The sequence below is a fragment of the Triplophysa dalaica genome, chromosome 22 (assembly GCF_015846415.1).
Source record: "Triplophysa dalaica isolate WHDGS20190420 chromosome 22, ASM1584641v1, whole genome shotgun sequence".
Lineage (NCBI taxonomy): Eukaryota > Metazoa > Chordata > Actinopteri > Cypriniformes > Nemacheilidae > Triplophysa > Triplophysa dalaica.
Genome location: NC_079563.1, coordinates 6,484,562 through 6,592,320, shown reverse-complemented (window position 1 = coordinate 6,592,320; position 107,759 = coordinate 6,484,562). Strand labels below are relative to the sequence as shown.

Here is a 107,759-nt window from a genome sequence, read left to right as displayed (position 1 = left end):
CCCTTTCTCTGGATTAGTCATCTACAGCGAGGCTATTCCCAACCAGCTGTCCTTTTAGTCCACAAACCCATTAGATGGAAGCGGTTTCCTGTCGTTTTTGACCAGAATTTGAGCTATTTATCCTTTTTAACAAAATCCAGATCCATTAGTAAATCATTTTAAACGTTTTCATTTATAAAGAGTTTGAACAAGAACACTGTGTGTGCAAACGTCAAAAAGCCGCATTAACAGAGCCTGTTCACACATACCATCTTCAGTACAGGGCAGAACATTGTGTTCTGGTGTTAGTCGGTTAAAAACCTCTAAATACTGAATAAAAACTTTCAGTGATTTCTCATCTTGGGACACAAAACAAATCATTTCTGACTTTTTATCTGCCTAGCAAAACTTGTTTTGGCAGTATAAAATGGAAAAAATAAACCACATGAAATAGATTTAGAAAAACCCATCTTTGGTATTGTGTTGTGTCTAGGGAAGAGACATTATCTAAAATAACCTAAGACCCAAAATTGCTCCCTGACTTGCTATACCAGATGAATATTTGTATGCAGACAGGTGAACGCTTGGGGTTTATCTTAAGACTTTAACCATGTCTGAAAAGTCCACAAAGCCGTCTGCAAGACAGAAACTCTCAGCCTCGTCCTTTATCCAGCGCTCCTCTGGCAGCATTTTTAATCTTCTTTGAAAAGAAAAATCTACACACCTGTTCAGTGGTAGAAGACTTTTATTGCTTTCTGGGTAATGCTCATCTAGCCAGAAGTCGCCTCCTCTCCATTGAAATGAATGTGATTGTGACGATTTGTTGTTGTGTTGCTTGTACTATGAACAGGGACACTAGAGATCATTTGTAATAAGAGTTGTCTTTGATTAATGTTTTATTGGTTTTCAACCTTGTTTGAGGTTCGCGCGTGATGCAATGTTGCTTAGACTAAAAGTGCATTAAACACAAACTGCACAGATATTTGACTGATGTTTGGCCTCCCTTAAAAGTATAGTTCACCCATAAATGAAAATTCTACCATCATTCACTTACCTTCAGGTTGTTCCAAACCTGTATTAATGTCTTTGTTCTCTTGAGCTCAAAGGAATATGTTTTGAAGAATGTCAGTAACCAGTAACAGATCTCATCCCCCATTTACTGCCATATTAGGGAAAACTATGGGATTCAATGGTGGATCAGATCTGTTTGATTACTGACATTCTTACAAATATCTTCCATTGCGTTTTGCACAACAAACAAAATGTATACAGGTTTGGAAGAATCTGAGGGTGAGTAAATGATGACAGAATTTTCATTTTTATGTGAACTGTCCCTTTAAGTCAACGGTGTCTGTATTATGTATAATAATATGAAAATCTATCATTGAGGTATTAATACAAATATTAACACGGTTTACAGCAAAAATACTGTAAAATATTTTTTGTAAAGTTAAATGACATGTTTTTCATGGTATTATAATAATATGGCCATATTATATCAAGATAAATAAAACATTTACATTTTCTTAAACAAAATCTTTTTTACCTTATTTCAAAAATACACAAAAATTCTGTAAAATGAAACGTAAAACTACATTGTATATATTTTTACAGTGTAACAATGTCTATATTTCACTTTGAACTCACTCTTTTCTATGTGAAATGAACACTACTATGTATCTAAAAAGCTAACGACTCTGTTGCATCTAAACGTTAAAACGGTCATCGAGATATTAATAAAAATGTTAACCCAGTTTTACAGCAAAATACTATAAAATAACTTTTTGTAAAGATAAAAGACATGTTTTCATGCTATTATGATAATATGACCATATTTAATCAAGTAAATAAAACATCTTCATACATTTGCATTATTTAGCAAGTTAAAGTTGACTAAACGTTAAAACTGCGATATTAATAAAAATGTTAACACTGTTTTACAGCAAAAATACTGTAAAAATACTACAGAATACTTTGTTGTAACTTTTGTAGTCGTTTTCTTTAAAACTTTTTTACCTTATTTCAAAAAAAAAAAAACTTCTGTCAAATGAAACGTAAAATTACAATGTTACATTGTATATGTTTTTACAGTTTAACAATGTATATTTCCCCTTGAAACTCACTATTTTCTAAATGAAATGAACACTAACATGTATCTAAAAAGGTAACGCCTCTGTTGTATCCTCTTCTCCTACATTCCATTCATTTAGAAGTGTTCCATGTCCTTATGAAAAGTATGCATGTTTGTATAGCCATTGTATAGCTGCCATACCATCTCCTCCATGTTCCCATCGCTAATTATAAGAATAAATGCTTCAACTTGCACTGCGTCCATTAGTGAACCTTTGGAGATGCTACTTTGCATTGTTCTTGGAACACAAAGGTCAAATATAGGAACAAAATGTCCACCCCCCCATTTACATCGTAACGAGGCGCATGGTGAATCGGGACACTTTTGATGCATGGATTTGCTCCATCTCCCTTTAGAAAGCGAGTGAGAAAAAACTCTTCTTAGTGATGTTTAGACTAACAATGAAGGCCAGTGATGGACTCTTATGGCGCGCGCTCTCTGTGATCTTGTTTCAAAGTCCGGTGCCAGAGTTTAATTGGCGGCTTTTTAACGGCGGATTTTGTTGCCTCTCTGATTCGGATCTGCCGCAGCTTTGAGGAAGCTTAGCCGTCTTTTGTTGAAGAATCCAAAACAAATTTATACGACCGCTAATGGAGAACATTTCTTACAATCGTGAAAAACAGTCGACGGCACCTTAATAAGCACGGACTTTCCATACGGGCTATCACTCAGTGGTTGGAGGCATCTCTGGTTTCAATAACGCTCTATAAACACTTAAAACAACAGACCGAGTGTATAAACCAAGATAAAGGTCTGTTTTAAGCGTGCATGAACAGCAACAGATACACTTCAATTTGCCTCAACCAAAAGTGCACAGACAGAGTCGGACGAGGCTGTTTTGTCTGAGCGGCAGAAATGTTCAATACGTTGGCAGTCTATCTGCAGGCATCAGGCGGACACAGAGGGCGTTAAACCTCAGCTGACCACTGGCTGTCTCACAGACATCGACTGGCTCGCACGTTTCTATTGAACTTCTATGAGAGGCCCAGCGGGGGATCCGGTTGACTCTGGTTGCTACAGAGACTCCAGCGGACTGTCAGGAAATGACCCACAGAGCTCAGTCCTCTCCAGACTGGTTCGGTCCAAAACGTTTTGTTTGCGCCACAGAGCTCTTGGTGCCTTAACATTTAACACTGTCCTTTAACCAGCGTGTGTATTCCTGAGGGACAAAAAAGGCACACAGTGTCCTCTCATAAACTAGAAAATCCACTGCACATGTTATTTTAGTAAGTTGTGCTGTGTATCATTTTTGCAGAAAGGTTTAAACTTTTTTTTATTAACCTATAAAGTCCCAGTTAAAAAAAAATTACGATGGCTATTTTTTCATGCCAGTTTATCAATGTGGGTCATTTAATCTTTCGTTAAAATCTGAGAATGCACTTCCTTCCTGTAGCCTAATGACTCTCCATCTTAATGACATATGTTAGACAGCCTGGGCGGAGCATCCATTAACTCCACCCCTTCAACTGTCAGTTGCAACGGCTGGAGTCAACGGAGTTAACGCGACTCTCTCTCAATGCTTCTGACTCGGAAATGATGCCAAAAAACAGAAATAAAAATGATCACAACTTGCGGGTCACAGGGAGTTTAAAGTATTCTGATGATGCATTTTATGCTACAAATTTTGGTCCAATCAAATGCTCTCTAGAAGCAGCATCAATCTTGTGAAAAAATGTTGGCTACTCCAATGTATGACTTTGATGTAAGACATTATTTATCTAATATATGTATTTTTTATGTATCCCATTAAATAATCTCAGATCACCCTTTGTGTGAACCTTAGCGGCAACTAGTGGTGATGTTGCGAATTGCAAACAATGGCTCGTTTCAACCCTCTTTCTCTCCTTTCTTAGTACTATGGCGGCTCTGACGTATGCCGTCCAGTCTTTTACTTTTTTGCTGAAGGAGATAACGTATTTGCGAAACGCGCTCTGTAGAGCAGTTTGTCCTTTAAGGGCTACTGTAGAAACAACATGACGAATTCAATGCAAGGGGATCCACAGATAGAAACAGCTCATTAGAAGGTAATAAAAACATAACAAACATTCATTTTGTAGGGTCTTTATACACTTCTAAAGACATAGTTATGCATATTATATTGAATTTCTGTCAATAGATCCTCCAAAGAATGACACAACTTCGATCATAAATTAAAAAATAATATTAAAACATGGAAATTAGGAACATTGTCTCTTATAACAAATATTCCCTTTTTTATAATGATAAAAGTGTAGTCTTTGGCATATTGATTACTTTTTCTATTTTCATAATTTTACTACTCAGTTTAAGTAAATGTCTGGTTATAGTGTGTACTAGAAATGCCAATTCATGGTCGATTTTTGTAGTGTTGTAAATTAGTTTTGTTCTAAGTAGCCTATATTTGTTTTTACTGGAAAACAACCCTGATGGAAACAAAAATATATATAAGCCCCATTAGAAATACTACTTTTTTCATTTAAATAAACCATTAGCTTTTTCCATTGAAACCAGTAATAAATTACTATTGGCATTATTCTAATAGGATAGGATTCCAAAAGAAACCATCACGTACCAGTAGACACCGTTATAGTTTCCATCAAAGCAAATACAATTCCTACTATAACCATTAAATCTATTTAATATTCTATTGTGTTTTGGTTATTAGTGTGTTTGGATCTGTTGTCGTTTTTTCAACAGGAAAGTAGAGAGAGTGAATTGTTAAATGTCAACCCCAAAACAAATAGCTCAAGGGAATTTACTTCTACAGCATGACTATGGGAAAAGAAAACAAGTTTTTCTCCTCTCAAGTGTAACGTCAGCTGTTCTTTAACATTGTTATAGTGGCTGCCTGCACATTTTTTTCCAAAACAGGTGATCTTTGATTACAATCTTCCCTATTGCAATAATTTCACATATGCACTTTCATCCCTCGTCTCTGAGCTGTCACAGATGCTGCCCAGCGGGTAACAGAAGGGCCCGGGTGCCCATATTCCCTTATGACAAAACAGCCTGTACCCACAGCTGATTCAATGAGAGAAGATCATCCATGCCAGCACAGATTTTACTGTACTATCTCTCGTCTGTGTTCAGATCACTGGATTCATGGCTTCTTTAACACGGATTCAAGATACTTCAATTTAAAGCCAAATTAAACAATGGAGGGTCTGTTTGTAAAAACCTGTTCTAATGTTCAGTTGTCCGTTTCATGTTCGCTGAAGAAGAAATGAGTGTGGGAGAGACAGTGCGTGTCTGACACAGATAACTGTGAGTTTAAATGAAGAGTAAACATCCAGCGAAGCCCTGCCAAACAAAGAGGTGCTGTTGCTTTCCTTACCAATTAGTCCTGTCTGTACGACTTCCTGGCAAATTGAGTTTCCTCACTTCAACTCAGACAGTTCTGGTGGCTTCTACACATCTTTTGCTTGTGTGTGTGTGTGTGTGTGTGTTCTCAACCTGCCTGCCACTGGCAAGAAATAACAGATGTACTTTCTAAGGATTCAATCTGAGGACCAAATAGATGTAAAACATTTGCATTTATACAGATTTGACATATTTTTAGTTTTGCTTTGTTACATTAGAAACTGAAGTAGAGTAGGAGACATTCTTTCCATTCTAACTCTTTATGCCGCATCTTTGGACATCATTATATACATTAAACATTTACATACAAATGCAAAACTATAACATTTATTGGATCTCTAAACTGAAGACAAATAATATATGGAAGATAAACAATGCAAAGATCGATTTCGGAAATCCTACATAATACATGAATAAAAAGTTTCAAATGTCAAGCGCTTACATAAAACACAGGCCAAAAAAAAAACCGGCATCAGGGTATATTAAGTCTTTAAAAAAATTCATCATTTGTATAACATACATGTTGCAAAAAAATACAAATTTACTGACAAATGTCAGATGTGATTGTAAACAGAGCTGTGGTAAATACATTTATTAGTGAACATTAGATTACAAATAAATAAAACATGCACCCTTGCTGCAGATATTTCAGTTGACAAAAGTCTTTTTTCACAAAATTTAACAGAGTAACATTGCATGTGAAAATAAATACTTTCAAAAATGTGAAAAAAGACGAGACACAACTCATTTATTCAGACTATGAAGGTATAAATAAGAAGGAGAAATTGCATAAATAAACATCAAGGAACAATAAGCATCTTCCATGTGGCCATGGAAAATAAATAAAGAGTACAAGAATGTACATTATGAACATGACTCATGTCCAGATCATGCCGGTGGTTTATCCAGTCAATAACAGAGATAGATGACTATAATCCATGTGATCTTCCTCCGTGTCCTATTCATCGATCAGAGATAGAGCTATTGAGAGAAACACAGTGGCTGATGCATTAATGTAAAACACAACAAAATGGAGGCACAGAGTCTTCCTGCGTGGCTCTGAAAAGCTTTCTCCCAAAGCATCACAAAGCATGATGCCTGGCAATTCACGCAAGGTCACATCTTAAGAGGATGGGATGGGGTTTTGAGGTGTTTATGCCTGAACAGACAGAAAGGGACTCTATGGAATGGTGCCCTACCTCTGCCTTCTATTAGCGGAGACAATCTCCTCTATTCTACTTTACAAAACAAAACAAAAGCGAGCGAAGAAACATTACCTAATCCCTTCTTATAAACAAAATAGTGTCGAGCTTTTGGAAATGCGAAATGATTTGTCAATACCACACACAAAGCCGGGCCGGGTAAAGATGTTTCCAGTTTACGGCATTAGCTCGTGGTCAAGCTAATCATTTTACCGTATAAACATGTTTATAATAAACATAAAAACATTCACATTTTTTCCGCATGAGATTTGCTAGACCTTCTGCGAACAGTACAAGGTTAGAATGAAGTTCTGCTTTGGAGACGTTTTACATACAAAGAAATCCTCTTGGAAAAGTGGCTTTATAGTATTTTTGTATTAGAAATAGTTTAACATAGAAAACAAGAACAAAACACAGGTCATGTCATTATCACATTGGTATGCGTAAAATGCAAAAAATGGAGTCCCTTTACACAAAGACGATAGTGCTCGGCAAGTTGACATGTTAGCTACGATGTTGCAAAGTCTCAGAAATTCATTTCTTACATTTGCCACTACATTAGACTTTATGAGGGCATACTTTCACCAACCATATAAAACACACAACACACTTTCCGTTTGTTTCAAATACTTCAAAATATTTAACAGAAACATATTTATATATTAAAAAGATGAAGAATTCACAACAGGAACACGTCTGCCCCCATTTTAAATATTAGTGGCATTTCATTTCTGTCCTCTGTATTGCAGCACTATGATGGGACCAGGTTCAGTCTTTTAGCTCCATCACGCGATGATCACTGAGCATTTGAGAGGCACAGACAACGACAACCGAGTTTATGTCCCCATGTCCCTTTCCACACGATTTGTCAATTCCGTCAGTCTAGACGTTTCCGCCTCTGATGCATAGACAGTGTTACCAATGCGGAAGAGCAGAACGTTCAGAGCCGTCTCGCATTCCTGAATCGCAATCCTTCCAGGGATTCTGAGTTAAAACCGAGTCTCTGAACATCTGCTTTTGAAAGTCTCCAGAAAACGTTCTGTGCCACTGAGTTGAAACACGCTTCTTGAATGAGTTGCAGTCGAGGAAGCCCATGCAAAGCCACATGCAGCACCAGCTCTCCGACAACGTGCCGCCTCGTATGGAAGGGAGTGTGGTTTTTGATAGAGGAGAAATGAAGGAGATCACGGTTGGGAAGGGTGGATTTTGTGGCCGGATTAAGCATCCTACTTACAGTTGCACGAGCCCGAGTGTTTGACTTCTAGGACGAGACCCAACGAGCATGCGGCCTGCCTCATAACGCACTCGCTCTGGTAAGTGACGTTGTCGCCGGCGCAAACGCTGTCGCCCGGGCGACTCTCGGGACACGATTCGTCGCACACCGAGCAGCGTCCTCGTCCCGTCGTCTTCTCCCACAAGCACTTTCGTCCCTCCCGGCAATCGATGTCTTCGCACGATCTGGCATCTGCGGACGTTGGATTACAACAAGTTGAACACAAAAATATAATGTATGAATTTACAGTATAACCACAGCTTTCTTGATCCCCGTTTGGCTGCATTGTTTTCACGAAAGAAACGTTAACTGCAGTCCTATTTCGCTCTTCAACTCGATTTGGTTTCAAGAGGTATTAAATAACAGAAAGCTGCAACGGTCAGAGCTAACCATGTGAAACATGAATGTGTTATTGCAACAGAAAACAGTAATGGGAACCACATGTTTAGGAGAGTATTGTGCAAGCACGAGATTCAGTCCGATTCTCACCTATGCATTTCCCCTCATACGCCACTCCGATGGACCTTCCCAGGATGCAAGTGGCTCTCCTGAGATGGCAGGCACTGGCGTACACGATCCCATCGTTCCCGCACAGGTACTGCTCGGGCGAGATCACTTCGGGGCAAAGCCGGTTGCAGGTTACACAGTAGGCGTTGTTGGTCTGGTCCAGTACGCACGTCGAACTTCCAGGACAGCGGACGTCATTGCACGACTCTGTGTACGTAATACAGCTGACATTAATCAAGAGATGAGGTGGACAGTGACCTACGTCCTAGGTGACATCAGCGAAAGGAGTGAAAAGGTTTGACGACCTACTTTTGCATTTTCCTTGGTACTGTACGGTCAGGTCGGGATGTTTCTTGCACTTGGCCCTGAGGAGGGCACATTCGGTCCTGTACGTTTTCCCATCCGAGCCACACACCGGCCCCTTCAAGGTGAGGTTGGAGCAGTCTGGGGCGCACACACACCGCGGTTTATTCCTCTTGTTCATTTTGCACTTCTTTCCGGGACCACAGTCCACATTATCGCAAGTCTCTGTCGAATCAATACACACAAGCACATAATCAAATGAGCAATTTATGCCTTTGTTATGTTTTGAACAGAATCAATCAAACATGACTAATGTTACGTTTATTTCCAGCAGATGGTACGGCACGGTAAGTCACTTAACAAGTTGCAGAGATGCACTGTATTTTTTCATGCCGTCGCATTCCATACTCAATCTGCTTAATCTTTCCTGTCTGAAATCTTCACAGGCCACCAATCACATTCCTTCAGCTTCAGTTTAACATTTTACAGATGAGCATCGCCAGCTGCTTAAACGATGAAAACCGCATAGCTTCTCTCTGGTTTTAATCTTACGTGGTACCTTTGCAAGGTATACAGTTGGGTGCGCCGCCATTGAAGATCAGCCATCTGAACAGGGTGTTGTTGGGCACATCTTCCTCTGTCCACGACGTCCCCAGTCGACCGCTCCTGCAGCAGTCCTCTCTGCTCATCCCGGACATGTACAGAACCTGGCATCTTCCGTTCTTGCCCTGCTGAAGCCAGCAGTTGCCGGCTGGAAAGATTTGATCTGTTACCACTTGACACATACAGAGAACTGTTGTGCTCATTTAAAGCACCAATACAAGAGAATGAGACCAATTAAAGCCAATTGGTGGCAAGCTTAACCACTTGCTATTGGTTATGACAGTTCTTGGTTAAATATTAAACAAACAATGTGGAATAGGGTGTAGGGTACTTTGCAAAGTTACTTGGATTGCAGTTTTTAGCCTTCTAGACTCTTCTGCCATCTGAAATCACTCAATCTCTTTACAAAACTGGTTGTGAAGGCATTTTTGATGCCTTGAAAAGACTGTTGCTAATTCTCCGAGACAGAATGTTAACGCTGCACTTATTGCATAAACTTTCCCTTATTAACAAATAATCTTAATAATTATTTACATCATCACTTTAAGACAAGTCTTTAGTGACAGAGAGGCGGCTTGGTTAGAGTGGTTAACATTTCAAGGCTAAAAGCATCATTCGTAAAAACAATTTATTCGCTTTACGCACGAAGGGTGCCAGTGCGCGCTCCTTAATGACGCCGTTAAAGTCCAGATCAATGCACGAACGGCTTAAGCATCACTTCATATTTCCCATTCAGCCTTCGCAGAGGATAAATTTCACTTTACCTTGAACTTTCTGCTGTTCCATGAAGTGCGCGAACCATATGAGAAGCGCGATCCCGCCTTGGCGGAGCTGCGGGAACTGTAGCATCCTCAGTATGAAGTGGAGACGCGCGTTGGAGAGACGGAAAACAGGCTGACAGATGTTGCGCCGATGCTTTGCACTCAGTGACTGTCATACACACGGATTCAGTCTCGCTTTTTAAATCTATATGGGGTCTCTAGTTGGATGCCTGTGGTGGGCGGTCTTCATAGTTCACAGTGGGGGGGGGCATTGTAATAGTTTGCCCACCGACATTTATCAGGTGACATTTGGACGTGTAGAAACTTTCTCTCCTCATTAAGAGCAGGATTTGGGTGTGTGGGTTTTGTAGGCTTGGATAATTTATTTGGAAATCTGGTTTGATGCCTCGAAATTATGTTTTTGATAGTTGCAAAATAATTTGTTATGTGATAGCTGTTAGTGCCATATTTTAACATGCTTTGAAGTTTAGGGAATTTTGTGAAATTGACGACAGAATGAAAATTATACTTAGAATTTGGTTCCAAAATTAGATAACTCCGTTATAAAGAAAAATAAAAAATCATGTTTTTTATTGTGCATTCCAATTAATATCAATCAAACTGCAGTTGGTTATTTTGATGTACGACATTATAACTGAAAAAAATATACAGCTAACTGACACAATCAAAAACAATAAAACACGATAACATAATAAAAAACATGATTTTGAACATGTTTAAAAACGGGGATATCTCATTTCGGAACCAAACTCTTCATATGTCCTGACATGATTTATTATTGAACCTAAAAGTATTTTAACTAAAAGCATTAATGCTCAGGTGCTCTGAGATTACAAATAGGCTATTTGGCACTGGCCTATTTCTAAAAACAACAAAACACAAAAAACTAATACTGGCAAGATGTTTAAACACTTATTGTTTACAACAAACAAGACGAGAATAATATGTGCACTTGTGAGAATGCAACTTCGTCATGCAGTTGAGTTGGGTGCAGAAGAAAAGCGATAATCTGTTAAAGTGGCCCATTATAGTGAATTTTGAGGGGCAATAATAAACTCAAGGACACGTTGGGTCTAATAGTAGTCGGGACAGTTGTTTGCTCGTCCCCGGGGTCAAACCTGTGTATATATAGCACAACAATTCGCCTTCAAAGGAAGCTATCGGGGTGTTGCGTTACAGCCCGTCTACACTGTGAGCGACGCGACGCGACGTGACGCACTAGAGCTGCTGCGCACTAGAGTGTAAAGCATCATCGGTTTTAGCAGAAGCGTTGTTTTTGTCACCAAAGCCAAACTAGTGTTAGATACAATGGAGAAACTACCACTAGGACTAAAGCGCAGTCATATGGGACAAATCACGTAATCCTGAAAGTCTCAGGTGGAAATGTCCCTCTATCGGAATATTGGGAGAAGTGCACTCAGCCCGGGACTCCCACTTGCTCCCTCCACACGTTGTTAATAACAAAGAGTTGTGAACAACCGGGACATACGTTGCACAGCTGTGGTCTGTGGTTGCAGATGTCACAGGGTTGATTGAATACCACACAGAATTGTCCAGCTCCACAAAAACACCCATCGGCTGTTAAATAAAGATAACACGTGCATTATTATGTACAATGGCTGCTTTTAACTAAACTATACAATGTGTATACTTGTTTACAGGGGCATCTAAAAAGCACGTGTTTAATCTACACAACCTATTTAGTGTTTTAATATTTGCATAATCATCACTAACTAGTCTATGGCTTGACGTGAATTTGGAGACATCTGCTGGTGGAATCGGATGACAAATAAAATAACTGGATTTAAATGGCGCAGATTTTCTAACGAAACTTTACATTCTACAGAAAAAACAAAACAAAAAAAAACACGAATTTATTGACTGTCAAAGTCGCAAAGTTTAAAAGCCTCGGCGTGATCCTCGTGCTTCCTGGTCAGCTGACTCGAGCAGAACCAATCGGACTTCTGCTCTGAGAAAGACACGCGCTGCAACTGTATCAAGTCTACATGCGTCCGTATCAAAAATACATACATGAATACCGAGGTAAGCCTTTTAAAGCGTTCACACAAATACTTTTATGGTTATCTACGTGCAGAACGTAAGTCGAAAGCGTACATGACGCAATCAAGTCATGTTTATTGACATTAGATAAAATCGACTTGATCGAGTTAGTTTCAAACTGCACATTTAACTTTAACGTTGTATGTTTACATTGGTGTCGTTGTCAGGTGTCTGTTCTCTACTTCGCAAAAAGTGCCGAATTAACGGGCCTTAAATCGGAGATTATCACTGTGTCGTCAAACGTTACATCTGCACAACTTTGGCAGCATTTAGAGGAGAAACATCCAAGGTACACAAGTCCATTTGATCTGCATTAGGATCATCTCTGAAGTTAAAATATAACATTTGAGTTTCTTCATCTGTGTATACTTTTGACCAAACATACATGAATTTGAACACATGTCAAACTTTGTCAACAGTGAATATGACTATACACAAATAATTCTGTGTCCATTGATCAAATTCCTCGTGTCCACATGGATAAAAAAAGCAGACATTTCATAGCTTTATTTAACTTTAATGTATTTATTTAGTGGTTCTCACAACTGTGCATTGTTTCAGAAAACACATTGCAGAATTTAAGGAAAATTAATATAATACAAACATTTTCACACATTGTTTTGCATGATTAGTTACTAAGGTGCTTGTTTTCCTATGGCGTGACAGCAAAAATCAAGAAAACAGACATTTAATAATATATAATATAATATATTATATAAAATAGGTTAAGCTAGGTTTATCTTCATTCTAAATGTTTGCTCTCACATCACAGGACACAATTATTTATTTCCTTTATGCATGTTGCATAATTCATGTCTGTGTTGTCTTTCCGTTGACCAAAAGTGTACTTCTTTCAGTTTTTATAAAACATAGCTTTGTCGTAAATAACAATAATGGGGTGTGACATGATTATATTGGAATTATTGGTGCTTGTCATGGGGGGAGATGTGTGCTATTACTTTATTACTTTTTAGGTTTTCAACTACTTTAAGATAAATGGATATAGACAGTGCTCGAATTGAAGGGGGGCTGGGGGGGTCCGGGACCCCCATAAGAAGTAAAAAATAGACTTTGGGGTCTCTCAGATATTTGTATTTGAGAAAAATTATAATGACAATGTGATTAAATTCATGCAATATATATGGTCAATTTTGTGAATTCATTATTTACAAAAATTTATATTAAGTTTGTTTATGGGCTAGTTGTCATGTCTCTTTAAATTTAAAACGCCCCGCCCCACGTCTAAAGACCGCTAAGTGCAGGACACTGAAAGAAGCCTGTTCTTCTATGTAAGCCTGTTTTTAATATAATAGTATATAGTTATGCATATTATAATCAAATATATTGTGTATTTTGTATAAATTGTATATTGCGAGACTAACCCCCCCCAGAAAAAAGTCTTGTGAGGGGGACCCCCAATTAGACTTGGTTCAATTCGAGCAATGGATATAGATATTTACAACTCATTGAGACACTGGGCTCTTTTACATTTGTTTTACTGCAACCACCCAAACCTCCTAGCAACCACATAGCAACGCGTCGGAGGCATCAATCACATTCTTCACAAAATGTTAAAACTGAGCCGCTTGTGTTTGTCAGACTCACTGTTATACGGGATCAGGTGGTGCTGGCTGTGCGTCAGGAGTACGTGCCTTTGAGTGAGCAGCCCTTGACCCTCAGAGAGGGAGACGAGGTGGCTGTTATACCGCCCCTCAGTGGAGGGTAGTGAAATTGCAAAGGTGTGCATCCAATATTTTTATCTGTCCGTCTGGATATGTCTGTTTGTCATTGTGTCTGATGTGATTTTTATGTATACAGGTATGGCTTTAAATGGTCGAGATGCCATTTCACTCACTACTGATAAGCTTTCTGCTGATGCTGTATCTGAATCTGTAACTTGTGCTTCCTGTGGAGCTATATCTCTTTTTATTGGTATGTCTGTTTTGTATATTAATTTGAGCTTTGCCTCTCTTTACAACTGCCTTTATTACAAATGCATACGTCGTTTTATAGCTAAATTCTATTTAAGGTACTACAAGAGATCACTTCGAGGGCATGAAAGTAGTACGCCTGGAATATGAAGCGTACGTTCCAATGGCAGAGTTGGAACTTTCGAGAATCTGCAGTGACATCAGGACAAAATGGCCGAGTGTCAGACACATCAATATACAACACAGACTGGGGTGCGTCTGAAATCTGTTCCGATAATGAGCATGTTAATTCGCCGAATGTCATTACGTACTGAGAACTGTATGTTTTGTGTCTCGTGTCCACAGTGTGGTGCCAGTAACAGAAGCAAGTGTTATAATTGGGATCTCATCGCCACACAGAAGTGATTCACTGGAGGCGGTGAAGTTTTGCATCGACACACTCAAAGCAACTGTGCCAATCTGGAAAAAGGTGTGAAAACATGTCATTCTGACTGCAGAGCACTTGTTGTTTCTGTATAGCCCTGTGACACTATGCGATAAACTATGAAACAAAGCTTAAAGGAATAGTTCACCCAAAAATCACAATTCTGTCAACTTTTACTCCTCCAGAAGTTGTTCCAAAGCAATATACGTTTTCTTATTGTGCAGAACAGAAAGAAAGATATTTGGAAGAATGTTTGTAACCAATCAGTTCAGGGGCACTATTGACTTCTACGGAAGACAAACTACTATGGTAGTCTATGGTGCCCCAGAACTGATTGGTTTCCACATTCTTCCAAATATCTTCTATAGCTTCGGAACACCTTCAGGTTGAGTAAATGATGACAGAAATGTTATTTTTGGGTAAACTTCCTTTAAATGTATTTGTTTTATTTAATTGGTGAGCAAAAACACTTAACCTATTAACTAAATACATAAATATAAATATCATAAATAAATTATATAAATAAAAATAAATAACATTTATTAAAGTTCTGTTTTCAGTTTAAATGTAGTTTTATTAATATTTGGAATGAATTTTAATTATTTTACTTTGTTTTATGTGAGACTTACTTTAAGTAAGCCACTTTTTGTCATATTATTATTTTTCATGCTGCTATATAAATTGAATTTGTTTTTATTTGTTAATTTTGTTTCGTTATTTTATTTACTAGTTTAGTTTATAAATAATAATCAGTGCAACATCTTATTTGATTTCAGTAAACATCTCTCATATCTTCACATAACCTTGTTTACTAATAATGTAGAGAATACTGAATACTACCATAATGTTCCATTTCTCAAAATTTGGTGATGCACTTAAACACCGTTTATTGTTTATTTGTACTGTTTATTGAAGTTATATATCCCATGAATTTAATAAGTGTAATCACTTTTCAGTGTATTTTTTTCAGGGTTGAGGGCTTAACTTGACATTACACTTAACATCAGTTTGAGAACTTGATGTGTTCAAAATTAGCTACTGTACTTTTCATGTTACATAAGGTAAATCTGACGGCACATAATAGTCTATCTAACATATTAAAGTATTTTACCCTGAACCTAACATTTCTCTATTCATGGAAAGTGTCCAACATAATGCTATAAATAAAAGTATATATACAGTCAGGTCGATAAATATTGGGACATCGACACAATTCTAACATTTTTGGAAACGAACAAGATGTGCTTTAACTGCAGACTGTCAGCTTTAATTTGAGGGTATTTACATCCAAATCAGGTGAACGGTGTAGGAATTACAACAGTTTGCATATGTGCCTCCCACTTGTTAAGGGACCAAAAGTAATGGGACAATTGGCTTCTCAGCAGTTCCATGGCCAGGCGTGTGTTATTCCCTCACTATCCCAGTTACAATGAGCAGATAAAACAGTAGGCGTGGCCAAAACAACTGTTTGAAACATTCCTAAAAAGAAGGAACGCACCGGTGAGCTCAACAACACCAAAAAAACAGAAAAACCACGGAAAACAACTGTGGTGGATGACCGAAGAATTCTTTCCCTGGTAAAGAAAACACCCTTCACAACAGTTGGCCAGATCAAGAACACTCTCCAGGAGGTAAGTGTATGTGTGTCAAAGTCAACAATCAAGAGAAGACTTCACCAGAGTGAATACAGAGGGTTCACCACAAGATGTAAACCATTGGTGAGCCTCAAAAACAGGAAGGACAGAATAGAGTTTGCCAAACGACATCTAAAAAAGCCTTCACAGTTCTGGAACAACATCCTATGGACAGATGAGACCAAGATCAACTTCTACCAGAGTGATGGGAAGAGAAGAGTATGGAGAAGGAAAGGAACTGCTCATGATCCTAAGCATACCACCTCATCAGTGAAGCATGGTGGTGGTAGTGTCATGGCGTGGGCATGTATGGCTGCCTATGGAACTGGTTCTCTTGTATTTATTGATGATGTTACTGCTGACAAAAGCTGCAGGATGAATTCTGAAGTGTTTCGGGCAATATTATCTGCTCATATTCAGCCAAATGCTTCAGAACTCATTGGACGGCGCTTCACAGTGCAGATGGACAATGACCCAAAGCATACTGCAAAGCAACCAAAGAGTTTCTGAAGGGAAAGAAGTGGACTGTTATGCAATGGCCAAGTCAATCACCTGACCTGAATCTGATTGAGCATGCATTTCACTTGCTGAAGAAAAAACTGAAGGGAAAATGCCCCAAGAACAAGCAGGAACTGAAGACGGTTGCAGTAGAGGCCTGGCAGAGCATCACCAGGGATGTAACCCAGCGTCTGGTGATGTCTATGCTTTCAAGACTGTAATTGACTGCAAAGGATTTGCAACCAAGTATTAAAAAGTGAAAGTTTGATTTATGATTATTATTCTGTCCCATTACTTTTGGTCCCTTAACAAGTGGGAGGCACATATGCAAACTGTTGTAGTTCCTACACTATTCACCTGATTTGGACCCTCAAATTAAAGCTGACAGTCTGCAGTTAAAGCACATCTTGTTCGTTTCATTTGAAATCCATTGTGGTGGTGTATAGAATACAATATTTATTGACCTGACTGTATGTATCGTAGCATGCTAGTTATTATCAGTCAAGTGTAATAATTTCTCTTAGTAAATAACGTTATAAAATGGCTTGGAACGTGTTTGTAATTATTTCTTTCTTTCAGGAAATATATGAGTCTGGGGAGCCTCGCTGGAAAGAGAACAAGGAGTGTTTGTGGGCAGATGGTGGATTGATCCCAAAAGTTAACTAGCAGATGAGTTACAGTGCATCTCATTTAGCATCAAGACGTTTTTATTGAAAAAATACACATCTCAAAGTTCTTGTAACGTTTCATTAACCAAAAATAAATGTTTTGATGAAAAGAATAGAGTTGACTTTTCTTCTAAAGAATGACAAGTACTAAAGAGATACCAGTGCAAATACAACATGTAAACGTGAACAATAACAAGATTCCCAACACGCATCACACCATCAGTAGAATTCATGTGCCATAGTGTATTCATTTATAATTCACCCATCAGTAGTACAGCATTTCACATTCAATCCTGTGAATTGTGACTTCACGTCTCATAAATAACGTTACGTTTTTAAAAACTGCAGTTAACCGAGAATGTTCAGTTTACGTTCTTTTCAGTACTTAGAATTTGTGCGAGTATGGAGTGGGCGCCGGTACACAATACAACATCTGTACAACAGACCCCATCACATTTCCTCTCATTAGTGCAGTGACAGACACGTTCACAGAACACTCCGCTTGTCTGCCATTGGTCAAACAAACAGATAGCTCCGCCCCAGAATCACCATATGGCTGTCGCGCCACACTCTTTACACTCTCTGGTTATGAATGTCTTATGCTGGGGCCACACAGAAAGATTTTTTTAAATCTTATAAGAGTTTTAAACGGTTCAATCCAAGATTGAATCATTTTGCTCCTATAATGTGCGGTGTGCCTTGATGTGACAAAGAAAGCACACCACATACCAACAGAGTCCTGACAGTGAACACAAATCTCGCCAATTCTCTCGAGATTTTAGAAGTTATTTATTATTTCACTGTAAGCTTTGTTTATTATATATGTGTTAAATATAAACAAATGTGTACATATAACCTTTTATGTCATTCAAAAAATATTATTAAATCTGGAAAAATTGCTGAAGCGGCGTCGTCTAAAAAATTTAATGTGGCACAGCACTAGATTTAATTGCATTGCAACTCAAATATTGTTGTATTTATGTCTTCGCAGTAATTAAAAAAGAATATTAATATCGTTTTGTAAAAAAAAGCTGCTGACATTATCCCCCGAAAGAGTCTACTGGCTCCACTAGATCCACTGGACCTATTTTTTCTGTTCCACCTTAAAGCATCCGCACACTCGGACTCCACTACCGTAACTTGCACATAACCTGGTTTTATTGAAATGATTTGTAATTGCGATGATGGTGTTTATGCTTTTGAGAGATAATTGACAGATTAGTTTGTTGAAGCAGCTGGCTGTCTCATAGGGTATTGTTTTGTTCCTCGTGACAATCAACAGAGTTCATGTGCGTTTGACACATTTGATCATCTATTCGATATCTAAAATAAATGATCAAGTGGGTTGATATACTAGCGTGGTCAGTTTGAACTCCTCATATGCCAGCATATGACACCGCTGACCGTCTCAATGCCTCTGGTTATTATTTACAATAACTAAAAGTCAGTGTTGACCTACACCTGAAATAGGATTTAGCAAACAGTATCCGCTCCAGTTACATGTGAACATCATAATACAGTAGACAGGCGGTGTCAGGTCCAATGTGAAAGATACACCGTTCAAGCACATATAAGATAAACGTGATTCAAGTCCCACACATGTGAATGGCAACTGGTGTGAAGATATTCTTGTGTCAGACCTCAGTGAACTGAATTCACTAAAGGTTCTCTTACAGTTGCTCATCCTCTTCTCCCTTCTCTGCGTTCTTCATCAGTGGTTTATATTTCCTCTTGAAGAAGTTGAGCTGAGTAAAGAAAGTGTTTTAATAAGGTTATTATGAACGTTGTACAAAAGCACTAAATAATTACAAAAAGGCAATATAAAGTACCTTCCACAGTAATGCAACTGCAAGAGCCAATAATAACAGTCCGCCGATGACGCTCCCTACGATGACGCCAACTGGAACGTCTCCTTTAGCTCCGGGTTTGCTTACTGTGACATCAACCTGCAAAGAAACTTGAGTTCATCAGCTATAAAGTTCCTTTTTTTGAATGCTAACTCTTTGATCAACCAAGTGCTGAACATCAAGGAAGCAGAAATAAATGTGTTTTAAAGGCAGGGTTTCGATTTCTCTTGGCCGTTGATGACGTTCAAATCACCAAACAGACACACCCCTACCCCCATCTTTCGCTTACGTTAGCGCTTGGCTCGGCTAATGTCTGTCCTGTGCACTGTGAACGTACTGCTTGTCGCTATCCGTCCCAGAAACACGGATTGTTCCGCGCATGTGCGAAAGTGCGTCTACATCCGACCGAAACAATTTACGGCAGTTTAAAAAAGTAGTTTGAAACAACTCGTTCCATAACGGAAATATTTTTTTATAAACTCTTTATTGAAAATTGGACATCAAAAGACATTAAACAAATTACAATTTGTAATGGTTTGGAAAAATGTACTGAACGAGGGATAAGGCCTTTTAAGAGCGGAAAATAGTCTTTTTAAATGAATTTTGTTACTTTTTTTATTTTTTAATACCAATTAAAATAAAATATAAAAACTGATATGTGTCATGAGTTTGAAATATTTTTTATATATTTTTTTATTTTATATATATATATATATATATATATATATATATATATATATATATAGAAAAACGATTATACAATAGTTTTTGTTTGTGATTCTCTTTTTTTGGCAAAATATGTCACGGTTAATATGTGGCACAAATTGTTACCCCGAATGAATAATTCAAAAAAATCGTACTTAATAGTTTAAATTTGTTAGACACCATTTAGCAAGTGTGTGTTTTATTTTTAAGTTATGCTGTCCATATTTTAGCATAATTTAACAAACGTCCTTAATTCATTCAATTTAAAACGTCTGAATTCATTCAATTTATTTATTTTATACATTTGCTCCTTGATGTTAAATGCAATTTTCAATAAAGAGTTTATAAAAAATATTCCGATATGGTCGGTATGGTTCCAGTTGTGACAAACTACTTTTTTTTTTAGTTATTTCGCGCCTGCATGCGCGGAACAAATCGTGTTTTCGGGACGGATCGGATAGCGACACTGCTGATTGGCTACAAGGTTGTTTTGGTACCTGGCCCCGACTCGGTTGTCTAAAGTGTAATTCGGAAATCGGTCACCCCTCCTTTAAATGTACTGTATCTGCAATGTCCTCTATTTAATCCACTTCCTCATATTTTTAATTCACCCTCATGTCATTCAAAACCCATATACGAGTCTTTCTTCTGCAGTACATGAAAGAAGATATTTTGAGAAATGTCTTTGTGGTTTTGGGTCCATAGAGCGGAAGTCAATGGGGGCCAGTGGTGTTTGGTTATCAACATTTTTCAAAATATCTTCTTTTGTGTCCTGCAGAAGAAAGAAAGCAATACAGGCGTAAGATATATGAAGCAGGACAGCAAAAAGGATGTGAAGGCCACATACTAAAATGTGTCATGGGAGACAATATACACTGTAGTTTTGTAGATAATGATAAACATTTACTAAAACATGTAAAGTATTTGAAATAAGTGAGCAAACACCATACCTCCAGACGCTTCTGTTCAATGAACAGCAAGTCAGATTGAGATGTCTTTATCTCAGCTCCCACGGTAAGTAAGACGGAGAGAAAATCAGCCTTGAACCGTACAAACATGGTGATGGTGAGACGTCAACATTTACATCAGGTTACACACTGTAAGCCCAGTTTAACATCTGTGAAACCGATGATGTTACCTTTGCAAAAGTGCCGGTCCATATTTTGGTAGTGACATTGACGTAATAATCGCTCTTCTCCTTCAGATCCTTCAGGACACATTGCATTTCCTGACATGAAGCCGTTTTGCAGTTCTGCGCAACACATGACAGATACAGTTACACCTCTGAGGCTGGAAAATTCAAGACATCCTGTTATTTGTACTGTGATCATTAGCCCTCCTATGAAAATAATACAAATCATTTGCGCACAAACAACTCTCACAGACATTCATACTTCATTCATTAGGATTTCCTTTGTAAGTCATAACCGATAAAGATGTCAAAGTTTCAAATGCACATGTTTTTAAAGCTCTCGAGTTCAGGAAAATGAGAGACAAACAGCCAGAAGCACTAACCAGATCCTTTGTTCCTCTAAAGCTCTCCTCTGTTATGCTGGCAGGAAAAGGCTTTTCGTTGATCTTAAATGGGTCAATCAGATGGTTGTCCGCACAGTGTATCTTTTCAGGCTGTTGCGTGAAATTGAAACAATATTTGGATTCGTAAAATCAAATCATTCCCATGTGCTTTCAATCACGCGTGTTCTCATATTTGGACAGTTGCATAAACAGTGTGTTAAAGCACAAATATGTCACACACTGCCAATGTTTTACAAGGAGTTACTCACGGGTGAAGTCTTAACCGAGGTGACATACAGAAGAGGATTTCCAGCTTTAGTGCTGCTGGGCAGTGTGACGGCGAGGTACATCAGGTTGACCGCGAGGGTTCCTGAAGAAACCTGCAGAAATGAACCCATTCACAGTGAACAAGATCGTTTTGTCATAATAGCATTTATCTACTAGCATGCTTCTACTATTTCTGCTGTTTATGAAATGCACATTTGCAGTATTCATGGATTGTTTATCTACAGATTTTAAAGGGATAATTCACCCAAAAATGAATGAATTCTTTCGTCAATTTATTCACGCTCATGTCATTTAAAACCTGCGTGACTTTCATCTCCAGAGAAACAAATGAAGATATTTCGAAGAATGTTGGTAACCCTTGACCCCGTTGTATTGACTTCCATTTTAAAACCACTGAGACATTGCTCAGGATATCTCCTTTTGTATTCTAAAGAAGACAGAGTCGTGTAGGTACATGTTTTGAAGGTGAAAAATGGAGAAAGAAAGAAATCATTTTTGGGGTAAACTCTTCCTTCGATTCGCTAGTTGCACAGGAGGGCGCCGGTGAGCTTTTGTAATTTCTTGTTGTATAACACTGTATGGGAAAAGGAGGATTAAGGATGTTTTTTAAGATAAAATAATAAGAATGTAATTTATAGTTAATATGACAGATAATCTTTAGATTGCTGAGCACATTAAGACAAAACAACTGCTGCGGACTAAAAAAGCTCACCGGCGCCATCTTGTGCAATTGCCCATAACCCAATTTTGACAAAGCATAATACATCATTTTAATACTAATAAAGAATAAAAGTTTACAAATCAGTTTAAAATGGATTTCCAAGATAATAACTGGTATTCCCATTGTATATTAGAGAGTAGTGTGCTTGTGTTTCATTCTAAAAAGATCAAATAACTGTTCATTACTTTTTAAAGCGAGGTAACAGATGGAGGTAGTGAGACCCTGTGAAGTATATCACTCAACAGAACACTCACCTTCAGATTAAAATTAAAATCTGGACCAATGTCCCTGTAGGAGTTTATTGTGGTTGGGATTTCTTCCTCTTTTTCAAGTAAATAAACATTTATGTTTGCTTCTCTGAAACAAAAAGTAAAACGTGAAATTATTTTACGTTTAAAGGAAATATCAGTTTGGGGAAAGCAGAGAAAAATTCACAATGATTGTAAGATTTGCAATGACGCACAACTCGCATGGGACAGGTTTGAAACTAAATGTAAAGCATACTTGGTATACAGTATCTCTACTTTAAATGTAAATGACTACAAATTGTGAGAGTGACAAAATAAATGTAACAATCCTTGAGTAAAATCAACAAGAATCCCTGTTTCCCCTAAACAATAATCCTTTTACTAAAGGAAAATGTTTTTATTGTAAAGTAATCAAAAATGAACAACATATACAGCATAGGGCTAATATACTTAAAGGGATAGTACCCAAAAATTCTAATTCTGTCATCATTTTCCCACCACGAGTTGTTACTAGGAGGGGATTAGACGGATGAATCGCGGACCAAATCATTTGAGAGACAGTCAAGAAGTAAGGTAAGAATAATTACATATTATTACGACATAAAAGTGTTTTTACACCTGTATGTACTTGTTGTTGGACAATCCATTAACCGAAGTAGGACCTTAAAAATCATATGCTACTTACTACTTATGCTACTGAACACAAAAGAAGATATTTTGAGGAATGTAGGACAGAAAACCGTTCTGGGGCACAACTCTTGGAAGTCCAAGATCTGTTTGGTTGCAAGCATTCATCCAAATATCTTTCTCTGTGTTCAACCAAACAAAGAAATGTATACAGGTTTGGAACAACTAGAGGGTGAGCAATTCATGACAGAATTTTCATTTTTGGGTGAAGTGTTCCTTTAACAAAGACTTTTCATTGAAATAAAATAAAGAAGCGGGCTGCATATTATTTGACAACCTTAAACGAAACTAAGATTGAAAATGTTGACTTAGTGACACAGTAATTTTGAGGCAGTGAAATTATTAACTAAAAATAAATAATAATAATCTAAAACTGGAACATAATTTAATAAATTAAACTTAAATAGCAAAAAAGGAAAACATTTACTATACACATTTAACATAATAATTAAGACAGAAATATATAAAATAAAGCCAATTAAAAATATTTGGGGGGCTTTGTCATGATACAGTGGAGAGCTGACAGGAAGGCTTGGGGTGGCGATAGGAGAGCAGGACCAGCAAAGGACCGTCAATATGGGAATCGAAGTCCGGTCGCCACGAGGGCACTGGCGCCAGATATCGGCACGCTAACCACAAGGCTGCCAATTCAAAATATGAATAAAACTGAATGAAAGTGAAGCAGAGATGGAGGTGTGTGTTATAATCTGACCTGCTGAAGATGATCTCAGAGTTGTATTGGACAGGAACAGAGACAGATATCTTGTTATCAGCAGGAGTTTCTTCTGAGCTGTCACTGCAGGAGAAATCAATCTTTTATTAACAATAAAACCTACAACTGCCTGTATACGTTCAATTCAGTGTTGTTTTACCTCACGGCCTCAAAGACAACTTCAGCAGCTTTCTGTAGCTGATTCATGTTAAAGTCGAAACTGATGACAAATGAAACCTGGTGACAAAGAAATCAAAGTGTTAGAATAGTGTCAGTCAGACATAAGCACAGATGAACACTCAACTTGTAAATGTCTCACCGATTGATCTGTTCTCAGGGCTGGATAACTCACTTGGCAAACAACTGTGTCTGATTCTTTCAACATAGTGCACTTTACCTCTGACCCATCAGTCTGAAAAAGTTGAAAAAATACAGTCATACAACGCAATTCCTCTAATGTAAGTTATTCTTAAACTTGAAATTTGAAATTGAAATGTATGTAAATTGTTTTTGTAATAGATCAGACAAAAATGATTTATTTATTTTTCTATTCATCTTCATTTCACCAACCCTGTGTGACTTTCTTTCATCTGCAAAAGAAGATATTTTGAAGAACGTTGATAATCAAACAACAAGACTTCCATTGTATTGACACAAAACCACAAAGACGTTTCTCAAAATATCTTCTTTTGTGTTCCACAGAAGAAAGAGTCATATACAGGTTATGAATGACACAAGTGTGTAAAAACAATGACAGAATTGTATTTTTGGGTGAACTGTCCCTTTAATTATAAACAATTAAGAGATTTATATTTCTGATGTCACGTACTACAGGTGTAACAGTAGCGTAGAACAGATTACTGGAGTAACTGGCAGATACTCTTGCATTGTAGGCGTTTTCCTTTCTGTTCATTACTGTCACAGTGAAAGACAATCTTTTATTGCTGTGGCTGACCACTAGTGGAGTTTTGCTAAAAAGTAAACAAACAAACACAGAATTAAATTCAAGTGCAGTAAAATGATCTCTTATAGCTGGAGATGCACCGATTTATCGGCCAATATTCGATATTAAAGCATCTGATTAAAACATTTTTTTTTGAATTTCTGCTCTGCATATGGAAAGTGTTAAGAAACATCACCAGTTTGATGTGTAATATTAATAGTCATTATATGAATTAAAAACATTCAGAAAGTTACAAATAATCATGTAATCAGAATTTAGTTAATGGGAGGAAATGTATCGGCAGATATCGGTGGAGAAATGTATTATGGGTTTACCTCTACTTTTATCAGTTGTTATGTTAAAAAATGTTATTTTATTGAAAAAGGAAAATTGTTGCACTTTGAAGGTCCAAAAAGTGTTTATGACATAATTGCAAATTCATAATATGACATAAAGGTTTTTATGTTGGCATGTTTACGTCACGCAGTCCAAGAAATCTTACCCAAGATTATCTTCACTCTCCACACTCAGCACCAAATCACTGAAGCAGATGTCATCTCGCCCACAGTCCTTTGAGAACGGGATCTGATCCGAAAAAAAATTAAAAACTTAGAAATAAATTCAGCATTCAAGGAAGTTGATGAAAAATGTCCTGTATTAAGATGTCCCTCTTCATTTTCCATTGTAAATCATTTTCAGACCAGGACACTTTAACAATACAGTTTTCTGTGCACAATATTGTTAACATACCGTAAATAACTCGAGATAACATTTTGGTATACTTTCTATCAAAAAGTCCATATTCAGAGTGCTGTCTTACATGGAGAGCAAGTTTTATCAAAACATATGATGAGAATGCTGATAACAAAAATCAGACAGACTTAAAAAAGGCGACAGAACTGTCATTGAAGTGTCCCTCTAAAACATAGAGGTTTGTGTCACTCACAAAAAACTCCCATGCAGACAGACTGAAGGCATCGAGAACAGGGTCTGCGTCCGGATAGCCCAGCACCACATCCACACGCAGAGCGATCGAGTTAACAAGATCAGGGCTCTCCTGCACGTAGACGTCATGCTCTTCACACGTGTCCTGCACAGTGACGCTGATGTTCTTCTGCAAGACTCGATCCGAGTTACTGAATTGACCTCTTGAGCTCACACGAGATGACTGTAGATCAGCATCCAGTTTCAGATTGTACCTGATATCTGAATTTATATAACAAAAAGAATCTGTGAACTTATGATCGTATGAAGTACTATGATTACGTGTTTATTTTCATATCGTCACCTTGGAATTATAAGGTTATATTTGCACACTGCAGTTTTGAGATGTTGAGATGTTGAGAATTTTGCAATTCACTTTAAAACCTTTTTATCTTTCTCTTAGAAGGTCCCGAAATGTACACAATGTAAAGAATAAACAACACATAATGTCAATTTGTTGCCACAGAATAATAATATGCAAATAACTCAATTATTAATTCCATGAAGTGCAGTGCAAATAGACTTTAAATAAATAGCTATATTACATTATAAATAAATTATTTTACTTGTTTTTTCTTTGTCTAGGTTTTCAGTACAAATATTTAATAATTTTTAAATCACTATACATTTCCTTTAGAAGCTAAATGACCTAAGATGTCTTGTTTTCTGAAAAAAAATCTAAATGACGTGAGGTCATGTTTAAAACAAGCTTAGATTAAGAAATAATATTATATCATTTTGCTTCTCAAGTAAAATATATAAAGTATATTTATACTAGAATAAGACAAAAATACCAAGTTGAAAATCAATTTTGGAGCGTTCTGAAAAATTCTGAAAAATAAACATATTTCTTAAAAGCATTTTTGTCTTGTTTTCAAGTTTCTAAAAACTCTTAAATCAAGAGCCATTAAAATATTCAAGATTTCAAAATATAAGAATTAAGTTTATGTTTAAAAAAAGGAAACAAATCTGCAAGTAAAATTAAATTAAAACAAAAAAGCTAAAACTAAATTCACATTATTAAATTTCTTTCCCAGTGGCAGATTTTTTATCATTTTTTAAATATAAACATAAATAAATAAATATTGACTGTAAATGTCTAAATAAACAAGTCTAAATATCACTTTCCTTCCTTGATTTAAGAATTTTTTGATATTTTATAGAAAAGAAGACACAAATAGTAAAAAAGTCAAAAAACTGTTAGATTTCCAAACAACAGTATTAATCGAGGAAGATTTTTGTATGAACACATTTTTTAAGTCTGATGACCCAGAGATCTGATCTGGCCAACATTGAGGGATAACATGATATGCAGAATAACAGACATGGCCTAAATCTCCAAGAACTGTGGCGACATCTCTCCAAGACACTTGGAACAACTCTGGTGTACATGACCCTATTGTTGTTAGATTCAGATTCATTCTTACCCACAGCCTGTGGTTTTATCGGCCTGAATGCTGCGCTGAAACAGACTTTAGCCTTAAAACAGGACACCTGCCTCCCGGCAAACCGACAAGGTTTACTCAAAACACTGATCTTATCAGGAGTGAAGGAAACCTTTGCCGTGACCACCGCGATTCCTCTGCTCCTGCAACCACAAACATTACAAGCAGAGAGTTCAATTGATTTATAGGTTTTGGAACTAACAGGACAGTCACACAGAAAGTTGATGCGGTGGTGAAAGTGAGAATCCGCAGGACAGCTGGGGGGATTGTTGAATATCCCACCATGACTGAAGTTATCCGTGCAGCTGTTCCAACTCCATTGTTGAAGGTGGGCAGTAAATGAATTATTAGAAATTAGCATGGGGTCCCGTTACATAGGATCTAACCCTGCTGTTTTGCCCCCGGACAAACTATGAAAATCAGTGGTGTCATAATGGCTGACGTGTTGAAATTCTCACCAGAGCTGGACCACCTTCCCAAGACCCCCCACAGCAACATCTGGGATCGAGTCACCGTTCATATCTGTACTGCCATCTAGAGCACGTCCGAAAAACCTGAATGTTCGGTCCACTTTGGAGCCAAGAATTTTCTGAATTCATGAAAACAAGTTTAGACATTTGCTGTTTTTTATGTGGGGAAATAGATTACATATTTACGGGAGTTTTACCTGTGAGCTTTGCTTTCTGATGGTTTTTTGATTTCCGTAGTAGATGTAAATGGCTCCTTGATCATTGCCTTCCAAAGGAGCACCAACCACCACATCACTGAAACCATCCAGGTTCAGATCTGGGACGGCAGTGATGGCCATTCCAAACCGAGCGTTCTTTTGGGAGCTTTCCAAGAATCCCTGGTTACTTAAAATACCCTGAAAACATAAGATGCTAATTCTAATAAGATTAATACTGTAAAAGGATTCTTATTGACTTTAGATCAACACATAAGGACTGAAGGTGGATGGGAGTCATTTATGCCGTGGACCATCATGTTTTTGTTCTTTTAAAAGAACATTGAGTAATGCAAACAAATGCTTACAATCTGAATAATAAACTCATCCTTTCAATGTAAGCTCATTTGAGAATGTGAAGTGATTGTAAAAATGTTTTAATCAATAATTCACCATGTTTGCCAGAAAAATATAACCTGTAAAAAACAGAAAAAAAACTAATATTTTTGCAAGTGAGGCACCAAATTTTTTTTTTTATTATTGTTTTTGTTATTCATGTTATTTTACACCAAGCTACAATTAAATGTCATTTGATACTAGTTACCGCATTTTGAAAATGTAAGAATTCTGTAAAATAAATGTTTGGTTTAGTAAAATTGTGCATTGACATTTAACGCATAAATACTTCATGAGGATTCTACTCATACCTGATTTCCACAGTAATGATTTGTTGTTTTAACAACCATATTGTATCACGTTAGTAGCTTCAACTTAAAAATAATAAAATTATAACCTTTTTACCATAACCTAAAATCCTTTGTTCATGCAAAACAAAAGTATAAATAACTAGAATAGCTCAAACATATGCATAAAGTGAATGGAAAAATTGAGTTGTGCAAACTACAGTTAAAATTAAGTTAAGCTAACATACGTTCCCAGTGCAATGAACTCAATATTATCGGTACAAATACTGTAAGGAATTGAAACTGAAAATTTTGATTATTCATGTTTTTTTTAATAATACGCATATTAGATGTATTTAGTATAACTGATGTTGATTTGTTGTGTATAATCGTTTTCTGTGAAGTTACTATTCTGTTGAATAGTGTTTGCTTTGGTAGGAATAGACCCAGGTCAACCCATCGTATTTCTTCTAACCACAATAAGGAAGACACACATCAAATATGCAGTATGTTGTGTGCTTCTGTGGAGAATCATTCAATGAATGAAATCAAATCACTCAATAATATTTGTTATTGTAATATACTTCATTGTGCTATATGAACATTATACGGTATATTAATTAAATATTTTTTTACAGCCTATAGGAGTACTGTAAGTTGATTGAACTCGTGCTACATATTTTTTTAAGTAAATATGGTCAAGGGAAGATTTTTTGGTAATTTTGACTTAAAATCTCTAAATTGAATTTACTTAAAAACCATGATGCAAAAATGGTGCACATATATTTTAAGTAAAGTCAACATATAATTTTTTACAGAGTACATTTTCTTAAAGAATTTACGGTTAATTGCTGTTTGAAGCAAACATGACGTTCTAACATTGTATTTCAATGTGAGGTCAATGTAGCAATTCTACAGGGCCATACAGCTGAAGCACATCAACACTTACATTCACAAATCATAGCGAATATTATTGTGAATATAAGGTAAATGTGAATAAAATGAAAAGTACCGTACAGAAAAAGGAGACTAGCAGTAGAAATGGTCTCACCTTAGTAATAGAGAAGATGTAAACTCTCCCTGTTTCAAACTTCTCTTCACTCATGTACATTGGAGCTCCAACCAGCAGCACATCAGTCACACCATCAGCATCCACATCAACAGGACAGAGAACACTGCCGAAATAAGACCCGATCTACAAACCACAAATGTCAAATACACTTAACGCTATTGTTTTTTCAGCTTGTATGTGCTAGCTTTGAGGTCATTTGTAAAACAACTTTAAATGCATTTCAAGTGTATATTTTCTTTTCTGAGAAAATGGAAAATACTGTTCACGATCATGCATTTATGGGCTTGTTGAAATTATATCCCATGAGCTCTTTATATTGAGGACCCTATCCTACACAGGCGCAATGCGGCGCAGCGCAAGTGTTTTTGCTAGTTTCAGCCAGACGTAGTTCTCATTTTCCCGTCCTGTGTTGCGTTGTTTAAATAGCAAATGCACTTGCGCTCATTTGTGTACCCATGGGCGCCAATAGAGCCTTGAGACTATGACTTATTGGAAGAAGCATGGAATTGTAAAATATTTGCTACACCAGGACTAAACTTTATGCTTTGAGGCAACAATGCTTCATCGATGATGAGTCATGAAGGATTCGTGTACCTGGTCTCCTCTCTGTGAATCTTTGATGACCGGCTGTTTCTTACTGTCGAGGGTGTAAACTACAACTTGTCCTTTATGAACAGCACGAGGAGCACCAGCCACAAAAAACTCAGAAGATCCATCTGTTAGAGTGCTGACAGAGTAACCTGAACAGACAGCCGGGGTAATGAGTCCAATTTAGCTCAATGACAACAATATTATATATGCGTACATACTTTCATATAATATATAATGTACAGTATATGGAAGATTAATGTTTTAGTTGTTCATATACAGTAAAGATACATTTGGTGGAAATCATGCTGTTTTACCAAGTAATGAACAATGTTTTTGGTCCTCCAGCACGTCCTCAAAAGCATTTCTGGGTAAAATGTTTGATTCCTGAGCAGTTTGGTGAACAACGGTGCCGATCCATTCATACGCTCCAACTGCACCCAGTAAGACCACATCCTACAACCCAGACTGAGAATGTTAACCACTCAGAGGTCGAACATTGATGGATTATCATCCCATGGAGAGGAAAAGAGTCAATACCTTATTTTTTGTCTGATGTGCACTGAAACCCACTTGGGACATTTCCATTGAGAAACCCCCAACAGCCTTTCCAACACCTGAATAAAAGAAAACAACAATAAAAGAGAAGCTCAAAATCTCCACTACATGAACTTTTATGTCATTCTTTTATTTCTTATTAATGCAAAGTACAATAGACATAATTAAGGACCTTCAATATTGAATATTCGATCTCCAAGAGTTCCAACAATTTCTATAAGGGCTGCCTCATCAGACACATCAAAGAAGTATTTCTCAATTGGAGAACTGGCTATTGACTTAATCTCAGCAATGAGTTTACTTGTTTCAATGTTATTCCTTGTGTAATATCCCAGCATCTATAGGAAAAAGGCAAAAAATCATAGCATAAAAAAATAAATTAAAACTATATTTTAGTCTAGCATCTTAAAAGGAGACATATTTCAGCCAACTTCTTGAGATCTCCTTGGACTATTGAATTTATATCTATTATGAATTCTCATTGGCTGCATTATTTTCATTATCTGGTTCAATTCATCTTTTTCAAAATAATTTTTTTGTTTTTCTAATGAAAACCTTGATTTGTTTACAAAAGTAATGTCAACATACAGTACAGTGTCTTTAGGTAAACATATTTTTAACATCATGAGACACATTTTAGCCAAGTGTTTCAAATCTTTTGAACAGTAGTGTATTTTGAATATAAATGTTAAAATACAGCATATTTCAATACATCAAGTCTGTGTTGCTCATATATATTTTATTAACTAACCGCAATCCCAAAGCGAGTGATATTTTGCTTGTCACACGCTTGAATCACAGTGTCCCTCAGATTTCCATCAGAAGACTCTCCATCAGTGACCACTACCATTACTTTTGTGGCACCAGGACGACCTCCGTTTTGGGGTAAGAATGCATTGTTTCTATGAAATACAAACATATGCACACTCACAAAGTGATCGAAAGCTCCACAATTGTGCACTGTAAACCCAAATGTTCAAAGTAATCAAACAGATTAAGTAATATTCAATATTTTAAGTTCCTGAAACACTTTTTTTTACTTTTGAGTAAAGTGTATCATTATTTTTGATTATCTTGAAGTTTTGACTACAACTCAAAGCTCCTTGTTCACTTTACTTAATGTAAACATGTTTATTCAAAACAATTGGTCAAGAAGGATTTCCAATTCCCAGCAAGCTTTGCGTCAGACTGCATAAGAAAATATGATTATTTTATATGTTTTTAGTAAAGTTAAAGACTTGTTAGTGTTTAATATTCATTCTCTTAGATATTTAGAAGAGTTTGCACATTTTCCAGTTTTGTGGTTACCATTGTTTAGAAGAGTTGTGCATGTGCCTAGCCTCTGCGTAGCTACATTTGACCTGTAACATTGTGCTAATATCGGTTCTGAGATCAGTCTCTTCTTGAATTGCAATAGTCAAGGTGTTTGTTATATGCATATAAAGACATGCAAAATAAAGAAACCGAAAGAATTTAGTTTAGTTAACTTAAAAATGCAATTTTGGTGTACTCAATTGTTTAAATTCTGTCTACTAATTTGAAGGTTCTGTTTACTTAAACCAAGAACCTCTAAAACTCAAAAATATTTGAGCATTGCCAACTTATCCGGGTTTACAGTTTTGGTTGAATATTATAAAGGTCCAGAACTGTACTGCTGTAGAAATTCAATAAAAGGAAGGAAGGAGACGGGAACCGGAAGACATTTAAACATTTAATAAAGTAATAACAGCTGCGGCCCCTCACGGCCGATCGCCGGCAAACAAAACATAAATACAAATACAAAGTTCTCTTTTATGCTCCCGATCTCCTACGTGATTCGAGACCGGTGCGCGCACAGTTGGCGCTCATTAACAATTACTCACCGGTCTCGAACCACGGTCTCGCCCCACCTACTCCACTACAACTGCACTTAAGTCAAAAATGTTTTTGTATACTGCGAATACATTTTCTCTTAGTAAGTCCTGGTTTTTCTGTTTACTGTATTTAATTTGTAGTAGATTACAGAATTCAATGACAGACCATTTACAGTCATTTTATGACCCACCTGGCAAATTCAATGGCTTGGAACGTATTCGTGCTTATTCCTTCCTTCTGCTGAATACTTGAAGCAGCTCTAATCATGGCCTCGTTTGTCTGATAGGAATTCAAATAGAAGTCGAATCTGGCATCAACACCGTACTGTAGGACACTGACCTGTTGCAGAAGAAATAAGAAACATACAAATGATTAAATACAGCAGACACATGTAGAGGCCCAGATCAAAAGCACCTAAAGCATGTTTGCTCACCTGAGTGCTCTGAGGTCCAATATCTAAGCTTCCCAGCAGTTTCTTGAGGAAATCAACGATTGGTTTCCACGGGTATATGCTGTTAGATCCGTCCAAAACAATGGCAATATCCATAAGGGTGCCACACTCTGTTTGAAAGTGGAATAGACCATCTTAAAATTTTGCTACAAGAAGGTCAGTCATGGAACTCAGAGGCTGTAGCTTTGTGATCTACACTCACCTAAAGGAGTATTAGGAACACCTGTTCAATTTCTCATTAATGCAATTATGGTGGTGGTGTAATGGTGTGGGGGATGTTTTCTTGGCACACTTTAGGCCCCTTAGTGCCAATTGGGCATCGTTTAAATGCCACGGCCTACCTGAGCATTGTTTCTGACCATGTCCATCCCTTTATGACCACCATGTACCCATCCTCTGATGGCTACTTCCAGCAGGATAATGCACCATGTCACAAAGCTCGAATCATTTCAAATTGGTTTCTTGAACATAACAATGAGTTCACTGTACTAAAATGGCCCCACAGTCACCAGAGCTCAACCCAATAGAGCATCTTTGGGATGTGGTGGAACGGGAGCTTCGTGCATCCCACAAATCTCCATGAACTGCAAGATGCTATCCTATCAATATGGGCCAACATTTCTAAAGAATGCTTTCAGCACCTTGTTGAATCAATGCCACGTAGAATTAAGGCAGTTCTGAAGGCGAAAGGGGGTCGAACACAGTATTAGTATGGTGTTCCTAATGATTCTTTAGGTGAGTGTAGCTTGAGTGACTTAAACTGATTTTCACAGTCAGTCCATAGCCGCTGACAATACAGTGTATGCATCATCTACATCTCCTTTTAAAGGATTGAATGCTGTAGGCCAGGGGTCTTCAACTACTTTTCTCTGAGGGCAAGATTGCAAAATTATAAATGGGATACGGACAGTTTTTTAAAATATTCTTATATTATTTTGTATTTACTTTATCTGCTGCATTTTGTTACTTTTATGCGGTTTTTCGTTGCTAATACTTAGATTAAAGGTCATATACAGTGTTGGGTGTAACTAGTTTCTAAGTAATTATTTACTTTAATTTACTTGAAAAAGTAAAGTAAGGGATTACTCTGATTTATTTTGTAATTAAATTACAGTTACTTATGATGTAATTGATCTAAATAATGTGAAATATATTCAATACTGGAAATGACATCAAACTTTAAAATGTATGCTTTAATGTATCCTTCTCACATTTGTATACTTAGTTATTAAGAATAATTTAAGAAGTTATCTATTATTTATTTGAATGTAGGATATAGAAAGTAATTAGTAAGAAGAAATTAAAAACTTTTTGGAGAGAGTCATTTGTACAGTAAATTAATTACACTATTGAATATGTAAGTAACGTAACCCACACTGGTCATATATTAAAACATGCACACAAATATTGCATCCAGTATTTTTGCCTTTTCATGAAATTTAATTAAAAGGGATATTATCTCTTTAGTTGTATTTTATTTACCTTAATGTGTTAGTTTACCCTAAATTAAACAGCTGTTAATTTAATCACCACCACTCCCCCAGGTCAATCCAATATGTGGGTGGTTGTTTTTTCAAGAACACAACACAAAAGTTTTTTCAGCACAAAGAAGGTTTATTTCTCCCACTTGTTACGTTAAATTAGGGTCTTATAAGGCGAATCAATAGATCTGTTCCAGAAACTGAACGCTATTATTTCTTCCTAATTCAGCCAAACTAACAAAAAACTCTCTTTCTCTCAACAGGTAGTGGTCTATCTTTTGTTTAAAGTAGTAACTTTGTATTAGCACCTATTGTATTATTGTTCCTGTATGACATATCGCTTCTTGCTCCCTGACCTCTCTAAAAACAACACAGCCTGTCCCTTATCTGAGACTACCTTTCACTTTGTGTACCCTTCCAGCAGTTACTTTCAAGAGGACATGAGGCGTTTTGGAATGCGCCCTGCCTGAGGCTGTGGATTGCCAGTTATAACATTGTAAATAACATTAAGTCCTTAGACAGACCCATCAAATCGCTTTATAAGGTGCAAGTTTATCGTTATGAGCCGCAGGAATTACTTTTGTATTCAAATAAGAGCGTTTTGGACTGGAAAGAGGAGGCATCTCATGACCTGCATTTCTTAAAGCACACTATTTTTAAAGTCTCTCCACTTATTTAAGGTTAATATGTTAAGGCGACTAGCCCTGCTGTAGGCAGTGCTCAGAAGTATTAACAAACACCCGCCTCCATCCCCAGCACCACATGCCTAGACCTGTTTACGGGATATTGTGCACATTGTAGCAGTTTCACTTGCATGCTCATCATCGCAGCATAAGCTTATCTAGTTAGACCAAAACGCAATATGAAGAGTTTGGAATCCAACATTTTTCAAAAAATTAATTTAGTTTTATTGTGTTAGTTATCTGTATTTTGATAGTTATTATGGGTTAAATCAAAACTAAGCAACTGCAGTTTGATTTATATTAATTGGAATGCACAATAAAAAACATGATTTTTGATATTGAACTGTCATGAGTATTAACATGCTAAAAATGCATCCCAAGAGTTATCCTGACCGAACTGTTTATAGAGATTAATTTACTCTTGCAGTAAACTGAAGTATGTACTTACTTTGAACGGCCGGTGAGAATGCTGACTGGAGAGAAAACTGTGGGTTCACCTCCGCACATACTCCTGGGTAGAAGTACAGACTACCACAGAGCTGTGCCCACAGAGGACCACATGTCTGCAACACACACAGAGTTCAGGTACTCAAAGCTCATTTGTACATAGATTGGAAATATGCAAACAGGCGATACATAAGTACTGCAGAATTAGCGCTCATTGTTAGCTGATACATTATGTTATGTTACCAAACTCAACCCTATCATAGTCTTACCGCCTTTAGAGTCAGATGTAACAGTTCTTACCATAAATCCACCATTTTTCATTGTACGAGTGAGAGTTAGTCCTAGACTCATGTTGATGTTGTTGCCATTGGAGACAGTTGGCAGGTTGACAAAATCTAAAAGCATATGAAACATGGTGATATTTGAAAGTTTGAGGTTTTGTTTTAACCTTGATTCACCACATCAGGTTTAATCGATCTTCTAATTCAAATTAAACTTATCCAACAAACTCTTTGAGAACACAGTGTTTGATGATGTCACTTTAGAAGTAATAGTAGAAATGTTTGTTTACTTTGAAGATTAAGCGTCTGACAGCTGGTTCCAGGGTTTTTAAGGTCACACTTAGAGATGTCTCCCTTTTGGTTCTGAGTGTATCCCTTCAATGGAGAACCCACCAGGAGCCTGACGAACAACAAAAGATTTTACTCTTTCTGTGGTTTAAAACACAAACTCAACAGAAAACTCTTTGTCTGATAAACATCACACAGGAATATCCTCATTATATGTGCTATTCCTTTTGGTGACGCTAGTGTTGCAGAAATGACAAGCTTCCCCTGTAATGACCAGTGATAACACAATAGGGTGTGTGTATCTGAATGTGTATCCAAGTTTATGTGTAGGTGCATGCTGCGTTCTTATCCATTATAAAATCCAAACACACCTACTAAATTACACAGACTGCCACTACTACTGTAGGTCGCCTTAGCATGATAACATGTTCTGCTCAGACTAAACAGACTGAACAGTGACACAGAAGATTACATCACGTCCTGTGATTAAAAAAACAAGTAATGTAAGATGGTTTGATGTTCTTGGAACCACTGTACTATGTTTTATTAATATCTATATCTTCACATTATATTTAAGGCATGGTTCTAAAATAAAATGTCTGTCGTTGTTTATTCACCTTTATGTTGTTCAATACCTTTATGACAGATGGCTCTATTAGACTTAATGTGGAAAACAAAAGAAGATATTTTGAAAAATGTGTTTTTTTGTTAATACAATGGATTGAATACAACATTCTTAAAAACCATCTTCTTTTACGTCCTGCTGAAGACAGAAAGTCCTACGCGTTTGAAATGATATGAGGGCAATTTTTCGGCTGAACTGTCCCTTAAACAAAGAACTATTTTCTCAATTATATATATTTTGTCATATCAATTTATCACACTGCTGGGTGACAGAAACAGTTTAAATTTTGTTAAAAATTATGATTTTGAAAGAGTTTACAGATCAAAAATATTAAAGATAATCTGCAATTATTCTTTAACAGTGTTCAAAATAAATCACTGAAATGTGTAATTTTTTGTAGTCAACTCCCTACAGTACTTTCATGGGATCCAGGGGAAACTCATAAGATCCTGTTAATACAGAGTTGTGAAATTTCCTGTAAACCAATTCTGGGACATTCCCAGGAAATTTGCACATAGTATACGTGTTCCCTTAAAAGGGATATGTGTGTGTGTTTTGGGCTCGGGCAGGTCAAATTAGTCAGAGCTAATGCCAAACTCACAATGAGAGTGATAACATCAGCAGCATTCAAACTAGTGCACACTAAAGCATGAAACGCAATAATGATGATGTCACGAACAGCCTACGCTACAGCAGGAAATGGCTCATCTGACCAGTTGCTCACCAGGGAGATTGTTTGGAAATGCTTGCAATAAATGCCTGTCTAGACGCAGCAGAGGTTACCATGAATGAATGATGATTAAATGCATAAAGTTGGAGTTAACCATTACAAATTATATGAAGCAACACTATCATTTGTTGTGGGCAGTTATTACAGAGGTGCCACATTATTATAATACAGATCCAGTTCCAGTCCATAAGACCGCTTGGTGAACACAGTAGTCTCCTAAAAATCAGTCTGATCTAGCAGGAAATCAAATCTGTGTCTGCTAAAATAGAGGGAAATACTGTTCTACTCAAAAAGTTAAAGGACATAATTTAACACAATTGTTCTGAAGAGTTGTGTAGCAGCTGTGCTGTCCTGTTAAACAATGCCTTTTATTATTTACAATATATCCCAGTTGCTCATACGTTGTTTGTTACCATTAGATGAAGTACTGGACAATGTAGATTAAATATTACTTAGTGAAAATGTGCTATATTGTATACTAAGGAAAGCTGTTTTATTGACGGGACTGAGAGAAGGCATTTGTTTTCTTGCAGACAGTTTTCTTAAGGAACTTGGCCTCTTTGTGATACACGGATGCAGATAAATTTAATGACCACAGGAAGTCTGTTTGTTCAGTACTGCATATATTGAGACGAGTGGATTCATGATAGAAAAGAGTCATCAGTATCCGAGTGTAAATTCACACCTATAGTAAATGCAACAGTACCGTAGCTTGTATGAATGTTTGTATAAATTCATAACATCTCATTTGTACGTTTAGCTGGTCGTTTACCAATTTTGTTAAAAATATCTTCTTTTGTGTTCTTCTTAAGAAAGAATGTCAAACAGGTTTGAAATGACAAGAGTGTTTGAAAAATATGACAGATTTTTAGGTAACCCACACTGTAAAACAAAACATAAACTTACAAAGGTTTTCCTGTTATTTTTTTCAGATTTGTATGTATTTTTGAAATACGGTCAAAAAAACATAAAATTACAGAAAAAGACTACAAATGTACAAGAACGGGCAAAACATTTAATTTTATAGGGAAGACCCATTATTTTCCAGTTGATTTCTGGCAACCCAGCTGTGCCCAACTTTCTGTTTCAGTTTTTTGAACAAAATGCTATTTTTTACAGTTTATTTAAAAAATGCGGTCAATAACGGTAAAATTACAGTATAGACGGGGTAAACATTATCCTTATATCCTCTAATTTAACGTCTCGTTTTTTAATGGAATTTTCAGGGCAGGGACTTTAGTAAGACCGTGTCCACACCTGACACGGCGTGATGCAACAAAAGACAATAGAATGCATTAGAACCAACCTATTATCAGATTAAATTGGTCAACACTCTATATGGTGCGACAATCCCATTAGAACAAGTCGTGTGATGTGTCCAGCCGGTTGCGTCTGGTGTAGGCACGGTGTATGGCTTTTTTCTTGATAATGATTAGTATGTTCTTATAATCTTGTTTTTGTATGAATCTTACGAATTCATACAAATTAGCCACAGCATAGAAAAGTTAAGAATTACAGAGATCAGGCTGTTGTATTTTATAAATCTTACCATTTTCCTTGACTGTTGCTGAACTGTTGCAAAGTGTAACCAAACTGTTCTGACGACACCCCTGAGAAGATCTTGGATCCATAAGTACCCACATTAAAACCCTGAGAGATGTCAATGCTCCAATCTGTAAAACATTGGAAAAAAACCTGAATTTACCACGTCCCACAAAAAGCAACATTTACGACACAATCAAACCAAAAAGAGAACATTTAGAAAGTGTGGTGCATGATTGTTTTCAACCAGGTTACTTTGTTAAGAGTACTGTAGACATGCCACAGCAAAAGATCTCAAAACGTGATGTATAGACTGACTGTGTTTGATGTGGGAACTCATAAAGATTGTAAACAATATTTAGTCACTCAAATCCACGGATGAATCATGAAATAGGCAAAGCTATTACATTACATCCTCATATGCTAAAAATCACAACTTCTTAGCAACAAGATGGAAGTTTACTATAGACTTGGTCGCCAGCCAATAGAGCCAATGTTGAGCTGGTCATAATTCGATTGTCTGAATATTTTTCTTACTACTGTACGTGTATCTATGGAGCTTGTCAATCGACATCTTGATGAATGTTGCGCCGTCTCGGGAGAATAGCTGCTAGTGCGTTCAACGCAGTGTTTTGTTTTTCTTGTTTGACTAGGAAATATAACCATAGTAGGTCGGTCATGCTGTGTTAAAAACTGCAATAGCATTACTAAAGCATTATAATGGTTCATCGTTCAGGAAAAGCCCATGGTTCTTTCACTTCCGATGTCCATATATCAAAAGCAACAAGTGACGGTACAAATCAAAACAAAAACAGCAGTGGAGTATGATCCTTCAAGATGGCGGCGCCTCTGCAGTATAGGGCGTGACGTCAACTTCACATTCTCTAAACAAGGGATTGGGTGAACATTATGAACAGGAGCTGTATGAGACATGTTCTAGCCTGTAAACAGCTTAAAATCTATTGTCCTTAACAATTTGGGGATATGACAGTTCATGCTTTTTAATCGATGTATTATAAATGACAAAGTTGTCGCGCTGTACATCTAAAAGTAACCTAAATGGTGGACTGATAAGGTAAGCGTGAGGACCAGCACACAACCAGCTAAAGCCAGCTCAAACCAGCTACCATGCTACAAAAATACCTAATAAAATACGCTGTTTCAACAGGGATGTTTCAATTGACCTGCAGAGACTCAGAGATGCAGAAACATGTCTGCACAGGAGCAACACACACCACAGAAATCTGTAGTCTTCATCAGTGCCTGTTCATTCACTCAAACGTCGCTTTGTATTATGGTTTCAATATTCACTATTGAATAGAAAAAAGTGTCAGCAAGAGAGCCATACATAAAAGACCAGACGACTTACTTATATGACCTCTGACAGAATCCTCCATTCATTAGTTGGGAAACTTGAATTTAAAGAGACAGACATAGTCAGTGCACAAAGAGAGCCAGTGTGCATATAGCACATGTGAAACAAGACAGAAGAATTATGTCATGAAGAAGAAGAAGAAAAAAGAGAGGTCAGATTGCGGGGTTACAGAGAGGAAATGCAGTTCCAGTCCACCGCTTGCTTGCATTAGGATCAGAAAGCCAGATTTGGATGCTTTGACGCCATTCAGAATACGACAACACTATTTCTAAGCATTCTTTAGTGTTTTCATTGTGACACATTTTGCCCATGTTGACATATGGAGATGTTAAACTTCAAATTGCATGAAATGCGTTGAAATTGCATTGACAGTCACGGCAAATAACAGAATATCATACCTTAACAAACTGATATAACTATTTATTTTCCACACATACGTTAATGTCTCGTGTCTTATCTCTCACTGTAGCATATGCATTATGATAAAAAATGCAACTCTTTTATATAACCCGAAACTAACTTTTAAAAGTTTTTAAAGCATTTTTATAGCGTTTAAGCAACTCGCAATTCGGCTACATCAATGCAGAGATCCAAAATAAACCCGTGTGTGAGGGTACTTACACAAAAAATGGAGTAACAGCAGATATTTCATGACAAAATCCATAATATTATCCCGCATCCAGTGTTTCTGCATCCAGTCCAGCGTGAGTGCGCGAGTGCGTGTGTGAGTGCGCGCGCGCGCGCGCGTTGTGTGTGTGAATCAGCGGAGCAGCGCTGAAAGAGGAAGGGTTTGAGTTAAACATCACTTTTACAACACATAACCCCCTCAAACTTATACACAAATGTTAAGTTAAGATGGCTTTTTTACAAACATAATGATAAAATGTGTAGCCTAATAATGACATGTTTACCGTTGACACCAATGAGTATTGATATAGGACATTATGGGTTTGTAAGAAACACATGAGAGGAAAGAGATTAATAAAAATGTTCTAACTTAAAAATTTAGTAATACAGTCACATACGTTATATAAATTGAATGCATCAATATCTACAGACAATAGCACACAAAACCTTGTTTGTTGGATTGGAAATGAAATGTACAGCCTATAGCTATATATAAACCTGAGACATCATTGTGTAGAGGAACTGACTTCATACATCCATTAAAACCACACTGAACCAGATGGTTAAGTGTAAGAAGGTTAAAAGTCAAAATGGTTTTGAGGTAAGGCATTGCACGCCATCACTTAACTGTTTTGTTATTCTAAGGCATTTTGGGACATATGTAATGGATAAGCATTGAATTTAATATCTGTTTGATATTAAACCTAATAAAGAACTACAAATAGATAAACCGAAATAGAAATAAGATTTAAAGAATTTAATCTGCCTTCAGGTCTTGGAAAATCACGACGCCATTTATACTAGTTTTACAAAAAGGAGATGTACCACAATGTGAGTTCCCATACATTCCCATATTAACTCTTTACATGCTCTTATCTTCACCAGAGAGACGGATAAAGATAAAGGACACTTTATCATCATAAAACATATGGAGGATTTTTTGCAGGGGAGTGGTTGGGTGAAAATTCCTTCCAAGTAATCACAAATGACCATAACACGTTCAACACAAGGAGGAGCATTTGTGGAATTTGGGTCCTTGTTTACGTGCAGGGGCCTGTCAATTGGGGCGGAGTATTTAGTTTCAGTTTAGAACTGCAGAAAATAAACATGATGAGTAACTAAAAACATTACTCTTTAACTTAAAAAACAAATATCCTATACTGTTCATAGTTAAAAAAAATAACATTCTTTCATAATTATGATCTTCTGTAGGGAGCACTGAAAAGAGTTTTTATTACATAACATATTGTATTTATTGGATATATGTACAAAACAAATACAGTTTATCAGCAAGAAATCCAGAATTTTATTTAAATGGAAATCGGTCTTGTACATCTAAAGGCATGTTAGAACGAGTATATGAATGACACAGAGATTCGCAAACAAAGAATATAACCTCAGGCAAAGGTTTCTCAAGGTTCTGTGTCGTGTCTTAAACATAACTCTGCTCTGATGCGTGCACAGACGTTCATGCTTCCATCCTGATCTGTTCAAACTAAAGCCAAAAATGCAAATGCTTAAAAGGTTTAATCCTGAGATGTTTTGAAATAAAATCCCGCTGCAGGACTGGTTTGGATTTCACTCTCAAATAATTTCAAACTGAATATCAGTTAAACCTTACAGGACTGTGTGTACCATTTTGTGCAACTGGTACATACAATTTATAGTAGACTAAAAATCTCCCAGTTTGTTGAAGGAGTATTAATATATTAATTCCAGTATATCCAGAAAGGGCAGTGTGTACTCTATATCCTGTTATGCTGGATTCTCACGCAGCCCTTCTTCTTCTGCCTCTTCCTGTTCAGTTTTCTGTGGCAACTGCTTTCTCTTGAAGAAGCCAAGCTGGCGAAACATAAGTATGATAGACAGTTTTTAACTATTTCTCTAAAACAACCTTTGTATAGTTTTAGTTGTTCAGTTTATGATAAATATACCTTCCACAAAATCACAGTAACCAGAGCAAGAAGGATGAGCCCGCCGATGACGCTTCCTATGATAATACCGATGGGAACATCTCCACTGGCTCCTTCTTTACTCACTGTAATTCTTATCTGCAATATAGAATCAGAAAAGAGGAGATGAAACCTAATGAAGACCAAGCAGGCATCACAAACCTAAAACATTACAATCCCTTTGTAAAAGAGGAAGAATCCTTAGATGGTAAAGTGATAGTTCACCCGAAAATGAAAATTCTCTCATTAATAACTCACGCTCTTGTCATTTCAAACCAGTATGACTTTTTTTTCTTCTGCAGAACACAAAAGAAGATATTTTGAAGAATGTTGGTAACTGTCCAGCACTGGACCCCATTCACTTTTATTGCATGTACACAAAACCAAGTCAATGGGTGCTGTCACTGTTCAGTTACCAACAGTCTTCAAAATAACCTACTTATTTCCCGCACCTTGAACTTCTTTTTGCAATGTAGTAAATGAAACTGTGCAGAAGGACCTTTAAGGAGCTGGCGTGCTGCTGTCCCCACCAGTATTTAATTCAAAATGTATTTGTATATCGCTTATTATAATAAAAGCCATTGGTGCTTTACCAACTGCCAGCGGATCCAAAAGTGTAAAGCCAAAACTATATGAGCTTGATGGAATAAGGCAGAACCTCATTTGCATAGTTTTCCTAGCGAAGGGTATACTGGTCCACCAGCACAAATGCATGTTGGTCTCATGCTGTATTTGAGACAAAACGGATTTCAGTTATTGCAGATATCAATCCTAGAAGTGAACGTCTGGAATGGCAAACGAAGTCGGTTATGGTTGACTGGAATGGATTCAGGTCGGAAGTCGGATATTTTACATCATAATATCCAATACCCGAGTTGTCTCGAACACAGCATAAACTTACATTTTAAATTAGATTATATCAAAAGAACACGAAGGTTATGAAACACACCTGTTGTTGTTTATGGGTGATGACTATGAGATCAGGTTGAGATGTTTCTATCTCAGCATCTCCAACCAATGTAAGTGTCTGAAAATCAGCCTATTAAACAACACATTATGATAGAGAGATAAGCACATCATCTGCATAGAAACAACAGATAAAGAAAGGTTAAGTAAAGACAAAACTCTGCTTACAAAGGCAAATGTGCCATTCCAGAGCCTGGCAGTGATGTTAACAAAGTAGTTGCTCTTCATTTCCAAGTCTTTGAGACGACAAGTCATGGGCTCACACTTTGCAGCCTTACAATTCTGGAAATTAACAAGTGTAATTTGGTGTAAGAATGCCCGTACACAGCAAAATCGCCAGTGTCAATAAAGGTCGAAATGTAAGATTATATATACACTGTGAGAGTTAATTTGACTTTTTTTAACACTGGTGATTTTGCTGTGTATTATGTACAATTACATATAAACATACACATTCACACATGTTGAGTTTCAATGGTTTTTGTACTGTACAAACTGTATATTGTATCCCCTCTAACAGGGGTTCTCAACCTTATCGACTCCAAGGCCGTCATTGCATTCAACAATATTCAAAGACCCCCTCCCTCCACTCACAAAAACTCAAACTTTTTCCCGATAAAATACTTTAAAGCTTGACTTTAACTGGGAATGGCCAAATAATCAGACATATATTGGTTTTTACTTTTTCAAAAATGTATTTCAATCCTCATTTTGTCTATTTTTTTTATTATTTATCGTCTTGAGGGCTCTTTGGTTGTCAACTGGGACCCCCTTGTAGGCCACCCCCCCCCCCCCTGTTGAGAACCCCTGCCCTAAACTCAACTATCACAGAAAACTTTCAAATAAACAACATTTATAAACTGTTTTACATATTGGGACCAAAAAACTACTGGTATGGAGGGCATTTGGTTTCTGTAGGGTTTAAGAGGAATCCGGGACCACACATTGCACACACACTAACCAGTTCTTTTGTTCCTCTAAAGCTCTCTTTAGTAAAGCTGGCAGTGTGTGTTTTCTCACTGATCTTCAACGGGTCAACCAGACTGCTGACGTCACACTGCACATTTCCAACCTGATCAAAAAATTAAACATTTAAATGTAGTCTCGTTTAGATTGAGGCATGATGGGTAGTTAACATAATATGTCCATCAATATAGTCTCTGAACCATTGATAACATTGTGTTTCATGTCAAACACCCTTACATTTATGTAGCATTACTGTATGAAAACAGTATTTTCGTGCTCAATAAAACCTCTGGTAACTGGTAACCGTTTAGTTTAATACAAAGTCATACTCACAAGTGCAGTTTTGACTGAGGTCACATACAACAGAGGATTTCCAGTTTTGGTGCTGGTGGGTAGAGAGACAGTCAAAACAGCCTGGTTGATCGGTAAGGTTCCAGTTGAAACCTGCGGAAAGACTCTGTTTAAAGCTGCACTACAACATACGTGGAGTGACTAAAGTCAAATACGTGTTATATATAAGTATATTATATTAAATATATATAGTTTAGAGTTTACTCACTTTTAATGAGATGTCAAATAGAGGGCCGATGTCATTAAATTCAGAGACTGTATTTTTGACTTGATGTTCCGCTCCAACCACACAGAAATCCAAGTTCATGTCTCTGTTAAAATATAAAGAGAACATAGAAAATAACAACATGACTACATTTTTGACCAAACTCTAAAAATATGATGCCGGAGGGTTGCTAAAGGGGTTGGTCAGTTGTTCTGAGTGGATTTAGTGTGTTGCAGCAGCTCATTTTCAATAAATGTAGGCATTTCAATAATTATTAAGGCTTGTATATTTATGTTTTTTTGGTTTGTAGTAAAACCCATAGTAACCCCACATTTACTATTGTGTTATGAGGAAAACGTAGTTTTACCTTAGTTGTCAATCTGACAGAAAACATGGTTACTACACTGTGATAAAACCAGTATGACCATTATTATTTATTCCATATGTTTAAAGTGGCCGTGCAACAGTGTTTCATGCTGTTTCAATGTTAAACGTGCTGTCTTCTCGTACTTGTTGTCAAGTTGTCAAAAAACGAGTTGGGCGTGTTACGAAGTATTTCTGTGCTCGATACACACCCCCACCGATTGCACAGGTTTCTAAACGTTTTTTTTTCGAACATATAAAACTGTTTTGTAACAAATTCTCTGAGTCCCTTATTGGACAATTCTCCCAGAATATCAAGCGGCACGGCCACACGGGAGCAAGGAGAGCAGGAATCGGAGCATGCACAGATTTTGCTTTCACTTCTAAGCAGGAAAGAGAGCATACGGTCGCGAAGTTCATGTGTTTTTTTGTTCACTGCATTTGGGTGATGAATGTTACATAAACTCTGGATATAACGCTGGATTTGGAGATCGTTTGAAACTGATATATGGAGCCGTCTCAGCGCTAAAAGATGCCGGACATGCGGTGAGTGAAACTGATGTCTGTTTTGTTGACAATGGGTTTGCACATGCTTAAGTTCAGCCTACCCCTCCCCCCCGCACGCGGCGAATGTTTTCGGAAACGATCGTATAGCTGTATCTATCTTTTATAAATGTGATCAAACTAAATTCTCTTCGAAGATACGAAGTATGCAATACTACTCTATAGGTACTCAAGATTTAAATGAGATCGGCAAAAACCCTGTGTGTTACGCCCGCTTTAACCTGCATTAAGTATAACAGGACATGAAATTGGCCCATATAACAACACGGTCAGCATCATTGGCAGCATAACTGATTTTTAGAGATTGAACTCTGACCTGGTGAGATGGATTTCAGAGTCATATTGGATTGGGGTGACGACAGAGACCTTGTTATCTGATGTCACTTCCTCATCACTGTCACTGGAGAGTATTATTCATGATTATTCACAAATCACATACGTAACTTCAAAAATTTAAAGCAGGAAATGTGTTAACGTGACAGCATTCTGTACCTGTTTGCTTCAAATTTCACAACAGCATTTTTTTGTAGTTGATTCAGGTTAAAGTCAAAGCTGATCTTAAATGATACCTGAGAAACAAACACACACGCACATACATTACAAGATTTATTTACTCTCTAAAATGTCTACTCAACATATCTTAAAGCAAGCGGTTGTCATATATTATTATGTAGCTGTTATAACATATTTAAAGGCAAGATGTTTGTAAGATATTTGTGAAGACGCGCGCACACACACACACACACGCACACACACTTACTGTTTGCCCTGTTGTCAAGGTTGGATATCCAACTTGGCAGTCAAGTGAATTTTGTTTTGAGGTGCATTTCACTTCTGTGTTGTCATTCTACAAACACAAGCATGTTTCACAAATAAGATTAAGGTCTGTATATAAATAGGGATTTGAACTGATAACATATATGTGAAACTGATGCACGTACAGGTGGTGTGAAGGAGGCATAGAACAGGTTACTGGAGAAGTCTGCAGATAGTCTTGTATTGTATGCATTTTCTTTTTTGTTTAATATGGTCACTGTGAAAGAGAGTCTTCTTCTCTCCTGGCTCACTAGCAGTGAGGATGAACTGCAAAACACAATATTAAGGTCTTTAAACTAACTGCATACAAGACTGGGCAAGGTCTAAATTTCAGGGTTCTTTAATAACATATCGGTCCATTCCTGGTAGTAATAGGTTATTTCCCCCATCTCAACTCTTAAAGGGATGGTCCAAAATGCATGTCATCATTTACTAGTTGACTAAAGTATATTTCCAATAACATCTTTAAAGTCTGTTACAAGAAATAAAGCACAGTTTTAAGAACTTCCTGTAAGACAATTTTCGTCAGACTATTTGGGATTTTCATAGCTAGATTGAATTCAATTTGAACTGTTTGAAGACAACATTTGTCTGAAAAAATGTTACCTTGGAACGTCATCAGCTTTCACAGTCAGCTTCAGGTCACTAGTACATATGTCATCAGAGCCACAATCTTTTACAAAAGGGACCTAAGCAGTGAGAACATTTTAGCAAGGTGTACATACTTAAAATGAAATGTTGGTAAAACTTTAATAAATTTGGTAAAATCTTACAAAAAATTCCCACGCTTTAGGGCGGAATGCATCCAGGACAGGGCCGGTATCTGATTCTGTGGGCTGATGTCCACCCGCAATGCAATTGCACTGACAAAATCTGGAGTATCCTATGGACATATTACATTTAAAATGTATTAATAGTAATTTGTGTTTTATAATAGGGCATAAAATGTAAATGTGTATTCTAAACAGCTATATAAATATAGACAGATATCTTATAAATGGACAACACTAACCTGCACATTGACGTTATGATCGATACACGTTTTTGTTTTAGAAACACTAACAGCATTCTGGGTAATACGCTCTGAGCTATCAAACTGAGCTCTTGAGACGGCTATAGATGATTGTAGGTCAGCATCCAGAGTCAGATTGTACTTGATATCTGTTTCAACCGAGAAGGAAAATATGCAAGTTAAGGAGTAATCTCATAACATAGACTGTTAACTGTCACCCGTTCCGTATACGGGACACCTAGCTTGCGTCAATATTGTGTATGTTATTTATAATCGAATCACGACAAACTATGTATCATTGAAAGGTCTAAGACTCTAGAATACAGATTTCTTTGGTGTTTTTTTCGTATAATTTATGTATAGAGAGTAATTGAATCTTTTCTATAAAGAGTGTGCTTAGATTTTTTGTTATCCTCTTGCGACCCGCATATTTTTTTATGGATTTTTAATCAAAGAAAAACATAAATTATTTTAATTTATTTTTTACAATAAACCTAACAACATACCTTTATTTGAATTTTTTTGCGTGTGTGATTTTTTTTTTGCCATAATCAGCTACTTTTCTTTTTTCAAACGAGACCAACCGTAAGTCTGTGTTCCAAAGAATTCATGTGTAGGCTCAAAAAGGGCATCCTACTTGAAGCATAGCACAAACCTTTAAATTACTTAGACATCCTGTATATCAACTTTTGTTGGATTATTTGAGTGAACTTAGTCACCATGAAACAAAACAATGACCAATATTATTTTTATGGCTAACTGCAAATAATTATCCTTGGGGTTAATTATCACTGAAAAGAGTAAGAAAAGAGTCCCTGTAGATTATTTCTGATAACAAGCAAAAGAACTAGTTAATTACATTAGCTACCAAGTTAAAAGTTTGTCGAGTTAGTATTATATTGGGTCACGGAAGCAAGAACCAAGGGGTGACTGGCTGGAGCACCAAGAGTTTTCCCGGTGGGATGCTCATGTGAGCAGCCTCCGGAACACGATCGCAAACATACCGGGGGAACCAGAACACAATCGCAAACGGCGGAGGGGAACCACCCCTTGAACGCAAAAGCAAACAGACCCGACACAGGGGAAGAGGAATGCAGTCGCAAACGGAGGGGTGTGTGTGTTGTGATGGGCTTGGCAAAAAAGTACCAATCCACCCCTGAGAAGAGCTTCGGCTAAACTAAAATGCAACACGGCAAGTTACATGTCCCATTCAACAAATTGTTTATTTAATACAGTTAATATACTATAAAATATGAATACAAATGAAATATAATATAAATAGTTCACAATGAATCGACTGTTTTTATACATCAGAACAGTGGAAAACCCAAGCCATGCTCACTATTTTTCTCATTTGGTTTCCCATTTCACTCGGAAATACATCCGAATGGAGTATGTGTCCTTCATCCATATTGAACAAATAATAATCCTTTACTGTAAACATAATGTATGAGTTGGGAATTTGGAAATTGATCACTACGTAAATATATAGAAAGCTTACTTACTTATTGAACCCTCCTCTGAGGGTTTGAACGTTGCCGTGAAACAGACCTTAGCAACAAAACAAGAAACCCTCTTTCCACCAAACAGACAGGGTTTACTCAGAATGCTGATCTTCTCAGGGTTGAAAGAGACGGTTGTCATGACAGACGCCACTGCCTTTGACCTGAGATCAGAAATACAGTCAACATTGCAATTCCAAACCAATAATTTCCGAGATCTTTAAATACACAGAGACCCTTTACCAGAGCTGCACAGCCATCCCATATCCTCCCACTGAAATATCAGGGATTGTGTCACCATTCATATCTTCACGGCTATGTAATGAACGTCCAAAGAACCTAATTTTTGATCCTAGTTTGGATCCAAGTATTTTCTGAAGAACATTAACACAAGTGCTTAAAATGTAAATTCAGTTTTCATTATTCCATCTGCTCAACCCGACCCATATGTCATGCAGCGTCATTCGTCAACAGGGCATTCTACCTGTGAGCTTTGCTTTCTGATGGTTTTTTGATCTCCATAGTAGATGTAAATGGCTCCTTGGCCGTTGTCTTCCAGAGGAGCACCGACCACCACATCACTGAAACCATCCAGGTTCAGATCTGGGACGGCAGTGATGGCCATTCCAAACCGAGCGTTCTGCAATGGGGAGGAACCCTCTAAAGTGCCCTGGCTGCTTAAAGTGCCCTGAGGAAAAGAATTGAATTATAGACATTTCATTTGATTCAAATTGAAATTGCTATCGAGTTATTGATGAATGGACAGTGTTTCTACTGGATATCACCTTAGTAATAGAGAAGATGTAAACTCTCCCTGTTTCAAACGTCTCTTCACTCATGTACATTGGAGCTCCAACCAGCAGCACATCAGTCACACCATCAGCATCCACATCAACAGGACAGAGAACACTGCCGAAATAAGACCCGATCTACAAACCACACGCACGTCAAATACATATTACCCTACAACACCATCTAATAAAATCAATATAGAAAAACCAATTATTTCAACGTTTAAAACACCATGACATCAAAAACCTTTATGGATGTGTCAATTAGCTTAGGGGTATTTTATATTCCAGTTTACTCCTAAAAGTTGACAAATAAATAATTGTACAAATTTAAAATTTCCAAGAAAACAGAACAAATATTAATGACACATCCTTCACTATCAACATTTTTGTCCAATTAAAGGCTACCTAGAATGAGACTCCTCCCCCAATACCACCAACCTACTAAAGTCAACACAAAGTGATTTCAGGAGATAAGTAAACAGAAAATCGAGCGTACCTGATATCCGTTCTGTGAATATACGACAAACGGCTGTGTCTTTTTGTCAATGGTGTAAACTACAACTTGTCCTCTATGAACGGCACGAGGAGCACCAGCCACATAAAACTCAGAAGATCCGTCTGTTAGAGTGCTGACAGAGTAACCTGAACAGACAGCCAGGGAAATGAATCAAAATGAAAAGACCAATACGTAAATGTTGATGTTTTAAGAGTGTTGGGAAGGTGTGTTGTTCCTGTTGCTCAACTGATCAAGCAAGGCTAACAGAACCAAGGTCGTGGATTTCATTTCCAGGATACAGACTAGGGGGGTCACAACATACACTATATTGACACGGACCGTGATATTAAAAACCACGACTATCGATGCTGTGTTCATTTTGTATATACAATACATCATCAATTTCGTAAATAATTTCGGGGCCTGTTGGAAAGAGCCACAATAGTTTCAAACTCTCTCTCTAATCCATATAATCATAATTTGGTGTAATTACATTTACATTTTAGCAATTTGCAGATGCTTTTATCCAAAGCGTTGAACATTGGATTATCCTGTACATTTTCTTTCTAAGTATTTGCAATCCCCTGGGATCGAAACCACAACCTTGGCGTTGAAAGCTCAATGCTCTTACCGCTGAGCTAGAGGAAAGCTTATAAGTATTAAATAGACTGATAGCATTATTTGTTCATTTAAATAGATACCGTAATAATAGCGCTATACAAGTAATTCGGCATCAATAACTGGAAAGTAAAAAGCCAATATCGTTACATCCTTAGTACACACATACTATAGATAAATGTGCATCTGAAAGAACTGTAAATTGCTTTAGATAAGAGCTTTCCAATCTGCAAATATAATGACACATTTATAGTCCACCATATATCCTGCTGTGATGCTTTTGTGGAGGAAAACGTTAAAGACTATTAACTCTATTGTTAAGATAACTCTGGCTTATTTTTCCTCACCGAGCAATGAACTGTGGTTTCTATCCTTCAGAACGTCCTCAAAAGCCTTTTTAGGGAAAATGTGTGATTTCTGCCTATCCTGATGGACAACAGTTCCACTCCAACCGTATGCCCCGACTGCACCCAACATGATCACATTCTGTAGGATATGGTTTATGGTCAAGCATTTCTTTTGAATCATGTGTTATTTTTGGATGCTGAATCAACAGATTCCGAGATACTTCACAATATCAGTCATGGGCACCTTCTTATTGGTCTGGTGTGCACTGAATCCAACTTGGGACATTTCCATCTGGAAATCTTCTCCTTGGCTGGTGCCTTGATTAAAATAGAAGATAGGAAAGAATATGATGTAACCTCTCTTTTTCAAAGCGATGTAAGACCCACGGTATACCGTATATCCCATTGCGTTCTGGGATACAAGATGAATGTTTACCTTCAATGTTAAATATTCTGTCCCCAAGAGTTCCTACAATGTTGATAAGCGCTTGCTCCGATGACACATTGAACATATGGTTTTCTGTAGGGGCGCTAGCGATCAATTCAATCTCCTTGACGAATTTCTGAATATCTGCACTTGCTTTGAGAATCTGTGTGAATTCAAAGATGAGAATAATTACTTGCTGTGCACTTTTAAAAATAATGGTGCTTTAAAGGTTCTTCACAGCAATGCGGTAGAAGAACCATTTTTGGTACCACAAAGAACAATTCATTCAAAGGATCTTTAAAGAACCATCTCTCCCTTACTTTTTTATAATCTGAAGAAACTTTATTGCCACGAAGAACTTTTTTTGAAACAGAAAGGTTCTTCAGATGGGTTCTTTATGGAACCAAAAGGTTTGTCGCAGAACCTTTTGAAGCACCTTTTAGAGTTTGGTTGGTGCAATTATTATTATGAGGAAAATTATTTGAATACTCCTTTTAAAAGGGCCAACGCATTTACATCAATAATAATACTTAAACTTAGTACTTGAAAATAAAAGAATATAGTTTATGTTCACTCACAGCAATGCCAAAGCGAATGATGCCATCCTTATTACATCTGTCAACGACTTCTTGACCTCTGTTACCATCAAAAGATTCTCCATCTGTAACTATTACCATCACCTTAGAGGCATCTGGACGGCCACCGTTTTCTGGGCGAAAAGCCTCTTTTCTGAAACACAAACATTTGATATTAGCTCAAATACAATTAAAATCAGGCTGCTTTTAGACATCGAAGGGAATAGTGTACCTGACATTGTCAATTGCGGCGAAAGTGTTTGTTTGTAGCCCGGTTTTCTGTTCGATATCGGATACATTAGAAATAACTTTGTTTTTGTTTTGTTCAGAGCTAAATTTGTAGTATGTAGTCACATTTTCTGAATACTGCATAATGCTGACCTAAAAACAAACAATATACAATAGAAATCAGGTCATGAAAGTCAACTATTTGAAAACAGGTCAGGAATACAGAACTCACTCGAGTTTGATCTGGTCCGATATTAAGATTCTCCAAAAGTTTTGTGAGAAAATTTCTGACATCAGGCCAAGGGTAAATACTGTTTGATCCGTCCAAAACAATGGCAACATCCATTGCCCCACCACACGCTGAAATAGAAATTATTATAAAAAGCATTTTGTAAGCTTCTTAAAATTAAAAAAGTTAACTGTTAAATGTGTCGTTTTACTCTGAATAGCTGGTGAGAAGGCCGGTTGAGGAGAAAACTGTGAGTTCACTTCAGCACAGATTCCTGGGTAAAAATATTGACTGCCACATGTCTGAGCCCACAGAGGACCACATGTCTGAAAAATACATGATACAATACTCAATCCACTCATTTGTTGAAGGTATTTTTGTAAAACTGTCACATAACAGACGTTTTAAATGGACGTTTCACCCTAAAATGAAAAGAAGATATTTTGAAGAATGTTGGTGCCCAAAAAACATTGACATCCATTGTATGGACACTAGGGTTGTAACCATATCAAAATCTCACTGTACAATAATACCTCGCTATAACATCCAAGGTACGATATTTATTACAATATTTAAAATGACAAATGATGACTTGGAAACGTGCCGTAAACATCCTCTTTTCTTTATCCTCTAATCGTAACTGTTGCTAGAGGTATGTGTTATAGTATGAGATGGGTCAAATGACCTAAAAATCCCCTTTATAAAATAAAACAATTGCATCAAAGGGACCTTGCCACAGGCAGCATCTATATTTTTTTCTAAATTCTCTATGTAAGGAAGACCTATCGTTTTATACAGTCATGTGACCACAATAATATTGAGACAGTTTTGCTATTGCGATAATATTGCTATATCCCTAATGGGCTTTATACCACTGAGACATTTCCCCCCCAAAATAATTTTCTGTTCCACAGAAGAAAGGGTCATATACATGTGTTGAATGACATGTGGGTGAATAAATGGTTTTCAAAATATCCAAATTTACTCACTTGTTTCTATTGACTACTTCAAGTAGACTCTATTGGTGAAACAATTTAGGAAATTGTAAGTTGCTACTATTTTTCAAGACTGTTTAGGTCTAAAAATACCATCATTCATCATGTCTAAAAGCTGTCTGACACGAAATGATCTGCTCTTTCCTGCCACATGACGTTGTCAAATGTTGAATGTGCACTTGCAGTCTTTTTCACACCAAGTGCCACATTTGGCTGTGGTAGAATGGCATTCAAAGTATACTTTCGGTAAGCGTTTCCGTCCTACCATAAATGCATTTGCTTTAGTTATTGGAATGAAGGTCAGGCCCAGACTCATGTTGATGTTTACACTCTGCACACCATCTATGCTGAAAGAGTCTGCAAAGAGACAAAGACTGTCAACAGATGAGCACATATTCAACACTTAAAAATAGAAGAGGCAGTTTCATGGTGCTTTGATGTTGTCGAATGGTGTGAAACTTGAGGCTCCTAATGACTACAACGCATTGCTGGGGTTCAGGGTTATTTTATTAAAAGTAAATTTTAACATAAAATAAAAAGAGATTTACTTTGAATGTTTAGTTTCTCACAGAGAGCACTATTGATCCCACACTTGTAGATATCTCCTTTTCTATTGTGAGGGTATCCACTCCAGGGAGAACCCACCAGCAGCCTGAAGGGGAATAAATGCAAAGACATTAGATACGTAACTACAGCACATAAGTGTTTTTTTTGAGTACTGGAAGATGTCAAAAGCATCTGTTTCATTACTGCATTAGTTCCTGGTATAACAGGCAGGAATAAGTCATTTAGTTTCATGTCTCAGTTGTTGAGACAGTTTATGTTTCATTTTTACCACTTATGTGATGACGTACTTTGTCTCGATTCTCAAATACATTAGTCTGAACGTCAGAATCAGACACTGTTTATTTCTAATGACAGTTTTGTTTCATATATCTTCATTTGTCACATTTAAACACACATGATGGCACGCCAGCCATAACCACAGTGTGAAAACCAGTAGATGAGTTTGAAGGCTACGTTTCTGGTGTGAATGGATGCCATTACCATTTTCCTTGACTGTTGCTGAACTGTTGTACATTGTATCCAAATTCTTCGTCTGCAGGACCTGAGAAGATTTGAGCACCTTCAGTCCCCACATTAAAACTCTGAGTTTGAGCGATGCAGACACCTATAGTAAAGGATACATCTTTAGGCTAGTTTTACACAAACACACACTCAAACAGTATCATACGGTATTGTGTCATTTTGTCACACTTTATTTTGATAAGCCATTTTAGGTCTAGAGGTAGTTCAGACGTAACTTATAGTCATAAAAAATATATTTTTTGAGGGACTGTCATAGTAAAGTGTTAGCAGATGATAGAGAGACAGTTTGCTAATACTTTAATAAGGTAAAAAACGGTAATTTACAGAATTTAGATTTCGACTTGAAATACAGCCCAAAACTGTAAAATTACAGCACAAGACTGCAAATTCACAGGAAAAACAGGGGAAAGGTGTAATTTAACAGAAAAACAGAATTTTCTTTTACATTTTTTACAGAATGTTTTTATAGTGGGTGACATGACATTTTAAAGTTACTTGTAATTGTATCAATATATCAAATGAATTATTGAAATACAGTGTTACTGATTCTTTCCGTTTAATCAACACGGTATACTTAAAAAAGCAATGATTACTATAAAGGTGCACTGTTAAAAAGAAATCCGGAAAAAAAATTGATAATACTGGCAGAAAATGACCAGGACATTTTCCTTTTTTTGTTGGACATTTCCGTTAATGCTAAAATCCAATTTAATGCAGTGCAAAATGTAAAATACAGGTAAAACAACGGTTAAAATGAATACAGAATATTCCTTCATTTTAATACAGCATATTGTGCCCTATTTTTAACAGATTTCTTTAGAGTATGAACACCCAACCCTTTTTAGACTTCACCCTCAACACACCCTCACTGCAAACTCTGAAACTTTTAGTCATGGACAGATTTATATTGACATGTAAGAGATATATACACTTCTAAATTGTGCCATTAGTTTCATTATGAAATCATACACGTAAAAAAAACATAAAAAAGTTAATATTCTGGGAGATAAGTGCCACAAAAAATGACTTGTTTCCATCTTCCATCTCTGATTTGACATTTTTACCACATTTCAAAAATATGTTAAAAAGTTGTAAAACAAAACAGTAAACTTTTGTTTCAAATTTAATCAGCTATAGTACATACTCAAGTACGTATTTGTTGACATTTTGAGAATGTCCATGCTTTAACCAGATTTTTTTTGTGAAAAGAAATACTACACTGCAAAATATAAACAATGATTTAACATTAGACAACATGCATACAACGGGTACTCACTCTGAAAGAAAAGCAGTATCCAAACTTTATCCATTTGATCCATTGCTTATTGAGAAAGGACAGCAGATACTAATGTTTGCAGTCTCACAGTCATACGGAACAACCCGCAATGGCTCTAGACTAAATTTACTAAAGAAGGATGTGGTCGTATACCAGATCAGATTTGCTCGTATTTTAACATATCTTATTTAACAAATGACCGGAATGTGAAATGTACATCTGTCACTACGCAGATGACAAAATTAAGTTAATTTAGAATTGTATGTTTCTTTATTTTATTAAATCAGGAAGATAAAAAGTTTCTTTTTGTCCACTCTGATTGGACGGATATGAGTGTGGGCTGGTGTAAGGAGGGCGCGGGGTTAAATGGATTAGTAATGTCTTCAGTGTGAGTGTCTTCCGGAGACCATGACACACACACACACACACACACACAAACAATGATTAACCCAATGGATTAAGTGGTATCATGTCCCAGACAGTTTACCTTACTAACATAGTTTTAAAGCAAACAGGAAATGTTTTAGAAGTAGCCTATTGCAGATCATTGTATGTAACCTTACTGGCTGCTGAAACTGTACTAAGCCACAGGGTACATTATGTTTCAGTTGTTTTAATACCCATTATTACAAAGTTTCCTGGCTGAATAAATTGTTTTATTGTTATAGATCAATCAAATTAGGCACCTCATTCATTTAATGCAAATGTAAAGATAAATTAGAAAATAGAAAACCATACTGATAGGTCATTTAAACACTTAGCAGTGTTTTTTTAACCCATGAATGTCTATATACTGTACAGGTAAGTGAATTGTAACATCCATACTGGAATTGTCACATCATTATCCATTTTCCTCAAAAATCAGCACATGAGATAAAAAAATACAATAGCTATTTTATGGTCTCCGGAGAACCATCCCTTCTGCATTTGATTGGTATTATGCGCTTCTGGTTTGTGCATTTCAATTCACAGAACTTTGTCAAAGTATATTGTCTCTCAATAATGTAAATCCTTTTTTGTTGTCACATCCATAACGTATGACTATTTCCCTCTTTAAAATAGTAAATTCGTACATAGGTTGATATTTTTCTGATGTCTGGACTCTATCATCAGGGGTTTAGTCAAATATAAACAGTTGATTCAATATTTTGGCAACAAATGCATTCTCTAAAAATCTTTTTTTCTCACATCCATTACACTGGAATAGCCATTTTGCTAAAAATTTTATTATTCTATTGATGCCTCAAACGTTTATTATTATTGATCATAAAAGACTGTTGTCAATGGTTACACAAATAGTGTGTTAGTATGTGGATGACATAATTTTAGTATAGACGGTTTCATCTGATGCATACGCTGGCCCGAAGTTAACTTCCGGTCTGGGTTTGCTCATAATATTACAATTTATTTTATATTTAATTTATATTCCTTAGAATTGATATATATAATTTGCCCTCATTGACTCTCCATAAATATATATTACTATGGATAGTGAATGGGGCAAATTTTGAAGTGAACTACTCCTTTTATATTTTTTATTAATGGTATTAAAAAAACAGTTACAGATTCTTTGTGGAGGTCTTCCGGAAGTGATGTTTGGACCACATAACGTTCATGTTGTTACCGCTGAAACCGTCTATACTGTATATTCCTACAGTATATAAATGAAAACACACACAAACATCTCTCATTAACTTTTGAAATTAGAAAATAAGCATTTATTTTGTACTGCGCATGTTTTTCGGACAGTTTGTGCAATGCTTCTTAGCTTCGTGCTGAAGAGTATGTACAAAATGACAAACCAGTGCATTACACAGAAACTTCACAGCAGAGTGACTGACATAGCCAACGTTTTATATGTGCATGAAACATGAACACTGACTGATCATATATACAATTGAATCTCATTGCTGGCAGGAACTATGTAAATCATAAAGAAAACATACGGTGATAAAATGACAACAGTGGAACTTAGCCAAAAGTGAAACGCGACAAAAATGAAGTACAATGAAGTACCACGTGACTAAAGAAACAACTTCCCCTGAAACTCCTGATGCAATGATTTGAAACATTGCTTTTAGACACGAATGGGGAATAAAAATATCTCTGCCACAAAGTTTCTTTGGTTTAACAGTTAAAACATTGGCTTACTGTTTCAGTTATAAATGTATTCATAATTTATCAAGACTTGAATGGGTGTCGGAGATATGCAGAATTAATACTCATAGACCCACTGCATTACATTAAGGCACTCATATACATACATACAATATCTGTCATTTAGTCATACTGTGTTTAGTTACCGGCAACATTCTGCTAAATTTGTGATTCATGTTTCTATAGTATTTCACATTAAATTTCCCCTAAGGGACCATAGATTAAAATAATGTCTTTATTTCTTTTTAAGGAATAACACTCGCCCTCATGCCGTTTCAAACACGTATGGTTTTCCTTGTAACATAAATATCTCTGCTGTCTTTCTGAAACCTCGTATCTCCATGTTTGATGATTTTTATTCTTTGCCAAGAAGTACAGTGTTTTTACGTTTCTTTAATCAACGATCATTTTATATTTATAACTTTTTTCAGGGACTGTGAGGTTTAAAGGTAAAAAAAGTACATTTTGACAATGTACTACGTTTCAAGATTCTTTATAATATCTTATTTGCTACAGCAATTAGAAGAAAAACATTTAAACAACAGAATTTTTATTTTTGGGCACTTTTACCCTTTGAGATTTCTTGTTTGGTGAAGTAATTCTTTTTTGATATTTACATATGGCAAGAACATAACATGAAATGTAAATGACTGTCCAATTGTATGATTCCAGACACTTATCTGATATCTGGAATACCTGAGAAATGTCTTCAGTAAGCTACTGTGGGTGTCGCACGGATGATGCAATCGCTTTTATGTAGCAATTCATTTATCATTATATTGCAAACATAACTTTATATACACTATAAGCTTTACATTTACAGTACAAATAGTCTTTCATTCGCGGTTGAAGACAAAAAGTGTGAAAAACATCAGTGCCAAAAACCTACTTTGTGAACTAAAAGGAATGTGCCGATTTTTATAAGCCTATGACAAAATACAAATAAAAAAAACAAATGCTTGAACTCAAAAACATCTCTGTACAGTGTCTAAAAAAGCTCTAGAACTAAATTGAAACAGATCTCCATATGAAGGTATGTTTCTGATTTGGTGTTTAAAGTCAGGACCGGTTCTTGAGATCTGCTTATGACGGATAAATATGTGGGTTTTTTTGTAGGCTGGTGGGATGTCGTTTTTATTAATACATTTATTTTTCATTTATGCATTTGGCAGAAGCTTTTATCCAAGGCGACTAACATTGATCAACTTTTGTATCTGAGTATGTGCAATCCCCGCAATCGAACCCATGACCTTGGCGTTGCTAGCGCCACGCTCTAACTGAGTTACACCTTATTTTTTGGTTGATGGACCTCCTGTGTTTTGCTTTGGAAGCTTGACGATTTGGCAACATGTTTACCAATCTCAAGGTGCGGGACTTCACATTTGGCTCATCGGCTGAATTTTGCACTGAGGACATGAAGATGATTCAAGCAAAATGTTGAGTTCTCCTTGGTCAACTATAAGACGTAGAGATCTTTTGTGAACCCCGACGTACAGTGATCATCAGATTTCTGAAAGATGAATGTGATCTTGATGATGTTTGCTGGCTGTGTCGTATGAGTTGACCTGAGAAATGGCATCTAAAGATCTGTGGGCCTCAAATCTATTCCTTCATATCTTCTTTCATGTCTTCTTTCATGTCTTCTACTGATTTTCTCTTGAAGAATCCCGCCTGCAGAAAAACGTGTTTATCATTCAATATGACAGTGGATGGGCGAATGATTTAGCCTAACATGTGCAAGTCAAAGGGGAGAAGCTAACTTAACACAAATAACAATACTTACCTTCCATAAAGCGAAGATAACAAGAGCAAGTATTAAAAGTCCTAGAAGAATACTCAAGATAATAATCCACAGTGGGATTCCACTTCGTATGTCTTTGGTCACTTGAATCTTGACCTGTGAAGATAAACAGTACCAACAGTCATGATTTCAAAACAAAATGTAGGAACACTAGCAGTCAGTGTGGTTTATTCAGCTGTTTTATGGTAAGTAAGGCTTATCCGGTTAGTGTGGTCTAGTTAGCCCTTACTGTGAGACGTCATGACTAAATAAAAAAATATACCAGAAAGGTTTGAAGCTTAAAGAATCATTAACTATTGTAAACAAGGTTTGGTACATGATTGTCACCGGGAAAAGGAGAACTAACGGTCACCTTGTTGAATGTTTTCATACCAAAGCAGTTGTCCCCTTTTTGTGGGAACTGTGTTAGGGAATTCTATATTAATATGTAGATACTGTATATCAGACAATATATTTGTTATTGGCTTCCAATGTTAAAGAATTATCGGTTATCATTATCGGCCAAATTTACATATCAGTGCATCCCTAGTATGTACTGTATCTAAAGCTGCAACAATGCAAAACTGTGAAAAGCGCTATAGGACTATAATTTGAATTGAACTGGTCCCTGTTGAAAAAGCAGGATATGATGGTAAAGTAGGTTTTGAAGCATGGTAGCTGGTTTGTGCTAGTTTAAGATGGTCCTGAGCTGGTTTAGGACCATTTTAAACCAGCACAGAACTGTTTTATAGCAGCACATGACCAACCTAATCCAGCACATGACCATTTCAAACCAGCACATGGCCAGCTAAGGCACAGCACATGTCCATCTTAATCCAGCACATGACCAGCTAAAGCCCAGCACATGACCAGTTTAAACCAGCACTGGACCATTTTAAACCAGAAAATGACCAGCTTAATCCAGCACATGACCATCTAAGGCCCAGCACATGACCATCCTAATACAGCACATGACCAGTTAAAACAAGCAAATGACCAGCATAATCCAGCCCATGACCAGCTAAAGGCCAGAACATGAACAGCTAAAACCAGCACATGGCCATTTTAAACCAGCACATGACCAGCTAAGGTCCAGCACATAACCATCTTAAACCAGCACATGACCATTTTAAACAAGCACATGACCATCTTAAAACAGAACATGACCATCTTAATCCAGTACATGACAAGTTTAAACCAGCACATGACCAGCTAAGGTCCAGCACATGACCATTTTAAACCAGCACAAACCAGCTACTATGCTTCATTTACGCAAAAAGTCCATATTTTACACCCCATGTATAATTCTAAAGCCAGAGCCGTTATCATACATACCTCTCGGGTCAAAATGTTCTCATTTAACACAAACAGCTCTGTGTTTTTACTCTGGAGCGAAGCATCAACTGCCATGTAGATGCTGGAAAATTCTCCCTAGAGGTTTAAAAAAAGATACATGCCATCAGCAATGTGTTTTACTACATCATATTGAGATGTGCATGTAAAAGACGAGCGAGACGGTCTTACTATGATGAAGGTAGGTCTCCACACTCGAAATGTGGCATTGATCTGGTTGAAGTCTGCAGGTGGGATGAAGCAGCTAAATGATTTGCAGGGGTTTCTTTCTTCTTTACAACTCTGAACGATGGAGAAAAAGATCAACTAGTTTTTTGGCATTGATCTTTCATTACTACTGTACTCATTCATATCCAGAGGAGTGTTTACTCACCAAAAGATAAATGCTCAAAGTTTCTTTTTTAGAGGTCACCGTGTGAGGCTTGTCAGGATTTATGTTCAATGGGTTAATCAACTTTTTGGTATCACACTGGATGTTCTGTAAGCATAAAATGAGGTAGTTGATGTAGTGTTGAGTAAGGGTGAATCTTATCTGTGCCGATAATACAATTGAGGAAACACTCACAGCTGTATGTGTGAGATGAGTGAAGTACAGCAGCCAGTTTTCTCCGGATGTGCGATACGGGAACGTTATTGTGAGCTGCAGTGGAGGAGTCAGCATTTCTTTGTCTCTCTCGATCTGTTGAGTAAAGTCAGGGAGTGAAATCTAGATTGCAAATACCCACAAAATCCAAACAAGCGCTGCATCCAAAATTGAAATTTTGAATTTTGGTGCTTTAGTTCCCAGTGCTTCATGGGATGTAATAGCATCCATGCAATGCATGCTCTGTTATCTCAGCCAAAACAGCTGACAACCTTCTCGCCAACTGTTTTTTGCATATTAAAGTTTCAGTCATTTTGAAAGTATTGAAGAAGAGCGTTTTTTCGGACACAAGGCAGATTCTTTTTTCCAAGATGACTCCTAGTCATACCAAAATGTTCCGTGAATAATTTACGGAAACAGACACAGTTCTCTTTTTGAATTCCTCAATCTATTCTCTCTTTTATTCCACATCAATGGCTAGAGGACAAGGACCCGAAGGAGACCAGGAGGATCTTACCGTGTAGCTGATTTTAACCTCATCTCCGATAACGCTTGTGTGGTTGAAAACACTGGGTATCCTCTCTTTCTCTTTTAATATAATGTAGTCCTCCTTCATATGCTTGTTACTAGAGAAGACGTATAAAAAACATTAAGAAAAGTCAAAGCCAAGAGGTCACCACATGTGATGAATTGATTTATACTGTACATGAATGAGTGAATAATAGTTATGTAAACAGTAAACATTAAAAAACACAAAACATTTTTTTTCACTGTTCTTGCACTTTTGTTTAAGTTCGACACAGTTTGTTGTAGGTTGGTATAAATATAAAGCAGTGAATGTGACTTTCGGCACTTACGCAGTGAACCGCAAGTTGGCTTCATGCTTCACAGGGATGACGATGCTCACAAAGTTGTCTTTCAGTTCAGAATCTGGCTCTTCACTATCACTTTAAAAAATAAAAATGGACATTAAAACGTCACTTTTCCGTTTCATAATTTACCCGTGTGTCAAAACAGAAAAAAATGGATGGACGTCATTCTTACGTGGTCGCAGTAACATTGATAACAATGTCCTTACGAATATTAGAAGGATTGGGCTCAAACTGGATTTTGAATGTCTCCTGTTGGATGAACGCAAACAGAATTAACGAAAAGCATTCATTTTTAATGGTAGTTTAATAGCTGTGGCGAATCTTACCTTTTTATTCGCTTGGAGAAAAGGATATCCAACTGCACATACAATTCTGGTATTATTAGGCTCACAATCCTTCTCCTTAGGCTGCGAAGAGTGATAAAGAAAATAAATAAAAATGAGATACCACAGGTGGACTCAAAATAAAGCAGCATTGTGATCATAAGAAATATTTAAATATTGATACTTCTGCTCCATTCAAAACTGATACTTGAAAGATATATTTTAATCGTATATTTTCTTGTTTTATGTGTAAACTATTAAAATGTCTTTGATAAACATAGCAAAACCCACCTCAACTTTGACATAGTTGATGTTATCTGTGTGGCTCAGCGAGACCTTGGTGTTGTAAGCATTATCTCCGCTATTATGGACCTCGATGTTGACATAGAACTTCTCCTGCTTGGTCTTAATGAGAAGACTACAGAAATAAATCAATAAGAGATGCTCAATTCAGTCGATGTACATCCAGTGTTCAAGTATTGTTTTCATTGCCTCCCAGACCAATTAGTTTTGTAGGCTGACATGAATCATGCTTTAAGTTCATTTACTGTAGATGTTCTTTTACAATCAATGCATATTTTGCTTTGCTGCAGATCTCAAATGACATCATTTGTTTGTGTGTGTTGTGTGACCAGACACAGCCCAGTTATGTTTCGTTTGAATGAGAAAATATGTAAACAAGATTTTAGAGCTGTGGTTGAAAGTAGGATTGGTCACAATATTCTTTCATCGTATAGAATTGAGGACCTCATAGACTCATCAAAACAGTAACGTGGTCAATGTATTTTTTTTGGGGGGGGGCTCAAAATCTTAAAGTGGGCGGTCCACTAAAATGTGTACTTTATAAAAATAGGTGTTACAAAAGTTTTTCACAGTGATGCCATAGAAGAACCATTTACTCAAAGGTTCTTATAAGCTCATTTCTTTCTTACCTTTTCGTAAAGACTAAACGCATTTTTCTACCAAGAGGAACCTTTCAGGCAAAAGTGTTTTTTTTTAATCGTGAATTTAAAATGAATGCAGAATTGTTATATTTGAGTAAACTATTGCATTTAGCATGGTTCTGTCCATTCAAAAAAACTGGTTTGCTGATTCAATTCAACACAAGAGGGCAGTAGAAAGCTATAAACGTAATAAACAGACGGAAAATACACTATGAATTTTTTACTCTACAAAAAAAAAACACGGCCAAGGTATTCTTTAATAAATGGGCTGCAATATGATCATATAAAGATTCAAATGATCCAACGATAAAATCTATTAACAATACCTTGAAAGGTCAGCAGTGGCTTTGAGGTGAAGATTAGCAACACACTTGTCCTTGTTTCCACAGTCGACCAAAGTAATCTAAAATAAAGAAAAACATAAAGAAAAAAAAGATGTGCTGAACGACCCTTAAAACGATCTACATTATGTCATTATAAGAATGAGTCATCTGAAGCTTTTAAGAAATGTGTGCTGTTTTATGGAATTTCCTATCAATGTTTAATTGCAACAAGCATTACGCCAAATGTTTTTCAAAGTTCTCTGTGTCAGGAATTGCTTTCTGGCTTCAGTGCTTTTACTACAAAGTAGACAAAAGTGAAGAGATGTTGAGGGAGTAACATTGGCTGATGTCTCCAGGAAAACATACTCTTCCTTCAGATAATCTTATCTCATTGTCTGCATGCTAAGCTCTCTGTTTGGGTATTAGTGTGTACGTGTAGAGAGAGAAAGAGATATAAACACTTGAGAAAACATTGGGTTATATAACAAACATGCAGCTGTCCTCAGTGACCGCAATTGACTGTATGTTATAAACTGTTCTATCTATGTAAGTATTTTTCAGAAATTGTTTTAGCCAACGCACCCAAAATTGTTCACTTTAACTGCCCCCTAAAATTTTAAATAATGTGAACCTCTAAAAATTGAAGTTGTTATTTAGTTTAGACCCCGAGCCACCCAGATCTGCTCATTCTTTTTAATGAGCATTATAACTGTAGCGGTCGGTTTATCGGTTTCTGGGCTGGTAAACATTGTGCTCAATGCCCTCGAGACTTACACTCTATTAACTGTACACCAGCATCTCTGCAATAAACAAACTTATACAGCAGGAAAGTGAGAAAGGCATCTTACAGTCGTGTTAATTGATGTTGGTAACTCCCCATCCAGGACTGGACCTTTATCCTCATCCGCTAACCCGAATTCCAGCACGACCATAATGGGATCCCTGAAATCCAGTTTATCCTGTAGGGGAACAATAAAAATGTTGGCAAAGGTTCTTAAATGGTTCTAAATTGATTCGCTCACTAGCATCCTTAATGTGCAACTGACAGTATGGCAGTGGTATAATTCTTTTAATAAAAATTGTATTTCTTTATTTATCTTATGTTAATTAAATGTATTATTTATAAAGAATTTATTTATTTGTAGATATTTTAAAGCTTTGTATGAAAAGGTTCTCTTAAATTTGAATCTTACAATTTCCAAGTACTCCGGGAATCTGTGTAGGTACCCCAGGGCTACATATAACTGATTTGTGGTTTTCCTATGTATGTTTTATGTTGTCCATGTACTGGATATCATCCCTCTTTTAGAGGTCAGAGGTCAACTATGCACTGACTTGGGATGTGATGCAGTCTCTCGACAGAGAGGGGATTTTTACTGTTTTACACAGGCCTTTGATCAAAGAACTTCTGGCTTTTATTAAACTCGAGTCCTCTCAGATTTAGTAGCTTTATTTTATGCTCTTTATCTACCGAGAAATGAGCAAACAAGATACACAGTTCAAAAATCAAAGGAATTGGTTTTATAAGAGGGTCTATCTGCTTCACAAAGTACAACAATATTTCATTTTGATGTTCAAATGAGAGATTATAAATATTATAAAAAAAGTATCATTAAGTATTATAAATAAAGTACCGTGAAGTATTATATATAAGGTATCATAAAGATTTATCAATAAAGTATCATGAAGTATTATAAACAAAGTATCATTAAATATTATAAATAAAGTATTATAAATATATCATGGAGTATTATAAACAAAGTATAGTGTAGTATTAACAATAAAGTATTACAAAGTATTATAACGTTTTTTAACATAGTATCATGAAGTGTTATAAGGAAAGTATCGTGAAGTATTATAAATAAAGTATTATGAAGTATTATTCTATTTTAAAATTAAATTTTTGAAATTTTGAAATTTTAGCTTCCATTTAATAATTCTGAAACTGAAGTAGATATATTTTGAGAATGTGTTAAAAAATGAAGGAATAACATTGCATCAATAACAATCATAATTTACGAGATTGTTTTTAATTAATACTTTAAGAATTACTTGAACAGGTCAACTTTATTCTTGAAATCCCAAAACAAAGCAGTGGAATAATAGCAAAAGGGAGGTACAGTAGCTCTGTTTGTACAGGTACTGCTTAATGCTTTGTGTGAATGAGAAGACTGATTTACTTGCCGACGTGTAGAAGGTGTGTTCTCTGCAAAGTCTTTCAATAATAGACTCGTTTCTCTGCAACCTTCTGTCTTCTGTTTCATTGAAGCGTGCTCTTGAGACCGCTCTCAGAGAGTCCAGCATTAAACTGTACCTGATATCTGAATAAATAGAAAACACAAAATGTGTGAAAATGTGAAGTACAATATGAAGGAAAAGAATGCGGTCAATAGAAATGTGTGTCACTCATGCACGCCCTTCCCTTACCAGTTCCTGTGTTCTTATCTTTCTCAGACTTGATTTTATACCGAAAGCACACTCTGATCTTCACACATACTGTGTTCTTCCCGTGAACCTGACATGTCTGTTGCAGATTGATCTTACTTGGGTCTAAGGTCATCTCTGCATGAAGTTCCGCAACATCTCGAGACCTGAAATAGACACATAACATTTTCACAAGATGCTCATGTAAACTGAACGATGTTGTGAGAATAAATAGGCGTTTCGCTTTATTCTGTACAACAACAGCGGATTCATGGATCAAAAATTGATTTCCATCCAAGTAAAACCCTCAAGTGTTAAAAAATGTGGTCAATTAAACTCCTAAAACTCCTAAAAGGTTGGGTGGTGTAGCGTGGAGTGTAAAGATGGCAGAGGTCACAAAATTTCATGGCGTTACTCTAAATTTGCTGACTCTTAACTTCGGGGTATGTTCAGGGAGTGACTCTGATCTCTGTTGGGTGATCAAAGTGAAAAAACACTGCCAAAAGATTATTTTGTAGATGGAGACCCTCGCAGACAATTTTAGAGCCAAAGTTTGAAAAGAAACATGGTCGTAGAAGAGGGACATTACCCCTGATGGACAAGTTATGGCAGTGTTGGATATTTAGGCTTGGTTCAAATTGAAAACTGCTGCAGTGGCTGGGAACGAGGAAACTAGACATCAAGAGGGTAGTGTTCAAGTTACATACAGACCCAGTGGCCTAACTTTGTTTTGAAAAGTGGTGGGGACAAAGAAGACAAAAACAATACTTTATTAAATTGTTTCTGTGATAACTTTTCAACTCCGGCTCTCGCAGTGTTTGGTTCCCAAACTGTCATTTGGGGAAGGTCACTTGGCTGTTGTGGTTCAATACACTTAAAAACTGTTTATTTCGATGAACGAAAATGTCCATTTTATGCTTGGACACTGGATGTGATCTCAAATCTTCCGCAAATATAACTTACGAGTTTGAGCAACGGGAGATGGTGAGAAAGCACGTGTCCAGCATGTCCCACCAGCAAATTACGCCTATGTACAGACCCAATTTTTAGTACCAGTCATGATAAATAAATTAAAATTATATAATGCAATGCAATATAATAAAATATAATATAACAACATCATCTTTTATAATGTATAATATAGCATAATATGTGCCATATACTAAAATCTATCAATGCCTTTGTTAAAGTCCCCATGAAATCAAAATCAAGTTTTTTTAGCTCCAAGTATAAATATGTACAACTTAAGAATTCCTTTAAACTTGTGTGTTCCAAACCTTGGCCAAGTTCACATTTAGGAGATATAAGCTTTCGAAACAACTACCCTCTCAATTCCACCAAAACGGATCAACGATTCTTATGACATCATTCTCTACTAAGCTTCTTATCAAATTTTTATGTCCCACCTTAATTTCTTTTTTTGAATGTCAACGTAATGAACAAAACTCAGTGGGGTGTCGTGACCGTGACATACTGTGCAAACAGAAAAAAAGGTACACTTACCAATAAAGTGCAGCTCCTCCTATTCCACCGATGGTAACATCTATAATACCGTCATCATTCAAATCCATGATGCCGTGAATTGACTGACCAAAGAACTTCATTTTTACCCCATCCCCTCCAGCAGCAATGCGCTAAACACACATAAAGAGACGATATAAAGTCTTAAGGGTGATATGATTTTCGTGTGAATCTGTCTCTCGGTTTTGGACAGTATTTAATACAGTTTACCGTGAAAAAAAATAACATTTTAGCATAATTGTTTTAATTTCTCTGAAATCACAGTAGCTTATACAATAGAATACGAACCTAATCAGCGGTATTGCTAAGATTGAATAAATCATAAATTATTTGTGAAATAATTTAAATATTCATTAAGTTTCTTAAATGCTTAAGATACTTTTACCGTGCTAATACCGCATACCACCATAAATCCCGCAATTACCATAATTTGAAAATGTGAAACCTGAACATGTGTACTTGGTTTCTACTTCTGCTGCACAGCACTGGCTAGTTCCGCTAACATCTAAAACGTATTGGACAGAAGTACTGCCCCTAAACCTTAAAGTTGAGTCTGGGAAGGACATATTCTGAGTAATGGGTATTGGTTAGGACTAGTCTAGATTCTTATCTCATGCTTTACCTGTACGTATTTCTTCTTTATGGACTTCTGTGAACCATGGTAAATATACACCGCCCCTCTGTGGTCATTCTCCAGTGGTGATCCAATCACTATGTCATTGAAGCCGTCCAGGTTGAGGTCGGGTACAGCAGCAATCGCGGTGCCAAATCGTGAACCGCACGGCTCGTTTTTACTCTCGCTTTTACAGTTACTGCGCGAGTGAGCCATACAGCACGTCTGATTGACTGGCTTCAAGGTCATCTCATGTTCAAACAGCCCCTCCTATGAAGATAACAAGAAGATAGATGACTTGAATGCCCAGAATAGTGCTCTTCTTGTGGGCTTAGTGGTTAAAGATTAGAGCTGGAATCCTCAGCGTTCTAGGTTTGAACTCTGCACTATTGCCCAACTACTGGAATTGTGTCTACACAACAAAGCATTAACAACTGTAGAGTATGTTCAAGTATTGTGTGAACTTGTGGTTTGCCCATTTTTAAATTGTAGAGAAAAATAATTTGTGGAAAACAATCGTTTGACTGGTTCAATGCAAAACTGTCAAGGACAATAGACCGCACTAGGATTATCAATATCATCCAGCCTAAAATGCATTACAAAAAAAAAGAAAAACTGACCAATGGGCAAACTACCAAAACTAAAAGAAATTGCTCCATTTAATCCATTGTTTGGACACTCTCGGGAGCAGGTGTTCTGCAGGGGCTGGTATTTTGCAGGAGAATTTTACAGTTTCATTAGATTTCCCTTCCCACAATGCCAAGCTACCGCCCTCGCTCTCATTCCAACCCATTCCCTGTTCTGGGACCACTTATCTCAGACTGAACACATGCACAACACACAATCCCAGAACACTACACACACTCAGTGCCACAAGACAGATACAGATTTACAGCTCCCAAAGAGGAATGGCAGTACCGCTCTCCTCCACATATGTTTTCAGTATGTGGAATGGGGCATATCACACGCTTGTGTGGATGGATGAAAGACACCCACACATACACACCTCATTGAGTTTGTAGACATAGACTTGACCTTGTTCATCTCTCTCTGGGCCCATGTACATCGGAGCTCCTACCAGAAGAATGTCTGTGTAATTGTCACGGTCGATGTCATGCGTCTGGAGAACACTGCCGAAATATGAACCGATCTGAGAACAAGATACATTTTATATTACCACTGAGAATGAGACACAGGCATGAATAAATTTTGTATCAGTGTGTTGGAACTTATTTAAATTGTTTCAAAAACATTTACACAGCAGGAGGGTCAGTATAACAAAACTTCTCACATTTTTATGAAGCTAAATTGTTAGGACCATGAAGATACTTTGCATCGTGACACTATTATTATGACGTTTAAAATAAAAATATAATGATATTTTTCACACTTTTACGCCTCAAGTCTTAACTGTGGCTCCCTCTGTGGGCCATATCGGTATTACAGTGGGAGCGAGGCTTAAACTCATCAAAATATTATCACAACAACAACATAGTTTTTTTTTGTAAAAAAACTTACTAACTGTTTATGTTCTGTAACACATTTTAGTGTAATTTTTGTAGATTGCAAATACATTATACATATTATAATCTTATGTGAGAATAAGATTACAAAATGTTGTAATTGCCCACATTATAAAATACTGTAAAATACCATCAAACCTAATAAATTGTAGTATATTGTAGAATTATAAAATATAATACTAGATGAGGTAAAAGTTTGCAGTAAAAACATGCGATTAGCATGTTGCTAACTTGATGTCAACATAATTGGCATGTTTACCAGCATGACGCTAACAGGATAAGCATGTTGCTCTCATGATGCTAACGTGATTAACATGTTTGCTAACATGATGCGAACACGAATAGGATGTTGCTAGCATGATGCTAAAGCGATTAGCATGTTTGCTAGCATGATTTTCATGTTGCTAGCATGACATTAACATGATTAGCATGTTTGCTGACATGTTTAGCTTGTTGCTAACATGATGTTAACATGATTATCATGTTTGCTAGCATGATTAGCATGCATGCTACTAAGACGCTACTAGCAAGATACTCCACACCACGAGTGAAACGAACCGACCCCCATCGCGGGAAATCTCACCCAGAATAAAAGTTTGTGTTTACATAATATAAGTACTGTGGACATTAATTTTGTATTTATAAATAAATACATGTATATATATTTAGAAAATATTTACATGTATTTATTTATATTCACCAATAATTTAAATGGCATATATATTTTTTTATATATGCATGCATATGTTTACGTTTATAAATACAAAATGAATATGCACAGTACACAGACAAATATTATGTAAACACAAACTTTTATTCTGGATCAGATTGATCATGATTAATTGTTTGAAAGCCCTAATTTTAATAACGATTTTTCTAATATATATTTTTAAAACATTTTAAAGAAAATCAAGCACTTAAAACATTTTGCATGTTTTTGTGATTATCATTAATGTAAGTTGAATTTTCACTTTCAATAACTTTTGACTGCATTTCTATAGAGAAATATGTATTGTAGTTTTTAAATATGTGATTAGTTTTTGTAAAGACGCTCTCTGTTTATAATTCAAAAAGACTTCCGTTACGCTGCCTATCTGTTTCTCTGGGCTGCCTTCATGCACAGACGCTGACGACAAAGTCAAGGCATTCAGCTGCTGTTTGTAACCAAACACTGCCAGTGTTTTTTTTTACTAACGTCAAGTGTGTTCATGGCCTTATTTATTTCTGCGTGAAACACTAGCTTTTTCAAAAAGCTTTGGAATGCAATGATAATGATAAGAACTCAGATACCTGCTCTCCTTTCAGCGTCTGTGTAGTAGTGACATTTTCCCCATCAAAGCGGTACACTATCACACGACCGCTATGGTTAAAACGTGGCGCTCCTGTGATGTACAGCACTCCGTTTGGTGTGTTTGCTGACTGCACGTCGTAACCTGCAACCGAAACCACAGCTTACCCTCCACCACCACCACACCCAACAACACCTCCACTACCTTAAATAACACTCACAGTCATCTGAACACTGTCCGTGAATGAGAAACAGCAGAGACTACAATCATAGACTGTTTAATTACCAGAGACACAGAATACACCAACATGACTTATTGTTATTCTTATTAGGCCTACTAGAATCAGCATTTGGGAAACGTTTCAAAATTGCTTCTGCGCAGCTTATTCTCTAAACACGTTGACCAGATAAAGTCATTTTGAGTTCTGCAGGCATTGTTTCAGTCTGAAGCGACATCCTTAAAAGGGAAACGACGAGAGCGGGTGAGTGTTTATGAGACGGTAGCTGTCCTTAACAATGTGTTCAGACTGCTGAGACACAGTCCTTGTTTATTAACAGCCTCTTCTTTCTTCCACCATTGCTGTGAAGGATATAAAGTTCTTGATATGCTTACAAAAACATTATGGTTAATTATGTGCTACCAAAGAAGATTTTTCATCTACTGTGTGCAAGAAGTTCAGAAATAGGCAAATTTACAAAAAATGAAAAGTGTGAACGAGATCACGAGGCCACGGCCAGGGATCGGACATTTGCTCCTGTACACAGAGCTCATTTGGGCGACGCGGGTTTGAATCCGACTTGAAATATTTCAGTTCTTACCTACGTACTCGACCATGCCTTCACGTCTATTTACAGAAGGATGATGGAAGGCGTTTTTTTTTGGAACAACAAACTCCGTGCCAGCTTGCATCACTACGGTGCCATTCCAGTCGAAAGCCCCCACAGCTCCCAGCATCACACCTGCCTGAGAAAGACATCCGTCAAAACAGACCCATGCGTGAACCATTTTCTCTCATTTAGATGATTTTACATGTGGGCATGAAGTTAAAATAAGAAGTTATTATTGACGAGTCAACCATCCACATGTACAGCACACACATAGTAGTTGTTTAGTTTATCATGAACTGGATAGTTCACCCGAAATAAAATTTCTGTCTTTACTTGATAAAAGTTGTATCATATGGTATCATGTACATATGCAGAAATGTAAGAACCTCTAAACTTACTTCCCATTAATCTATTTGTATGGAAAATGTTCTAATTGTACGTTATAATAACACATTTTGTGCCGCACAAAAGAGAGTCACACAGGTTTGGAACAACATGAGGTTAGGTAAATAAGGAGAGATGAATTAACCTTGATTTTTACCACATTTGGAAAAAAGCGTCTGCTAAATGACTACATGTAAATGTAACTCAAGTAACAGTGAAATCTCTCTAAACATCCGTTCCACATCTTTGCTTTTTTCCTCTGAGGTCTGCAGAAGGTGCATTAACTGCAGAAATCCACAATGAGCGCAATACCACATCTTAGATATATCACCGCATCTTCAGGAAGACAGGGTTGAAGTATGATGATGTGACTGACACTTACTTTAGACGTGTGAGCGCTGAACCCTGCCTGAGACATTTCCATCTCAAAGGAGGATGTGTGGTTCCCTGTTGTGGCTGTTAGATAAACACACTTTTATTAAGGATTGATTACATTTCAGCAGACTGCAAGAAATTGAGGTATTTACATATCCATTTCTACAATGTAAAAAAAGAAAATCGCCAGCTGGGGCGCCTGGTATAAACCGTAAAATAACAAATTTTCCCTGTAAAATTATATGGTTTCCCTGTTTTTGTGCAAATGTGCAGTTTTTTTCTGTGATTTTAAGTTGTTCTTTTTTTCTTAATTTACATTTGTAAAAGGAAAAAATGGGTTGCATTGTTGTGCAGTTGCTAGGGTGTTGTGGGTGGTTGCTAGGGGGTTATCAAAGTGTTTTGTGTGGAAGCTACTTAAGTGTACGGGGAGTCGGGTAGTTTCAAGACTTCTTCAAATAAGACTAAATACACAGAATATAGTCCATGCACAACATGAAGTATTTATTTCTATTGTGATGTATCATGTGCGTTACCTTCTAAGGCAAAGATCTTGCTTCCTAGCGCATCGACGATATTTACTAACGCCCCTTCATCCGACACATTGAAGAAATGATCACTTTTTTGCTCGCTAGCAATGGATTCGATTTCATTAATAAACTTCTTCAAATCTTCAAGACTTTTATTTTGTCGATAATAGTCACCGAGGACCTGTAACGATACAGTAAGTGCATGTTAAAATGTTACAGCAAATTCAGTCTGCTGATTCCGAATCAAGTATTTTTTATTACACATTGATGAGAAGACTTACAGCAATGGCAAACCTCTCGATACCATCAGTGTCACATTGATTTATGACTCTTTCTAAATCGTGGCGGTCATGCGACTCTCCATCTGTGACAATCACCATGACTTTCTTGACGCCTGGTCTCGCTCCTCGCTCCACCGTAAATGCCTCTTCCCTTAACAGGATAAACAACTTGTCAGTGTGTTTCATGAGCTCAAACTTTTAAACAACTTCTTGCGTTATAATAAAAGCTTTAAACAATGTTTGTGTAACTCTGGGCAATGTGGCGTGATTATGAGAGATTATTTGGAAACAGTGCATACCTTGCTTTGTCAATGCCTAGAGCCGTCATGGTTTTGTGTCCGGTTCTTTGTACGATCAATTTAGCTTCCTTAACAAGGTCTTTTGTGTTGTTGTATTGGCTGAGGTTAAACACGTGGCCAAAATCATCTCCATACGACACGATGCCCACCTAAAGAAATTAAAGTGAAACATCAGGCAAACATGGGTGGTCCTCAGACACACGTCTCTAACTGTGCTAATATCTGTGTGTGTGCTGACTCAAACGTGATGTCATCCTCTCAATAAAGTTAAGAGAACATTTATTTAACTGTGGAATATGCGGTCTTCCCCCGCTCAACATTCTGAAGCTGTATTTTCCAGCGTTGCGCTCAAGAAAGCTGTAATTTCCTTAAAGTATAACCAACCAGTATGGTGTCTCCATAGAAACTCCTTGTTTTGTCTTTCCTGTAACAATTATTTTAGTATCAACTGATCATAGTTCCACTGTGTGACTAACTGCACACAGTTTTGACAAGATACTGTAAAAATTTCATTTGTTTTGTAACCACACAAATCCTATGTAAAGGGATATTTCATCCAAAAATGAAACTCCTGACTGAATGTAGGATTTATTTGGATATATAATAATTTTTAATGCAGTGTAATTGTAAAGATGCATTTTATGCTGTTTTATCATTTTCGTGTTCACAAAACCTTTCTGCCTTGTACTGAATATTTAGCAAAACGTCAACAATGCTTGTTTAAAGGTCTAGATGGGATTATAGCAGTGAGTTCGAGAATTAAAACCAATTTCTCAGTCCAGGGAACAGATCATGTGGGCATTAGAAAGACTGTAGAAAGAGCAATGTCTTATTTATTACATTAAAATAAAGAGTCTGGGGATTTGAAGTATAAAAAGAAGGATAAAAGTCAGGCAGGAGCAAGGACCGGTGTTAATATTATAAAGACTTTCCAGTAGAGATGCGTTAGGGCCTGAGTAACTAAGGCTTTTAGCAGAGATAATCAAAGATATCTATGGAGATTACACTTTTTCATCAGAGAGAAAGATCACCCCTGAGGGGGCTTTTTTGATTCGTATCAGTATGTGTGTAACATTGGCTTTCTGTTTGTTAGAACCAAGATATGTTGTTGTAATGTTAACTGTTTGACGAAGCAGTTGTGAACGTCATTGTTTATCCAGAACCTCTGTGCTGCTTGTGTATACTTGCGTCGTCTTCGCTTATTTTATCCAGTTGCATTATTATTTGCGTGGTCTAAGCTATGATAAAGCTAAGCATTTCATGCTTGCAATGCACGTTTGAGGGCAGAGTTAGCTAACAGTAAATAGCAACGCTGTTAAAGCCGTTTGATCTGACAGCTAGATAACAGTTAAGAATTAGTTAGTAGACGTTTTAACCCCCTTTGTTAAGTCAGGGACAACCAGACTATGTACCGCAGGGTAGATGAAACGCACTTTGTAGAGTTGATTGTCCATTTAGGGCTACTGTACAAAACATATCCAGCGAATTCAATGTACTTTATGTAGGTCCTCTCTGTATGTAGATAGAATTAGTTTAATAGGTAATAAAAACATAACTGTTTATAATGTAAGGTCTTTACACACCTCTGAAGTCATCGTTTTGTATATTATATTGCTTTTCTGTCAATAGATCATCAAAAAAATCCCATACTGCTCCTTTAAAAGCACTTCCTGTTTCATTTTTGTTTTTTTCTATTTGACACTTAAAATTAAGTCTTAAAGATAAGTTCATTTTACATTTCGATTCAGTTCTAAATGTTTTGTAAGTTGCATTTCATTCTAACATTTGTGTAGTGTTAAAACTGAAACAGGAAGTGCTTATGGACCAGCAATGTTTCCATTGTTTGTTTGCAAAATGGTCTACAGAAAAGAGTGGCCAAGATACTTAAAATATTATTAATTGTTTTATTATATATAGTGTTAATAAAATGTATTACAATATAGTATTCTATGTATTATATATATTTTATAACTTCATGTTGCTATTGTACTTCTGTCATCTGTATTAAAGGGACAGTTCACCCAAAAAAAAAATTCATTCACTCATCCTTTTGTCATTTCAAACCAGTTGGACTTTTTTCTTCCGTAGAACACAGAAGAAGAAATTTTGATTAACGTTGGTAACCATACAACGACATTGACATGCATTGATTTTGTGTCCATTTAATAGAAGTGAATGGGTATCACCATTGTTCAGTTACCAACATTCTTCAGAATATCATCTTTTGTGTTCTGCAGAAGAAATAAAGTTTTATATGTTTGAAATGACAAGAGGGAAATGATGAGAGAATTTTCGTTTTTGGGTGATATATCCCTTTAATATAATTACTGTAAAGCTGCTTTGCAGCCATGCAAAATAGTGAGGAAAAGGCAATTGATGAATAAATTTGAATTTTTCCCCATTTTAGTTCTACATATGACTAAGAGCTATTCATGTTTGGACCGACAGGAGGGAAAGTAACTGATGAAAGAAGTGTATTTTTTTTCTTAATTGAAACCTTGATCTACCAACACAGTCTGCGGATATGTTTTTTTCCTCTAAATTGCAGGTTATCAAGATAATGATTCTAATATAAAGAAAAACATACCCGTGCTGGTCCAATTTCAATGTTCTGTAGAAACTTGACAAGGAATTCAGTGATGTGTTCCCAGGGGAAAATGCTGTTGGAACCATCCAGTACTATAACAATATCCATTTCCTGCTTGCACTCTGAAACATGACACAGACAAAAAACAAACTCAAACACCTTCATTACGATTAAACTTGTGAGAAAATCCATTTCACTTTACACATGTGTAAAATCCCAAGTGGCGGCTGACTGCCAAAAGCCTCCATTGGTTTAAACAGGAAACTTTCTGTATATTACACAGCTCAGTAAAAATCCAAACTGAAGCCGTGCACGTTACATAAACATTACATAAAAACGTTCCGAATCAAACACTTTGAAAGGAATTAAATTGAAAGTGACATTGACCTTCCGGTGGCATACGGAAAGTGATGACTAACCTTGGCCAATGCTGTTTTTCCAGTCACTGCGTATGAAAGAAATCTTTGAAAAACTGAAATTATGTGACTGCTCATAAGAGACGCAAAATAGCTTCTACGTCTGCTTTATTATTTATTATTATACGACTCGCTATAATACTTAAAGTCCCCGTGAAGCGGAAGTTGCGATCGTTTACACTTCCGTATTATGACACATTTGCGAGTGAAAAGGAATTTCAAAGGAGAAAATGAGTGGGCGTGGCTTGGGTTTTAGCTGCGAATTGATTGGATGTGTAAACATTTACATTTAGTCATTTAGCAGACGCTTTTATCCAAAGCGACCATCAAGTTGGGTAAACAATGGAAGCAATTGGGTCAACATTAGGACAACAAAAAGCATAAGTTCAATAAAAACACCTTTCACAAAGCCCAATACAGTGTACAGAGCTAAATATATATATATATAGATAGATAGATACAGTAGAAAAGATACAGAAATCAGGAACGATTTCTAAAATTTGTCAAAACAGCTGTTACATTGTTATCGAAATGAAACTGGCAGTAGACTGACAGCTGAAGGGGAGGAGCTAACAGATGCTCTGGCCTAGCCGTCTAATTTACGTCATTTCAGGGCGGAATTGAAATTTCAGATTTTAATTGAAGATTATGAGGGTACATGCATTTAAAAAAGAAAATGACCGACATTGCTAAGCTATTTAATACAAACGCTGCAATATTTAATGAAAAAATAAGAATCCTCATTGTCAATTTCACTGGGACTTTAACTATGGTTGGTCAACAACGCCATTCTGTGGTCATAATCGTCCCAAAATAATATATAACTATAATCTTAAAATGTATATTTACCCATTTTAATTTGACTCCACGATCAAAATGTATTACATTCATATTTCATGTCCATTTACAGTGTGTCTGTTACAGTAGTCATGTACTGTAATAAATAATGTACAGTCAGAACGTTATTAGCGTTATACAGTTTTTCCCCTTATGGAAACAAGAAAGAGATTCAGTGATGCTATGATACCTCATAGGCTGTGTTTATGATGAGTCACTGGTTCTGCTGTGTGTTTAGGGATGTCAATTCTTCTAAACATTCTCCTAACATGGTTATGCAGGGCAGGAAAAGCAGCCCGTGGTTTACACGGCTGGAATGTGCTAATGTACACTTGAATCACTAGCGTGAAGTGGACTTCTGATATGAGGTAGCAAAGTCTGCTTTCATGTTTCAGTTCCAATAGATGTTACTCACGGAAAACTAACTGTTATTAATAGACACCCACTTTTCAGACCATTTGTCAACAAATACTGATTGAAACCAGATAAAGACACAACAGTATGGCATAAGGTTCAAAGATCATTATTTCTAGTCATTTTGAGAGGTTGTTCATGATGTCACCGAAAATGTGTTGTCACAGCCGTAAATCACAGCAACTTTTTCAACATCACATTTCATTTGTCGAATTTTGTCTAATAAGTGTACTTGTATATGTGGTTTGTAAGGACACATGTGTATAACCATGTAAACATGCAGGAACACTTCCTCTCCTCATAAACTCAATCGCTTAAAAAAGTGACGGTGGTTAGGTTTAGGATAGTTAGGTTTGGATCAATGTAAAAACCTCATATACAAGTATGTGTGTGCAGGAGTGTGAGTTTGTGTCGTACCTCGTACGGATGGAGCGATGGAGTTGAGAACTTTGAAGGAGGAGCTCACATTAGAACAGATGCCTGTGATGTACTGCTGCTTTCCACACATGTATCCATATTGAGGACCACAGGCCTAAAATGAAGGAACAATGAATAAAAAACAGAAAGATGATCGTTGAGATTTAGCCGATGAGATTTATCCTACCTAACAAATTCCCTTTCTAATTTGGATTCAATCCTATTGGATAAAACAAGAATTGATTTTTCAGCGGATGAAATGGATAAATCAAAGAAAACTCCTATTGATCTCATTAGGATTGGCTCCAAATTACGAGAGAAGCATTCCTTTAGGATTTTTGTCCCATTGGTATCATTTCGTACATTACAATCACATACGATAAGCAGCTTATATCAAATTCTCTACCAAAGAACAGACATAGTGTAACATTGTGGGTCTGTAATTACAAAGATTCACTGGAAGTTTCCATAAAGCTGTGATTCTTTACTGTAATAATTTAAAAGAGTCTCTGATCATGCAATATTGGGTAAGTGGCTAAAATAATAACATGAACATTGCAGACTGAATACATGGGCAGATGTTCCCTACCAGAAATCCATTGCCGTCTGGGTTAACCACCAGCGTTGTTCCCATAGTCATGTTTTCCTTGACTTCATGTATGTTCGAAATTGTTGTGTTTTCTGTAACAAAAATAAATAAGAAAGAAAGTGAAGTGAAATTGAAGAAAAACACCCAAAACCCCCCTTGGATGTTTACTAGTGTGTGTGTTTTTGCAAGTATGCGCAAATATCCCAGAAAACGGCGTTTACTTGGGAAAACACATTTCTGCCTCAAAGACATGAAAAGCAAATGTGAACCAGACACTTTCTTTTTTTGGTCAGTCAAGCCCACAAATTGAAACGGTACCATTATTTCAAACCACACAGTCAACGTGTCCAGGGTTAGGTTAATAAACTACTTTTTAAAGCTAACATTAAGTCAGAAATTGTATCTACAATTTTGACCCATGACCCCACCAACGTTTATAGGAATTATAGTAAATAAAAAAGCCAGAGGCAGAAATTCAAGCACTGTCTGTTTAGAGTCAGAATTCCTGTCAGATGTCTCGTATATTACTGTAGAGCCTTTGAGCAATGGAAAAGACATGCAACATATTATTTTTGCATGTTTATTTTACTTATCTTCTGAGGGATTATATCATTATGTGTAGATTACATATTCAAATGTTTGTTGGATCACTTCCTGTCCAGACTTCCTCTTAGAGACAGATATTCAAGAGGTTACACACACACGCACGCACGCACACACACATGTCTGGTTAACTTTCTCAATGGGGACAGTCCATAGGCGTAATGTTTTATACTGTACAAACTGTATATTTTATCCCTAATCCGACCTCTAAACCTAAAGATCATAGAAAATATTGTTCTGTACAATTTATACACTATTTTGCACAGTGTGCATTCACGTTTAGGTCCCCACCGGGATATAAAAACATGTCTATGCACACACACTCACACGGATGAAAACACGACAGGCTCAAAAGACTAACGCATTTCTATTAAAGTCTACTAAATAAAAACTCAACATATATGTCATAAATGCACATTTGCACTGGTCTTATGATTCATAGATTTGTGTTACTTAAAAAGTCAAATCTAAATATACAATTTTCTTTCTTTCTAAACATCTTTCTAACCTCGCATGTTATTTTTTTTACTTTTCAACCATGTGTCAAATAGAGACAATCATTTATAATCCGTACCTCCTGAATATCCAGTTAAAACCAAGTTATGGAGAAAAATTGGCGAACACCATTAACAGTCTTTGCACAAATGTTCTTATTGCGGCACTTTAAGATTGCCGTGTCCTTGGGATGAATTGCTTCTTTTCCTTATTTTCAAGTAGTTTCAGCATCTGCTAAATGTAATATGATGTATGTAATAGGTATAAAAACAAATGTAAATGAGCCATAAGTTGGCAAAAGTGTCCTTAAACACGTTTAAGTATAGACTGGTGTTGTGCACCACAGCAATCTTCAATCATTTCCAGAATAACGTCTCCAGAATGGAGAAACTGTCCACAGCTGTTCCTCAGTGCATCTGTTACAGACATGTGGTATCAATCAAACTCTTAGCACTCACACAACTGTCTCTAAATGCATTTTAATGAAATGATCACACCCGTTCTTGAATTAAGAAAGGTGGGAGAGGAACATTAACTCCAATATCCTGCCATCAATTTGACAGTAATTATTTAAAATGCAGTTGTTTTGATGTGAACTCACGACTTGCTTTCTTGCAATAACATGCTTGGATGAATCTTGCAATGAGACCAGGAAAAGGTATTAAGAAATCAAATTCTGTAAACCAATAATGAATTCATGACGATTTTGAGAAATGCACGGATGAAACACCACGGGTGAATGTATTTGTACCATTTCCTTTTACTGGAAGTGTTACTTTAAAAAAAGAAGACGAGTAAGGTTAGTTTACATCATTCTAAGGTTCTTATTTAGTCTGTTAACTTTAAGTGAAACAAAAGCAGTGTCTTTTCAGGGTGTAGCCTACTTTGGAAAAATGTCTGTTAGTAGCCTGTCTGAAGCTGTCAAAATACTAATTCAGGAAGTATGACACAATTTCAGGCCAATTGAGGTAATGTCTGTTAGACCTTCCTGTTACAGGTTTCCTGGCAATCCAAGGGCACAAACAAACACAGACATTCAACAATCTGTAAAAAAACTACGGACAGAGAGTACACAGAAAATCCGCAAAAATAACTATGACGCCAAAATATACAGTAACCAAGAGACTTCTCACCTGACAACTGGAATTTTTCACAACTAGAGTTTCTGTTTTGGCCAACAGGGCACCTGTAGACGTCTCCGGTCCGTTTTGCCGGCTGTCCGGTCAATGGAGAACCAATCAGAACCCTTCAGAAAAAAAGCAGAAAGGAAGGATAGTAGTAAGCAGGCTCTTTTAACTTCAACCACAAGAAAAACCCTTGGGATTTGTGAGAAAGTGGAAGCCAAAGTGCAGTTGGTCGCCAGTTTTCCAGTGGGAAAGAAAAGCATAACGTATATATGCGCATTGCTTATTTTTAATACTACAGTTCAATAGAACATATGTGAAATGTCACTGGGAAGCAAAGATTTTCTCTTTTCTGTCACCAGAACAATAAAAACTTTAAGTAAATGTGATTTGGACAGATAAATGATGCATTTAACCTCACGAAACTGGTTGTAATTTATGTACTTTACAGTGCAATAACATTTGTGTTATTTTTTCCCATGGTTTCGTTTCATTCTGTGGTCCATATGAGTGCACTTAACTAAATAGAGAACATTCGCCGGGTTCAGTTTCTAGTGGTGTATTTGACAGCAGTGCTAAAACTAGACAACCTTCTTCAAGCATGTAAACAACTCAAGTCATTAACATTCCTGTAGCCAAATGGACCCTGACAAGTGGACACAACAAGAACCCCTGTGTAATCTTGCCTGCCTTAAAATTTCACTCCTACTAAGTTTACAAACATTATTTTTTACACTTTTTCTTCTGTATTTGAGGCTCATTTGTAAATGTTCTTTAAAATCAGCCGTCAGCTTAATAGTTTGTGTTAGAATGTTAATAGATAAAAAAGTGTAATTTGTTTGCTAATATTGTGCTCGCTGACTATCTTGCTAATATCATTTGAGGGGATGAAAGAAATGAGTATGCTACGCCATTTTTTTGCGATTTTTTTTCTTCCACACCATGCAAACGGTGGGATTTTGTTCCTTATTTCTTTTCTGAAATCCGAACTATTCCCATTTTTCAGATTGTGCATTCTTGTTATTATCCCATCACATGTCTTATTCCAGTATTCACCAGATGTCACCATTGTCAAGATTTCCTGCACAAGTGAGTCAGACCACCTGCAAGAAGTTTATATAAAGCTGTCTCAGGGTTTCTCCCGAGGAGAGAGATTAAACCTTTACAAGTAGTGTGAAAATGTGCTTGTAGGCCAACTGAGAAAGAGAGATCACAGATGTTTGATATAACAGAGACTCCGCTGAGGGGAACTGTTTTATACAGTAGGGAGTCATTTCCATTTGGCTGTATACTTAATGGAGTTAGCAGGCCGGAGCACATTAGCTAGATATCTTCATTAAAATAAAAGCAAGCTGAGAGAAATGTCTCTAGCTCTGGATGGTACAGCTACACAACTACATATTTCTTGCTGTGAATAACTGAATCAATGCTATAAAGGCAATTAAATGCAATGGTCACATTTGTAAAATAATGAACAAATTTCGAGCCCTTGTAGGATGATATACCATTAGTCCCACCATAAAGCAAAATCGAAATCGAAGGCGCAATTTCTGTTGGCCTGAATCCTGTACGTCACTTCAATGGTCCTACTGCCGAATGCAACTGCCAATGCCCCGACACAACGTTATTGCCCTTTGTTCCTACAACCCATTATTCAGCATAATTTAGCACCTTTATTTTTAGGAGTGATGGTCAAGCCAGTGTTGTTATGTTTGGCCTAGTCAAGCAAGTCAAATACATTGCACCTCTATTTGAAGCAGAAACATACTTTACACGACTTTAACACGTCATAGTTATTTTAAACAATAAGCAAACTTACCACTTTCCTTCACTGTTCTCAAACTGTTGGACGGTATATCCAAACATGTCCTCTATTGGTCCACTGAATGACATCCTGTTCTTCTCATCCACGTTGAAACATGACAAGAATGGCAGCACCACTACAAAGAAAAACACACATTAATGAATGGCACAGCACTGTCTGACTTTGTTCAATAAGACAAAGGGTCGATTTTTTCCTCACACAGTTCCTTGTGCATTATTAAGGAAAATACATTTTGGGTGAAAACGCAAGACCATGTTGCTAAAGTGGGTGGTTGCTAGGGTGTTCAGAATGGTTGCCAGGCAAGCCAAGGTCTCTTTAAATGAAAAAAAGTAGACAAAGATTCTTATCTGAAGCCATCTCTAAAGGATTACACATCCCACCACCTCCCCAGCTCCTCTACTTGAGCTCTTGTCGATAGCAGAACTCCGGGGGTGAGTTCTGGGTTCGGCCGTTTCCGAGCTCGGTGCACTCGCCCCTATTGGGGGGGAAGGGAGCGTTCCGGGATCGGATGGAACCGGCGAGCTCGGAACCCGCTCCCTGGACAGCACGCCAAACACGCATACTTTCACTACCCCAGCTATCTTCATTATCTGCTCAGGTGAACCCGTGAATATCATGGTCACTTGATATAAGTCGTTTCTCGATTCCAAGAACGCAAAGAATGGACTTGTGTTCTCGTGGAGTCCGGCCTTGCAATGCAACCTTGGAGGAACGAACTCGGATGGACACCATTTCTGGGACTTCAAGCGTGTTCAGTATGCACAAGTCTCCATTTGATGCACGCAAGTTGCTTTGGTGGGAACGCTGAGTAAGACAGCCCAAATGTATAAGCAATTAAGGTGTGCGTACCTGTCAGTACAATTGCTTTGGAACCTGATGTTCCAAATATGGTAAGAGGCGTCACATTTCTGTCACACGCTTGCAGTATTCAACCAATCCCTACGCACTTGTTAACTGGCCAATGATAGCACACCTCGCTTTTCAGAACGATTAGCTTTGTAAAAAATCTGTACGTTTCAGAGAGGCGGAGCAAAGAGGAGATACAAACTTGCACGGTATGTGGAAAAAACAGCATTTTCTAACCTTAAATCGTGTATACACATTGCGTTACATCTAAAACAAATGAAGATATTTGTATTAGCCGTGTCGTGCGACCCTTTAAACCTAAAATCAATAACTTTTGACTCTCTATCACCATCTCTGTTTGAAACAAAAATTTCTGGTTATTTTACATTATCTTTACCCATGTCGTGAAATGACATTTCACACAATTCCCTCCCACAGCTCAAATAAAAAATTAAAAAGCTTATCATTGTGAATCAGGGTAATGTAAGGGGAAACTTTAAACACTGATCTTGAATGTACAAGCTTAATACGTTTTTGATACCAAACATGTTTCAACGTCTAACTGAGTATCCCTGACACAATTTGAGGTTTGATAAATAAACTTTGCAAAATGTCCCACTGTTTTCCTTACTTAGGGAAAGGGGGTATGGAAAAGGAACCGTGATGTTTACCTTAGGAAGAATCCTCAAAGTTGTTTTTCCAGTTTATTATTATTTTTTATTTAATACTTAGAACGGAATCATGCCTACAAACATACAATATTTTCGTTCAATTCACAATCCGTTTTCTATTTTCTTTTCTATAATCCTCATCCCAAACATGCTCAGTAGTGCCGTGTTTGCCCGGTTGTGTGAGAAAGAAAAATCTCAAATCTGCTGGGAGCAATACACGCATACAGTAGTGGGCAGAGGAATTTCACAGTGCAATGCCGAACAGCGGTCCTGACCTTCTGGACAATGTTCTCTTCATGAAGACCACCAGAGTCTGTCTTTCACTACTGTATTTAAAAGCTAGAGCTAAATATAATGTTTAAATGCTTCATTGTATTACGGCCACAGAGAGTCTTTCACATGCTGTGTGCAATGGAATTTCAGTCATGATTTATTCAATTCTTGAATTTGGGAGGGAATTGTGAAAATTAACAAATCACTGCGGTGGTGAAGTTTCTGGATATGTTTGAGAACACAGCAAGACATTCAAACAGAAAGCCACTTGTGCCCACTTATGTTCATTGTTGATAACCGTCATGTTTCAAGTTGATGAATTTAGAATAATACGTAGGCCAGTGTAAGGAGTCAACTCTAGCACTGCACATCAAAGAGAGGGATTTGTGTTCTCTGTTAATGCCAGAAGACTCAACAGAAGAAACAGAAGAGACTGTGTACGTCCATTGACACGCCTTATAAGAATGTCCAAAAGCAAATTAACAGTGAAAAAGATTTCCAGACAACCTTCCAAACCCTGTTTCCATTGAGTCTGGCTTTTTAAGAGGTTATGTGTGATGAGTGACCATCTGAGACTATTTATACACTTATGATGGGTAAGACATAAGCAATGTGTTTGGAAAAAGCAAGAAAGGAAGAAACTAGGGAGACCAGCTTTGAAGAGGAGACTGGAGAAGAGTAGGAAGGATCATACATTACTCATTAGAGATGTAAGAAAGTGTGAGCACTTGTTTGTGATTTGTAAGTTAGATAAATTTGTTTCTTCTGCAGTCTAGACATTATAAATGTGTTTTGAAAAGAAGATGAAACAGAAATTCAAGCGATGAAGACAAATAGGAGGTTGAAAAGAAGTTGAAAGAAGTAGAAAAAGAAAAACAAGAAGATGCTGAGAGAGAAAGATGTTCAGAGACATGGAAATGTTTGTTATGAACGATTGCTGGTTTGTACGGGTGAGATTTTAAAGCTGGATAAAGCAAAACAATTTTTGCAATTTACACACAACCAATATATTTGGAAAATATAAATATGAAGAAGAACCCATAAGAAAGAGACGGTTCACCCAAAAATGGATTCTGTATTCATTTACTCCAAATTCGTGTACAAATTTCTTTGTTTGGTAAACGCAGAGAAAGATATTTGGAAGAATGCTTGTAAGTTGTAACCAAAAAGTTTTTGGCCACCATTGACTACCATAGTAGGGAAAATTGCTTTATAAATGTATTTGTTCTATTAAACACAAATGAAGATATTTCGAAGAATCTAGGAAAGTATGACAGTATGGGCACTTTTGACTACTATTGTCATTTTCCTTATATGATAATCAATGGTGGTCAAGAACAGTTTGGTTAAAAGCATTCTTCTAAACATCTGTCTCTGTGTTCAAACATAAATTACAGATTTGAAACAACTCGAGGGTGAATAAATGGCAGAATTTGCATTTTTTATACAGGGAAAAAAAATCTCACTCTTGTCCGATTCAAAAAACATCTAAACACAATTTAAGGGTCAGATTTGCTGTCATGAAATCAAAACTCAACAACTTTTATTGAATTCAAAACCTTTAACCATCAAATGTATCAACATCCAGATTATTCGATCTATTATACATACAGTATCAGTTATAGTTACGGTTTCATACTATTTATTTATTTTTAACAAATGTCTAATTTGTTTCTATTTTTATATTTTAAGGGAAACATAATATCAGGGACGGTGGACAAAAACTCAAGTACAGGAGGTCGAAGGGTTATCAAAAAGAATTTAAAGAGAAACACAAAACCTGCAATGGGGAAAACACGGTAGAAATCAAAACAAGAAAACAAGCCAAAAACTTCCCGCAAGGGGGACAAAGCAAACAAGGTCGAAGAATTATCCAAATGATAAATCCACAAACAACAGTGCATGGAAAACAGGAACAGGGTAATCCAAAACCATCAGGGAGGGTAACGCAAGGCAAGACAAGATAGGACAATGAACCGACACAGGACTGGGAATTAACGGGATTAATAAAGGGGAAAACAAATGAGAGATAATAGAACAGGGACTGTGACGGACATGTGACAAGACTACACATTAAAGGAGGCTGGCGGGAAGGTTATGGGATAAGTGAGGGAGATGAAACAGTAATGGGACACTAATGGAGAAACAAGGGGGCGGAGCTAAACGAAAGACAGGGAATGTCAAAACATACCGACACGTGTCTCCACGCAAGACATAACACACACACACACAAGACCTGGTTCTTTCACGACCCTGTCCACAGGCTCGAAAACTCAGGACAGGAAGGACAGGATCCTGACACATGATATCCATCTAATCTTCTGAACTACAAAACAGCAAACTCCAAGAAATAAACTTCCTCTGGTAAAAGACATGCCAACCCATGGGCTTCTTCTTTCTTGATCTTGGTCGCTTGTTTAGTTTTGCAGATAAGTCAAATAATCAGAAATAATTTTGCAACCTACACAACCAACGTGTTTTTGAAATGAAAGACGAGAATGAAACAGACACAAAATTATAAAACACCCTGCTTATTAAAGGCGCCTTTTTAGGCCAGAGTCAGAATTGCGAGAAAGATAAACAGAATGAATTTCCTTTTCAATCGACTGACTCTGTAAACAAAGACACCAAGAGCCAAAGGCAAAGGGACAGCTGGTTTCCTCCTTGACCACGTCCTTCTTCTGACACAGACAAACATGCCCTGGTCTGGTCCTGACTCTTCTCTTAATGAAGTGGCTGTTTGTGATGTGGAGCTGAGAGGAGAGGGAAAAATGTCCTGCTGAGATTTAATGCAGGATGCACTGAGCACACAGCAAGCTTACGCTTCGCAAACACGCCACAATTTGTACACACTGTGCTTTTGTAAACACACAGGGACACTTGCAAAAAATGCTCCGTTTTATCCGCTTTATCATTTCAGTTTTCTTCATGCTAGTAACTAACAAGATTTTCCACCATCTGGTCTACAAACCCAAGCCTTCGCCAAACAGACCTGATCGATCGTAAGCCTCTGTGTCGGAGAATATATTTTCTCAATTAGCTGATTTAAGATGGCCACCTGCCAATGAAGCCTTTCTGCATTGATCACAACTGGGGAAGATGCCCAGACACATGGATTCAGTGCTCTCCAAGATCATACTTCAAGATTTAGGTTTAGTGATTTATTATTTTTTCAATCAGTGTAAAGCATTACTGTTACTACCCTGTTGTAAAAACAGCATATGCTGGTCTGTTATGTTTTGATGCTGGTTTGCTGGTTTGTGATGGTTTAAACTCTAGGTGTTGGTTATAACCGTCTATCTGGTCCATAGCTGGTTTAAGCTGGTCAGCATCAAAACATACTTAACACAGCATATGCAGTTTTTTTCAACAGGTTACAGTAATAACAGTAATGCTGTAATGTTTTCATATAACAGATCATCTGACTGGATTCTGATTATAAACTATTATACCATTGATTCTGTTAAGGCTACCTCAGAAAATTGAAGAAACCCCCACACCAATGAGTGTCGCTTCACCTGAAGTATTCCAGCTGGCTTTTACTATTGCAGAAGTTAAAAGAATGTATTCAATTAAAGATGTTTTTGACTAATAGCATCATTTAAAAAAATGGCCATGATAACCGTGAAGTGAAAATCTGATATTGTGACGGCTCTAATTCAAACATTGATGGAAATATTTGGGTACAAGCACCAGGGGCGTAGCAAGCTTTTCAAAAGTGTGGGGGATGGATGTGGTTTGTTTGTTAACAATGAAAACGATGAATGTAATGACAGAACGGTACAATAGGTATAACATACAAGATAAGCTATGAGTGATACTAGAAAAGTATAAAAACACATTCGGAACACATAAGATAAGTCAAAACTTTGTTGTTAAAATACATAACAGTAGACTTGCTAATGAATCAGAAATACTTTAATAATACCAGGGGGAAAAGACAGTGGAAAGCTTGATAGTGAAATAGGTCTGACAGGACTGTGACTGCTAAAGTTTGCTTACTAGCACCTTGAAAAGGGGAGATATAAAAAAACACACACACAAAGCTTTTTCTCTTGTGGTATAAATAAATCTGTTTTTAAACATTAAAATAATATTAACTTTTCTTTCATAGTTGTTCAACAGGTACAGTCAAACATAATAGGTAAGTATCCACATAAGTATTCAGCTAAACAAAAAAAACAATGCTCAAAATATCAAAATCAATAAACTCATAAATACACTGCATAACAAGGACAATTTGTCCCTCCTCCTCGTCAATTCCCTGCCTTCTTCATCACAGTTACTTTATACATTACATGGCAAATAAATAACCGAATTTATCTAGCTTTGAACAATATCCCAATTTGCAATTAGCATTAGTCTAAAAACTCAGAAAATACTCGACATATCAACAAAACATAAACAGAACGTCTCCCAAAACACATATCAAGGTTATTTAAAAACCTCAAAAGCATAAACACTCATTCAAAGTAACTGGAATAGGGAGGCGTTAATAACCATAACCGTTCCCGCCTCCTCAGCACGAGCTGACCGAACAATCTCTAAAACATCAAGAGAGGCGGGACTTAAGGCAGAACAGCCAATCATCATGCGGTCACACTCAAAGCCGGTGTCCTGTTTGAGAGGGAGGAGAGAGGAAGCAGCCGCAATGCCGCATCGAGCGCAGACACAGAGCGGCCAGAGAAACGGAGGAGCGACTGCCGTATGGCGTTTGTACAAAACTGCGGAAAACTGCAGAAAAAGTGCGGGTGTTTAAACCTCTCACCGGGAAAAGTGTGGGTGTTTAACACCCACATCCCCCACGGTTGCGACGCCCCTGACAAGCACACAACTAAACCTTGTGCAATAACACTGTGCAAGTGTTTTTTTTTATTTTAATGCAAAAAGCTTACCTATTGAACCTTGATGTTTAACTCATACTGCATTGTTTGAGCTGAGACCTCAAACTTCCAACTATCCGCTACAAGTGCATTCTAGCTGAAAATACAACATCACACTAAAAACAGCTCATAACACCTTATTACCCACAAACACCAAACAAAAAAAAGTAAAATGTGAAGAAACCACGTAAAACCTCCACCATCGCTTGGAGGATCTGCTTTTGCAAGCACATTCTTTTCAGATATGTAACAATGTTTGTTTATTTGTTTAACTCACACAAAGGACTCACACATGAAACTAAAGTACTTCCTGTTAGTCACAATTGAACATCTGCTAAATGTCTTAAATGTAAATGTACGGTTTGCATGTTCGCTTGTATGCGACAGGACATCCTTTGCACGTGCATGCAGCGTGAAACAGTCAAACGCTTTCCATAGAAAATATTCTCATTTTTATTCATCAAAGCATCATAGAAACTTGCATAATTTGTGAAAAATCTAACTGTAATCCAACTGTTATTGTAGGAGCAGCACATCTGAATGACATCCTCACGCTGCATCATCATAATGCCATAATGTTTACGTCGCATGTTTTTGGTATCCATAGACACGTGAAGACAGCAGTTCTGCTAGAAACACATTCTGAATCTCAAAGCTTGTTGAAGTGATAAATTCCATTCTCATATTGCAGCAAAGGTCAAAGCCCATAAAATGACACTGTCTTGAGGTTCATTCGTGTCAAATGTGCCAAAATGTGATTCATTCATTCATTTATGTGTCATTTATAAACATTTTCCAGGTTAATTTAACCCAGTGGGTGGGTTTGCCCTTTTTGCATTTTGAGAGTGTAAGATCACCCTTACCACAGTGACTTTTTTTCAAACTTTTGAACCTAAAAATATCAAAAGACACAAGACCACAGGAAGAAATCAACTCTTCAATCATGTGTGATTTCTTGCAGTGTGCAATGTGATGTGCATCTTCGTACGAAGCGCACATATGAACATAACTCAGATGCTTCATAGAAACAGATGTATTCTGTTTTTTTCTTCTGTATAGTACATGTGCTCCTCCAATGCACTTAAAAGTATTCAGAACACCTTAGATACAGTACTCCATAGCAACACCCTGGCAACCATCCACAACACCCTACCATCGGAGGCATCGGTAATCATCACTCATATTCTATGCACAGAATGTAAGGGATTCTCAACCATCATTTCGACCCATGCAGACCCCATTCAGAAAAGTCACTGTTGCCATAGAAACCAAAATAGCATCTTATGGTATTGAACACAACGCACCCAAATCATTCTTTTCTATACAGCACTATATAAACATTTAACAATAAACTGTTACTGTATAAGGGATTCATAATGAAAATCCATTCTGGTAATGTAGCGTAATGCTGCACAGGCCCAATATCCTGTTCACATTTTGCTCGTGCACATGTGTCCCCTCGAGGACCAGCGCTTTCATAGGTCGTGTAAAAGTCCGCCTACAGGATGACATAATGCTCCCCGTTGATTACGGAAGTTTTCATTCCAGATTTCCCCCACGCTAGCGGGATAGGACCCCTGATCATGTTCTGTCGGACGCCCACTTTGTCCAAACACTCACACACACAAACACGCCCCGGCACTCCCTAAAACTCCCGTTCCCACAGAGTTCCTTCTGGATCCAGACAGACAGAGCACATATGGGCCACTATTGCTCAAACATCTCACAGAAATGTTTTGAGACTAAAAATACACATAGCGGGCAAAGCAGGTCACTTCCTGCTTCTCAGACAAAGAAATGATCGCAATATCATGTACAGTAGGAAAACATTGTGTGAAAATTGTAAATCCATGTGTATCCATGAACTGGAAATGCATCGATACTTCAGATGAGAGGTTTTGATTGAATACAGACCAGTAATTCAGTTTTAATAAGAATTTGTATTGAGACATAAATTAAATCAAATTATATACAATTTTTATTGAAAAAATATGCTATCTTTCCATTTCATGTGAAGCTCTCCTTAATGTTAAGGGAATATTCTAGTATCCAAAACTTTTCAGAGTTATATTAAATAATATCCTGGTTCTTCCTAGTTTTGAACTGCCATTGATTGTTATTGTAGTGTAAAGTCTGTGGTATGTCTCATTTTTTATCTGTACAGCCAAACACAACGCCTTGCAAAGTACATGCTTACTCCTTCATAAGCATACACAGGTTTTGTTCATGCGCATTCATTTTATAACTCATATTATTCAAATGTCTTTATTATTCAAATATACATTTTATATTAAATCCAACTTTATTATTTTAATTATAATTGAACAAAAAAACAAACAAAAACGATTCATCTCATAATCTGAGTTTTGAGTTATTCATGAAATAGACATGAAATAAATGTTTTAGTCATTACAGCACATTATCTCTAATAGACGGCACCGCCCTGATCCAAAAGGAAAAAATCTCGGCTGTCTCTTCGCAGCATGTGAATGAAACGAAACATCCCCCGTGGCTAATCACAGAATGTCATGTGTTAGCGAGGCTCTGGAAACAGTTAGCTTGTTCTGCACGTCCTGCTGGAGGGGAGTTCGATTCTCCTCTCCAGACATTATCCAGCTCACTTCCTGGAGCTGCGTAATATGCCAACATTCCCGGAGACTGTCGGTTTAAAGATGAACCATCTGAATTTCAGACAAAGTCAAGTGTGTTCTACATCATGTACATGGACTGAGTTACGCAGGATGTTCATGATGTATCTGTGTCTTGGGATGAGGTTTCTGCAGAGGGCAAAGTTCAAGATAAACATTATGGTGCACTTGGAGAAAAGCTACATCATACAATGGACTGGTTGCAAATGGACTGTTCTTTAAATGTAAAATACATCTTATATGCGAAATAAACATCAGATTTCATAAAAACGTACACTTTGATTAAACATGCTACATAGTGCTGATGTACTGTATGCTGAGGCCACCCTACAGTGTTATAAGCCAAAAATACAAATGTGTATACAGTGACTTTTCAACACTGCGCAGATGGACCCTGGGAAACACAATGTTTCACACACACTCAGATGTGAAAAACAAGAGTCCATTTATACTATGATATAAATGCTAATGCATACTGTTTACGTACTATTCAGGCTCTTATGGTTCAGTGGGAATTGTGGTATGCCACTAACAAAAGCAAATTACAATAATGCTGTAAAGATGTCTACTTTATTAACAGACAAAACATGCAATCTCAACCATTACAAGTAAATATAGTATTGTTAAAATACGGTATCGTTAACGTCGATCATAATGAAATGTTTCAAGAAAATGGTCCAAAGCATTATTCTTCCACATGTTTCAACATTTTTAGATTGTTTTCAATTTGCATATAAGCAAAAAAGAGGTACGGATGATGCAGTAGGTTGTCTTCTGCACTGTCTATATCAATCTTTGGATATTCCTATAAATGATGCTAGACTCTTTTTTATCGACTTTAGTTCTGCTTTCAATTGAATCCAGCATCATCAGGTTATTAGGAAACTACATGTCTTTCAAGTTCCATCATCACTGAATTTATAATTTTCTGTCTGATAAACTGCAAATGGTTAACGTGGATAATTTATAATCACCAACTATTGTCCTTAATATGGGAGCACCCCAAGGTTGTGTATTAAGTCCATTTCTCTATTCTCTTTACACAAATGATTCAGAGCTCATTTACTACAACTCATTATTTTAAATATGCAGACAATACAGCTATATTGGCATTCTATATATATGATCTATTTATATTTTTAGGCTGAAATTGTTTTATCTTTTAGATTCGCATTATATTTTTATCTTTTGAAAATCGAAAACTTTTACCCTATATTTTAGTTTTATTTTATATTATATTATAAAGTGTCTATGTTACATAACATTATAGGGTCTAGAGCTCTATTAAGCTAATTAACACTCAAAAAATTAATTAAGTCCTTCTTGTTTTTTTTTCAGTGTACATAAAAAATCTAAATCTTGAATCTTTGATTGTTAATCATTGTGAATATTTGATAGTTTTGAGGACTATTAAACCTTTAACTTTCCTTTAACATTATATCCAACCTGGAATATATAACTGATAATTCCATGAAGCAATAGTGTGATTTGGCTGGTGGCAGTCATTTAAAGAAATGAAGAAAAAGGAACATTCCATAAAGAATTTGTTTTTGTTTAAAGCATCTTGCCCTGAAATGAGCACCGTTGTCATGAAACATAATAGGCGAAAATCCTGCAGTTCACCATTTGAGGGCAAACTGTGGGGCACGACGAGGTGAAATGATACATTTAGACCCAGCTAAAGACCACGACCCCTATAACACTTCTATCACATCATAAACCTCACAGCGCAGATATATGGAGAGAGAACGGATACTTTACAGGTGCTGTTACATCTGGGAATTTCAGTATTTTACAAGTTTCAGCAGAAAATGTTGCCCTGAGAGCCCAGGGTCAGCTTGAGGGAGGTTTCGGGCTAGATGACGTGACAGTCACTTGCCCTTACATGGGACAATATGCCCTTTATACTATTTGTTGTACTAAAAAGCTAAACAATGTTTGTCTTCATGAGCCTTTTTTATCATGTCATTGGGTATCACAGGCCGTCAGTAAAGAAGATCCATAAGATCACAATATACCCTCTTCAGCACACCAAATTTATATTTTTATTCAAACACACTGATCCATTTTGGTCCAACTTTTATGCTGGTTACTACTGACTTGATGTTGGTCTTGTTGGTGGACCAGCAATGTCTGCTGTAGCTGGTGAGGCTGATCTCACAGGAGTTCATAAATGTTTTTGTGTCTAGTGTCTAATTTAAATTAATTTGTTAGATATGAATAATACAAAAGCCACAATAAAGCCACCTTTAAAGCCACCTCTAAACCATGTGGCACAGAATGTGTTCACACAAATTCATACAAAAGATTTTTTGCATATAAAAGCATATATAATTGCATGCCTGTCTGGGGAAGCCGGTTGATCATAGAAACTCCTGGTTAAAACGGCCCTAACACACAGGGTTTCTGCCAATCTCATATTAATCTTGAGTACCTATAGAGTAGTATTGCATACTTCAAATCCGATCTCCAAATCCAGGGTTCATATCCAAATTTTATATAACATTCATCACCCAAATGCAGTGAACTTCACGAACGGGGACAGTGTGAACGGCCTACTTCAGTAGGACCAGTAACCCTCCTTATCAGTTTTATTCATGTTAAATAGGTCATGTTAATATTTGCATATGGATGTCGCAAGTAAAAAGGTAACTTCCTTTTGTGTGGATTTTGTGTTTAATAAATCTGTATTATTTGATTTAATCCATAAAATTAATAAATGCAATTAACAGTTAGGAGTAGATCATCGGAAAATGTAAATTCATCAAAATCATTCAATCGCTTTTAAGTCATTGAACATTCTACTGTACTGTTAAACACTGTTCGAGTTGCTTCTGTTGAGTTTGTGTAATAATAAACATCAGTCAAAGGTCTATGCATGCATGCCTGTCGTGATTCTGTCTCATCATGTCATGTCTCTCTTGGTCTACTGGCAGGATCATGACAGAGTCTCATGTTTTGTGTGGAGCAAGACATGTTATTGTTGGTTATGACATAACATGTGGTCTCCGGGCTTGTCTTTGGCCCGGCTCCTCTCGTTTCCTCGTTTAGCTTCCCATCAGTGTTTCATTCCCGACACCTGTCCCTTGTTAATTATCCTTTGTTAGACTCCCTATGTAATGCCCTTGTGTTTTCTGTCCTGTGCGGAGTCGTTTTGTATTCATGCTTGTGTGTCTGTTACCCTCCCTTGTTGGATTACCATCCCTTGTTGGATTCCTTGTCGTGTTTTGGATGTTGTGATATTATTTAGTCTTATCGTTTTATTAATAAGTCCAGTTATTCTGTTTTCTTGTTTTGCCCCCTTGTGGAAAGTATTTTGTTTGATGTTTATATTTTACTTACCTTCCTGTTTACTCCCCTTCGTGGGCTTTTGTTTTGGTTGTGTAATAAAGTGTACCGTACCGCTGCCTGCAATTGGGTTCTTTCCGAGAACGACAGTGACTCATGCCTGTACTCTAAAAATAGTTGTGCTAAAACAACACATTTTGTGTTAGTTCAGGGACAACAAATTATGTGTAACTTTTAACTCAACTTGTGTTGTCCCTCTTATTTATTTAACAGAAAATCGACACAAAACGAAACATAATCAATGACTATGTTTACATGCATCCTTTCATGAGATTATAATAAGATTTTGGCAATATTACACTTTTCTTAATGTAACGCAATAAGTCGCCGGTTTTAATGACAATAAGAAGGCATGTAAATACCTTAATAGCATTTATCACCTACTTAAAGCGCAAATTCATGATTAACATGACAGTCTAGAGTTTTACTGTCAACACCACTTGCTCTCTGCAGTCTCTGCTACTTATCCTTACAGAAACCGCATGAATGCAATGGCAGCGTACACAACCATTGCGGATGCATTTTCCATCATATTTCTATTTTCATCACGGTGCCAAATAACCAATAATACACCCACATACTGGTGTAAAGCATTTGACGTGAATAAATTAAAACGATAGCCAGTAATACACACTTCTGTGTCTGAGATCATTGTTTATAATCATGTGCTGTGTATTATAGCAAATAATCAGACTATTAAAACTTTCATGTGAACGGGAGCAAATATGTGTTCTCATGTCATGTAGTTGGATAGAAACGGTGCTTATTCGCAAATGTTTTATGCAATATTCCAATTTTGCGCATTAGGTACATTCGCAACTTTTGATAGAAACACAAAAAACTTTTGTACTAAAATTTATTCTAAATATAAGAAATAATATAGAAACAGTTAGAGCACAGGTACGCTAGAAAGTCTCCTTCCCTCTCTCTCTCAGAGAAAATGACAAAATGTATGTTTCATCTTAGGATAATATTTATATACTCTAAACAATATAATTATATATATAATAACGCTACGATGAATATTTAATTTTAAAATTATTTCATCATATTCAGTGAAAGAGTAAGAAAACCTGTGTTGGACAATAGCTTGAGCTGCGAGGTTTATCTGAATAACAGCACTTTTACAGACGGCAAACGAGAACTCAGTAAACCCGCTTCGTATAAAAGGTGTTTTATTGTGTATGAACTGATTTTGAGGACTGCGCACTATAAATTACTTACAAGAGAACTTCTGTAGTCACAGTCTGCGTCACATGGGGTTGCCTGGATTATTTTAAGTGACTACAGGTGGTAAAAGAAAGGTTAGGCAGAAAGCACTAATATGGAGATGGCCGTGTTTTAGGCAAATTACTCAACTCGTTTCTCCAAATTCACAAACATTAGAACGAGGTTAAGAACAAATTCATGTGTTTAAGCACTAAGCACGTGTTGTGAATTAGGGGGAAAGTCGTGAGAAGTTCAAATAAATAAAAAAAATCGAATCATAATGCAGCACAAATTAGTGCCGGGTTTAAGACATGCGTTTTTGGGTGTTAAATAAAGCCAGTACAATGACGAGCGAAAAGCTTAATGAATCGTGTTATATGATTAATTTAAATACTCTTCTCTCATAAAGTTTACGTCTGAAGAGGAAAATCCTACAAATGCATATGCAATAAGCATTCCACTCCATGTGTTTAGTTAATACCGACGTTTTTTTACCCCAAAAGAGGCATTTGCGCTGCCGCTAGCTTAATATGTCCCTTAATGTGTTAAATACCAAAACACAAGACTAATAATTTACACTAAATTATTGTTTAAAAAATTTTTTTGAAAAAGAGCTCAGTCCCTTAATTCAACAGAAATGTATTATAGCTTCCATGCAGATCTAAAAACAATTGCAACATTGTCTCAGAGGTGTTACTTCCTGTGTTTTTTTAAGTCAGGTCCGTCTAAGTCCTCACAAATGGCGGTTGACTGTTTTAAATGTGAACAAAGTGCAACGTATTCAAACAGAAACTGAGATCACTTAAATGTTTTAACAAGGTTTGTAGCAAAGAAAATGTGTCAGACAGACAGAAAGACAAATCACTTAAAGTCAATTAAACATCTGTTTCTTGACAAATCACAGGCTACCTCAATAAGCAAACCATCCCCTCAGAGCACTCTGAGCGGCCTATATTGAGTTGAAAAGAAACCTCCAATCAGATATCCTAAACAACTCGAAATCTTTTTGTGTTTTTGTGCACTTACAGAACGTCTAGTTACGAGTGACTTAAAACAAAAGACACGATTAGGCCTTACAGATCAAAGCTGAAGGTATTTTTGAACTTCAGGATGCTAAGTATGTGCAGATGTAATGGAAACTTCAGCTACTGCTCTATCTGATGTGTCGGAACCTAAACTGTGCCAGCCTGAAAGGGAGGCTGTGTTGTCGAAATCCATAAACCAATCGCTGCCTTCCGATGGCTTACCCAGACAACCGAAAGTACTTTTGCCGGACTCTTTGACAGCCTCTTGGCAAAATAGAGGCAGAGGCATTTTAAACAAAGTCCAAGCAAGACTTTGTTTAAAATACCCTGGCTGGAACAATGACATATTTCCTGTGATTATGTCATAATAGCTGAAAAACGCCATGGGAGATAGATCTCAACAATTTGTAAGAATCGTTTCAGATTGCGTAATAGTCATGTATCATGTTTTCAAAATTGAATAGTTGTTGTGTTGTAGTTGTAATGCCGACCAGAAATAAAAGCATCTGTTATTATGATAATAGCGATTCATTTTACACTGAAATGCCCGTTTTGTGCCAATTTTCAAGCAGTTTCCCATTACCCTCTCCAGTATCTAACGAACAGACACCAGTTGACGTTTTCCATGAGCACCCTAAAAACAATTTGTCTGCAGTGCTCTTGAACTCAACGCCGGACACCATCAACCCACAGAGCTAATATGCCAGCCCTGGAAATTATTCTCTCAGGGATGTACTAGTACCAAGTACACAAACCATGTCTACTGTCTTCAATAATTATGAGTCAGGGTGTTTCCTTTGCAAGGAACGGCCCCCCTCTACAAATAATGGAATGTCTTTTTTAAGTTTCCAAGTATGGAAGAAGACAGTTCAGAGCAAGGTCTTCTGGGACATTTGAAGCACTTGCCAGTAAGTGCTTTAGATTTATACCATCGAAGGTCTGCGTGCCAAGAGGAGGGGAGTGGCAGGTGGCTTAGTTCAGCTTGAGCGTTCATCTCCTAATGACTCTATTTTTGGTGCGCGTTATTAAATTAAGGGCAAAGAAGTTGAAACGGAGCTACGGTCAGCCATATTAGATATGTAGGATAAAGTATGAATCAATTTATAATAAAATAGAAGCAGGAAAGTTTAATGAGCCTATGATGAAGATGCCAGCAATCCAGGGGGATGCATAAACCCGTTGCCCTTTTGAATCTGTTAAGCATTCAATAACTTCATAATTTATTCAAGACAGAGCACACGCCTTGTACAAAAAGCACACACGGAAGGGATGTAGTGCTCATGGAGGCAAACTAAGTGCATCAGGAAGATCTCAACATTGAATGACTATTAGAACATCTGCCAGCCTGTGTATACAGTACATTGTAAAAAATATAAGTTGTGTTTCGTATAATGTAAAAAAAATACAGTTTTAATGTTTTACAGATTTATCACATATGTTTGAAATACGCTAGAAACCATTAAATTACAGTAAAATACTGCAAATTTACATTTGACATTCAAATACTAATTAACTGTATTTTTCCGGCACCCGCTGCTATAAGATGTTCTATTTTTTGCTGTATTTTTTCACCATGTATATGTGTGTTCATACTGAAATAACAGTAACTTTCCTGTTACTTTCCTGTAGCTCAGTGGTAAGAGCACATTGCGTCGACAACACAAGGCTGTGGGTTCGTTACCAGAGGTTTGCATATAGCTAAGTATAAATGTATAGGATAATGCAATGTAAGTCGCTTTGGATAAAAGCGTCTGCAAAATGCGTAAATGTCATGAACGTTTTACAATTTACTGCATTTGCAAATGTTATTGGTTAACGTCAATATTAAGATACATCTGTTTTATATGTTTACCAAAATAAATATGTATATAAATGTTGCAAAGCTCAAACAACGGGTGTTGATGTATGTAAATACTGTATGTATATACAGCATGTGTTGTTACACAAGTCAGTATTAAGTTCGCTTATCCTACACATTTCTGAGAGAATCCAGATGCACTCAAACCAAAAACACCTGCGCGCTCTCCTTTAGAAATTCACATGGCTGTCATCGCAGTAATCCCAGCGAGTGTGGCTGTGAAGGAGATGCTCTCAAAGCCAAACATGGGGTTTTTACAGTACAGTACAGTACAATGTAAACGATGTGTGACAGTGCATGAATACAGTAAACATTCAGTGCTCTGGTACTGTATATGCAAGTATTACAGTACTATGTTACAGTATGAAAGCGGTCTTAAAAATATCGTGAAACATCAACCATCATGATTTAAACAACGATAAAATAATTGCGACAGAAGGAGATGTACATACACTATGTGGGCTGGCTATAGAGATTACAGCAGACTTTAGTTCAGGAATGGAGCAATGTGGGATATTCTCGCACCTATAATATAAATCAGAGTATCCAAAGCAGCTGCATCCTCAACTCCTTAACACGAGTCACGAGTCTGTATCACATGCATTCCTACGAATCTGAACCCAAGAAGACATGAAAGCGCTTCATTTGGTTGGAAAGTCCAACAATCTCAATAACTTAATACAATTGCAATTCAATGTTCTCCTCATAAACTAAAACGAGTATATCGCTATACACTTTGTAACAGCGTTAATAAAAAACGAGCAATAAACGTGTTTAAAACGTTTTCCGGCGCGCAACCTTGTGTCAAAGCACATTTGATGGACTCTTGACATGAATCGATCTCAGTCATCCCACCTGATGTCATGATGTCAGCTCATGCAGAACGAATAAGCGAAACAACTAAATGACAATCATCTCAAAACACAGTCCTGTATGACAAAAAGTGCAGTTTACGAGAAAACAAAGTTATAACGCGGAGGATGTTTGGAAGTGTGGGCATGGCGCGGTGCGCAAATACAATGCATAGAAATGTAAACCCGTTATGCTCCGAGTCCGAATGCGCGTATGTATGATCTTACACGAGACGATAACAGGAACCTGTGATCAGATACCGTGACAAACCGTGACGCGCAGTATCAATAAACACGATAATTAATAATACATTGAAATGCACGCGCTGCCATCTGTATGCTGCAATGCAACATGCAGCGCGTTCTTTTCCGCGCTCAAGTTTTTTGACACGAGGAAACACTTGTAAACGAAGACAAACCGAATAACAAACAATTAAACATAACGGTACCTAGAACAGCTGCTAGTGTGAAATGATAGACTCCACAAGGCATCATCCTCGTTCCCTGTGAGAGTCTGGATACGAGGCTCCTTCCCTTGGAAGCGCAGACGCTCAAGTGAGTCACTGGAGGAGAAGACTTGATTCAGTTATTCAGAGATTCTGCTAGAGGGCATTTCCTCTGTAGATCAAGTACAGTGCATCACTCTTACGATTTTGGAGACACCCAGGATTGAAAGAGGGTTGGCTTCCGACTTCATGGTTTACAGCAGGATATATTGAACATAGAGCTAATTCTGATGTTTTTTTGTTACTGTAATGTAAGAGGTCAATTAATCTCAAAAGCCATTAGTTATTTTGACACTAGTGTGTGGTCACTGGTCTGCTTCTTACTGACTGCTCATCAAAATAACACCATGGGGTTCTGGAGGATTCTTTCTGAAATACTGGCTTTATCAGATGTCTGCGGTCACACACAAAAATGAAAAGATCAACGCATTAGAGTCCATCAAACCGATATACCGATTGTGGAGATATGCTCAGTTTACATTATTCTGGCTTCCTCTGTTCTCTAGATCTTCCTAAAATCACGTTCCAGGAAAACCCTGATTAGTGTTTTCGTCTCTTTTTTAAATCAATTTCCTACGCCACTCCCATCTGGAAGCCTATCCGATTTGCAGAAGAAAGCAAATTTCCTGAGGAATGCAATTATTTGCATGCTAATTACCATATATGAGTCTATTGCATATTATTTGGAGCTACATTACTAAGTTATTGAGAAATGGATATACATGTTTACATTACATTACTTATTTAGATTATTTATTTATGCATAGGCAAAAGACAAAGATGTCTTGGTGTCAACTGGTGTAAAGGTTTTCTGATGACTAGTGAAAGCGGCAAACTAAGATTTTGGGGTTAAAATAAACAAGAGGGATTTCTGCAATCGGTCACTCACTTCTGCAACTAGTCACTCACTTTTGCAACTGGTCATTCTCACTTCTGCACCTTGTTGTCGTACTGTCAGTCATTCATTTTTTTTGTCACATCTGTCACGGTTTTAAAGTGTTGTACATTTTGTAATGTCGTTGGATATGTAAATGTTGGGAATATAACAATAACAAAACCCCAGTCTAAAGAAAATACGTAAAGTAATCTGCTGTTTTATGTTTTGAACAGAGATGTTTGGAAGCAAAAGACTTTTTGAGATTTGTGTTCCTCTTTTTGTCATCTAACTCAAATAATAAGTGGCCTTGTAGAATTTATTATTAGAATTTCTTATGAAAATGACAAAAGGTCCTTGAAACGTCCAGAAATTATTTTCTGACCTGTTGGTTTATTTTGGACACAGCTCGATCTTGATTAGTTACTTAGTAGCAAAGAAAAGCTTTTAGGCTGTCATTTGTTCAGCGGACAAGTGTACACAACCCATTACTATAAGATGCCCGTCTGATCGGTTTAAAATATAAATTCCTCTTAATGTGAGGGAAAATCTGTTTGATGGAGTCCCTTTACAACACCATAATCCAATTTGTCATAAACAGGACAGTCATATGTCTGTTTTAAGTCAATGTTGTGTTCTTTTCTTGGGCTCAAATCTATTTTCTAGATTCCAGATCACAGTCGAGGTTACATAATAATCCGGAAGGCATCATTTTTATGAGCCATTTGACTTTGCTGAATGACATTTTATCAGGAAATGACAAACAAAGTTTCAGAATATTCGCAGAAAGCTATCACAACTTTCTCAAAACCCTAGTCTTCATTTTACCCTTTTAGTCATTAAGCAACATCAGCGATGTTCAATGATATTGCATTTTCACCCACACATAACATGTTTTGGTAAACACTGTCTTTAACAGAGTCAGATGTTCTGTAAGCATCGACCAGTTAATTTCATTTTATGACAGTTAACTGAACCCTGAATTGCTTGACCCGTAATGATTCTAAAGAGTTAGGACATTTCATTTGATTTAGACAGAGTTCCACATGGTGCACCCTTCTACTCGTTGGTTTTACACCGGTTTGTTTTTGTGTGACTGTGTCGGTCTGGCATGGGTCTGTGTGAACCTTCAGCGGAATTCTGTGAACGACAGCATTTTCCCCTCCCTGTGTCGAACAGTTGTTTGCAATTCGTGAACACAAATCCTGCAGATTTCAAACATTAAGACTTGTTGGAGCGTAAACGTCAGAGAAAATAATCAGGGGAATCATGTGAATCATGTACACTTCATGGTATATTTATAGTTGGTCAGAAAGAAACATCCAACTTAAGTATTTGTCGGCAGTTTCAAAGCAAAACCAAATGTTAAACTATTATTTCACTATTTTTATGTATTTAACATCTGAAATTTTTTTTCAGTTAAAGTGGTCATATGGCGCGGATACGTGTTTTTCTGTGTCTTTGGTGTCTTATAAGTTGCTCATGCATGTATGAGACACGTAAGATTCCAAAACTTAAACGCCTTGTGTAACCACACACCCACAAATTTTTGTCAATTCGTGGTATGATTCGACTAAGACCGCCCGAATGTATTCACAAGTCAGGTGGGCGTACCTGTCAGTACAATTGCTTTGGAACCTGATGTTCCAAATATGGTAATAGGCGTTACATTTCCGTCACACACTTGCAGTATTAGACCAATCACTACACACAGTTTAACTGGCCAATCATAGCACACCTTGCTTTTAAGAGCCAGGATATTGGTAAAAAATCTGCACGTTTCAGAGAGGCGGTGCAAAGAGGAGATACGAACATGCACAGTATGTGGAAAAATACAGTGTTTTTTAACCTTAAAACGTGTATACACATTACATTACAATCTAAAACAATTGTTAACCCCTTAAAATATTGTACCACAGTCATTTTTATGCATATTTTATAATAAGAGAATCACTTATATTGAAACATTTGGACGCTTTTCTCAAAAAGGACCCGAAAATATTCCGATGATCTCTGCACTACTATCACAATGAGAATAATTATGAGTTAAAAGTAAACTATCTTCACTACGGTAATGTGAACTTGAGGGAATAAATGTACTGTCATGAAAATAATGTGAAAAAATCTTAATAGTCTGAAAATAAGCTTCTCGGTTCCCTTGAGGAGAATGTAATTGTTCTGAGATTGCTCTGAGACTTAATCGAGTTTCCAGTGATGATCATTTTTCGACTCTGTCTGGACTTCAACTAAAATTCCATGGGAGCCAACTATTAACATGTAAGTAAAAAAACGTTCCTCTTGTGATTTTCCTCTCGATTTTAGAGTGCAATGTAACCTCCCTGTGTTCTCAAGAAGTTCACTTTCATAAACACTTGACAGTTTTAATTCCATCAGTTCTAAACTTGAATCCATATGGTCATGTTCACTGATTACAAGAAACATGATATTCCTTCACCGTCTGCTTGTTTGACAGATCTCAGCAGGTGCTCAGCCAATCAACACCAATTGTACGAGTTCGGAGTTCAAAGGAGCCAAAAGAGCACCTCGATAATCATGTTTAGGGCAGTAAGAGTTTCACATATATGGTACGGTTCAAAGTGGGTGAAGATAAGATGACAAGAGCAGAAGAAAAAACAGCTACCTAGTCACCGAGGGTCTCAAGGATAGATCCCCTAGAATGAAATTGATATGGCGATGTACTTGCTGGAGGTCATCAGGTCGCCCTTTTTGGTGAAATGTAATTCTCACATTAACTCCATAGCACCATCCATAACCAGAGCATCATCGCGGAGGGTCTATCACGTTATGCAGTGTAGCGGTAAAGATCCATCACAGTGGGTCTCGCGTGTTCTTTCACCCCCAACCAGACATCCAACATGTCATTACATCACATCTGGAAGACCATGTGGCCCCACTTACACACTTGACAGAAACTATCACTGGGTCGGCTTTAGCCGGACCACCAGGCAGTGACTTCTGCTCTTTCTTCTGACCTCGGTTGCGCATCACCTGGTCTCGATTAATCGTGAACATACATTTAACTACCAGACACGGTAGGTTGGTCGGTTCCCTGTTGTGTTTTTATTCTTTCTCACTGCAGAAGCTGTGGGGAGTCTTGAGCGGAGGGGGTCTTATTGTTAAGAACTTCCTGCACGTCTTCTTCAGAAGGAAGGGGAAACGGAGGGCGTGTGTAACTTTCTTTGAGTTTTACTCTAAAAAAACATATCAGTGCTTAGAATCTGGGTGTATTCTGTAAACAATATGTGATTTTCTTGTAAGAATGCACCACGTTTCTAAAAAGTTGTTTTTCAATTCCATGTAGAAACATCAGCTTACATATTTACATTTACATTTAGATATTTAGCAGAGGCATTTTTTCCAAAGCGACTTAAATGAACAACTAGAGTAGAAAATATATAGAGTTTGCAATAGTGTGCGTGCAAAACTAGCTGCCATGTTGGGGGTGGTTGCCAGAGCATTACGACGTGATGTTCAAGGTGTCTTTATAAGGTTTGCACTGATATTTTTGGAACTATATAAACAGTGACGTGAATAAAGATACTTCATAGCGTATGGCTTGATTGGCTAGTACAGGGTTGCCAAATCTGCGTAACAAAACCACCCCAAATGCCAAACAAACTTGCCCAATGGACAGTTGACCCCACACTGTAGAAAAACAGTAATTTTATTAAGTTTTACAGTTCTTCAGAATTTTCACATAATTTAGGGATTAAAAAGTGTGTTGCATGCTGGGAAATATTGTTTTCTATTTTCTCCCTCTCTATCCTCTCTCTCAGGAGTCTGATTGGTGCCAGCTGACCCTCATTACTGATTGTGCGGAAGATACTGCATTTAAACAGAAGGAATCCGTTGTTCCTGCTGTCACACTGTCGACTGTCCCGCACAAAGAGT

General features: G+C 37.0%; 5 protein-coding genes across 7 annotated transcripts; 1 reads left to right on the top strand and 4 right to left on the bottom strand.

Annotated features, from left to right (window-relative positions):
- Window positions 1–5,754: 5,754 nt before the first annotated feature.
- Window positions 5,755–10,351, bottom strand: fstb (follistatin b). Its single transcript, XM_056737457.1, has 5 exons — window positions 10,102–10,351; window positions 9,294–9,485; window positions 8,741–8,959; window positions 8,414–8,638; window positions 5,755–8,116 (listed from the first exon to the last, which is right to left on the bottom strand). The coding sequence occupies exons 1-5, from the start codon at window positions 10,184–10,186 to the stop codon at window positions 7,878–7,880; spliced, it is 960 nt and encodes a 319-aa protein (XP_056593435.1). The 5' UTR covers window positions 10,187–10,351; the 3' UTR covers window positions 5,755–7,877.
- A 1,586-nt stretch (window positions 10,352–11,937) lies between these two features.
- Window positions 11,938–17,442, top strand: LOC130412195 (molybdopterin synthase catalytic subunit). 3 transcript variants are annotated; one of them, XM_056737368.1, is made up of 6 exons: window positions 12,148–12,162; window positions 12,348–12,469; window positions 13,999–14,112; window positions 14,210–14,363; window positions 14,457–14,580; window positions 17,247–17,442. In XM_056737368.1, exons 3-6 carry the CDS (start codon window positions 14,001–14,003, stop codon window positions 17,331–17,333), a joined length of 477 nt encoding a protein of 158 aa, XP_056593346.1. In that variant the 5' UTR covers window positions 12,148–12,162; window positions 12,348–12,469; window positions 13,999–14,000; the 3' UTR covers window positions 17,334–17,442. The 3 variants fall into 3 exon arrangements, with proteins under 3 accessions (XP_056593348.1, XP_056593346.1, XP_056593347.1); XM_056737369.1 differs by lacking the exons at window positions 12,148–12,162; window positions 12,348–12,469 and adding an exon at window positions 13,781–13,919; XM_056737370.1 differs by lacking the exons at window positions 14,210–14,363; window positions 14,457–14,580; window positions 17,247–17,442 and adding an exon at window positions 13,780–13,919 and having other exon boundaries at window positions 11,938–12,162; window positions 13,999–14,115.
- Window positions 17,443–18,941: 1,499 nt separating this feature from the next.
- itga2.2 (integrin, alpha 2 (CD49B, alpha 2 subunit of VLA-2 receptor), tandem duplicate 2) lies at window positions 18,942–41,483 on the bottom strand. Its single transcript, XM_056737365.1, has 29 exons — window positions 41,374–41,483; window positions 39,385–39,508; window positions 36,483–36,592; window positions 36,212–36,306; window positions 35,913–36,027; window positions 33,283–33,410; window positions 33,040–33,188; window positions 31,747–31,897; window positions 31,168–31,333; window positions 30,978–31,054; window positions 30,755–30,893; window positions 30,444–30,589; window positions 29,829–29,972; window positions 28,098–28,295; window positions 27,889–28,019; window positions 27,413–27,573; window positions 25,948–26,207; window positions 25,504–25,586; window positions 24,888–25,029; window positions 24,378–24,470; window positions 24,219–24,295; window positions 24,059–24,142; window positions 22,666–22,768; window positions 21,672–21,782; window positions 21,403–21,513; window positions 21,026–21,139; window positions 20,838–20,927; window positions 19,165–19,281; window positions 18,942–19,080 (listed from the first exon to the last, which is right to left on the bottom strand). Exons 1-29 carry the CDS (start codon window positions 41,444–41,446, stop codon window positions 19,006–19,008), a joined length of 3,567 nt encoding a protein of 1,188 aa, XP_056593343.1. The 5' UTR covers window positions 41,447–41,483; the 3' UTR covers window positions 18,942–19,005.
- A 1,149-nt stretch (window positions 41,484–42,632) lies between these two features.
- On the bottom strand, window positions 42,633–57,391 carry LOC130412193 (integrin alpha-2). Its single transcript, XM_056737367.1, is given in 31 exon segments — window positions 42,633–43,221; window positions 43,314–43,430; window positions 44,281–44,370; window positions 44,466–44,579; window positions 45,259–45,369; window positions 45,597–45,707; window positions 45,823–45,925; window positions 47,063–47,146; window positions 47,239–47,315; window positions 47,507–47,593; window positions 47,688–47,829; window positions 48,169–48,251; window positions 48,336–48,388; window positions 48,391–48,445; window positions 48,575–48,723; window positions 50,080–50,240; window positions 50,320–50,450; window positions 50,561–50,764; window positions 50,862–51,005; window positions 51,367–51,512; window positions 52,332–52,470; window positions 52,576–52,649; window positions 52,768–52,921; window positions 53,337–53,487; window positions 53,566–53,714; window positions 53,794–53,921; window positions 54,002–54,116; window positions 55,051–55,142; window positions 55,334–55,437; window positions 55,833–55,956; window positions 57,151–57,391. Coding segments are annotated over 31 exon segments (3,522 nt in total). The 5' UTR covers window positions 57,194–57,391; the 3' UTR covers window positions 42,633–43,134.
- A 1,449-nt stretch (window positions 57,392–58,840) lies between these two features.
- On the bottom strand, window positions 58,841–103,071 carry itga1 (integrin, alpha 1). Its single transcript, XM_056737366.1, has 30 exons — window positions 102,917–103,071; window positions 84,850–84,970; window positions 83,040–83,152; window positions 80,809–80,900; window positions 80,220–80,334; window positions 78,136–78,257; window positions 75,549–75,697; window positions 75,250–75,400; window positions 74,975–75,149; window positions 74,449–74,522; window positions 73,674–73,818; window positions 72,857–72,999; window positions 71,050–71,193; window positions 70,053–70,313; window positions 69,413–69,543; window positions 67,913–68,076; window positions 67,670–67,806; window positions 66,334–66,444; window positions 65,489–65,565; window positions 64,510–64,636; window positions 64,222–64,302; window positions 64,068–64,144; window positions 63,881–63,970; window positions 63,541–63,649; window positions 63,006–63,119; window positions 62,814–62,918; window positions 62,612–62,722; window positions 62,423–62,518; window positions 61,091–61,204; window positions 58,841–60,978 (listed from the first exon to the last, which is right to left on the bottom strand). Exons 1-30 carry the CDS (start codon window positions 102,960–102,962, stop codon window positions 60,910–60,912), a joined length of 3,564 nt encoding a protein of 1,187 aa, XP_056593344.1. The 5' UTR covers window positions 102,963–103,071; the 3' UTR covers window positions 58,841–60,909.
- Window positions 103,072–107,759: the final 4,688 nt, after the last annotated feature.

What these genes read in the sequence shown, in the direction of transcription:
- fstb (XM_056737457.1), bottom strand. Translation starts at nt 10,186, where the DNA reads ATGCTACAGTTCCCGCAGCTCCGCCAAGGCGGGATCGCGCTTCTCATA. An exon ending in GGAACAGCAGAAAGTTCAAG is followed by an intron (nt 9,486 to 10,101) that starts GTAAAGTGAAAT and finishes AAATCTTTCCAG; the next exon opens with CCGGCAACTGCTGGCTTCAG. An exon ending in GTACCAAGGAAAATGCAAAA is followed by an intron (nt 8,639 to 8,740) that starts GTAGGTCGTCAA and finishes TTACGTACACAG; the next exon opens with AGTCGTGCAATGACGTCCGC.
- LOC130412195 (XM_056737368.1), top strand. Translation starts at nt 14,001, where the DNA reads ATGGCTTTAAATGGTCGAGATGCCATTTCACTCACTACTGATAAGCTT. An exon ending in AGCTATATCTCTTTTTATTG is followed by an intron (nt 14,113 to 14,209) that starts GTATGTCTGTTT and finishes ATTCTATTTAAG; the next exon opens with GTACTACAAGAGATCACTTC. An exon ending in CTGTGCCAATCTGGAAAAAG is followed by an intron (nt 14,581 to 17,246) that starts GTGTGAAAACAT and finishes TCTTTCTTTCAG; the next exon opens with GAAATATATGAGTCTGGGGA.
- itga2.2 (XM_056737365.1), bottom strand. Translation starts at nt 41,446, where the DNA reads ATGCAGAAACACTGGATGCGGGATAATATTATGGATTTTGTCATGAAA. An exon ending in CACATCAGACAAAAAATAAG is followed by an intron (nt 30,894 to 30,977) that starts GTATTGACTCTT and finishes TCTGGGTTGTAG; the next exon opens with GATGTGGTCTTACTGGGTGC. An exon ending in ACGCTACTGTTACACCTGTA is followed by an intron (nt 24,471 to 24,887) that starts GTACGTGACATC and finishes CAACTTTTTCAG; the next exon opens with ACTGATGGGTCAGAGGTAAA.
- itga1 (XM_056737366.1), bottom strand. Translation starts at nt 102,962, where the DNA reads ATGATGCCTTGTGGAGTCTATCATTTCACACTAGCAGCTGTTCTAG. An exon ending in AGATAAGAACACAGGAACTG is followed by an intron (nt 67,807 to 67,912) that starts GTAAGGGAAGGG and finishes CTATTTATTCAG; the next exon opens with ATATCAGGTACAGTTTAATG. An exon ending in GGAGACCTACCTTCATCATA is followed by an intron (nt 62,519 to 62,611) that starts GTAAGACCGTCT and finishes TTAAACCTCTAG; the next exon opens with GGAGAATTTTCCAGCATCTA.